Raw genomic sequence first — 143,769 nt, 5'->3', positions numbered from 1 at the left:
AGTCCAAAAAGGGATCCTCTCTTATCTGAAGTTAATCGTCCAATCAACATGTTGAAAGTTTTTGTGACGTGTAGATTTAAACTTTAGTTGTGATTAGTACTTATCTTTTAAATTAAGCAGAGGATGTTCATGAATCTTGTAATGTGCCCACATACAAGTTTATAAAAATAATAACAAAAAACATATAATAAATGTCGTAAGACACACATGGTTCACCCAATTGTACTAGGCAGTATAGAGAATGTTTTACTATGAGTCAAAAGGAGTACAACTTTGCAAACACACAACTCATGATTACAAAGGCCCTATCTCTCAAACAATGGACGTTATCCTANTTCTGGTTTGGAGAAATACTAAAGACTCCTAAGAACCCTAGAACTCAAAATTTTAGAAAACCCCCAATTTCTATGAAACCCTAGAATTTAATTTTCTCAAATTTGGATCTCACGACTCGCTTTAGGCTCTAAGGTGAAACCGCTCTGATACCACTGTTGTAATAACACACTCACAAACCACATATTATAACCAAATAAGACGCATCCACAAAAGATTAAGAACACCACAATTTTTACCGTGGTTCACCTTTCCAAGATTGGGAAGGCTACGTCCACGTTGAGCTCCGGAAACGTCGAAGCCCACTGCACTATTAGGAAAGCAGTTTACAGATTATAGACGCAAGATCGAAAGATTCAATCAAACCCGAAATCACCCTATCTGGTAACTAATAGCCCTAGAAACTATACACTAAGAATCCCAGCCAACCAAAAGACAAAACCTCTCAAACAGAATGACAAATCAATCACTCAACCTGTTACACAGAACCAAGATTTCAGAACCAAGGATGAACCCTAGCAGAGCAAATACCTAACCCTGTTTCAATCAAAAAACAAAAACCCTTGAAACTAAAGAGAAAAAGTTCACTTATATATCGTTGACCAAGATGGACTAAGCATAGCCGTTGGATCTTCTCAAAACTGCTGGTCCAGATTCATGCTTGAAACGACAGCGTGTTGGTTAAGAGACACGGCACCGTTTTGGTCTTCACACTTACATATTGAAATTGATACAAGGACTGGTTCTAATACAAATTATTCTTACAGACCATTTACTCTTTTTACAGGACATTGTTGAGAAACGTTTTGAAGCCTCTTTCTTCTGTAATATCTTTGTCATCCAAATTAAGAGATGAAAGGTGAGAGCTCAGGTCAGAATCTGCATGATGATTAGCAATTCTTTTATGTCCAATGGAAGAAGCCTATTTCTTTTGCAACTTCTCCTTCACCTTGAGCTCTTGAGCTCTTGAGCTCTAAGCATTCGGGCAATGGTGCCTACTTGCTCCTTAAGATCATTTAACTCTTCCTAGATCCTAAGGTTAGGAAATTCCCAAGGTGGGGGTGGTGATGAAGAGCTGGTTTTGTTGGACATTAGGGTGGTTAGAGTTTAGGTGGTGTTTGGTGAGTGTTTGAGGTCTAAGTGGTGTTAGGGAAAGAGAACCAAAGTTTCAATGAAACTTTGTCTCTTTTGGGAAGTGTTTGCAGGTTGTAAGTGGGTAAATGGTGAAGTTTTTGGGACATGTGGTAAGTGTTTAAGGTGAATATAGGTGTATGGAGATGTGTTTGCACACTGGAGGTGAAAGAAGAACACACAAAAGCCAAACTCAACAGGTTTCAAAAATTCCAGTCAACTAACATAAATTTCAACATGAACAAATAGAAAAAGATAGAAATCTCACTCACTAACCCAAGCTTTGATACCACTTGAACTGTATGTGATGAGTTTGAGTGAGATAATGTCAAGCCAAGCTGCAACTGCACAAAACAACTCCAAGGATTTTCGGCCAAAACTATATTCACCATGCACAATCTCAGCTAACCCAACAACTATAACTAAACAACAATACACAACATGAAAATGAAGATAATTGTTGATAAAATCCAAGGCCTAAAGGTTACACCACTAACCAAGGAGATCCACTACCAACCCTTAGCAAAAGTTGGATAAAGGAGAAGAATACTCTTGAGAGCAACCAAATTTCATTCATCAAATCTAAGTTTTACATGGAAAATTCGGACCTTATATAAGGCCTTACAAAAGTTTCCCTAATTACAAAAGATCTAAGTCATCCATGTGGCATAAAGCAACCCTAGGTAATAACAACCATACATGTGGCGGCCTAAGGAGATTTTGAAATTCAAAAGTGTTCAAATAACCTAGGAAAATACAAACAAAGAATAATATAAAATAAAAGAAGTCAATCCTAGGAGAAATCAAANAGAGCCTTTGTTTTTGAGTTCGATTGCTAGGTTTTTGTTGTGTTTTGGAGTGACTTTAATTTGTTGATTGGTTGTAGTTTTTTTCTGGTTATTTTCCCTATTACCGACCACTGATTTTCCTTGCCACTGTTGTCGCCCACCATCTGTGTTTTGGGGTGAATTTGATTTGTTGATTGGTTGTAGGGTGAGTTGACTGTGTGGTGGTATGGAATGGGGTCGTTTTGTCGACTGTGGTGGCAGTTTGGGATGGGGTGGCTTGGAATGGATTGTGGTGGTTTGGAATGAGGTGAAAGGTAGTTTAGTAATAGTACTCTCTGCTCTTGTGTCTGAACCAAATCCTCACCGACGGCGTTCATTTAAAGGTGAGAATTTGGAATAAATGGAATCGAGGATATTTGTTTGGGATTTTGCCAAACCTCGGGTAGGAATATGTCATTTACTCTATATAAAAATTAAGTATAAGAATCAAATTTTATTCATAAGATTTTATTTATTAGTGTAATATCTAGCCGTCACATAATTTTTGAAATTGTTAAATATTGTTTATTTACTATCATTGTCAACTTTTCTAAAAAATAATAATCAATTTGAGATTAAATTACTATAAAATAATATAATTTCTGAAAGATCCTATTTTTAAGGCCGAATAAAATAAATATATTATCATCTCTGATTAATTAGTTTATCTTGTTTCTAAACGAGTCTGAATATTTTCATCATAATAATTTATAATCTTTATTTAATTATCATCTTCGTTTATCTAATGTGCATGATTTAGAGCAATCAAAGAATAAATTAGCAAATGGGTTGTGTAGTCAACAATGTCTCTCTGGATTTTATTAGTATAATTATCTCAAATTCTATGTGTAATAATTTAATAGATTTAATTATTTTTCAGTTTTAAAATTATATCGAAATACTTTAATTACCACTTTTAATGTGGAGACAAGACAGTGTCAATTTATAGACGTTTATTTATTTATTTTATATGGTTTTATATAGATATAAGTATATATTTAGTGAAATTATAAAAGGTAAAGTGCCTACAATCATTTTGTTAATATGAAAATTTAAAACTATAAAATAAAAACGGCCTTGGGCCATCCAAACTTATGAGGAAGAGGCGGGCCGATGATCATCGCTATTGCTATTGGTGCATTTTTAATAGTATTTCGACACATATAAAATGGATTAAAAACCACAAATTAGTATTAAAATAAATAAAATTTTAATATAAAAAATGCTTTTGTGAAACAATAAGTGAGGACATTTTAGAAATATATGTNTGCTAGATTTAGTAAGGTGTTGATTAATGGCTAGCGGAGATGGCCAAAAATATTTAGGGGAAACTTTCCCCATATTGTTGACCAATCTCCACATTTATTTCTAAACTTATCGATGGATATCACTTATTGGAGAACCGCAGAGGGTAAGCCAACCACATTTTTATCGAAGTAAACTTGGTGGGATTTAGCCAATGCAAACATGCGAGTGAGCTGGAGCACTATCATATGGAATAGTACATGTATCCCCAAACACTCCTTTATTCTCTGACTTGCTATCAAGAGAAAACTATTGACTCAGGATAGGATGCAAGCTTGGAAAGGGTCGGATGACTTAGCTTATGTCCTATGTGGTAACGCAATGGACACTCATGACCATCTCTTCTTTGATTTCCCTTTCTCGCAACCCATTTGGAGAGTTGCTCAATCAAATGGTCATTTCTACGCTAATGTGATTGGCTAGGATAACATGGTTGTTTGGGTTGCAAACAATCCAAGATTGAAGAACATTAGAGCTGTGATAGGAAAGCTTTTATTTGGGGCGGTTGTGTATCTTATTTGGCAAAAAAGGAATATGCGTCTATTCAAAGAAAAATTCAAGAGCATTAACTACAAGAAACATCAACTTGTTGAGGTTGTCAGACTAAGGTTAAGTAGCTTAAAGCTAAAAGATACAACAAGAACTCGTAAAGTGGTTGAAGAATAGAGTCTTCCAAAAGATTGTATTATTAGTAGAAATCCTACCAACAGTCAATCTTATGAGCAAGGATAGGAAAATTCAAGGATTGTCTGCTCCTTATCCTTGTGGGAATTGTAGCTTTATGGTGATCCTTTCCTGGCAAATTCAGATGGTTGCTAAGAGGGTTGATCGGAGATCTTTGGGAAGGTTGGTTGACTAAGATTGTGGATATTGGTTGAGATGGTGGATTCAATGGATCTGTTTTGGTTTGTATATGTTTTATCTTCCTTGCAGGTACTTGCTGTGTGGATATAGGGATAGGACCCTTTTCGATAAGGGAACCATTGGGATCAAGGGTGTTTTCTCACAGGCAGGAGATGTGTAGGTTGCCTGTTTGTAGCTGTAATATAAGGATTGGTGGGGCTGATGGTTTTGATGATTATGTTGGGATGGATAATAGCAGCTGGAAGTTACCAAATATTGTGTTAGTTGGTGCTATTGTGGTCAGAATCTATAAATATAAAGGGCAGTATAGTGGTCTCCTAGAAACTTTTTTCTTTTGTTATCTAAGTGGTTATTTTGGTGACTATGCAGATATGAACTTCACTAGGGTTTTGTTGCATTGGTTAGGTTGGACAGCAGTTGTTTATGGTTGTTTATGCTTTAATTTTTTCTATCTATGTATAGGGCTGGATTGCAATAGATTAGATCACTGCTTATATGTTTTTCCCCTACTTTTGCTTGTGATAATTGTACTAAAATTTTATATGACAGAATATGTTGTCTTGGGATTGCTGGTTATATTAGCTTCTTGTGTAGTGTTGCAGTTCAGGGGCATCATGTTCCTTTTGCTGGTTTTTGTAGATTCTGTTGTCTGTGTAAAGGGTCTGCTATTCTTTTGTTTTTGTAGCAAGCTAGAGTGTTGTTTGCTATGCTATAGTTTGCTTTGCTATTGGGCTCCAGGTTTGGTCATCTTTCTTTGGTGACCTTTTTTTGTTTTGTTTCGCAGCACCTTGGATTGTCAAGGGGTTGGCTTTAGGTAATAAATTATGTAATAGAACTAAGAAATGAAATGGGAATTGGTTGATGTTTTTCTATATTCCTTCGATAAAAGAAAAATACACATATATACACAAAAGAGAGAATAAAATCTTGCTAATTATAAGCCTATTATAACGTGATCCTATATCAAAGAGATATTTCCTAAAGTAAAAAAGTCAACAAATAAATGAAATAAATACATATAATCTTGTGATAATGTAGAAGATTCATAATACTCCCCCTCAAGTTGGAGAGTGAATATCATGAAGTCCCAACTTGTTACGTAACGTCACAAATTGGTCCTTTCCTAAAGCTTTTGTAAACACGTCCGCCAATTGTAAGCGTATGGGCATGTACGAAGGACTAATCATTCTGGCTTGTAGTTTCTCTCTAACAATGTGGCAGTCTATCTCAATGTGCTTTGTACGTTCATGGAAAACGGGATTTGTTGCGATGTATAAGGCTGCCTGATGTCACAAAATAAAGGTGTAGGAGTTGGTTGTGCAACCTTTAAATCTTGCAATATGTAATGTAACCATGTCAACTCCAAACATGTGTTTGCCATGGCTCGGTATTCTGCTTCTGCAGATGATCTAGAGACATTGGCTTGTTTCTTGGATTTCCATGAGATGAGAGAATCTCCAAGAAAAATGCAATATCCTGTAACTGATCTTCTTATGGCACAACACCCTCACCAATCTAAATCGCAAAATGCCTTAAGAGTAAGACTGTTTGTAGAAGAAAATAGTAAACCTTGACCAGGATTACCCTTGATGTATCTAAGAATCCGTAAAGCTACATCCCAATGGGGCTTTTTGGGTTCATGCATGAATTGACTCAATGTGCGAACAGAGTATACTATGTCAGGCCTTGTCACAGTAAGATAAATCAATCTATCAACCAACCTTCTATATTTAGTTGGATCACTTAATAAAACCCCATCTGTAGGAGTAAGCTTCAAATTTTGCTCCATCAGAAACTTGTTTGGACGTGCACCAAGAAGTCCTGAATCTTGTAAAATGTCTACTGCATATTTCCTTTGAGCCATGAAAATTCCCTTTTTTGATCAAGAAAATTCAATGCCTAGAAAATATTTTAAGTCATCGAGATCTTTCATGCGAAAGTGTTTGAAGAGAAACTTCTTGAGATGTTCCATTTCTTGAAGATCACTGCCTGTAAGGAGTATATCATCAACACAGATAAGGACTACAATAGAAGAAGTACCTCTATCTTTGGTGAAAAGGGAATAATCGGCTTATTGACTGCTGATAACCAGCTTTTTGAATGGCAGCAAAAAAGGTAGAAAATCAGTTTCTTGATGCTTGTTTGAGACCATAGAGGGATTTATTAAGCCGACATACAAGGTTCTCCCCCTGTCGACGAAGACCAGGTGAAGGTTCTATATATGCTACCTCCTGTAAATCACCATGAAGAAAAACATTTTGGACATCTAACTGATGAATGAACCAGTGACGTGTGAAAGCAACAGTAAGAAGGCAACAGAGCGTAATTAGCTTGGCTGTGGGAGAGAAGGTTTCATGGTAATCAATACCTTCAACTTAAGTATATCCCTTAGCAACAAGGCGAGCTTTATGATGCTCAATAGTGCCATCAAATCGATATTTGATTTTGTAGACCCCACTTGCAGCCAATGGGTTTATGACCAACCGGTAGAGGAACCATACTCCAAGTGTTATTATGTTCTAATGCTATTAATTCAGCTTTCATCGCATTTTGCCAATGTAGATCAAGAATAGCTTGATCATAAGAGTGAGGTTCGGTATAACCTGTAATGTTAGCTAGAAAGGTACAGTAGGCAAAATATAAACAAGAATATGAAAGAAAATGAGAAAGAGGATATCGAGTACGTGATGCTAAACTTGGTGTCGAGGTTGAATGATTGGCTTGAGCAGACAAAATGTAGTCTTTGTGCCATGTCAGAGGTTGCTTTGGACGAGTGGATTGACGTATAGGGGGATTAGGGGAAGCTGGTGAGTTTGTATGTAACGGAGGGGAAAGGTTAGGCGTATTGGAAGAAAGAGCTGTTTCTGGTGAAGTTTCAGTCAACTGAGATTGTAAATGCTCAGAATCTATTCCTTGAGTTTCGTTGTTTTCTGTTAAAGGAATATGAGCATGACGAGGACTTGGCGGTTGATCATGAAGAGATGATGAAGGGAAAGGTGAAGTGTCTAGGTTAGAATCAAAAGGGAAAAGCAAGCTGTTTGTGGCATCTTGCAAAAAATTTGGTGGCATCATGCAAAAAATTTGGTAAAACATAACCAGAATCAAGTTGAGAAAAAACCGAAGGAAATGTGGTTTTGCAAAATTTGACATCTCGACTAACAAAAAATTTTTGTGTCTCCAAATCATAAAGTTTGTAACCCTTTTGACCAGTGGGGTACCCAATAAAAATGCATTGTTTAACACGTGGTTCAAATTTATGAATGGCATGAACAACAGTTTCATAACATAAACAACCAAAAATTTTAAATGATTGAGTGATGGTGAACAATTGTTCAAAAGTTCGAAAGGTGATTTGTTGGATAGCAATGGTGTAGGGAGTCGATTAATGAGATATACAGCTGTCAATATGCATTCACCCCAAAAAATAAGAGGAAGTCTATGTCAAGTGGAAGTAGGTATTTTGTGTTATATATATGACTGGTCTCGGTGTGTAGGGTATATTTTTAAGGTAGAAAACTAAGGTGGTTGGAGTATTTAAGAAATTCAAGCAGTTGGTGGAAACTAAACAAGAAAGACTATCAAAACCTTGAGAAGTGACAATGGCACTGAATAACTTCTCAAGAGTTGAAATGATTTGCAAGGAGGTTGGAATCAGACATCAATTCAGTAGCCCTTATACTCCACAGCAGAATAGAGTTAGGGAGAGGAAGAATAAAACTGTAGGAGATGGCAAGATGTATGGTGGCTGAGAAAAAACTTTCCAAAATTCTTCTGGCAAAGGTTGTTAATTAATATAGGGGTGTATTTGCTTAACAAACTTCACACAAGAACCTTGATCAACCAAACCCATTTGAAGTCTGGACTAGAGTAACGCCAGCTGTGGATAACCTTAAAGGTTTTGAAAGATATGCTATGTTTAGTACCAACTACAAAGAGAACAAAGCTGGATGATAAAGCTTTGATAGGAATTTTATTGGCTATAGCAACCAATCCAAAGCCTATAGGGTATACATTCCTGAGTCAAAGAAAATTCTTATTTCCAGAGATGTTAAAGTTGATGGAATGGAGTCTGGAATTGCGGGAAGGTAAGGTTGATGTAGAATCAAGACCCAATAATTGAGCACCAACTAATCAGTTTGAAGAAGATCAAAGGGATGAATATGATGAAGAAGTTTCTGTCAGAGGAACAAGATCTCTAGCTGATGTGTATGACAGATGCAATGTGTCACAAATGGAACTTAAACTACTCAATTAGCAAAGTCAGAAGCCGGGGACTACCATGAGAGGAGGAGTTAGCATGATAGAAAAGAATCAGACCTGGAAGCTTTGGACAGACCAAAAAACAGAAAAGTGATCCAAGTCAATGGTTTTCAAGAAAAAGCTAAATATGGATGGTTCAGTTCATAAGCATAAGGCTAGGTTGGTTGTTAAAGGATTGTTCAGCAATATGAGTAGATTCTTGGAGACTTTGCACCAGTTGCCCGGCATGATACCATCAGATTGCTGCTTGCTGGCAGCTCATTTCCTAGAAAATTCATCAATTGGATGTCAAATTTGCCTTCTTAAATGGGCTGGTTGAATGAGGAGATTTATGCTGACAACCAGAAGGGTATCAGATTCAAGGAGGAGAGGGAAAAGTTTACCTATTGAAGAAGGCCTTATATGGCCTAAAATAGGCACCAAGGGCTTAGTATAGTAGGATTAATAACCACCTGATCAGTTTAGACTTGTGAGAAGTCCAATGAGACACTGTATGTTAGAGAAGTTGAAGATAATGTGATGATCATTTCTCTGTATATAGATGATCTTTTGGTGACTGGAAGCAAACATGCTCAATTTAGGAGTTCAAGAAGTCCATGCACAATGAGTTTGAAATGACAGACTTAGGGGAAATGTCATACTTCCTTGGGATGGAAATTGATCAGGGTGCAGATGGAATTTTCGTGAACCAAAAGAGGTATGCAAGTGAAGTTCTTAAGAAATTTAGCATGGAGAATTGTAAACAAGTGGATTTACCATTGGTTCCAAATGCGAAATTATCAAAGAATGATGAGACTAAAAGATTGATGAAGGGTTGTATAGGAGCTTGATTAGTTGCTTGCGTACTTGAAGCAGCCAGGCCAGACATAATGTATGCCACGAGTATGTGGTCTAGATTTATGAGTCAACACCATAGAGACTCATTTCAATGCTGCAAAAAGGGTGCTGGATATGTGAAGGGCAGCACTGACTTTGGGGGGCGGTTTAGAAGATCAGAAGACTTCAAATTGGGGTTTTTCTGACAGTGATTGGCTGGTTCAACAGATGACATGAGAAGCACTTTAGGGTATGCATTTTTCTTGAATTTTGGTGCAATATGTGGATTATTAAGAAGTAAGAAATTGTGGCTCAATCCACAGCATAAGCAGAATATATCTCGGTTGCCGTTGTTGTGAATCAAGCCATTTGGCTAAGGAAAATACTAGAAGATTTGAAGTTGAAACAAGTAAAGCCTGCCATCATGTGTGATAAACAATCAACATGGCAATGGCTAAAAATGCAGTGCATCATGGACGTACAAAGCACATAAAAATAAGTTTCATGCAGTAAGAGAGGCTGAGCAAAATGGTGAAGTGGAACTGATTCACTGTAGGGGTGAATTTAAGTGGCTGACATTATGACTAAGGCTATTTCCAAAGCCAAGTTTGAAGATTTCAGACTCAGCATTGGTGTTTCAGCAAAAATATCAAGGAGGAGTGTTAAATTGGGATATTTTGCTAGAAATGTAAAAGTTGTAAGTAGTTTTTGAACTTTCTGGCGCCAAAAGGGAACTGCAATCTGCCGTCTCTGTTTGTTTATTGAGAGCTATATGTTGATTTTGTGATAGATTTAGGTGTGTATAATCGGGATATATGGGACTTGTCCATAATGGTTGTTGTAGCAGGTCTTAACGTATGGTTTAAGATTAATGTTGTGTAAAATATCCCTACAAAGGGTTGTAAACAGTGGATATTTTGCTTTATTTGTTTGTTGAAAAACTTGGTTATGCAATAAAATAAAAAAGAACACTTCTCTTCAATTTCGACTATTTCTTTTCTTAGTATCTCGGCATTAACCCAACACAAAGTTTGGCGACAACTATATAAATTGTCTCCTTCCATATTAAAAGGCATGTGGCAACAAAATAAACTCTAAATAGGTAAAAACAGAAGCTATTACTGTCCCTTTGCGACTGAAAGCAGGCCTGCAATATCAATGTAGCTGTGATCTTCGGGATCTTTATCCATACACAACCTTACAGAAGCGCGGTGAAGCAGGCTACAACTGCAATTAACAGAAGAATGATCAAGCTAACCAGCTCCTGACAAGAGAGCACTTAATTAGGTTAAGTTTAGACTGTTTTTGTAGCATTTGTAAGGTGTAACATAGAAACTTTAAGTGCTGTTCTTATGTAACAAATGCTTGTGAGTGTATCTATCAAGTGATTCTTAAAGTGCTTTTAGGGATAAAAAGTATTTTAAAAAACACTGCAAGATTAAGGTAAAAGGCTTTATGTAACTGGAAAAAAATTAAAGAAACCGTAGACAAGATCGAAAAGTAATACAAATTAAAAAATAATAATAACACTAAACCCATTACTTTTATTTTTTAGTTTTTTTATCACTGTTCAATTTGATCAAGATTATTATAATAATTCTCAAACATATCTTTAAGATTTATTGCAACGAAAACTTAAAATAAGGTTTTTTTTAAATTATTCTAAGACAAAAAAATCAAACAAGGGCATCTGAAAGTGTATTTATGCCATTAAAGCATGTCTTGAGGAAACTGGCTTCTCTCTTTCATCAATGGTCATAGTTTTTTTTTTTTTTTTTTACTTCGCTGAGTGAAGAACGAGAGCTTAGCTCAATATACAAACAAGAAAGCAAGACTGGCCAGGAACTGAATAGTCTTTTTTATCAGAAGAGTTTAAAGAGATTTAACTTCCTCTCTCTTTATAACAAACTTTAGTAATTTTCTGAGGATAGTTACCAAATATTATAAATAAAATCTAGTGATTTCTTATATTATTAGGAATTAACAACTTTTCCCCACCCAAATAACGGTTTAGCGACACTTTCCACCACGCACTTTAAAATATAATTTTACTACCCAAATTATATTCTGGCAACGAACAGAGAAGCAAACTCGGTGCAAGAGTTGAGGCTTTTGAGGAGGGAAACCGATAAGTCTTTTGGTGGTGAAGGTTGGATTTTGGTGGTTGGGATTGAACGGAAGTGACTTGGGAGGGATGGCGCACAAACTATCGCTCGATTGTCATACTATTTATCAAATTTAATTTTTATCATATCTTAGATATTATTAGTTCCTCTAATCTTTTGTTCATAATCATTAGATGGTCCTTAATTACCTTTTGGTGTTTGATCAATATTTTCCATTCTAATCATCGTATATACCAACTTTTAACTTATTATCAATAATCAATTCTTGTGTATAATGATTCTATTTTATTATCTTTTAACTTTGTATGACCATCGTGATGTGCATGTTCAAGCATAACAATATCAACAAATTAATCTCGTAAAAGAAACAAATAACGAAAACAAGAGATCGAATTTTCATGAACATTGAATATAATAACATAAAGTAAGGGATTATGTTTGATTTGTGATCTGAAAATAATATTAAAATTTAAAATACGATTCATTTTATTACATCTTAATAGTTTTTTAATATCTGAAAATATGTTAGCTTAGCTTTACCACCTGAGAACCCTGAGGGTATGGGGCCGAAGCTGATGTGGAGCCCAATTCCGCTAATATTAAGACAGGGAATGGTATGGAGGCTGAAACCCTCAATGGAAGGATAGATGTGGAATTAGATGTAGCGTCATACATGGTTTATGAAATCAGAGAACAAGGATCCACTTGTAGCAATGGAAAATGCCAAGGGGAAGGTTTGGCGAATGCCCCAACCCAACTGTCCCTATCATGACTAGTTTTGCATGTTGGAATATTAAAGGCCTTAACCAGGCCCACAACAAGAGGAGGTTCGTGTTTTTATACGAGAGAAGCGTCTCGCAATTTGTTCTCTCTTAGAAACTAGAGTGTAGATCAATGCTGATAGGATTTTTGATCGAGTTTTCGAAATTGGAAGTGGTCTATAATGTTGACTCAGGGACTTAGGGATGCAGATGTTTTGGGCTGGAATCCAGCAATCTATGATGTTATTTACAGGGGATGACAAATCAAGTTCTGCACTGTGAAGTTAGAAGGATGAGTGATGGTGAGGAGTTTCATGCTCTATCATATGCAAGTATGATTATATGTGGGCGGCGGAACTTATGGAGTGATTATGCTAGTTAACTTGGGATAGTGGTCAGCCTTGGCTAATTTGGGAGATTTAATGTTACTCTCAATCTAGTGAAAGTATAGGAGGTAACTCGACTATTACTATAGGTATGGAGGATTTTCGTAATTGTATGGCAAATTAGAGATGGAGGAATCAGCCAAGCAGGAATTATGTTCACATGGAACGGAAAACCCAATGGTCTAATGGAGTCTAAAAAAACTAGATAGAATTATGGTATGCTTGTTTCCTCTCCAATTCCCAGAGTTAGCACTTTCTTCTAGCCTCAAGTATTATTGATCATAGTCCTTCAGTTACTGTTTTCCCTGTTCATGGGGAAATCGAAACCAAAGCCTTTCAAGTTCTTCAATTATTTGACATACAAAGATGATTTTAAGCCTTAGTGCAGCATATTTGGTCTATGGATAGTGTAGGGGTTCCTATATTCTTATGGTGAAAAAGCTCAAGTCTTTTAAACCTCATTTGTGGGCTCTTAATCAGGCCCAAGGAAACCTTAACCAAAAAGTTTTGGTGCTACGTTAGGAAGTGAGCAAATCCAGCAGGCGTTAGATCTGGATCCCATAATCAAGAGTTGAGGGAATGTGAGGCGGCCTTATAGTGCTTTCAAGGATGCTCTTTTGGATGAGGAGAGGTTCCTTAAGCAAAATAAAAAATTCAGTGGTTAAGTGTGGGAGATCAAAAATCAGCGTATTTCCACAATTCTCTTCGTTCTTACCACAATAGGAGAATAGTGAATCGCATTATTTCTGATTCAAGAGAGCTAGTTGAGGGTGGACTTGAAAATGTTTTGTTTCATATTTTCAAAATCTCTTAGAGTAGCTCTCAGGTGAGGGCGTTGGAAAGCCTAAGGGACCTAGGGTTCAAGGAAAGTCTCAAGTTCTCAGTGTTCATTTATGATAGGCCAATTACAAATGAGGAAGTTGAGAAGGCTATGTTTGGGATTGGTGATGAAAGGCCCTAGGGCCTGGCGGTTTTTGGCTAAATTCTTTAAGAAGTCATGGGAACAGTAGGGGAAAAAGTCTTTGACGTATTATTGATTTCTTCATTAATGGGAGAATGCTGAAAGAAATTAACGCTACAGTTCTTGCCCTTGTCCCAAAATTGGAGGTGCCTTTATCAGCTAGCGTTTCCGACCCATCTCATATTGCAACGTCCTTTATAAATGCATCTGTAAAATTTTAGCTAAGAGGATTGGATGCCGGCTGCCCTGTGGATGAATCCAAATAGCTTTTATCCACAGAAGGAATTAGTGACAATGTTTTATTAGCATAGGAGCTCTAAGAACTACCACAAAAATAGAGAGGCTACTAAGTGTGCTTTTAAGGTAGACATACGAAAAGCATATAACTGTGTGGACTGAAAGTTTTTGATTTAGACGTGCATATGTTGGGTTTCCCCCGCAGATGATTAGTTGGATTTGGGAGTGTATTACTTCAACACCTCTCGATGCTCTGAATGGAGAGCTTTACGATTTCTTTCCTGGGGAGAGAGTTAAGGTAAGAGGATTCCTTGTCGCTTATTATTTACCCTAGTTATGCAGTTCTCCCTTATTATTCGTAAACGAGTTCATGTAAGTGAGAGATTGCGATACCACTACAGATGTAATGCCCAAGAGATCACACATCTGTGTTTTGCAGACGATCTCTTTCTTTCTGTCATAGGGATCCTTACCGTCCAAATGCTAAAAGATGTTTTAGGATTTCCGTCGTAGACAGGTTACGCAATTTGACTATAAGCTCCTTTCTTTGTAATATTGGGCAACAAGACAACAACCCTTTATCCAAAATATCATGGTTTTGAGGTAGTCATTGCCTGTTGTTACTTGGGAGTGCCATTGATTATACCATCTCTACCACAAGGATTGTATCCTTCTTATAGAAAATGTGAAGAAAGGGTGTCCTCTTGGAAGAACAAGGCTCTATCCTATGTGGGTAGGCTTCAATTGGTGATTTTTTTATTCATCTACATAGGTGTATGGCCATTGGACCTCAATCTTTATTCTTCCTCTCTTCTGTCTCTAAGGCTATTGAGAAGATCCTTAGATCCTCCTTTGGGCTGGTAATGATATGGGAAAAGGAAAAGGAAAGCTAAGGTGGAGTGGAAAGTATTTGCCTACCAAAATCAGAAGGAGGTCTGGGTTCGACCTTTAAGCCTGTGGAATTTATCTCTGATGAATCACCATGCTTGGAATGTGGTTTCCGAAAGGACTCTTTATGGGTGAAATGGATCCATTCATATAGGCTTCGCAGGCATATCTTTTGGAGTGTAAATATTCCATGGATGCCAGGAGTTGGCTAAACCATTTCGATGAAAGATTTGTTGAGGGCTGTGTGGGAGTCAATCTGGCCAATGGACAAAACACTTTCTATGGTATGACTCATGCCATCCTCTTGGCCACTTAATCACATGTCCATTGATATGTTCTTGAGAAAGGGTTTGGGGCATAACGCGTAGATTTAGTAAGGTGTTGAAATGGCAGCGGAGATGGCCAAAAATATTTAGGGGAAACTTCCCCATATTGTTGACCAATCTCCACATTTATTTCTGAACTTATCGATGGATTAATTATTGGAGAACCGCAGAGGGTAAGCCAACCACATTTTCATCGAAGCAACTTGGTAGGATTTAGCCAATGCAAACATGCGAGTGAGCTAGAGCACTATCATATGGAATAGTAATTGTATCCCCAAACATCATTATTCTTTGACTTGTATCAAGAGAAAAATATTGACTCGGGTAGGATGCAAGCTAGAGAGGGTCAGATGACTTAGCTTGTGTCTATGTGGTAACGTAATAGACACTCATGACATCTCTTCTTGATTGCCCTTTCTTGCAACCCATTTGGAAAGTCGCTCAATCAAAGGGTCATTTCTATGTAATGTGATTGGCTAGGAATAGGTTGTTTGGGTTGCAAACAATCTAAGAGGGAAGAACATTAGAGTTGTGATAGGAAAGCTTATTTGGGGCAGCAATGTATATTATTTTGCAGGAGAGGAATATGCATCTATTCAAAGAAAAATTCAAGAGCATTAACTACATGAAACATCAACTTGTTGAGGTTGTCAGACTAAGGTAAGTAGCTTAAAGCAAAGATACAACAAGAACTCGTAAAGTGGTTGAAGATAGAGTCTTCCAAAAGATTGTATATTAGTAGAAATCCTACCAACAGTCAATCTTATGAGCAAGGATAGGAAAATTCAAGGATGTCTGCTCCTTATCCTTGGGGAATTGTAGCTTTATGGTGATCCTTTCTGGCAAATTTAGATGGTTGCTAAGAGGGTTGATCGGAGATCTTTAGGAAGGTTGGTGACTAAGATTGTGGATGTTAGTTGAGATGGTGGATTCAATGGATCTGTTTTGTTTGTCTATGTTTTATCTTCCTTGCAGGTATTGCTTTGTGAATATGGACATGACTTTTCGATAAGGGAACCATGGGATCAAGGGTGTTTCTTACAAGCAGGAGATGTATAGGTTGCCTATTTGTAGCTGTAATATAAGGATTGGTGGGGCTGATGGTTTTGATGATTATGTGGGATGGATAATAGCAGCTGGGGTTACCAAATATTGTGTTAGTTGGTGCTATTGTGGTCAGAATATGTATACATATAAAGGGCAGTATAATGGTCTAGAAATTTTTTTCTTTGTTATCTAAGTAGTTATTTTGGTGACTATGCAAATATGAACTTCACTAGGGTTTTGTTGCATTGGTTAGGTTGGACAGTAGTTGTTTATGGTTGTTTATACTTTATTTTTTTGTCTATTGTAGAGCTGGAGTGCAATAGATTGGATCACTGCTTATAGTTTTTCCCCGCTTTTGCTTGTGATAATTGTACTAAAATTTTATACGATAGAATTTGTTGTCTTGGGACTGCTGGGTTATATTAGCTTCTTGTGTAGTGCTGCGGTCAGGGGCAGTGTTCTTTTGCTAGTTTTTGTAGATTCTATTGTCTGTGTAAAGGGTCTGTTGTTCTTTTGTTTTTGTAGCAAGTTAGAGTGGTTTTTTGCTATGTTGTAGTTTGCTTTGTTGTTGGCTCTAAGTTTGGTCATCCTTCTTTGGTGACCCTTTTTTGTTTTGTTCGCAACACTTGGATTGTCAAGGGGTTGGCTTTAGGTAAAAATTACATAACACTAAGAAAGGAAATGGGAATTGGTTGATGTTTTCTATATTCCTTCGGCAAAAGAAATACACATATATACACAAAAGAGAGAATAAAATCTTTGCTAATTACATTAGCATTGTTACATATGCATACATTAAAATATTTGCTCTTGAAATAATTACAGTTAGCTACTTATGAAACGCATAAATTAAGCCATACCATGGAGAACTATTTTTTCTTTCTCATGGAGGAGGAAACATAGCATGAGCACCATAGCAGAAAATGTACAAGCTAAGAGAAGTAGGCAATCCATCCAAATTGAAGAGCCTTCCCTTGCCATGGAATTTGACACTCTTTCTCATGCCAACGCAGAAAAAACAAACAACAATAATCAAAGAAGAGAGCACCCCACCAGTAGAAACATAAGATAGAACACTGAGATCATTGAAGCACATAAAGGGTAAGATCATGACACCAGAAAGGATAACAAAAGCATGTCTCCCATCAACTGTTAAACCCCCAATCTTCAAGGCAAAGTGTTAAATTGTGATATTTTGCTGGAAATGTAAAAGTTTGTTAAGTTAGTTTTTAAATCTGTTCTGGCGTCAAAAGGGAACTGCAATCTGCCGTCTTTGTTTGTTTTATAGCTGTATATGTTAGATTTTATGATAGATTTAGGTGTGTACAACCGGGATATATGGGACTTGTCCATAATGGTTGTTGTAGTATGTCTTAATGTATGGTTTAGGATTAATGTTGTGTAAAATATCCCTACAAAGTGTTGTAAACAATGGATATTTTTGCTTTATTTGTTTTGTTGAAAAACCTGGTTATGCAATGAAATCAAAAAGAACCTTCTCTTCAATTTCGACTATTTCTTTTCTTAGTATTCTTCGGCATTAACAACAACAAAATGGTATGAGAGCTTGGTCACCTGACCTGAAAATCTGAAACCTTTTCTCTTTGTCAATCAACTTTTCACATCTCTAAAAAACTCCTCTGTATTAGACCTTTTTTCTTGAACTTATGGCCACTCAAACAGCTTCTCTTTTACCTCATGTCTTCAATGGTAAGCAGTACTACATATGGGCTGTCAAAATGAAGGCATATCTATGGGGTCAAGGACTCTAGCAGTACGTAGAGGAGGAGAAACAACCCCTTCAGTTGGGACCAAATCCCACACTAAACCTAATCCGATTGCATGAAGAAGAAGCTTCAAAGGCTCTAATAGCCTTGTCCCACATTCACTCAGCTGTCATAGACCTTGTTTTTACAAGGATCATGGCATGTGAAATAGCAAAGGAATCATGGGACAAGTTAAGAGAGGGGCTCATGGGGAGTGACACTACAAGGAATATGCAGGTGTTGAATCTAAGAAGGGAATTTGAGACGTTGATCAGAATGCAGTAAGCTGAGAAAGTGAAGGAATATGTTTCCAGATTGATGAGTGTAGTCAACAAAATCAAGTTGCTTAAAGTGGAGATGACAGATAAAAGAATAGTGGAGAAGGTGATAGTAAGCTTACCCGAAAGATTTGAAGCAAAAATCTCTTCTTTGGAGGACTCAAAGGACCTGTCTCAGATTGCTCTGACTGAGCTGGTCCATGCTTTGCAAGCACAAGAGCAGATAAGGCTCCAGAGGCAAGAGGATGCAAGTGAGGGTGCAATGTTAGCAGCTCACAAAGGCAAGCCTACACAAGGGAAAAACAAGAGGTTTGCTGGAGATAAAAAGGGAAAAGAAAGGTCTAATACTCAGTGGAACAAGACTAGTGGAATGAAGAGTTTTCCACCTTGTTCTCACTGTAAGAAGAAGGGACATGCAGAGAATAGATGCTGGTTTAGGCCAGGAATACAATATAGGGCCTGCAAGCAGTTTGGCCACATTAAAAGGGTCTGCAAAAACAAGGGAGAGCAGACCCAATAGCAAGCTCAAATGGCTGATGAACAGTAGCCAAGACAAGGGATAAAGCAGTTATTTGTGGCCTCATCCAGTTTGATTCAAGCATGTGATGAAACCTGGTTGATTGACAGTGGATGTACACATCACATGACAACAGACCTGCAGAGTTTTGTGAACATGGATCATTTACATCGGTCAAGAATCAAAGTGGGAACTGGAGAGTTTGTGGAAGTGAAAGGGAAAGGAGATGTTGTTATCTAGACACCAATAGGTATGAAGTTTGTTATTAATGTACTTTATGCACCTGAAGTTAGTCAAAGTCTCCTTAGTGCGGTACAGATGTTAGAAAAGGATTATGCATTGGATTTTGAAAATCAATCATGCATAATCCTAGACAGTGAGGGAAGTGAGATTATGAGAGTAAGAATGGTAGGAAAGAGCTTTCCAATCATGTGGAAGAATACTCTACACAAAGCATGTAATGCTAAGGAAGATGAAACTGAGATGTGGCATAAGAGATTAGGCCATATACATTATAGAAGTTTAAGAGAAATTCAGTCCAAAACTTTAGTTTAAAATCTGCCAAACGTAGAAGAACCAAAAGGAGTTTGCCAGGCAAGTCAGTTAGGCAAGTTGAGTAGAAAACCTTTTCCTGTGAATCAAGCTTGGAGAGCCTCTGAAAAACTTTAGCTTGTTCACTTGGATGTGCGTGGCCCTATGCAAACCTTATGTCTAAGTGGAAGTAGGTATTTTGTGTTATTCATATATGACTGGTCTCGGATGTGTAGGGTATATTTTTTAAGGTAGAAAACTAAGGTGGTTGGAGTATTTAAGAAATTCAAGCAGTTGGTGGAAAACTAAACAAGAAAGACTATCAAAACCTTGAGAAGTGACAATGGCACTGAATAAACTTCTCAAGAGTTTGAAATGATTTGCAAGGAGGTTGGAATCAGACATCAATTCAGTAGCCCTTATACTCCACAGCAGAATAGAGTTAGTGAGAGGAAGAATATAACTGTTATGGAGATGGCAAGATGTATGGTGGCTGAGAAAAAACTTTCCAAAATTCTTCTGGGCAAAGGTTGTTAATTAATATAGGGGTGTATTTGCTTAACAAACTTCACACAAGAACCTTGATCAACCAAACCCCATTTGAAGTCTGGACTAGAGTCAAGCCAGCTGTGGATAACCTTAAAGGTTTTGAAAGAATATGCTATGTTTTAGTACCAACTACAAAGAGAACAAAGCTGGATGATAAAGCTTTGATAGGAATTTTTATTGGCTATAGCAACCAATCCAAAGCCTATAGGGTATACATTCCTGAGTCAAAGAAAATTCTTATTTCCAGAGATGTTAAAGTTGATGAGAATGGAGTCTGGAATTGCGAGGAAGGTAAGGTTGATGTAGAATCAAGACCCCAATTAATTGAAGCACCAACTAATCAGTTTGAAGAAGATCAAAGGGATGAATATGATGAAGAAGTTTCTGTCAGAGGAACAAGATCTCTAGCTGATGTGTATGACAGATGCAATGTGTCACAAATGGAACCTTCAAGCTACTCAGAATTAGCAAAGTCAGAAGCCTGGGGACTACCATGAAGGAGGAGTTAGCCATGATAGAAAAGAATCAGACCTGGAAGCTTATGGACAGACCAAAAAACAGAAAAGTGATCCAAGTCAAATGGATTTTCAAGAAAAAGCTAAATATGGATGGTTCAGTTCATAAGCATAAGGCTAGGTTGGTTGTTAAAGGATTTGTTCAGCAATATGAAGTACATTTCCTGGAGACATTTGCACTAGTTGCCCAGCATGATACCATCAGATTGCTGCTTGCTTTGGCAGCTCAATTTTCCTGGAAAATTCATCAATTGGATGTCAAATTTGCCTTCTTAAATGGGCTGGTTGAATGAGGAGATTTATGCTGAACAACCAGAAGGGTATCAGATTCAAGGAGGAGAGGGAAAAGTTTACCTATTGAAGAAGGTCTTATATGGCCTAAAATAGGCACCAAGGGCTTAGTATAGTAGGATTAATAACCACCTGATCAGTTTAGACTTTGTGAGAAGTCCAAATGAGCACACTTTGTATGTTAGAGAAGTTGAAGATAATGTGATGATCATTTCTCTGTATATAGATGATCTTTTGGTGACTGGAAGCAAACATGCTCAATTAGAGGAGTTCAAGAAGTCCATGCACAATGAGTTTGAAATGACAGACTTAGGGGAAATGTCATACTTCCTTGGGATGGAAATTGATCAGGGTGCAGATGGAATTTTCGTGAACCAAAAGAGGTATGCAAGTGAAGTTCTTAAGAAATTTAGCATGGAGAATTGTAAACAAGTGGATTTACCATTGGTTCCAAATGCGAAATTATCAAAGAATGATGAGACTAAAAAGATTGATGAAGGGTTGTATAGGAGCTTGATTAGTTGCTTGCTGTACTTGAAAGCAGCCAGGCCAGACATAATGTATGCCACGAGTATGTGGTCTAGATTTATGAGTCAACCAATAGAGACTCATTTCAATGCTGCAAAAAGGGTGCTGGATATGTGAAGGGCAGCACTGACTTTGGGGTGCGGTTTAGAAGATCAGAAGACTTCAAATTGGTTGGTTTTTCTGACAGTGATTTGGCTGGTTCAACAGATGACATGAGAAGCACTTTAGGGTATGCATTTTTCTTGAATTCTGGTGCAATATGTTGATTATCTAAGAAGTAAGAAATTGTGGCTCAATCCACAGCATAAGCAGAATATATCTCGGTTGCCGTTGTTGTGAATCAAGCCATTTGGCTAAGGAAAATACTAGAAGATTTGAAGTTGAAACAAGTAAAGCCTGCTGCAATCATGTGTGATAACCAATCAACTATGGCAATGGCTAAAAATGCAGTGCATCATGGACGTACAAAGCACATAAAAATAAAGTTTCATGCAGTAAGAGAGGCTGAGCAAAATGGTGAAGTGGAACTGATTCACTGTAGGGGTGAATTTTAAGTGGCTGACATTATGACTAAGGCTATTTCCAAAGCCAAGTTTGAAGATTTCAGACTCAGACTTGGTGTTTTCAGCAAAAATATCAAGGAGGAGTGTTAAATTGTGATATTTTGCTAGAAATGTAAAAGTTTGTTAAGTTAGTTTTTGAATCTATTCTGGCGCCAAAAGGGAACTGCAATCTGCCGTCTCTGTTTGTTTTATTGAGCAGCTGTATATGTTAGATTTTGTGATAGATTTAGGTGTGTATAATCGGGATATATGGGACTTGTCCATAATGGTTGTTGTAGCAGGTCTTAACGTATGGTTTAAGATTAATGTTGTGTAAAATATCCCTACAAAGTGGTTGTAAACAGTGGATATTTTTGCTTTATTTGTTTTGTTGAAAAACTTGGTTATGCAATAAAATAAAAAAGAACATTCTCTTCAATTTCGACTATTTCTTTTCTTAGTATTCTCCGGCATTAACACCAACACAAAGTTTGGCGACAACTTATATAAATTGTCTCCTTCCATTATTAAAAGGCATGTGGCAACAAAGTAAAACTCTAAATAGGTAAAAACAGAAGCTATTACTGTCCCTTTGCGACTGAAAGCATGGCCTGCAATATCAATGTAGCTCATGATCTTATCGGGATCTTTATCCATACACAACTTTATCAGAAGCGCAGTGAAGCAGGTTGCAGCTGCAATCAACAGAAGAATGATCAAGCTTAACCAGCCTCCTGATGAGAGAGCAAATGGGACTGCTAATATGCCAATACCTGAAGAAAAAAAACAAATAAAAAGATAGCATAAGTTCTCTGTTTAGTGTAAAGTTATAGTGTACTCGAAGCATTTGATAAGTGCTTTTATAGAAAGATAGCTTCAAAGTACTTATTCAAAAAGTAGTTCTAGTCTAAAGCATTGTTCATAAAAGCATCTCAAATTGCACTTAATTAGGTTGAGTTTAAGAATGCTTTTGTAGCATTTGTAAGTGGTAACATAGAAACTTTAAAGTGCTTTTCTTATGTAACAAATGCTTTGTAGTGTATCTATCAAGTGATTCTTAAAGTGCTTTTAGGGATTAAAAAGTATCTTAATAAAACACTGCAAGATTAAAGTTAAAAGGCTTTATGTAACTGGAAAACATTTAAAGAAACCGTAGACAAGATCATGAAAAGTAATACAAATTAAAAAATAAATAAATAAACACTAAACCCATTTACTTTTTATTTTTTAGTTTCTTTTTATCACTGTATCAATTTGATCAAGATCTTATAATATAATTCTCAAACATATCTTTAAGATTCTATTGCAACGAAAACCCTTAAAAATAAGGTTTTTTATAAATTATTCTAAAGACAAAAAATCAAAACAAGGGTAACTGAAAGTGCATTTATGCCATTAAAGCATGTTTTGAGGAAATTGGCTTCTCTCTTTTCATCAATGGTCATAGATTGATTTTTTTTTTTTTTTTACTTCGCTGAGTGAAGAACGAGAGCCTTAGCTCAAATATACAAACAAGAAAGCAAGACTGGCCAAGAACTGAACAATCTTATTTTATCAAAAGAGTTTAAAGAGATTGAACTTCCCTCTCTCTTATAACAAACTTTAGTAATTTTCTGAGGGATAGTTACCAAATAGTTATACTAAAAATCCAGTGACTTTCTTAATATTATTAGGAATTAACGACTTTTCCCCACCAAATATGGTTTAGCGACACTTTCTCACCCACACATTTAAAAATAATTTTACGACCCAAATTTATATTCTGGCACGAACGAGAGCCAACTCGTGCAGTAGTTGAGGCTTTTGAAGGGGGAAACGATAAGTCCTTTGGCAGGAAGGTTGGATTTTGGTGGTTGGATTGATCGGAAATGACTTGGGAGGGATGGCTGCACAAACTTTAGTCGCTCGATTGTCATCCTATTTATCAAATTTTAATTTTATCATATCTTAGTATATTATTATTAGTTCTCTAATCTTTGTTTATAATCCTTAGTGGTCTAATTACCATTTTGGTGTTTGTACATATTTCCATTCTAATCATCTATATACCAACTTTTAACTTATTATCAATAATCAATTCTTGTGTATAATGATTCTATTTTATTATCTTTTGACTTTGATGACCATCGTGAGTGTGATGTTCAAGCATAACAATATCAACAAATTAATCTCTTAAAAGAACCATAAACGAAAACAAGAGATCGGATTTCATGAACATTGAATATAATAACAAAATGTGAAGGGATTATCGTTTGATTTGTGGTCTGAAAATAAATCTTAAATTTAAAATATGATTCAAATTTTTTATTACATCTTAGTAGTTTTTAATATCTGAAAATATGGAGCTTAGCTTTACACCTGAGAACCCTGAGGGGATGGGGCCGAAGCTGATTGGAGCCCAATTCCGCTAATTTAAGACAGGGAATGGTATGGAGGCTGATTAACCCTCAATGGAAGGAAAATGTGGAATCAGATGTAGGTCAATACATGGTTTATGAAATAGAGAAAAGGATCCACTTGTAGCAATGGAAAATGACCAAGGGGAAGGTTTGGCGAATGCCCCAACCAACTGTCCTATCATGACTAGTTTTGCATGTTGGAATATTAAAGGCCTTAACCAGACCCACAAACAAGAGGAGGTTCGTGTTTTTATATGGAGAAGCGCTCACAATTTGTTCTCTCTTAGAAACTAGGTGAAGAATCAAAATGCCGATAGGATTTTTGATAAGGTTTTTCGAAATTGGAAGTGGTCTTCTAATGTTGACTCGGGACTCAGGGATGCAGATTGTTTTGGGCTGGAATCCAGCATCTATGATGTATTATACAGGGATGACAAATCAAGTTCTACACTATAAAGTGGAAGGATGAGTAATGGTGAGGGTTTCATTGCTCTATCATCTATGTAGTTAATGATTATATGGGGCGACATATATGGGTTTAATACGGGCATGGAGGATTTTCGTAATTGTATGGCAAATTTGGAGATGGAGGATATCAGCCAAGTAGGAATTATGTTCACGTGGAATGGAAAACCCAATGGTCTTAATGGAGTTCTAAAAAAACTAGATAAAGTTATGAGGTAATGCTTGTTTCCTCTCTAAATTCCCAGAGTTAACACTTTCTTCTAGCCTCAAGGATTAATGATCATAGTCCTTCAGTTATGCTTTCCCTGTTCATGGGGAAATAGAACCAAAGCCTTTCAAGTTCTTCAATTATTTGACGTACAAAGATGATTTTAAGCCCTTAGTGCAACATGTTTGGTCTATGGATAGTGTAGGGGTTCTCATTCTCTATGGTGAAAAAGCTAAGTCTTTTAAACCTCATTTGTGGGCTCTTAATCAAGCCCAAGGAAAACCTAAACAAAAAGTTTCATGCTACGTTAGGAAGTGAGCAAATCCAGCAGGCGTTAGATCTGGATCCGCATAATCAAGAGTTGAAGGAATGTGAGGCGGCCTTCTATAGTGCTTTCAAGGAAGCTCTTTTGGATGAGGAGAGGTTCCTAAGCAAAAATCAAAATTCATAGTTAAGTGTGGGAGATCAAAACTCAGCATATTTCCACAATTCTCTTCGTTCTACCACAATAGGAGAATAGTGAATCGCCTTATTTCGATTCAAGAGAGCTGGTTGAGGGTGGGGACTTGGAAAATATTTTGTTTCATATTTTCAAAATCTCCTGAGTAGTCTCAGGTGAGGGCGTTGGAAAGCCTAAGGACCTGGGTTCAAGGAAGTCTCAAGTTCTAGTGTTGTTTAGACTAGGCCAATTACAAAGAGGAAGTTGAGAAGGCTATGTTTGGGATTGTGATGATAAGGCCCAGGGCCTGCGTTTTTTGGCTAAATTCTTTAAGAAATCATGGGGAACGGTAGGGGAAGAGGTTTGAAGCTTATTGATTTCTTCATTAATGGAGAATGCTGAAAGAAATTAACGTTACAGTTTTGTCCTTGTCCAAAATTGGAGGTGCTTTATTAGCAGCATTTCTGACCCATCTCAAATGCAACGTCCTTTATAAATGCATCTCTAAAATTTTAGCTAATAGGTTTTAGGATGCCTGGCTGCCCTGTGGAAGAATCCCAAACAACTTTTATCCAGGAAGGCAATTAGTGACAAGTTTATTAGCATAGGAGCTTTTCAAGAAACTACAAAAAATAGAGGGGCTGCTAAGTGTGCTTTAAGGTAGACATAAGGAAAGCATATGACTGTGTGGACTGGAATTTTTGATTTAGACGCTGCATATGTTGGGTTTCCCCCACAGATGTTTGTTGGATTGGGAGTGTATTACCTCAACACCTTCTCGGTGTCTTTGAATGGAGAGCTTTACGGTTTCTTTCCTGGGAAGAGAGGGTTAAGGTAGGGATTCTTTGTCCCCTATTTATTTACCCTAGTTATGCAAGTCCTCTCCCTTATTATTCGTAAACGAGTTCATGTAAGTGAGAGATTGTGATACCATACAGATGTAATGCCCAAGAAATCACAAATCTTGTTTTGCAGATGATCTCTTTCTCTTCTATATGGGATCCTTACTCAGTCCAAATGCTAAAAGATGTTTTAGGTAATTTCTCGTCTGATCAAGGTTATGACCTAATTGACTAAAAGCTCCTCATTTTCTGTAATATTGGGCAGAAAACAACACCTTTATCCAAAATATCATGGGTTTTGAGGTTGGAAATTGCCTGTTAGATACTTGGGAGTGTCATTGATTGCTACTCATCTCTACCACAAGGATTGTATCCCTCTTATCGAAAAGGTGAAGAAAAGGGTGTCCTCTTGAAGAACAAGGCTCTATCCTGTGTGGGTAGGCTTCAATTGGTGATTTTTGTTTTATCATCATGCAAGGGTATTGGCCATTGGGCCTCAATCTTTATTCTTCCCTCTTCTGTCTCTAAGGCTATTGAGAAGATCCTTAGATCCTTTCTTGGGCTGGTAATGATATGGGGAAAAGGAAAGTAAAGTGGAGTGGAAAGATATTGCCTACCAAAATCAGAGGAGGTTGGGTATTCGACCTTTAAGCATGTGGAATTTATCTCTGATAACTTACCATGCTTGGAATGTGTTTCCGAAAGGACTCTTTATGGGTGAAATGGATCCATCTATAGTCCGAGGCATATCTTTGGAGTGTAAATATCTCCATGGGATCAGGAGTGTTGGATAAACCTTTGATGAGAGATTTGTTAGGGCTCGTGTGGTAGTCAATTGGCCAATGGACAAAACACTTCTCTTGGTATGACTCCTACCATCCTTTTGGCCCACTTGATCGCATTGTCCATTGAAGAATGTTCTTGAGAACGGGTTTGGGGCATAATGCCAGAGTAGTAAGGTGTGATTATGGCTAGCGGAGATGGCCAAAAATATTTAGGGGAACTTTCCCCATATGTTGACCAATCTCACATTTATTTCCAACTTATCGATGGATATCACTTATTGGAGGACCGCAGGGGTAAGCCAACCACATTTTATCGAAGTAAACTGGTGGGATTTAGCCAATGCAAACATGCGAGTGAGCTGGAGCAATCATATGGAATAGTAATGTATCCCAAACACTCCTTTATTCTCTGACTTGCTATCAAGAGAAAACTATTGAATCGGATAGGATGCAAGCTTGGAAAGGGTCGGATGACTTAGCTTATGTGCCTATGTGGTAACGCAATGGACACTCATGACATCTCTTCTTTGATTTCCCTTTCTCGCAAACATTTGGAGAGTGCTCAATCAAAGGTCATTTCTACGCTAATGTGATGGCTAGGATAACATGGTTGTTGGGTTGCAAACAATCCAAGATGAAGAACATTGGTGTGATAGGAAAGCTTTTATTTGGGGCGGTGTGTATCTTATTTGGCAAAAAGGAATATGCGTCTATTCAAAGAAAAATTCAAGAGCATTAACTACAAGAAACATCAACTTGTTGAGGTTGTCAGACTAAGGTTAAGTAGCTTAAAGCTAAAGGATACAACCAGAACATGTAAGTGGTTGAAGAATGGAGTCTTCCAAAAGATTATATTTGTAGAAATCCTACCAACAGTCAATCTTATGAGCAAGGATAGGAAAATTCAAGGATGGTCTGCTCCTTATCCTTGTGGGAATTGTAGCTTTATGGTGATCCTTTCCTGGCAATAGATGGTGCTAAGAGGGGTGTCGGAGATCTTTGGAAGGTTGGTGACTAAGATTGTGGATATGGTTGAGATGGTGGATTCAATGGATCTGTTTTGTTTGTATATGTTTATCTTCCTTGCAGGTACTTGCTGTGTGGATATAGGGATAGACCCTTTCGAAAGGGAACCAGTGGATCAAGGGTGTTTTCACAGCAGGAGATGTAGGTTGCCTTGTAGCTGTAATATAAGGATTGGTGGGGCTGATGGTTTTGATGATTATGTTGGGATGGATATAGCAGCTGGAAGTTACCAAATATTGTGTAGTTGGTGCTATTGTGGTCAGATCTATAAATATAAAGGGCGTATAGTGGTCTTTAGAAACTTTTTTTTGTTATCTAAGGTTATTTTGGTGACTATGCAGTATGAACTCACTAGGGTTTTGTTGCATTGGTTAGGTTGGACAGCAGTTGTTTATGGTGTTATGCTTTAATTTTCTATCTATGTTTAGGGTGGATTGCAATAGATTAGATCACTGCTATATTGTTTTTCCCCTACCTTTGCTTGTGATAATTGTACTAAAATTTTATATGACAGAATATGTTGTCTTGGGATTGCTGGTTATATTAGCTTCTTGTGTAGTGTTGCAGTTCAGGGGCACATGTTCCTTTGCTGTTTTTGTAGATTCGTTGTCTGTAAAGGGTCTGCTATTCTTTTGTTTTTGTAGCAAGCTAGATGTGTTTGCTATGTATAGTTTGCTTTGCTATTGGGCTCCAGGTTTGGTCATCTTCTTTGGTGACCTTTTTTGTTTTGTTTCGCCAGCACCTTGGATTGTCAAGGGTGGCTTTAGGTAATCAAAATTACAGAACAGAACTAAGAAAATGAAATGGGAATTGGTTGATGTTTTTCTATATTACTTTGGTAAAAGAAAAATACACATATATATACAAAAGAGAGAGTAAAGCCTTTGCTAATTACAAGCCTATTATAACGGGATCCTATATCAAAGAAATATTTCCTAAAGTAAAAAAGTCAACAAATAAATGAAATAAATACATATGATCTTGTGATAATGCAGAAGATTCATAATAGGTTTTGACTACTCAGCAAACGTCGCCATGACTTAGCTAACTCTAACCCTGGTTTCGATGATGCTAGACGATGCCACATCTCGCCAGAACCGCAAGGGGATGTTGTGAGGTTGTGCTACATTTATGCTCTTTGCTCTTATGTTGCGAAAACCTTTGGCAAAAAAATCAATTTTTTGAGTTAGAAAATTTTATGGGTTAGATTTCTGTAGTATATTAAATATGTGTTTATTTCAGGTTAAGGTTTGTTGATATATGTGTCCAAAGTTATCGTGATTCATGTCTTTGACTACTATGGCTGAAGTTGTACTTGCAGTTTCCCTTATTGTTTTTACCATTGTGTCATAGCGGTTTATTTATTTATTTATTATTATTATTATTTTTTATGTAAGCTAATTTATTTTAATTGTATTTGTTATGGTCTAATGCATAATTATGCTTTAATTCTTTTCAGCATATTGTGGCACATATGATTTTTTCCAAGGTGGTGGTGTTCGATTTGTTTCTAAATTAATTTGCCCCTGGATCTATGTTTTCCATAATACACTATATTGTGTTTGTTTAACTTATTTTGCACTGGTTGTTGTTATGACAACAATATTCTGGAAATTATTTCTAAAATTTTACTTTTGTTTGTTTGTAAGTAATAATGCTTCATTATCTGTTCATTGTGGATTTTAACCATTCCCATTTGACTCGTTCCCTTGAAGCCATAGTAATCGTGTTGCATCATAGTACTAAACATGGAAGAGTGCAATCTTAAAGAATTAGATAACTCTTATTCCCAATTCAATGATGTGGAGGTAATTTTTTGTTTGTAATCTCTTTTTATGCAATAATATGATTTTAAATTATGGTATTGTTTGCATTATTATATTCTAATTCTGGCTATTATAAATTAGGATAATCATTTCGAAGAAGTAGAAAATNTTGCACATAAGAATGGTGTGTGCACATCTTTGCTCAACAATTCATTGTCCACCATAAGATAAGTTTGACAAAAATATCAACAGATTCAAATAACAAAGAAAGCAGCTTTGTCTTCTTTCCATAGTAGAAAAATAACAATAGCAAAAATTGAAGAAATCGAATGGTGAATAACAGCTTACAATGTGTCTATTGAAAGGATAAATGTATGGTTGAGATGTAGAGTGATATGGATCATTGTAGACAGTAAAATCTATGATTGATTCAAAAGGGATGGATTATGTGAGAGTTTAGCCACTGATAATCTGATGGACCTACAGAAAGAGGAAAAGATAACGTGAAGGCTAGATAAACACCGGTGTGTTATCTTCCATAGACACTACGACGCTCAAGTTAGCGAGGCTGAAGGTATTTAGTGAAGGTTGAGGGTGGAAAATGTTACCAGAATAATGTGGTGGCTTAGGGTAGTAAAGTTAGTCAGAACTAAGCTTTACTGGGGAAAGGCGACAGTTCTTGAGAGCAAGAACTTTGAGAGCTTTAAGAGCTGTGGGTTATTTCTGAATAAATAATGAGAGAGTTTGCCTCTATTTATACAATGAACCATGGATGTTGGAATCCTAATTGGACTCTGATTCCTATTTGGTAGAGGTGTTCTAATTAGAAAGAAAGTCTTGAGACTTGCCTTTACCGGATTAAGATCTTCTAATTCTGGTAGGATCAAGATCTTGATGAAATTGGAAGGTGAATATGATTCTTGTTCCTGTTTATGGATTGTTGTGGGCTATTGGGCTGGGACCCAATTTAGCTTAATCTGTAGGATAACCTAACTCATTGAGTGGACATTTTATAAGGTGGATTTAAGCGTAGACCTAATTGGAATGGATTATGGCACTGGGTTGTGGCATGTTTATTTTGTTATTGGACCTCGTGAGGCTCAATACGATTTTTGGCCTAGAAAAATACATTAAAAAAAAAATACATAAAATTCTTTGTTTCACACACACACACTCTCTCTCTCTATAGATTTTTCACTGCAATTCTACTTTACCATTTTGTAGACTTATGGATTTCCTTTGTAACAATATAAATTAAATCAAACCCAACGATAAGGAAATAATAAATATACGGTTGAGATATAAAGTGTGAAATGGATCAAGTCATACCACGTCATTGTCTTCTCTAGATTGTCTGTCAATCTTGGTGTCGCTATGATTCTTGGAGTCCCATGACATTCTTCTTTCTGGAATTTTGTCCCATCAACTTCATGTCTTGCTTTCGCGACATTAGGTTTGGTGTGTCATGGCATGGAGCTTTCTGGAAAGATCCTGGGCATACCTTTTCTTTTGTCGTGGCATCTTCATCTTCTACAAAGAAAGATCCAATGTTCAACAAAATCCAGTTTCTAAATCATCATTGTTGCTATCAAACCAATAAATAGAACTAAGAACTGTATGCAATAAAGAAACATATGCATTATATTTTTTTGAATATCAACTAGAAATTTTAGTAAATGATATAATTCCGATTAATGTGAAGAATTGTTGGTAGGGGAAATCTGAGCGTATATTCTAACCAAGAAAACATACTCTTATTTAGCAACTTAAAATGAATCAATTTTACAGCTCTTTTGAACCTATAACGCAAACAAGAACAAGGACTTGATAAATAGGTTTTGTTGTGTGTAATTTTTCCTTCAAGCTCAAAGAATTACAATGTTATAGCTCGACCTAAAACTAGCCCAACTCCATCGATTGTCTGACCCAGCATAAGCTCTATGCATCGTAGCTCGACCTAGCACAAGTTAGTCATGACCAATCCTTACAGTTGTTCAACCAATTCATAGATAACTTTAGACCTCGGATATCTTGGGAAGGATTAGATTGACAACAATTTTTGCACAATCACAGTGCCCAATTGCGAGAATATCGGAGTTGCGTTTCAAACTTAATTGTAATCCTTTTATTTTTGCTATTTCCTTTATACAAAATCTGTATATAAACCTCCTCCAGTGATGAGAAATAGGTTTGAAACTTATTCTAGGATTGTTATCGTAAGCTCTCATAGCAAATACAAAAACAGTGGATGTAGGCTTAAAAGCTTAACTCGCCGAACCATTTTAAAAACCTCTTTGCCATTTACTTTACTGCATTTATTCTTTATTCATTGCTGGTTACCTATAATCATGCACACATTAGTTTTGGTCCTGACAAGGTCAATTAGATCACTCTAGTTGGTATATTTTGGCATCAACATTTTGGCGCTAGAAAGAGGGCCTCTGCCAAAATCTCAAAAATTCCAATTAACAACCACAATGATCTAATCAATCAAGGCCCAAAATGGTACGTACAAGATCAAAAACTACCTCCAGAAACTACGACAATGTGGAGACCACCCACCAGAAGGTGGAACAAGACACTGTTGGGCGTCAACCACCTATGCCGCTAACTCAACAGGTCGCGAATAACCAGGGAGCAAGGACATCAAACCCCAAGAATAGCCAACTGACGAAAATGATCAGAACAATGGTTGCACAGGTGGTGCAACAGAACATGGTTGAGCTAAGCAATCAACAACCAACCACACAGAACCAGTTTAACTAGCCATGCTTCATCAATGTCACCCTAACAAGCTGGATTTCAACCAGAAACCAATTTGGTTCATCGGCACCAAGGGACGATTGGCACCCTCAATGTCACAAAGTACACTTCGTTCATGAGCGTGAGTTCGGTGGGTAAAATAACCTCAGGAGACAACCAGGGAAACAACCTATGGGGGAAAGCAAAGGTAATAGTCACCCAAGAGATGCTTGACCTGCCTAGCGATATCCCCAACGTCAACGTGCCGGTTTTAACTCACACCCAAGATAGGCTTAGTCCTTGCAAGCTCACCAGACGAGTCATGTGCATCAATCTGGCAATGACCGACATTCGATTATAACCAACATTGCGAGCAATGCATTGATGAGCATGATAACACCTACCAACCTAGCTATTGATAATCTGTGGATTATACTATTTTGATTAGACTTTTTAGTCGGATTTTAGATACTTTTTAGTTCATTTTGACCTAAATTGCTACTTAATTCTTTATATTTTGTGTTTCAGGCTAAAATGGACATTTTATGCAAATAAGGAGCGAATTGGAGTTTTTGGATTTAGAAGTGAGCGGATCTCAGAAGTTGGGAAAGTCTTGAAGCAGAGTGGATGCACTATGAAGCTTTTTTCCATGAGAAGAGTGATGAAGATAGAAGATTCAAGCGGAGGGCAATTCTGTAAATTTAGAATTCCATATGAAGGTTCACCGCGGCGAAGAGCAGCGAAGAGAGTTGCGCACGAGGGATTAATTCACTTCTTCGCCACAGCGAGAATCCTTCTTCGCCGCGGCGAAGTCTGGGAATTTAAAAAACGCACAGTTTCATTTAGGCATTTGTTTTTAGGTTTTTGGCTGAGTATAAAAGAGGAACTTAGTCATTTTTGTCGGGAGTTCGGTTTTTCTTAGAGAGATCAGCTTTTTAAATTTTCTTAGATTTGTTTTGGGCGATCTGTGATTGCAAAAAGGGTGAAGATTCGAGATTAAACCAATGGATTTGTCATTTGGGGAGATTTCTTGTCTTTTCTCTTATTTTCATTATGTTGAACTTTGGATTTTTCATTTCTTTTATTGGTATTATTGATTTATCCATGAACTAACCTATTTTGGGTTAGGGTTTTGATGTAGTTCAGATTCTAATGGGTTAAAGAGTTGATGATTATTAATTTCATATGATTTTGCTTTGATTGTGTGATTATTCTGTATTTATTGTTTTTATGTGATGAACATGATGAGATTGAGAAACAATTCATGTTAAGCTTCTTGGGTAATCACCATTGTATTATTTTATGCTAGAGATATATTTAAGAATCAATGAAATCAATCTAGGATTCTTGTGCTTAATGAACTTTGAACTATTAGTCTTCATTTTGTTGGGTGCGGAAGTTTAATAGGAAAGAGTAAGGAAATATAGCCTGAGAAGGTATATTTTATACTTTAGAGAGTTCGATTTACAATCAATGCATGTGAATATGGAATTAGTATAATCCTTAGGATTAACCTAGAGAGTCCGAATGAAGTCAAAACCCTACCCATTTGTTTGAATTGATTTTATCCGTGTTTTAAATCTTGCTTTCATAATTTAGTTTGAATAGTTAGAAATTTTGATTTAGTTTAGTTTAAAATTCTCCCATAAATCCAAACAATTCGATTGCTCCAACTTGAAAACAGTAGAAAAACTTAGTGCTTAGCAACCAATCCTCGTGGGAACGATACTCACTCATCACTCTATTACTTGTGCGATTAGTATACTTGCTACATATTGCATGTTGTAGTAAACACGCATCAGCCATCATGATTCAACCTCACGCATCAATGTGCATAATAGAGGGGGCTCACAAGCAAAAGATTTGCGAACTCACCTGCTTGAGGTAAGGCTGAACAGAGCCAATCAGGGCAATCACAATGAAGACTTGCATAGGGTGCAGAAAATGCTCGATGATCTAAGACCCCGCTAGAACAATGCGATAGAAGAAATAGTGAGCTCTCCCTTCACAGAGAAAGTTTGCTAAGCCCTACTTCCTTAGGGATTCAGGGCACTAGAAAGTAAATTTGACGGGAAAGGAGATCCCAGTGACCACCTTAACACTTTCAATGACCTGATGGAGCTACACTGGGTTTGTGACTTAGCAAAGTGTTGTTGCTTTGCGGTCACATTAGTTGGGGATTCCAAGAGGTGGTACAAGAGGCTCAAGGTGAACTCCATCAGTTCTTGGCAACAATTCTCCTTGATGTACTTACAGTAATTCCAAGCGAGGAAATAGTTTGCAATACCGCTCAAATACTTGAGCAACATTCGTCAGGAGAGAGACGAAACACTGACTTCGTATTTAACAAGGTTCCAAAATGAGCAAGCAAAGGTCGCGGATGCACCCAAAGAGTCTATATGGACTTTGCTAATTGCAGGTATCAGGACACAAACGGAGTTGTGGAAAGAGCTCTAAAGTAAAGATCCTGTGAGCTTGGCAAAGTTTTACCAGATGGTTGCAAAGCACCAGCGAGTAGAAAGATCGCTAGCAGCTTTAGACATAAGCTCGCCACAAAGAGCCTCAAATAGGCGACAAGGTCGCCCATACAAGTGAAGGGGCCAAAACTGAACTAACAGGGATCGAAATAGGTCCCAAAAGAGATAGAGAACAGATAATACGGGGACAGGCAGGCCTTCCCATGATATGAAAAATACACCCTCCTCACACAAGATATAGCTCATATATATAAAGTCTCTGGTGAGCTTAAAAGATTGCCCATTCCATTAAGAATGAAGTGGGCTACGGGCAGTAAAGATCGGCACAAATATTTTTGATACCACTAGGACATCGGGCATAATACCAACGAGTGTCGGGCTTTAAAGGACGCCATCGAATACCTGATACGAAGGGGCCACTTAAAAGAATTTGTTAAGGAGGCACCAGCTTGCAAAAATACTGGCAAGCAAAATAACTAGGTCCAGCAAGCCCAGGCTAATGCCAACAATGAGGTCCTGGTAGGCATAATTTACAAGGGACCTGGCATTGCAAGGAGCTCAAGGCACTCTCGCAAGAAATATGCTCGAGAGGCTAGAACAGACTCGGTCCCACAAACAATAAGCTACGAATAGAAGAGGCAAGAGAGCGAGGTGGTAGGATTCACAATGCAAGAATGTGAAGAAACTCCTCGCCATAATCATGATGCAATTGTAATCGCAGCCAGAATCGACAACGCCAAAGTACTAAAGGTAATGGTTGATAGTGGAAGTGTAGCAAACATCATTTTCTTGGAAGCTTTCTAAGAGATAAGTTCACGGAGAGAGACTTGAGGGCATGCCCATCACCACCCTATGGATTTATCGAGGATATCCTGGTCCCTAAGGGCATGATCGACCTACCCGTAACTCTAGGGCAGAACCCAAAATCAGGACAATGATGGTAGAATTCATAGTGGTAGACTGTCTAACCACATACAATGTCATCCTCGGAAGGACGATCCTAGATGATCTAAGTGCAATCACTTCAGTGCGCTGCCAAACGATGAGGTTCCTAACTCCAAGTGGGGTTGTAATGATCAGAAGCTGCAGAAAGGAATCTTAGAAATGTTACAATTGGGCCATTAATGCTACACTAAAATGGCCTCTCCTGAGAACCATGGTAATTGCAGAGTCTAAGCCATATCCCAAAACTCTCGAGGATACAATAGATCCTTGCGTCCATAGGAAAAATCCCATAGCAAGGCCAATATGAGAGCTGCGGAAATACTTGTCAGCGAGGAAGATCTAACTCGAGTATTAAAGGTCAGCAACAATCTAAGTAAAGAAATGGCTGACAATTTGGTAGGGATTCTAAAGAAAAACCTCGACGCATTTGCATGGGTGCAAGCTGATATAGTGGGAATCAGTCCCAAGGTAATGTGCCACAAACTGAACATCGACTGAACAACTTGACCAATCAGACAAAAGAGAAGATCTATGGATGCAGAGTGCTCTAAAGTGCTTAAAGATGAAGTTGAAAAATCATGAACATCAACTTCATCAAGGAAGTGAAATACCTAAACTGGCTCGCCAACCCACTCCTGGTGAAGAAGTCGAATGGCAAGTGGCAGACTTGCATTGACTAGACTTGAATAAAGTTTGTTCGAAAGACAGTTTTCCACTACCCCAGATCGACCAATTAGTAGATGCGACAGCTAGGAATGCACTACTCAACTTCATGTATGCATACTCGAGATATAATCAAATCCCGATGTATCAACCAGATGAAGAAAAAACCTTTATTACTAACTGGGGATTTACTGTTACAAGGTTATGCCATTTGGCCTGAAGAATGCTTGAGCGACCTACCAACGTTTGGTGAACAAAATGTTTGCCGAACAAATCGACGAGACAATGGAGGTATATATCGATGACATGCTCATCAAATCAAAGGTCACCAAAAGCCACATCGAGCACATGGGAGAAATATTTGACATCCTCACAAAGTATATAATGAAACTCAGTCCTTTAAAGTGTGCTTTCAGAGCAAGCTCGAGAAAATTTCTGGGTTTCCTGATCAATCAGCGAGGTGTCAAAGCCAACCTAGAGAAGATTCAAGCTCTCCTAGACATGAAAAGCCTGACCAACATAAGGCAGGTTTAAAGCTTGATAGGGCATGTGACCACACTTAGCAGGTTTGTTTCCTGAGCCACAAATAGGTGTTTACCATTCTTTGAGACCCTAAAGGGGAAGAAGGTTTTAAGTGGACAGAGGAGTGCAAGAAAGTCTTTTAGGAATTGAAGAAACATCTAGGACAACCTTCTTTATTATCAAAGCCTATCCAAGGTGAGTCACTGCTATTATATTTATTGGTATCTAAGTCCGTGATCAGCACGGCTTTGGTACATAGAGAAAGGGGGTGCAGTGGCTGGTATATTATGTGAGCAAGAGATTGCTTGATGTAGAGACAAGATACCCCGAGATGGAGAAGCTTGCCTATGCACTGATTATCGCTACTCAAAAACTACGACCCTATTTCCAGGCATACTCCATGCATGTGCCGACAAACTTTCTGTTGAGGAAGATAATGCTAAAGCCTGAGACATTGGGCAGATTGATCCAATGGACAATGGAAATAAGTCAGCACGATATTAAGTACATCCCGAGAATGGCAATCAAAGGTCAGGCTTTAGTAGACTTTATTTCAGAATTCTCCTATCAGCCAGAAGGAGAAGTAAGCTCAAGAGGGGCAAGCACCTCAAAGGAGAGCAAGCAGCAAATGCCAAAGTGTGACGACCTATGGAAGTGAACTCTGTATGTAGACGAGTCCTCAAATGAGAAGGGTGCAGGAACTGGGCTCTTGTTCAAAAGTCCAGAAAAGATCCTGATCTAGGCCGTAGTCAGATTCGGGTTCACCGACTCCAATAATGAGGCTAAGTACGAGGCATTGTTCATGAGGATCCGCCTCACCAAGGAAATGGGGACAGAGTCCATCTAGATCTATAGCGAATCCCAGCTTGTAGTCCATTAGATTAGTGGGGAATATCAGGCAAAGGAAGATAGAATGGCATCTTATCTCTGTCAAGTGAAATCTGAGCTTGAGCAGTTTAAACCTTCACTGTTCTTCAGATCCCAAGGGAGAAGAATTCAAGAGCCGACGCTTTAGCTCGCCTAGCCTCTACAATGAGCCAAGAGAAGACTGATTCAATACCTATTAAGTTCCTCCCAAGTCTAAACACCTCCGCTCCATAGGAATCAATCTTAGTGACAAGTCAGAGATACAACTGGATAGATGCAATAATTGCCTACCTAAGAGATGGAACAATACTTGAAGGGAGAAATGAAGCCAAAACACTCCACACAAAATCAGCTTGATACACACTCATCAATGACAAATTGTATAAGTATGGGTTCAATTCACCATTATTGTGGTGTGTTAACCATGAAGATGCAGACTATGTTCTGAGAGAGATCCATGAAGGCATTTGTGGGAACCATGCAAAAGGCAGATCTCTAGCATACAAAGTGCTTCGTCAGGGTTATTACTGGCCAACAGTCTTTGATGGTGCAACAGACTATATGCACAGATGAGACAAATGCCAGAGGTTCGCAGATGTTCTGCGAGCTCCACCCTAGGAGTTAACTATTTTGACAAGCCCCTGATCCGTTTGAAATTTGGGGCATCGACCTAATAGGCCCTTTTACTCAAGGAAAAAGGGGTGTTAAGTTCGTAATAGTCGTTGTGGACTACTTCACTAAGTGGGCAAAAGCTGAGCCTTTAGCTATCATCATGTTGAACAAGCTGAAAGATTTCATCTACAAAAACATCATTTATAGGTTTGGAATCCCCCACACTATAATAACCGACAATGGAAAATAGTTCGATAGTGAGGACTTCATATTTTTCTACGAACTGCTTGGTATTAAGAAGAGCTTTGCCGCTATTTATCGGCCTCAAGCCAATGGTCAAGTAGAGTTTGTGAACAAAGTTATCAAGCACACTATTAAGAAAAGGCTCAACGCCTTAAAGGGAAGATGGGTCGAAGAATTGCCCGAGGCCTTATGGTCTTATAGAACAACAGCCAGAAGCTTGACAGGAGAAACCCCGTTCTCTTTATCATACTGGTGTGAAGAAATGGTCCTAGTTGAAGTGGGGATTAGTTCATTCTAAAGGGAGGTTTTCAACGAAGAAACAAACGAAGATCTTCGTCGCCTGAGGCTAGACCTAATCGAAGAACTTCAGGCCAAGTCTCAACTAAGGCTTGCCTCATGCCAACAATGAGTCAGATGATACTTTAACACCAAAGTCAAGAAAAAGGACTTTGAAATGGGTGACCTAGTCCTCAGAAAGGTTGTCCAGGGTAAACAAAACCCTAACTTAGGGGCACTTCGACCCAAATGGGAAGGTCCATTCAGGATCTACAAAAAGCTTGCACCAGGGACCTTCCACCTAGAACTTGGAACGTCGAGCATCTGCGAAGTTATTACCAATGAGCAGCTCGGGCTCCACTCATGTTTTATTTTCTTTTAAACATTTATTGTAAGGTCGTTTATGGCCAAAAGATTCTATCAATAAAAAGAGGTATTGTTCATAAACTTTTCTTTGTTCATTATCTTTTATTTACTTATTGTTTATCATTTATCATTTATTACTTCAAGAATCACGACCTACGCGATCGTATCCAAAAAACTCAGAGTCATAAGTTCAAAAAAAGGCAACTTAGCTCAATAAGCCATGCTAAAATCCAACTCATTAAGGGTGAAATTCCCCAGATCGATGAATTTACACTTGGAAAAATCCAAGTAAAACACGTCGAAGGAAATCAATCATAAGCCGGTGACCAAAACTCGAGATGGACAATGAGTTTGAAGTCATAGTTGTCGCATAAGATTTCCTCATGCATATTCAAAGAGTTCCTCAAGAACGAGCTATGCATAACTTGGAACAAATTTGATTTTTTTAAGACAAGTCCAATTAGGACGATCGTACCGACTCTGCAAAAATAAAAAATTGCTCGACAAATTTATGCAAAAAATATTTTTCATTGATTAAGAGTTTAGTTACAAACTAAACTTAAAAAAAAATACAAAAAAAAAAAATAATAATAATAAGAGAGAAATTCTTCTAAGCAATTGGAGGATCAAAGGGCTCGCACTAATCTGAGCAGAAGTTTCCTTGACAATAGGAATCTAGCCAGCCTCTTCGAGGGTGAGAGTTGGGACATCTTGTGGAGGCTCAACTGGGGGAAGGTTAGCAACAATTGGGGGGAGCGTAGCCAGGGGAGCCGGATCCTTGACTTCCTGCTTTAAGCTAGTTTCCTCCTAGCCCTCACGATTAGGCTCGGAATCATTCAAGTAAACATAGGCCATCCCTTAAGCCTCGATCCTCATTCTGTAGACCTTCTTCTAATAGGACCATGGCAGAAAGGAGAAGTCAATTAAGGGATGAACTTCCCATAACTTCTACACAAGGAAGACTGATGTCTCCCAAGCTCAGTTAGTGACAGCCTTGTTCAACTCCCTGATTTGAAGCCTAAGCTACTCATTTTCAACCATGGCTTTCTGTCGACCTTCCACTTCATGGGCAAGATCGAGCGAGACCTATTTGAAATTTGCCTCCCAATCCGAGGCAGTTTTCTAAACCGAGGTGAGCTTAGAATTTAACTTATTATTGGCACCTCGCTGTTGTGCCAACCTCTTCTCAGCCTCGACCACCTCAGCTTCAACCTTGGCCCAAGTAGCCTCACTTGCCTTAATTTTGTAAGGGAACCTGTTCTGTTAGGAACGACCCGATTGCACAGCGAGAAAAAATTTTTTTTTTTTTTTTTGCAACAACGGATCGTTCTTAGAACCCAATCAGGGCACAGAAATTCAATTTATGTATATAACAAGAATCTGCAGAAAAATAAATCCAAAGGTTTAGATTTATACCCACGTTTGGAGGCTCCACCAATGTTGTCTCTGAATGTGTTTGCTACCGATCCAAGTGTAGGATCGAACCAAGAAGTCCACACGAAGACAACCACCAAGAACCAAGGAGGGATTTGCTAGATCCTCCTTGGCCTTAAGAAATCAAGAAGAAGATCAGTATTTGATTTTTCAATCAAACAGTGAGATTGGCGTGAGAGAGTGTATAAGGGGCTGCTGTGTTTTCTTTTAAAATTAAAGAATGAATCACACACTATTCCTTTTATAGGCAAACCAAGTTGCCCTATTCCCACATGGAATGGGCTTGGGCTCCAACCCAAACACCCCATGTTGCCAAACACTCCCAATTTGATATTTTAATTTAATTCATCATTATCTTAATTAAAATCAATTAATATTTAATTAACATTTAACAATAATGATGATTTAATTAAATATGTGCGAACACACATTTAACCGTAATTTCACTTATTTAATTTTTTAACAAATTAAATTATAGGCTACGACCTCAGCAAATTTAATTGCACTGTGAAATTACCAAAATACCCTTTTGCCTAAAAAGACGAAAACGCCCTTCTTTCTTCTTGGCTCTTAAATTATCTTCTATGTGTGTGACCCATAGGCTCCTCATCATACCGGTAGTGTATAGTATCGCGATTAACACCAATTAATCGTCTCACTAATACACTGACCAAGATTGGCCCCTAGCAAGGCATCATGGCCACCTAATAGATTCGGATTCAGCAAAATAGCTACCTGTAAACGATATGGTTGTCGTACAATTCGATCCTTTCATCATACTGTATCTCGACGAGACGAAGGCATAGAAATAATGTCAACCTCCGGTTACTCTCGATATTCTGTATTCAATTTCTGGACCAATGACCTGTATTATAAACCGGATAGAGCAACAACTCAATCCCACTGTGGCCACAATTTTAGTATCATTGCCATATACTGAATTGCGCCATAAGATAACTTCCCCCATACCCGAGAGTGATGAATCCTCTGTCAATCCACCATAGTCTTGATACACTCCTTGATGTAGCCAATCACCACCGTATTGACAGCTCTGAATAGAACTGCGTTAGGCTAGTGTCAAATTGCACCAATCGGTGCACAAGGCACTCTGGTGATCTCAAGTCTAAGGATCACATGCACCACCATTCGTTAGAGGATTTGTTCTATAGACACTGGGGTTACCATCTATATGGAATCCTCTGGTGGGTCAGTCCAGTGAACTTACTATGGTATATCTGCCTACAGTAAGCACCCATGTGTTACACCAGGTTGTCACCAAATAACCTTGACAAGTGAGATCAGTTACTGCCTTTCGACAGGGTTGTTCAAATTATGATAGTCTTACCGTATTATATGTGCCCTTACTTTAGAATAATGTTGGGGCTATGGACATTTCTAGAATGGCCACCATATGTGCTCATAGGATTCTCACTATCAAGGTTTGAAACACTTGATACCCTAGTCACAGTTCTACCATTCTAAGGACATATATCAATACATATTGCAATAATAATGATTTACGCGATATAGAATAAAATATCTTTTATTGATTAATGAACATTATTACAAAGAGTCAATTCTACAATAATTAATTGGCTCTAGGGCATCTACTCTAACACTTTCCTTGACCCCAAAGGTTTCCATTTCCTCCTTAAGCCACTCAAGCTTAGCCTGCTTCGCATCCTTCTCCTTTTCTTCTACCTCGGCCTTAGCCAAGGCATCCTCTTTAAGTGTTTCTGCTTCCTACCATCCTTGATGAGTGCTCTCCAATGTGGGATAACACCCATCATAGATGAGCCTACTCGCCACACAAGCGTAAGGCTATCATAGTGTTGAACGACCTATCATAGATGAGCCTACTTGCCACACAAGGGGGCTATGATAGATACACAGAGAAGGGGGCTAACTACTGGTACCTTCGCCATATAGCTACACACCCAAGCCAGCAGCTGTAGGGGAGACAAATCCCTAACACTCACAAAAGTTTACGGGGTGATGGCATCTCTAGCTGCGGCGGCCCTAATATTGATGTGCCGAGGGAGTTGGTCGATTAATGCATCGACCACAGCTTGAGCTGCCTCATCCATCTTTGCGCCTCCATGCTAAGGAGAGTTTGGTTTACTTCCCAGTTTGCCCGTGGGAATGAATTTTTTCTTGGCCAAGTCCTTGGCCGCAGATTTCTTTGGGTCGTCTGCTTGCCTTATGACCTCCTTGCCCGAGCTACCCTATTGCTCGACCATTTTCTGTTTCTCCGAGCCCCCTTGAGGCTCATTCATTTTCTTCTTGCCAGAGCCCTCATATTGCTCCGACATCTTTTTCTTGCCCAAGCCATCATGTTGCTTGGGCGCTTTCTATTTTCCCGAGCCTCTAGTTGGCTCGAATGCTTTCTTCGCTAGCCTCTTTTGAGGCTAGGGGGCACATTTCCCTCCAACTTCTTTGGAGGCAATTACGAGCTTTTTCGCACTTGGGTCTTCCCCAAGCTCACCCTCGCTTCACTTCATATCAACATCATCAATAGGTTGCTTCTTCGCTAAAGCAACAGGCGGCTTCTTAGCAGCCTCGAAAGCTTCTGCCTTGTTCTTCAGGCTCTTTGGTTTCTCAGCCCACATTTTTGTGAAAGGAGAAGCAAACAATCAATGACCCACCTACACGAAAGAAAAAAACTCGAGCAAGTGAACACTTTACCTTTTTCAAGGATGGTAATAAAATTGGTGTTATCTTCGCAAATGTTGTATGCCCTCAAGCGAGGAAGTGAGATAATCTCATTGATGTTGCACTCCTTATCGGAAAGGTCGTTGAAGAGCTAAAGCCTCTGTAAGCTCGCAGCGGGGAGAAAATTTAGCTTGACGTTAACTGCAAAGCAAAGAAGTTTGGTTAGTTCATCCATCGAGCTTTAAAACGCTCTTCGTACACATTGGGGTCAAAGTCTTACTAGCTTTTGAAGCAAAACGTCGGCCTCTCTGGCCTCATAAAAGAAAAACTAAGAGTCCCAATGTGGGACCTTCTTTGGAACGTCGACCAGCCCGTTTAAACTTACCTTCCTCATCTTGGAGAGGTAATATGTCTGGTCTTGACCCTTCTTTAATCTATACAAATGGACACGTTCCTCAACAGATGGCTCGCCCAACTTGGCTATTTGGTATGCTATGTACAAACCTATAATTACGACGTATGAGTTTGCAGACAGTTGGAGAAGGACAATGTCGAACCGTCTCAAAATGCTATCTATGAAATGGTGACGGGGAATAGACATCCCACACCTTAGAAGAATCTCATAGATAGCCACCCAACCTATGGGGGGATTCTTTCGAGAGAAGCCTCCTAGAACCCTCAAGTTGAGTTGAAGTGCATAAGTCTCATTTACGTGCCAAAGATCCTCGGCATTAATCGAGGATCACGATTCCTTCAATGGCCTGTGAACTGGAGATCTCCTAAACTGAGCGACCTCCACAGAAGCATGGTCGGACGAGCCTATCGTGATAGGGTCTGAGCTCCATGCGACAATCTTCTCGAAAACCTTAGGGATTGTGCCTCCAAAGATTGTCGAGCCAGCAGGGGAATCGAACATGCGATTAATTGTGTGGCTGCTTGACGAAGACATGACTATAGCCCGCCTTTAGGTACCTGAAACAGAAGCAAACATGTGTCAAAGCTCGAAAAACGGTTCCAATTCTGGTTCCAAATTTCAAGGAACGACGGTTCTGGTTCTGGTTCCAAATTTCAAGAAACCGTCAGTTCTGATTCTGATTCCTTCAAAAAGTGTAGGGTACCCAGAACTGAACACCCCTAACATAGCCGTCAATCTACAGTGAAACTCGACCCTCCATTCATTAAGCAATCTCAACCCTTGGACATGGCCACGCATCAATCATCCGTGAAGGGCGATCAACCGTCAAACTACCACAATCATAACCATCATCGTACATCAGCTCAACTTTGCACGTGGACAGCTGTAGTCGCCCATGCACGATGAAAAGCAACTGCCAAAGGCTGCCACATTTAATGCGACATGACCACGTGGAATTTATATGAATACCCTTTCTTTTCAAATTTCGAGTTTGTTAAGAATGTCACAGAAGAGAAAAGGTCAAGTGTTGAGTACATCGACTGGGGATGAGTCTGACTCACAAAGCTCGACCTAATCTACATTCAGTGCCTTACCGATGAATACGGAGCTTGACATCAAATCAAGCAGCAGCGAACACTAGGGGGCAGATGTTGTGTGTGATTTTTCCTTCAACCTCAGAGAATTGCGAGGTTATACGTCAACCTAGAACAAGCCCAACTCCACCAATTGTCCAATCCAGCATAAGCTTGTCGAGTCATAGCTCGACCTAGCACAAGCTAGTCGTGACCAATCCTTACAGTTGTTCAACCAATTCACAAATAACTTTAGGTCTTGGATATCTTGGGAAGGATCAGATCAACATCAATCTTTGCACAATCATAGCGCCCAATCGCGAGAATATCGGAGTTGCGTTTCAAACTTAATTGTAATCCCTTTGTTTAGGCTCTTTCCTTTTTACACAATCTATATATAAACCCCCTCCAATGATGAGAAAGGATAAGAAACTTATTCTAGGATTGTCATTGTAAGCTCTCACAACAAATACACAAACAATGGACAAAGGCTTAAGAGTTTAACTCACCAAACCACTTTAAAAACCTCTTTGCCATTTACTTCACTGAATTTATTTAGTTCTAGTCCTAACAAGGTTTATCAGATCACTCTAATTAGTGTATTTTTACATCAACAAGTTTATTTTAGAAGACATTTCACTATATTTGGTAGGGGTGCGCCAGGCCCTTGCAGCAGTACAACGCATGGGCGACGATTGAGGAACCCAATAGCAAGCTACTGTAGTGGATCCTCCCCCTAAAAAAATAAATTTAATATCATGTGGAACAATGTCCCACGTATCAGATATTAAACTGATAAGAACAGATACTACACTTGATCTTAGCCAAAAGGCCGAGAAAGGTATGCTTTGTTATGTGGCTCAATTGTTCTTTTATAGCTCCACTCTGCGTTGTCTCTTCTCTTGTTTCATCAATGTGGGAGAAACCAAGCCTGACTTTGGTAGGATCATAACTCCTTTATAAACAAGAAGTAGTACCTCTATAGCTTGATCCTGTAATCCAAATTCTTCTTCTTGTTTCATTACATTTTCAACGGCCAAATAATTAAATAGAGTCTAAAATCAATATTGTCTTATATTATTATATTACCACTTTAATTCTGATAGCTTACGCTCTTAAACATGGAAGTTATCCTGTTGAATCAAAAAAAAAAAAAAAAAAAGGACATAAAAGATTTTATTACCAAACTTTATTCATCAACATAACCCATCAACTACGCAGAACGTATACATAACGCGATCAATTCTTGCCGCAATGGCTTGTTGTACATGAATCCAAACACTTCTCCACTTTCTCTTTCTCTGACAATAACAAAACAAAACAAAATAAAACTAAATTAGTTCTATAAACAAATAAACCGTGAAAATATTCTGAGTTTAACTTTTTACCTCCGGGTTTAGGAAGGTTTTCTTTGGTCATAAGACTGGAACACATGGAGGAGACACAACCAACGTTGCAAAAGTCGTTGCTGTTTAAAAAGGCGCCACCGCCGCTTTCACGCAGACATTCCTTTTTGCAGGATCCAGCACAATCAGTAGGACCAGTTATAATTGAAAACATACAACCAATTAAGCAAAAATGGTAGCATTTCGTGAAATTGGCTACAGATTGCCCAGCAAGAACACCCAACACTAAACAAAGGATTAAAAGAGACTTGACTTGAATTGTCTCCATTTTAATCGATGTCTTTAGTCTTTAAATATTTTACCGCATAGCAAATTTGTGAGACTGATTTATATAGGACTTTTCATTAGCTTTCTGTCTATAATTCCAATTGAAACATTAATAATTGGATCGTAAATTATGGTATAAAAACATTGATTTTGTGATTTATGTACTAGATTGGGAAATGTTAATTATGGCATCAAATCTCAATGGGTAGTTAATACATAAATATGAGCAGATAACATACTAAAACAGATTCACTTTCCATAGCCAAGTTGATTTGCCATATCTGTATATGATGTATTCTTTCTTTCATATATTTATTGAACTCAAATTCCTTTTATGATTCATGAACTAATATAATGCTTAATTCTTTTTTCTATTTGAAAATAAGATGATGGATTGAAATATCTATTGATATTTATCCAAGGAGTATCTTATTTAAGTACTCTTAAGTTAATATTCAAGACAGAAAAATTGAACTTCGTAAATAAAAATTTAGAAATACTTTTTAATTGTTTGGTTTGGAAAATGAGAGGATAATATCCTTTTCCTAGGAATTGCAAGTTCTAGTTCCAGTTTCCAAAACTACTCACCCCTAGTTAATCTGATGGAGTACCCAGAATCACTCACCCTAATTCCACATATCACTAAACTACAAAAGCTTAAAACTAGGAATTATAGGGCTTTACCCTGGAGGGAGCCCTTCCGGAAATTCTCGAAGGCCAAGGCTGAACCTTGGCCTAAGAGGGGGTTTGGAAATAGTTTTCAACCAGCAATAGACGCGCCTCGGTTAGTACCTCACTAGCTGCGTCATTGCCCCAAGCGCAAAGATACTTTTCAATGAGATTTGGCTCTCCTAATATTATCCATCCAGAACAGTTTCTTTTTTTTTCCTCTTCAATGTGGGATACACACTACAAGTCGAGATTATTTTAGTTTTTTGTTTCAGGTGAATGTGTATCCATTGTTACAGTAATTTGGGCCTTTCTCTCTATATGTAAACTGAAAATCAGATTTATTGTATGATTTAGATCCATTTATTTCTTTATATGGATTTTCTACAACTATTATCGGTACTATATTGTCCCCTGGGGGAGGAAGTTTCACAGTAGCCAGCAATATATAAGGAAAACATTAATTACAACAAGATAATAACAAGTTGTAAAAGTTAACATCACAAATTCATTGTAAATTAACTTTCACCTTATACTCTAGCCAATTAAAATCAATTACAGAAACCCTATAGTCGTCTCAAAATATGACTGATGTCAATCCTTTTTGAAAGAGATACTGCAACATGTGAAACTAATTCAGAGCGTAGACAAAGCAGTAAAAAGCTTACAAAAATTCTTCAATCTATTCAAGCTGTGGTTGTTGATGCAGAACAAAGACAGTGAGCTTTTCTATGAAGAAAGGTATGCTTCTTCCTTCCCTGGCTCCCATTGCTTTGATATCAAACAATGAGCCTTTTCAGTGGGCTTCATGTTACTTTCATACTTTGGTTGGCCTAAATTAATTAGCACCAAATGTTTGGTTCAAGCGTTACAATTAAAGTGAAAGCTGATTACACCGGGTCCCTGGCTGCGAAACGAATAGCTTGGTTGAGACTGCTAGAAATTCATCCAATGAGAAGCCTCTGATGCTAAAATGAGTAAAGGGTGTTTCTCAACATCGGAGAGAAGAGTAATACTATATCCACAACTTTTTCTCACAACCATAACGTGGCAGCTTGCAATTGGTCAACTACAATTTATCAAGTGGGATCTACTACAAGTTGACCAATTACAAGTTATCACATCAGGATTGTAAAAGAAAGTTTTTGAGAAGGGATTGTGGATGTATCATTTTCCCAGAGAGAAATCATTGCTAATCCTTTTACGTAGAGGAAGCTGACCAATATAAATGTTTTAAATGATGAGCGTGGAACTATCTATGACTTTGACTCATGGTAACAAAACTCTGATTTTCTTTTACTTTACAAACAGGTATATTCAAAACATTTTTACAGCACTCAAAAGCCTCACCCAAAATGAAAGGGAAGGTATTTACAGTTCTCAAAATACAATCAACCACCACAAAATATTAAAATAGAGAAATAATTACTGTCACATATTTTTACTAGTCCTGACAGCTCCTGCAGTCTTCTCCAAAAAATCTTCTTTCCACATTTTAGAAAAGTTTTCGTTGTCTTGGGTTAAGGTAAAGTTGACCAAATTTTCGTTTTCCTTGGGCTGATAATTTGGACTTTGTAATGAGCTAGGGTTGATCTTTAAGACTCCCTCCTCAACACCAGCTTTCACTCTTTGCACTATGCCAAGTTGACAACAAAAGTTTTTGAACTTTCCAACTTGATCATCCGTTTTGATTTGCATGATACAAGTTGTATTTGATTTCATAACTTTTGCGTAGCAATGAAAACTGCAAAAGCCAACACATTTGGTGAGCTGAGTTATATACAACTACATGTATCATAGCATTTTGAAGTAGTAGAAGAACTTTTTTTGTGTTCTCGAAGATCATGTTTCTTATAAATATGTAAATTGGATCCTCTACATTGTTTTTGACATTAAAGATACCCCAATTTTCTGCTTTTATTTTCAAACTTGTATTTCATAGATATACTAAAGGCTGCAAAATTGTTTTCAAAGTTTTCACTTGAATTTTCATGCTTTACCATAATTCAAGGTTTAATCAACCAAATCATGCTGTTGATTCAAACTTCGCAACTCCAAATGCGGCTCGAGGCAAAGAGTTTCCCACATTGGCAACAAGAGGGAAGAGGCAATGCAGACCAGAAAGCAAGGTTTAATACAATGAGTTTTCTGTCTTCTTAAGGTCATAAAAAATATTCATGGGCATTGTGTTTGCTCCTCCTTAAGGTCATAGAAGTGAATGAATATTAAAGAGAATCTGATTCATTAACCCAGGTAGAATAGAAGGGAGTTATGTCATGCCCTTACTAAATGAAAGAGAAAGATTTCACGTAGTCCCACATGGACTAGAAAAGACAAAACCTTCAATCTCAACGTAAATATATTAACCGAAGTAAGTGATCTCGAAAAGTATGGAGCCGTGTGTTGAGCACAAAGCGAACTATTCTTTCGCCTTTTACTAAAGAATACGGTGTGCTCGCCACTTTTAGCGGCATACCTCTATTTTTGGAGGGGTTGCACTCTTTGAGTAATTCCCCCAAACAAATATAGTTGAGATTTCTTGTGCTCAAAATGGCTTTTTGTTTTTCTGTAAGTTGTCATTTTTGAGAATTGAGTTCTCTTGAGAGGAAAATTGCTTTGAATTTATGAAGACTCTGCTTACAGCTAACGAATAATAATTGAGTTCCCAAATGCTAACATAACTTATGATGAGCGTGGAACCATAATGACTTTGACTCATGATAACAAAAACTTCGATTTTCTTTTATTTTACTCGTGATGGAACTACACACATACTACTCTGTTTCAGATTTATTGAAGGTTCACTTGTTTAATGCTTTAACGATGCCAATGTTTATTATCTCATTTGATGGGTACATACATCTAATTGATTGGCAAGAAATCACAACTCCATTTCTTTAAGATGATAGAAATCAACTTACGTAGTCACAATTCAGTATACTGATAGCCATATAACTGTAATAATAAGTCCAGAAAATCATTGACTACTTCTACTTCAGGACATAATTTTACTGCGAAACAACCTTTTCTAATTTCTAAATAATAAATCAAAAACACCATTATAGCAATTCATGTTGATTGATTTGGCTAGAAATCACAAGTCCAGTTAAGCACAGCTTTCCTTATAGAAATTCAGATGATAAAAATCAACATACATAGTCAAAGTCAGTCTACTGAAAGCAATACAATTGTAATAATAAATCCAGAAAATCAGTAACTACTTTCTAATTCTTCAGGCTGTAATTACTGAAAAAGAGCTTTTATAATTGCTAAACTAGCAGAATAATTAAATCGAAAAATTAATGCATGAATTTGAATAAGGCATCAATGTTTGGTCTATTTTCTCCCACATTGATAAAACAACAGAAGTAACAATGCAGAGTAGAGGTATAAAACAATAATAGAGAGATAGAGAAAAGCATACCTTTCTCGGCCTTTTGGCTAAGATCAAGTGTAGTATCTGTTCTTATCAGTTTAATATCTGATACGTGGGACATCGTCTCACATGATATTAAATTAATTTTTTCTGGGGAGGGTTCACCGCAGTAGCTTGCTACTGGAACCCTGAGTGTCGCCCATGCGTTGCACTACTGCAAGGGCCTGGCACACCCCTACCAAATCTAGTTTAATTATCCTTTTTCTAATGTTCAAAAATCTATTTATTTTCATCGACCTTTTTGTTCTTAATTGTTCTCAAAAGTCTAAACCACCTTACAGGTGGTATCATGTAGGGGGAAAAAGTTTAAAGATGATGAAAATTGTCATTTTGGAAAGCTCTTTTAATATTTACGAGCAGAATGTGTTGTAAAATTAATGGAAGAGTGGATATGAACTGATAGCTGAAGTTTGTGTACCAGAGTTTATGTGCATAATTTCATTTGTCTGTATAATATTGCTAAAAAGAACGAGGAAAGAGGTGTATTAGATTTTGTTCAGAATTATCTATATAAGTTGACTTTATTAAGGTTGAAGTGATATATAGGGTAGCCATTTTCAATGGTTGGAAAGAAAGAAAAAAATTAATCCTAGCATTAACATCTACATATCTATCATTCTTTAAGGAATATCAGATCTCTAAGTAATCCACTTAATTCCATGTCTATTTATGGCAAATTGCAGTTTAGGTACCAAAAATTACTATACAAACCTTTTCAGGGATTCAGCTGCTTTCGTCTTAGCTTGACATATCTTCTCTTGCATATATCAGAAAAGAAAATGGAGAAAAAATCATTTCAATTGATTTTGATGGCTTCTTTGGTGTTGGGGATTTTTTTAAGCCAGTCTACCGCCTCTTTCAATGAAATATGTGCCAAAGAGTGTCCCAATAGATGTTTGTCTCATGGTAGCCTAAATGTTGAAGCGTGCACTAAAGATTGCTTAAAGACTTGCAACTCTGAAACCTCTTTAGAGACTTCCACTATCAAGAGAACCCTTTACTTCTGCGAAATTGGTTGTGTTTATTCCATGTAAGTCTGATAAACCTTATATATCTGCCATACAAATTTGCGCATGTTGATATTTCAATAGAAAATTTTATTAGTTGTTTGGAACCAGAACTTAACAACCAATGCTTTTTTTTCCTCCCACATCGGTGATGAGAGGCAGTTGAACCTTCTGAGTCCATTGTAAAACTACAACTAAATCTTATTGAAAAGGCATCTTTGCGCTTGGGGCAATGACGCAGCTAGTGAGGTTCTAACCGAGGCGCGTCTATTGCTGGTTGAAAACTATTTCCAAATCCCCTCTTAGGCCAAGGTTCAGCCTTGGCCTTTGAGAATTTCTGGAAGGGCTCCCTCCGGGGTAAAGCCCTACAATTCCTAGTTTAAGCACACAGATACCAGCATTGACCAATATAAACTTTGCAGAAGAAAAGACCTCTGCATAATTCTTAGTTTAAGGCTACAGATAACAGCATTGACCTGTATAAACGTTACTGAGGTAAAAAGTTTTATGTATGGGATTCCGGCAGGAAAAAAATTAGAAAAACCATAAACCTTGCCAGTTGATTCCATATAAAAGCCACTATTAATGTAAGGATCAAGCCTATATTAATTATCTTTAATTTAAAGACCAGCCACTATCAGTTATCTTAATGTAAGGACCTTGACATGGTTACGAGATAGAGTGAAAAACTATTGGAAGGTCTCAATTTTATCAATGAAATTCTATATGCAATAAAAATAAATGAAAAATAGAGTATTTCTAAATAAGTTTCGCAAAAAAATCTATCATTTCCATTCCACATATTTGTAATTCATGTTTAAATTTATGTGCTACAAGAATATCAGTTCTTACTGAAAATTTATTCTGTTATTATAAGACAATATTAAGTCTTCTTTTGCTTGGTGCATGTGTCTAGAATTTAGTTAATTATTTGGCCGTTGAAAATGTAATGAAACAATACCAGGGAATTGGATCTAGCAATATCAGGTAGAGAGTACTAAAGAGTAAAGAATTGCGATAGTGATTTCATGAGCAGCTAGGATTTTTCTAAAACCTTGAAATGGATCATACATGAAACTTTGAAGATATTATTAAACTTTAAAATCCCACATGGCCTAGAAGATACAACTCTGAACCTGAACTTTCTTTTATAAAATGCGTCAACTGCCTGATTATAAGTATGGAGCCGTGTGGTGAGCACAAAGCGAACTATTCTTTCGCCTTTTACTAAAGAATACCGTGTGCTGGCCACTTCTTGCGGCATACCTTTATTTTTGGAGGGGTTGCACTCTTTGAGTAATTCCCCCAAACAAATCTAGTTGAGTTTCCCGACAACTACTACAGTCTTCTCCAAAAAATCTTCTTTCCACATTTTAGAAAAGTTTTCGTTGTCTTGGGTTAAGGTAAAGTTGACCAGACTTTCGTTTTCCTTGGGCTGATAATTTGGACTTTGTAATGGGCTAGGGTTGATCTTTAAGACTCCCCCCTCAACAACAGCTTTCACTCTTTGCACTATGCCAAGTTGATAACAAAAGTTTTTGAACTTCCAGTACTCAAACCTTTTGTGAACAAGTCTCCAACTTGATCATCCGTTTTGATTTGCCTCATTTCAATCTGTTCTTACAAAACCTTTTCTCTCATAAAGTGATAGTGCACTTCCACGTGTTTAGTTCTTGAATGAAAAACTAGATTCTCTACCAAGCATATTGTCGACTGGTTATCACAGAACAAAGGAACTGCATAGTCTATTGGTTGATTGAGATCATTCATTAATTGTATAAGCCATGTACTCTCTTGAGCTGCCTTAGCTGCTGCTCGGTACTCTGCTTCCGTCGTTAACAATGATACTGTTGGTTGTCTCTTGCTGCACTAAGAAATCGTTCCAGAACCAAGCTTAAACATGTACCCGATAGTTGATCTTATGGTGTCATGATCTCTTGCATAGTTAGTGTCACAATAAACAACTAGTTTGCAGTCTTCGTCTTTCTTATATAAAGGACCATAACCAATTGTACTCTTTACATATCTCAATATTTGTCAAACTGCTTTGAAATGAGCCTTCTTTGGATTTTGCATGTACTGATTCATCACACCAACTGCATAAGAAATGTTAGGTCGAGTCAAGGTTAAGTAAATCAAACTACCTACCAACTATCGATACATCATTGCATCTTCCAAGTCTTTGCCCCTATGGACACACATCTTGGCATTCAATTCCATCGGTGTCGAGATTGGTTTGCATTCAAGCATTTCGAATTTCTTCAACAAATCTTTGGCATATTTCTATTGGCCGAGAAATATCCCTACATTTGTTTTCTTAAACAGAGAATTGGAAAACTTCTCATATATGCAAGAGTAAATTTGTAAGACTGCTTTATATATCAAAAAATCTCATATACGGTGTGTAAACTTCTTCACTTTGTTTAATTTTTAATTTAAAAATTAGATTGAACAGATAGAAGATGATTGTTGAATTGAAACATTAATTACTTATTTAAAATTGGAATTATATAATATGCTAAAAAAGAAAAGAAGGTATGAACACTTTATTTATAAGGCCCACATGATTGGAATTTAACGGGCCTACAAAGTTAGGCCTAAATCAAATTGAACACTCATGCTTAATACCTAGAATTCTGGCAATTGGACTTTTAATTTTGTACCATATGCAGTACATGCACATTATGTGCTTGAAGAAGACGAACAAATTTACAAAATTATCTAATTAAGTTAATACAAAAATTAAAGAAGAAATTTTACTTTGAAAATTGATTATTGGGAAACAATAAGTTGAGAGAAAGAAACTGCAGTGACTTGGATTACAAATAAACTAGAAATTATGTTATAGAGGATAATTCCGTACACTTCTATAAAATAGAGTAATGCTATCAATCCCAAAATTCATATCTTCGCAGATAGGTAATTCTATGTGGTATTTTGAAAATAAAATTTACTAAACAGTCTAAAACTTATATTTAAAGATGATTATTTCTACAATAAAGAGATTAAAATAAAAATTACATTAATCCCAAACTGTCCTCACTCTTTAGAACTAAGCTTCACTTCCACATAGATAACATAATGGTTCAAAAACAAACTTAAGCATTCTCAGTGCTCACTAGGAAACACCAATCAAGTTGAAACTTTATAATTCGTAAAGGAAAGATAGAAAAAAGATCACTTAAATTATATGTACTCAACAATTTCTTCAAATCATGTCAATTTATTCATTCAGATTTGTTGAAGGTTAAACTATTGATTGCTTCAACCATGTCAATTTTTATCAGTATAGGGACATTCTTAGTATTAAGGATTACATTAGTCCATGAATCATAACTAGAAATGATTTCTTACATTAATTAGTTCATGAACCATAAAAGGAATTTGAATTCTACGAATATATGAAAGGAAGAATATATCATATTATATAGCAAGTCAATCTTGGCTATGGAATTATAAATCTAACTATTCTTTCGCCTTTTACAATAAAGAATACCATGCGCGGCATACCTCTATTTTTGGAGGGGTTGCACTCTCTTGACTGGACTTAAGAAATAGCTAAATTTATTTTTATAAACTACAAGGTTAACAATTCGTTTTGCATGTGTGATAGAGATCATGGCAACAAGCAACAGTAGAGAAGAACGAAGAAGGAAAATCATGGCAAGAGGGTCCGATCGTCTGGCCCTCATCACTGGCAAAAGCCCTAGCCTTCCTTCTGATCATGATCCGCCCAATCAGTCATCCCCACTAACACTCTCTTCAGATCATCATCCCAACCCACTAAAAGATGGTACCTAAAATTTGTATTCTCTCTTTATCAGTTTGCTTATTTAACGTCAACTTTAATGCATGATTATTAGTATTTTGATTCAATAAATTTTGTTGATTTTGTTTGCTCTGCTATTTACACGATAACTGATCCTAAATTGGATCAAAATTTCTTAATTTATATGGGAATTTATATCAATTGTTGCAGTATATGGAAATTTATACATCTTTATCACAGTATTGTTGCTCTAATTGATGCTGCAGCCGGTTCACTTGATGCCTCTGGCTTCACATTGCTGAAACGTGACACAGGTGTGAAGGTTTCAGGGGAAAATAGATATGATGAAATTGTAAACCAAATTGAACACCAACATGACACTAGTAAAGAAGCTTCTGCTGTAGAAGACATGACCAAATCAGAGCCATGGCCGGCGACATTGATAGCTGAAACACCATTAAATGACACACAGCCTGTCCCAAAACCAAGCAGGATTAATCAACTTAATCTTTTCTCTTGCAAACAAGTGAATTCCTGCATAATCGCTTCGCAAAATACTCGAAGCTTTTGTGCTCTCATCATAGCCCTTTTGGTAGTTCTGTCATACATTGATTATCCATATTTTGGAATGAATATAGTGAGATCAGAAGGGATTGTGGCCTCAAGGCCTCTTTACATTCTCTTGCTAACCGATGTGACAATTGTGCTTGCACAATTGTATCTCGAGGAGCGAACGCATTCGGAAGAAGCTGAGAAAGAAAAAGTGATACCTCAGGAAGAAAAGCATAACTTGATACAAGCAATTCAAATTATGGAGAAAGGCTTGGTGGTGTACCAGAGTATCTGGGCAGTTTTCATTGATTTCAGTATTTATGTTGTGGTTGTTGTTTGTGGCCTCTCTTTAGTGTAGCTTCTGTTATAATGTTGTTCAATTCTATTCACTCATTTCCAATTTTTGGATTTGTCATTGCCTCCACTTAATTTCTGCATAAAAATAGAAAATAAAATGACTTTCTTTTTTCTAATCTCGAAATAATATAATTTAAATGAAATGGTAATCAGTTTGATGCTTGATAGATGCACAAGTCCTTTGTGTTTGATTTGATAACTTCTTGGTATGAATGATTTTAATGATTAATTAGCACGAATAGATTTTATTTTTGGCAGAATTTTAGGTGAGTGTTTAATAAGTGATATTGTTGGATTTACTGAAACCATGAAGTTAAATTAATATATATGTTGCTGTCATTGCAGCAAAATCCAGAGAAAATTAAGTCCTTCAATACAGCCGCAGTAGTTGGAAAATTTAATGTGCAGGTTATACTTGTATATCTCAACTGCTTTATTCTCCTAACCTATATTTCTTGACATGATTGACTCCTTGGAAATGCATTAGTAACTGATCATGGCATTGATTGAAACTTCTTTATATCTTGATTGACCATAATTTTCAAGTAGGATGTTGTCACACTTTATATTGTTAGCAAAGAAGATCTAGAGAGATTTGAGTTCTCTCAATTAAGCAGACGCATTTTGGTTGAAGGTTGCTTGCTTGAAAGCCGAAAACAAATACTTGAAGATGAAAGACGCATGCGTTAAGTCCAAAGAAAATACTTAGTTGATTCTGGACTATATATGTTGTATTGAACTTACATTAGCTTTTGCCTTCATAATAAGTGCAGTAGTTGGGAATGAAGAATGGCTTACTTGAGTGGGGTAATGTGGTAAGAACTTACCCTGTCACTCTGGTCTTGGATTTCATTTAATATATTAGGGGACCGATGACGGAATATTGGACCCCATATATATTTAATAAGATTGGTAAAAAAGGACTTTACGTGGGTCAATTATGTCATCCCTTAATGTGGCAACTGCTAGAAAGGGTAAGAAAAATTTAATGAAAAATGAATTATGCAGAAATTGTCTATCAGCAGTACCAGAAGAAGAAATTATTTGCCATGAAATTCAAAAAACTGTTGTGTACATGGGTTCCTTTGTTTTGAGTCTGGCAATGATTGCACTTAATTGTCAGTTTCAGTAGGTGACATTGGCCTCTGTATATTATGAAGCACAAAGCTAATAATAAAGTATGTAGTTGAGGCCATCAATACTGAGGACTTGGTACAATGATAGAACCTCCAGAAGCAGAATCGCATATCCAATACGTTTGCTATGTGGGTTCTACAATGGATTATGAAAATGTTTTTTGTTTTCTTTTTAATGGAAGTTGAAATTGAAATTGCATCAACTGATTTAAATGTTGTCTTTGGGGTATCTCTGGCTTGAGAACAAACAAAATAGGAGTTTGGTAAGCTTCATGATTGTAGTAAAGATCGATCATCTAACCTTTATTTTTGGGGTTCCTTAGTTGTAATCCAACTTTAATTTGTTTTAAGAGTATGTCAACGCAAGTTTCATAAGTTTCTTAATGAAACATATTTTACATGTATATTTTACTTTTTCTTTAGGATAATGATACAAGAATTCCCCTAACACATTGATAAATATGAACTAATCTTACGGAATTTTTAGGGGAAATATAGTAAAAACAAACTCTTTATTAAATGACCATATTTTCATGATCGATTAAGTAATATAAACTTATTTCTTAAGCGATGTAGGTTTATCCATAACTTTTTCCCTTAAGTGATACGTTATATTTAAATCGCTTAAACGATATAAGTTTATCTATAAGTTTCTTTTTTAAGCGATACATTTAAATCGATATTATATTTAAAACTTTATAGCTATTTAATTTATTCCAAACTTGAAATAATGTTTTAATAGTCCTCTATTTTTTAATGTTTAAGTTTATAATTCGCCTAATGGCCTATTTTACATAGGATAGGACACTACAGGAAAAACTACATGCACTTATGCCAAGCCCGACGCCGGAACGTGGCGCTGGTGCAGTTGCAATGCGCCAACGCCACCATGGCGTTGAGCAACATATTTTTCAGTGTCTGGGGCAATTTTCTATAATCTAATAGCTCAATTTTACATGCCTCCAGCTCTTGGAAAAGAAATAATTAATCATTACCGACATTTACTGTATATGAAGTTGAAATTATCGAGGACAGTTATATACTATTGGCCATTAACATCAGTGGCTGGAATGGACTCAAACTCTGACTTGTAATCAAGCACACAGTAGTGGACCATTGAACAGAACATTGAATTCACTGGTTGTGGCTTTTGGTTAGATCCCAAAAACTCTCCCTGTCTATACTTTTCTATCATTATTTTCCCACCATAGAAAGTCCACATTTTAATGAGACTTGCAACTGAAGAAATAAAGAAGTATTTTATTAGCTCAGATTTTGACTTTCTAATAAAGAAAAGTAGAATTGTAGGGCCGACCTTCAACTGCATGCTCCCTTAAGTGGACTGATTCATGGCTGCGATCTGAATGTGAGCCCTCTAATACTTTTCTGACCATTAGAAATTTATATACAATATTTATACAATAGAGACAGATGGGACCTTTGAAGATAGGGTTAGAAATATGAATAGTCAAATCCTGTGTCCCTACTAATAAAAGAATCCAATGCAGAGATAGGAATGGTGTCAAGAGGGCAGGAATCTTACTGTAATTAAAGATACTTTTAATCGTGTTCTTATCTTAAAATGAAATCAAATCACGTGTTAACAGAACCCTTAAAACGAAATCAAGGTTTTGTTTATGTTTAGTTTGAAGTTGGTTTAGAATGTTTACATTGTTAAGCACATGCTTTCATGTCATTTTTCTAGATAAAACAGCTGGTTGCAGCCCCCACTGAAGAACTGTCTGGTCCAGTAAGTTATCAATAAGATTTTAATAATTCTCTCATTAGCATGAAAAATGCAGCAAAATTAAAATAAATAAATCAAATCTTCCCATTTGCATTAAAAAAAAAAAAAAAATGGCTCATCATCATCATTAAATTCAGAGAACATCTTAAACTAAAAACAAATACTGCAGATTCCCTTTTGTTTTTAATAGATTTTTTCAACACCAAGAGTGAAAAGTTCATGTAAGACAATCCAAAAAGTAACAGCTAAAAGCTTTTTCACTTATGATCTAAGAGAAAGGAAGGCCCCCAACTGGGGAGGCCTCGATTGCCGGCGCTTTCCCGCGCCGATGCATTTTCGCAGTGCACTAATGTTGTCCGTGGCGTTGGGGCATCATGTTTCTGACCATGATGCCTCGACGATTTTCCGACGTTCATTATTGCGTTTGAGTAGAAAGCTGGCGACGCAGAAATTGGCTATGCCGGCGCCAGCCCTGCGTCGCCGTAGTTGATGTTTCTAGTTGTGAGGAGAAGAAGAAGATGATAAACATGATTAGGTAAAACTCTTCATATCATAAAATAATTGTAAAGGGCTAATTGAACAAACATTAAAGCTAAAAATTAACCAAAATTACATACAGTTTAGTTTCCTTAATTCTCACATCTTTTTTGATCAAACCAGCTCAAATCCACTACTCTTCTCAAAAACTCTTGAAGGAACTGCAAACCGAGCAGAAAAAGATCGAGAGACGTTATCAGGATCCTCCCACATGAACCCCTGATCATCAAAGTTTTGCGAATAAGTTAAAGGATCATAAGGCTCATGCACACGAGTACAACTACTCGAAGAACAGTCGAAAATTCCCTTCTTTTCTCTCATTATCTTCCTCCACAGGACTCTCCATCTCGGTGTTCCTGATCCGGAAACCAATCCGTTAAGCGAAATATTAATGCGATCGTAGCCTCTTTTCAAGTAGCTTGAGCAGCACCAAGTGTTGATGTCCATGGCGAGATCAGAAATGGCAACAAACAACTGTTGCGGATGCTTTCAGAATTTGTTTTGTGAAGTAAAAGAGTGTTGCTGTGGTGCATGCACTATGCTATTTATAAACAAATGTTTTCAAAGTCAAGTTATAGAGTACAATAAATTATTAATTAAAAGGTAATCCAACTGGGGGATTCTGATTAGTAATAATAATATTTATTATAATCTATGAAGGGTAAACTTTACTCGTAGCTAATAAAATTTCAGGGTACAGCCAGAAATCAATCCTGAAATTATGTGACATGTGAAGGTAGATTTATTTTTAATGCACCCCATGTGAAGATCATTCTGTAGTGGTTTGAAGTTGGATTGAATGCAGAGTAAATTTTAATTTAAATGTCTTAGTAATTAGGACTGTTGACTGCCATTTAATTTTTTTGGTTTTTTAAAGTAACTGAGGTATTGAGACCGATATTGGAACACGTCTAATCCTCAAGGTTACGAAACACCTTACAAATCCAATAGATCAAGATAATTGCATAAATGTGGTAGATATCTCTCTTGCGACTCGAGCACAAGACCTCCTGGTATAGTTAACCTCAATGGCTAAAAGGCTTGTCATCGGACCACAAGCAAGAGGTGACTGCAATTTAATTGGCTTAATGAAGTTAGATGGGTTTGTTGTTTTAACTATATTTGAAATAGAAACTCTTATATAAAATGAATGTATTACACCATATATGTATATTATCATAAATTCACTTTAAAATTAAAGATGAAAACATTATGAGAAGTGTGTAAGCCAATGTTAATTTGTTGTAAAATAAGATGGATTTGTATTTTCATATGATAGAAATATACATTAAATATAATAATTATATATTTATTAGAGTAATATTGTGTATACAAACTATTCCTTAGATAGTATTCTTGTATGCTTTGACATATTATCTTTAATATTAAGTCATCCAATAATTTTATAACACATCCATTTGTCTGAATGAATTTATATATGAATGTACAAGAAGTTTGTAAATATATTATTTTATTTATCAATGATAGACATATGTATAATATAATATAATATACTAATTGTAAGTTAAGATTCCATCGACTAAGATTAACAAATGTATCTTCACAAATCCTTCTTTATCTTCTTAGTTTTTTAATAAAACAAATAGGATATATATATATATACAAAAACCTCAAATTGTAAACTTGCATTAAGTAGTCCTTTTTTACCTCTCTCTCTTTTCTTTATTTTGTTCTCAATTATCAAAGAAAGTGAATCCATTCAACATTACAAATACGAGCCAGGCTAGCTTAGTTCAATACGGGCCCAAAGACGAACAGATTGGGCCAATAATTCTAATTCAAGGGCCATACGGCCCAGTGTCCCATTACTATCTTAGAAATTGGCTTAACAGTTGACACTTGACACTTCGAAACAAGATTTGATTTGTGTGGGAATTCTCGTACCACTTAATATTGAAGTATATTATGAACTAAATTGATATTAGAAGGTTGAGAATTCCTCTTAGCATAAGAACAAAAAGAACTCAGAAAATACCAAGAAAAAGGTTTTGTCAGTTTATCTCTTGACAAAGTCCATGCCTCTACCCAGTGCCCACAATTGCAAAAGAGAGAGAACCATTCTGTGGAGATAAGCTTCATCACCTTTTTGGTTCCACTCACAGCGTTACATATTCACCATCCCACTACCCAATAAAAAGCATACCCTTTTGCGAGAATAAATCCAAACTTCTTTTTCTAATTAGTTACTACCTTTCTTCGTCTTTAAGAATTGAACCCCCTTATAAATAAATTCATACCTCAATCACACTAGTACTGTAAGAAGAGGTGAGAAACTAATTAAAGACTAATGTGTCATCCAAGTTGTGATATTCCTTCGCCTAGTGGCACTGATCAAAGACGGCAATTCGGGTCGGTCAGGGTAGCGGCAAGGCAGCAGCAACAGCCATCGAAGGTGGCTGCTGGCGGTGGTGTAACAAAGAAGTGTGTGTGTTCAACCACTACCCATCCGGGGTCTTTCAGGTGCAAATATCATCGAAGTGAATACAAGTGGGTTAGTCGAGCAACCAGGTCTAGTTCATTTACTATTTCAAGGTAGTGGTGTGACATATTCAAGAATTTGAATATCGATTTTACATATACTTTCTCATTTTTATTGTCATGGGCGAATGGTATGATTCAGAAGAATATATCTTAAGCCACAGAGATCACGTCTGTTTTTTCTTGGCTGAACAAATATAATTAAAAATTCTTGTATGTAAACAAGGATATGGTTCCTGATTCAGGGAGATAATCTGATGATTACATGAACATATATTACACTGAATTTATGTTCACCACTTTCACAAAACAGGCATATGCTATTAGGATGTCATCACATGCCTCATATTTTCATATATAACATTCCCAAACCTGATTCAATTTGTACACATAACTAGGCCAGGGAAAATTCTGAATCTTTCAGCTCTGCTACACCTTATGAATGCTTTCAATCATCACTGATCACAGTAAAAGATAATGATAAATCGTCATGGATTGTGTTAGTACAATTACAAAGTAAATTTCTATATCCACTTAGATTTCTAGAATGCAGAAGCTCAAGGATTGATAACATCGTACGATTTAAACAGAGAACTGGGTTTTTTTTTTTTTTTTTTTTTTTTTGGTATTGTTAACAAATAAAGAAATAAAATTTTAATGGCTTCCGATGAGTACCTGTAGCAGTTTTGACGGGCAATGGTCTGACTGGTTGTATTTACCAGAACCTCACATGATACTTTTGTCTGTTAAATAATATCAAACTCCAATATGAAAGGATGTCAGAACATTATATTAATTTTATGACACTCTCATAAGTTGAAATATGGGAGAAATACAAGGATGATTGCTATTCAATTTAATAATCTTCTAAACATGAATCGTGTAAAGCTTAACAATGAATGTATGTGTTGGAGAAACCATGATTGTGATAGGAACTCACTCCCAAATTAATAAGAATTGGGAGTTAATAAGAATTGGGTTGGACAGTTGGCCTTTGTTAAGAATTGGGTTGAGTGATAGACCTATGATAAGAATTGGGTTGGCAACGGTCCTTTTATAAGCTTGGGTAAAACTCTCTTTAAAAAATCGGTTTGCTAAGGGAGGGTGTCCAAGCCCTTATAAACCACATGTCCAGTATTTTTCCCTCTCAATATGGGATCCTAACATTCTCTCACGCTTCGAGACCCAACACCCACGTTGGCCCACTTTGGACAACTTCATTGGGTGGCCTACTCTCCCAGGTCACCCCTTCTAAAACATGGGCTCGACTGCGAAACCCAACGTCCACTTTGCCCACTCTGGGTGGCTTACTCTCTCTAGTTGCCCTTTCCCAAGGCAAATCTTCCAGAACATGGACTCGAACGAGGTTTGGGTCTGATACCATTTGATAGGAACCTACTCCCAAATTAATAACAATTGCGCTGGGCAATGGTCCTTTGATATTGGGTTGGACAGTAGTCCTTTTGTGGAACTAAGTAGAAATTTTCTTGGAAACCTGACTTGACAAGAGAGGGTGTCCAAGCCTTTATAAACCACATATCCACCATTTTTCCCTCTCAGTGTGGGAGCCTAACACTATTATTGAAACACCCAATACCCCAAATTCATAAAGTCTTACAGTTGTTAAATTGGATGAGATGAAGGCCTGTGATTTCCGAAAGGTTACATCTTCATGTTAGTGTCACATTCTGCATCACTAGCGAATGAGTATGTGATTCAATTTTGAGGATCGAGTCCTCTTAATAGATATGTCGAAGGACACTTGCGAAACCTAACAGCAAATTATGCAAGTTTGAGTTCAAAATACATGATTGATTGATTTCTACTTAATTCTACTTGAACCAGCGACCAAGCCTAGACCTGAAGCGCACACGACCAATTTGACAGTGAAAAAAAAAAGGAGGGTCTTTTTAAGTTGAATCAATTCATGGCCTTCATTAGACCGAAACAAAGTTACCATGGGGACCTACTACTAGTTTTTACTAAATTAGAAATTATACTGCCATTGCCACCCAATCCTGCAGGCTGCCTGACACTATGCCACCAACAAAATGATCTAATACTCTTATATAAGATTAGTGACTAATCATCTAGCCACATCTTCAACCTTAAACTAATTTAGTTTAACTTCAAAGTCAGTTCAACCAAAATCCAAACCTTGAATAACAAGCAAATAACAAAAGTGATACCAAAGTTCAGAAAACTTTACCTTCAATGGAAACCCAAAGAAGAAGATCCCCAGCTGACCAGAAACTTCAGTAACTGTATCAATGGGCACTACTCCTCTGGCCAAGTCCTCGAGCAAAAACACAACATCAGACAAAACTTTCACACCCTCAAGCTCGAGCTCAGCTTCAACATAGGACGACCCAAGAGCCCTCACGTGACCATGGTGCGACTTCACGTGCCCCAGCCGCTTCCCTCTGTACCCAACCGCAACGTCCACGGTCTTGTAATCCATTGAATAAATATCAACATTTTGAACCTTCAACGTGACATTCATGGATATGTCGAGGCATATGCAGGGTTTTGTGTGGACTTGAATGTGTGTTAAGTGAAGTCTTTCAATCTTGACGGCAGGATCAGACGGCCAAAAAATGTAAACAAGAGCAGCGAGGAGAAGCAGTGAAAGGGTGACGATTATGCGCCAGTTACGCCTTGAAGTGGGGGAGTAAAAGTATGGGAGAATGGCGAAGGTTTGGTCTTGGGGTGGTTGGGGTGGTAGAGGGGTGTAAAAGTGGCGGTCCGGCGGTGGTGGTGGGTTGGTTTTGGAGGGAGCCATGAAGTGGTTACTGGGTTGAGATTTTGGTTTGGAAATTGTGGGGGGAAAGTGTGTTGGGGACGAGGAAGGTGTGTGGTTTGTTTGTTTGCTCTTTATTTGGTTTGTTTTTGCGTGGGGAAATAATGAGAAGTGGCCAATTTGGTGTATTTTTTTGGCTACAAGAAATTTTGTTGTTATTAATGAAGAAATGAGTGGATTTTTGGGGATTGGGTTCTCAGGCCCCAGCTCAGAGCAGGACTTCTCACTTGAATAATTAATTAATGGATGAATATTGTGGCTTAAACTTCAAGCAAAATACTTGATTTTTATATGAATTTATGTGCTTGACTTTGAAGTCCAGAAAAATATTGACAAAGAACTGGAAAAAATTTACTCAAACTTGCTTGTTCGTCACTGGCGTGTTCAGACCAGATTGCGTGTACCTCGACTAATCTTCAGAGTATACTAAACATCTTATAAGCTCAATGTTAAGCTAAAAATCAAATTTGTGGTAGGTGGCCTAAGGTTCAAAACCAAAAAGTTAACGAATAGAACAAACCGTCTTACAGTCTATATATATATATATATATATAGACGTGTTCAGACCAGATTGCATGTACCTCGACTAATCTTCAGGGTATACTAAACATCTTATAAGCTCAATGTTAAGCCACAAATCAAATTTGTGGTAGGCGGCCCAAGGTTCAAAACCAAAAGTTAACGAATAGAACAAACCGTCTTGACTGTTAGACCAGTCGTTTGAGGTTTATATTTTTTTTTTTATTAGGCTTCAGTCAGCTTCTTTTTGTTCTATAAAATAATAAAACACAAAACAATTTGTAAATAATCCTAGTATATATGTTTATATATATTCTTTCACAGATCTGTATTATAGATTATAAGAAAATGGAAATCACTATTTTGGTTCATCATTATACTGTTACTATTTTATCCTTGCTTTCACTTTTTCAAATATCATGAATTCACTTTGATGATGATAACCATCTAGACGATATCTTTTTTTTTTTTTTTTTTAGGCTTAATCAATGAAGCATGCTCCCATCTTTATCCTTGTCTTCTTTACCTTTGTTGCTTGTTGCATGCCCTCCATTTATCTCACACTCTTTTTGCCTTTGCTCTCCTTTTAAGGTGTAGTTTTAAACAAGATAAAGAATCTACTTGTAATTAATTGGAAGGGTCCAGCCAGGTGAGACAAAAGCACCATTCTTCTCCAATTTTTTAGATAAAAAGTTGGCAGTAAGAGAAAATCTTGAATTTAATCATCTTCAACTAAAGGTAACCGATGGATATGATTACCCCCATAATGTAACTATTTTCTTCAAAAACTTCTTTGTGGAATGATGATCATTAGCTAGATAATCAAGGAAAGATAAAAAGTAATTTTATTGAACTTTTGTAATGAAAATGTCTGAACTCTCACTCAGTAGTTTTGTTTTTTTTTTTTAATGATAACTGGGGAGTGTTGAGATGCCTAAAATTTTGAAACTATCAGTCAAGGTCCTAAGACTTTGAAATCATCGGTCGAGTAAGAGTTTCAGTAACTACTCTTAATAAGGGAATTTGAATTCAAGACCTCTTGAAAAATATATTAAAAAATTCATATTGAATAGTTCAACCACTCCGAGATAGTTCACTTATCTTGTTTTAGGAAAATGTTTTCTTGCTGGTCTCAATAATGTTGTCGAACTATCATCTATAAATGGTCAAATAATTAACAGTTGTGGAAGATCCAATAGCTGTTGCTAGTTTTGCAATGTTACTGAATCAATACCTGAACCTGACATAGTAAAATTAGCACATGGTGTTGCATTCCTTTTATCTAATGGCATCCTATAAATTACATTATTTGAAAAACAAAACAATCTGAGATATAATTTTCCTAATTTACTTTGTTAAACTCTGTCATTCTGATTCCATTATTTCCATCCAACCAGAAGAAGGAGACAAGAAAATTACTTAGTAAGTGGGTCCTCCTGTATCCAATGAACTGATACGATGTGGCCCCACGCAACAACAAAATTAAACTAAAACCTAACAGTCAAAGCTGATATATGTATCAGTGCAATGCAGGTTTCAAAAGTCAAACCAATCATTCTTCTTCTCTCTGATTCTTGAGGTTTCTTCAGAAGCAATACATTGGGTTCCTTTTTCAACTTCAAAACTGGTTCTGTTTTGATTATCTCAAAGGGTTTCTTTTTTTCTTTTGTTTTTATTTTTGTTTTACCTTATATTGATCATCAAGTTGTGTGCAATGGCAAGGCCTGGCAACAAGATTATACAAGCCAAGCTGGTGGGTATGTTTTGACTTTTATACAGTTTATTTTTTTTCTTTTCATTTATTGTGTTTTTTTCGCTGTTTTCTGCCTTTCTTTTCATAAAACAACGGATCTATTCTGCCAGCAGGAGTTGTGTTTATGCGATCTTCAAGTTTATTGCACATAATCTGACATTTTGATTTTTAGTTTAGAAAATTACAAATCTTTGGTGGGTATAAGCTGTAGAGTAGATAAGGAATTTCAACACAGAAAGAAATTATATATAAACAAAAAATTCTTAGCTACCATTTTGTAATTATGTTTTTCATATTGTAATTGCCACATTGAAGATATCTTGATTCTTGTTCTAAGCATGGCAGTAAATCTTATTTTGCAACATCTCATTTGCAGGTGCTTCTGGGGGACATGGGAACTGGGAAAACAAGTTTGGTATTAAGATTTATCAAAGGTCAATTTTACGATCACCAGGTTAATGCTCAATTCTTGTTTCTTCTGCAATTCTCTAATTTATTTATTTTGTTAATGTATCGGACAGTTGAGGACCTTTAGTTATGTGCATGTGCAGGAACCAACAATAGGGGCAGCATTTTTCACTCAGATATTATCCTTGACTGAAGCCACTGTAAAATTTGATATCTGGGACACAGCAGGACAAGAGAGATACCATAGCTTGGCTCCTATGTACTATCGTGGCGCAGCCGCCGCTGTAGTTGTGTATGACATCTCGAGCACGGTAATTATTCAGTATATTTCTTCTGGTTATATATAAATTATTAACATGTATATATAAACATGGTTCTGCATTGCTAGTGGCAGTTTTATGAAACAATCCTTTGCTAACAAGATGCTGTTATTTTTCGTTTCAGTATGTTTCCTCTGTATTTTTTATTGAAGAGGATTAAATGATGGTAAAAAGATCAGTCATTCATTTGTTTACATCCTGATAGTGTGAAATAAGGGCTACGGCTAGTGAATTGTATTAATTTCAGAAGTCCTAAACATTAGGAAAGTGATTGTGAAATCTATATATATGTTCATTTCTTCAAGAAATAACTGCTGTAATGTTGCTTGGCTCCAGGATACATTCAATAGAGCGAAGAAGTGGGTTCAGGAATTGCATAGACAAGGTAAAAACAGAGATCTTAAAAGTAGTGCTATATAGACCACAGGTTTTTTTTTTTTTTTTTTTTTAAATGAAAATTCCACATTATGATTATGTTACTTTCTCCAGGAAATCAAAATTTGGTGATGGCATTGGTGGGAAACAAGTCTGACTTGAATTCACATAGAGAGGTGGAAGCTGAGGTACTTGAACAAAATCTCTCTCATTTCCCTTTCAGTACCGGAGAAGTCATTTAAATCTGTCTTTTTCTTCCTCTGTTTCTTCCATTGCAGGAAGCTGAGCAATTCGCCCAAGAAAGTGGAATGTTTTACATGGAAACTTCAGCAAAAACTGCGCAGAATATCAATGAGCTTTTCTATGAAATAGGTAAAGTTTAATAACAAACGCTTGTATCTTCATTGTGATTCTTGTTCATCACAAACATCGGTAAATTATCATGAAAAAGCTTAGATGGTTTCTTCTTTATAATTTGCAGCAAAAAGACTGGCAAGAATTAGTCCTCCAAGGTCTTCAGGGATAACTCTAAACCATGAGACACCTGACAAAAGAAGACGGTTTTGTTGCATAGGATGAGACTTGGTTTCTTTCAAGATTCCTGGAAATGGCTCTTCTCGCAGCCCTCTTTGAGTTTCACTTTGTAAAAACGTGCTGCTTTACAGAAAATCTGGGAATTGTGCCTCAAGTTGTGTGTTAATCTTGGCTCCCATAATTCTCATTTCAAGGTGTACGAGTTGCAAATTATTTGTGAATAAGATACCCTCAGGTTTTTATAATTGTTATAAATGACAAAAGTTCAGAAACATCTACCAATTTGCATATAAACTAATCAAATTTATGCAAGCATGTCCAAATTCATAGAGGGATTCTTTTAAAGGAACTCCAATTGCTTTCTATATATTTTTCAAATTCTAGATTTTCTTATTATGCAAGAGAAGAGACAGCAGAAGCAGAGTATTCCTTCCGCCAGGAAGAAGCATTTCATGCAGACTCAGATGAATTAACATTTCTTTCATTGAAACGCACATCAATTTAATGACAATAAATATATACTTGTTCTGTATAGAAAGCATATAAAGTTTCAATTGACACATACAAACAAATTATACAAACTTACAAAATGCAATCTCATGATGAGATTTCACTTGGCCTCTAGTGCTGTGATATGTTTCTCAATTCCCTGTACATTCTTGAACAAGCAAGGGATATATCGGACATTGCTCTAAAGAGCTCCGGCAAGTGAGTTCTAAGACTTGCTAAAGACTTCTCTCGCACCTGAACGCATTGTCTCTGGTAGGCTTCCTCTTCCTCTTCCAATTGCTTCTTCATCAGATCCAAAGCAAACTGTCTATCTTGAACAGCATCCTTGTGCATGCTATCTTCTGGATCCACATTTTCAGGTGTTCTCCGCTGCATATACTTCTGATACCAGTCTTCAAATTGTCGGGTCTTGCGCAAAAGCTCCTTGTTTATTTCCTCACATTTTGCCTTCAATTTCAGTTCATCTTCTTGTTGGTGCATAATGGAATTAATAATGGCAGCAAAGTTACTTATAGCACCTCTTGCTCCCTCATCCGGAAGTGTCCCTAGATAATCATGCCAAGTAATTAGGAGCCTCTGAATGGGGGGAGTTGCAACCCTTGGAGGAGAAGAGACCTTTTCCTTCAAGCTGCTCTCAATGGGAATGAGATTTAGTTTTAACCAATTATTCAGAGCCTTAATGTATTCTTTCTGATGGTCCATAAGCTTACAAAACTGTGCATGCCAATCTTGCACAACAGCCCATAGCTGCATGGTGCGCTCACTGTGGTGCACTGTTGTTTCCTTGGGGGATTGAGATATGTCCAAAAATTTTAGCTGGAACACAATCTTAGACTGCTGCTCGTGGTGACCATGCATGGCCCCCCACATTGTTGCCATCCTGCAGACCATACACCAATTATTATGGTTTCACCAAGTTTTTAAAATTAAAAAAAACCTTGTGGAGACTCAATAGAGCATTCTTATGACTCACTATAAGCACCTGAAAGCATATAATCAAGAAGGCAAAGTATGCACAGAGAGCTAAGAAGTCAAATTAATTCTGTAATTAGTATGACCAAATGATCATAAACGGTCCTCCAAACCTAGTCACTTAATATGGGCTTTTCATGAAGCCCCAAACAGCAGCAATCACATATAATAAGAAAAAATAATATCAAAGTTCACAGGAGATTTTGTAAATTTAGTACATATCTTTCTCGATGTTGCCAGATTGATCAAATCATTGTTCTATTATAAATCTTTCTATGCAGGTGTGGTATTGCATCACATGCTTAGATAACAGAATTAAACACCCCTGTAAACTGTAAAGCCCATTGGAAATATTAGATTGAAGTGCTGGTTCCAATCAAACCCACTTCTCTTAATTTTGGCTAAAAGGCAAAAAAAATTTACCAAATTTCAAACAACATTCATTAACACTTCTATAATGCTTTTATTGCATCCTCTAATGAATCATCTTGTACTGTCAAACCATATACATGAGTCCCCATAATTCTCATACTGTCTACTGTTCAACTCAATATCTTTGATTCCTACCATTAGTAAATATACAAGCCACAAACACAATCATCTTCTTAAGTGAGAAAGTAGAGTCCAGACAAAAATTTGTCCTGAATAAGCTAACCAAAGAAGAGTTCAAGCAAGTTTAACAAGTCAATTTCTGTTCGGACTGCAACTTACCCATCAACAAGCTGAACAAGTTTTGGATACAGCTGTTCATCTCGTAGACGATTTATTTCTAGAACTGTTGAATCCATGGATTGCATATCAACAATATATCTAGTATGTAGATGACTCACTGTCGCTTTTATTTTCTCCAGCGATTCAGAGTTGGTACCTCGTCTCTTTTGCTTGTTTAGCGAAGCAACCTTCCTTTGGTACTCAAATTTCATAAGTTCACCTGCCTATCAGCAATATCAGTCCCAAATAAGATCCCAAAGACAAGACAAGTGGATCTTTGCTTTATGAAGCAAAAAAAAAAAAAAAATTAACAGAGTCAAATGTAGCATGAATGTAGCACTTTTGTAGAAACCAAAGTAGTAAGCGTGTTAGCTAATACTGAAACCAAAACTAATTGTTTGATACCATTCAAACAAAAGAGAGAGGATAAAGGTTAAAGATGTATGGAAAAAGCAGAGATGTACTTCTGGAGCATCATGACAGAAGATATTACACGCAAACAGTTATACCATCCTTCTGGCAACCTTACATCTAAAGGATGAAAAACAAGGAGCTAAATAAACTATCATTTGGAATGGTGTTATTACACACAAGCACATTACAACAAGGACAACAGGATTTAAATCACACACTATTTTAGACATCTGATTTTTGAACAAATGTAATAGTTTTTGCATTCTCACTCTCTTCAGTTTTTAAGAACAAAGTTTTATGAAAAGGAATCATTTTGAACTCGAGCATGTTAATGGAAACAACTGCCTCCCTCCAAGCATCTTAATCTAGATTTTACTTCAACTAATTCAATGAAATCTATGAAGAGGGCAGCAATCCACTTGCAAATACAGACATTTGAAATTAGACATAAGCTAATTAGCTAAAAGTTCAAGCAGTATGGAACACGAAAATATTCATTGATCAAGTCAAGCACACAAAAAGATATGACAGTAAGGCAGTATAAGAGCCAAATTAAATTAAATTTGTCAAAGCAGAAAGACTCCAACATACCTTTACTTCATCATAAAGCTTTTTTTCCCAAGCTAGTAATTTATCCAACACAGTGGCATGAGTTTCATGCTCTTCTGAGTCAAAGTCATCCTTCACATCATCAACATTGGGCATTCCTCTAAATGACCGATTCCATGTAATAACACGCATCACCCTTGCCGAGTGATCAATGTGTCCTGCAGTGCAAATAGCAAGCTAATGACAAACTAGTCTCTTTATACTATATCACCAAAAAATAAAACTTGTTGTGAAACAGTTCAGTAAACAATTACTACCAAATAACAGAACTCGGACTTATAAAAATCCTCAAAATCATCACCTAGATCAGCAGGACAGAGAAGTTGCTTAAACAGTCAAGATTATACTGCCAAATAAATATCTCAGTTTTTTCACCACTACAATATTGCATAAAAATATTTGTTTGTACAAAATAATGCTGATTCCCCCTGTTATTAATCAAACTTTACACCATAAGTAGATTTGGAAATCATTCCAGCCTAAATAACTTGTGATTTATTCATTAACAGTATCATAGTCCACAGTTTAGCTTTTAAATTCTCAAGCACTTTGAAAATCAATTTCTTTATAGCAAATCACCAATGCACTCAAACATAATCATTTTTATGTAACGTTATAAAGTAGCCATTTCTTGTAATTAAACACAATTACTACAACTAGAATTTTCAGTCACTAAGCCAACTAACTTGCAATTTTACCAACAACCACTTATCTATAACGTCAAAAACACACAGGACACTACACATTTCCACAATTTAGATCCTATATCCTCACAGGCAAGTTAAATAAGCTCTTCACTACAAAATTACCCCGGTTATCAGCAAAATTGGAATGATAATGCAACCGGGTGGCCTCCAACATCTTTGAAACATCGTGAGCACTCTCCGAGGCCTTCAAGAAATGATCATCCAGCTCCGTAAATATCTGCAACAGATTTACACTCCCTTTAACCATCTTCTTCTCCCCTCCTCCCCCTGTCGCCTTCACTCTCTTCAAATTTTTCCCAACACTCCCTCCTTCACCAGTAGGCGGCACAGGCGCCACCACCTTCTCCTCTTCCACAGGTGGCGCCACTGCCGCCACCTTCTCCTCCTCCACAGCCGCCGTCTCTGCAGCATTAACCTTCTCCTCTACATACTCCTCTCTTTTTGGTTTTTCATTAAACACCATGTCATGTTTCACCTCCTCCAAAGTCGACCCTGGTTGGCCATGCGGATTGAAAAAGAAATCGTACATCGCTTCTTGCTGAGGCTGATCGTGCAGCTCCGACATCATCCCACTGCTTTGCACCTGTGGGGCCGGCCTTTCAGGCGACGTGGGCCCCACCACATTCTGATGATCCACACTTTTATTTCTACTGCTGCTTCTCTTTCTCGAAATCAATTTCTCTTCAATTTCATCCTCTTCATCAGCGTCGGTCTCCTCCATAATAGGGGATCCCACGCCGTTGGGTTCCCGGGTTTTTGACGTTTTGACGAACTCCGGCATGCTGGCAGCCCGCTGCAGCGGCGCAGGGAAGCCCTGTAGAGTCGGCGGAGGCGGCGGTTTCAGTTGATCGAATGGCGCCTGGGCGGAGGCGGAGGCGGCGGCGGCGGCGGTAACCGATGACGACGGATGAGATGCGTTGCTCTGAAAGGCGAGTTGCGGGTTTTGGACCTCGCCGTGGGCGTAGTCGCTGAGGGCGGCTCCGGTGTTTTTGAGAGACATGGCGTATGCGAAGTGAGCGGCGGCGAAGGCGTTCCGCGCGGAAACAGCTTCTTTCATGAAGTGCTTTCGCTCTTTGCATCGCGTGACGGCTTCTTCGTTCTCGATCTTCGATTGCGTGCAACCCATGGGGAGCTGTTTTATCGATCTGGGGTTTCGAATTGAGTGATGAAATGAGAGGGCAAGTTGAGTGAAGCTATGCTAACTGTACGGAGATGGAGAGAAGATTTGGTTTACCTTTTAGTTGTCTTGATGCAGAACAAGAAGACGGTTCCAAGTCATCCAATTGAAAACGATGACGTATTAATGGGTAAATATTATATTCAACTACGTCGTTTTCGTTTGTCTATTTTATTTGTTTTTCCCGGCGGCATGATGGAATGTGAAACAAAAGAACATGGGGATTGGAGAACAATAATGGAATGGTAATTAATTAAGCAGAGCTAATTAATTAAATATCAGTGAATTTAATATTTAATAAACAAATCCCCATTCTAAGATTTGTTTAATGTGGATTAGATAGTAGTTGGCACAGTGATTTAAGAGCGAATATATAAATGAGCTAATAATAAATATAAAATATATTACCATTTAATTATATTGTGGAATAGAATCTAAGGGTGCATGATAATCCACGTGTAGGGATGTGATTGGTAGGGGGAGAGGAGATGGCAGCTACGTGGAGCAGAGGATCTATGCAGAAGTACTTTTTTCAGTTGAAGTTTATAGCTTCTGCTTTAAGGTTATCGAGAATAACGGATCGGAAGAGAAGGGTTGAGTGAGAGGTGAGGACTGAGGAGAGAAAAGAAAAGTGCTTTCAGCATCTTTTATTAATTCTAGTGGGTGTTTAAAGTAAGAATGAGGACCCACCAAACAGGGGGCAGCCAGAGTTGAGTATTAGATTCTTTTGCTGCTTCTTTCTTCATTTATAAGTTTAAAAAGCACTTATTCAAAGCTTCTGCTGCACTGTACACTTCTTGTTATGGGCTGTCCAGTCCATTTTTACAGTGTCAACCCCGGTACAATCCTTGGATCTGATCTGTCAGAGCTTATAATGGGAAGAAATATATCACTTCACAGTTCAGATTTTACAATCTCTTGTAAGCTTTTGCCTTTTAGGGTAGTCAGCCATTGGATTCCCCCCATCACTTTTTGATGAAGGCAATCCAACGGCTCACATGTAGGCTTTGGCAACTAGCTCATAGTCTATACTATGTACATTTTTTTTTTCTTTTGTGTTTTTAAAACAAGTATACGTGCATGGAAAAGCCAATCATAAATTTGGTCTTAGATCAATAATCAAACAACATTTACAGAAACTTTCTATGAAACTCTTTAACATATTGAGGTAAATATCTCTATCTCAAACACTCGAATCTATTAAAAATACAAGGAATTACAATACCAATTAGGATTGTCTCCTACTCTGAGCTCTCTTGAGCTTTTAAAAATCTCATGACACTTGTAAAATAATGTAATATATGGTTATGATTTATTTCCTTCTAATTTTTTGTTTTCATCAATTACTGACCGTATCGTTAAATTTGGTTCTCTTAAGATCTTGGTACATGTTGCACAAGCATCAGAACAGATCGCTATGGAGTTATGAACTACGAAGTTAAATTGCAGAAAGAGATTGATTACCGGCAAGCAGTCCTTTATGCTCATAATAACTTCAAAATCCAAGTCACAGGAGTCTCCAGATTAGGGTTTACTTTTTGTTATACTTTATCTGCCAAAGCTCAACATCACTTCCTCTGTCATACTCTTTTACATATTGAGGAATTTCATTAAGATCAATGCGTTTACCCACAAAACAAGGTGTCGATCCACATTCAGGACTCTTACTTTCTGCATCATTAATCAGATAGCCATGCTGTAAAAATAAAGTGGACATGCAGAAAATCAAGGCAATGAGTACAAATTAATAGTCATATACTTGCCTCCTTCCTCTCTCAGATAACTTCTGAAATGTGAATAACCATTTGCCACAACATCAAGGTCACTGATACTAAAGTTGTAACGCTTTTCTAGTGCCAAGTATAATACCTGAAAATAAGAGGATCCAAATGTGTGTTACTTAATCACTTTACAAAGAATTCATATTTGACAACAATTTGGTGTTTGGAACACAATGTATCTGTAGAATATGCTGTGTGCAACATCATTAATAAGAAGCACATTGAGTTCGTAATACATTATCTTGTATTGTTTTGCCACCCTCATTGATAAATAGATCTCATGAGCATGACCTTCCTAAAACACCTTTCAAATGATTCATCTAAATCCCAAGACGTCATTTACAGATTTATTTGATCTGTCCAAATATATAATTTATCTATTATCTATTGCTGACTATACTTCCCCATCAATCAGTACCTTTTTTGAACCCAGCGACATTAATCTCTCTAAAATACTGAAAAAAGCATCAGTCAGATCATCACTGTATATAACATCGGCGGCAACAAGCAAATGAGCTCTTTTCACTTCTTCTAGTTCTGATTGGTTCCAAGAATACCTAGATGTCACCATCAAACAAAATACCTTACTTTCCCAAATTATTTAATGTTCAAATATATTAAACAAATCATAGAAGTGGAGAAAATAATGCTCAAACTCATTAAGTATTACTGGCTTGTGGAATAGTCTATTAATAAAATCACATGTATATAACCTTTGTGATGCAGAATCAGCCAAGCTTATATTTGGTGGCCAGGGATTCATCCAATTCAGTTCACGTACATTAACTGAACCTCGACGATCGAAAACTCCAGAATTAAGTTCAATGTTTTTAGCACAGTTGTCAAGGATTTCATCACCATAGTCTGCCAAGAATTCAAAGGCAAGAGGCTAAGATCTACATGAATTTGTGTATGTAATGTGCTAGGATCTTCCCCAGGGAAAATCAAAGGAAATTTTGCTAATCTAGAGAATAGGAAAGAAAATATCACATATATTGTCTTGAAAAACAAACATGAAAATTCGCACAATAAGGCAATATAAGCAGGAATCTCTTCCTAAAATATCTGGTAAATTCGATCTTCTTGACAACAAATAAATAAAAGATACAGATTCAACTGAGGCAAAGTTTAACATGCAATTCCAATCACACTGTACCTGTGAGGAAAACTTTTCGAGCAACACGTGCAAGCAACATTCCAACCAGCCCTGATAAAGAAAGAGAAATCACATTGCTTGTATAAGATGCTCTAGTTTTTCAGATTGGCTAATAGTTTGATCTAGGAAAAGAAATAGAGATGTTTCCTCAACTCGTATATCCAAAAGGTATAGTGTAAGACAATCATGCTTAGAAAAATTCACCACAAAATGGTTTTCCTCTTCCCAACTTTTGGGAAAAAATTTGTAGTCAATTTTCCTAACTATTATAACAACTTTCTGGAAAAAAAAATAGAACTTAATACTCAAATGACAAAGGAGCTAAATCTATCTTTCCATGATTCCATCTCTCTATAATTAATGTTCAAGTAAACCAACACCAGGCCCTATAAAGCAGATGAAATTAGATTTTTCTAACAAGGCCTGGCTAATCTGAAGGTTATTGCCATCAGGGACAAAGTCATCCTTTAGGAAATGTTTTAATGCTTAATTTTTCTTTTTCTTTTAAGAAAGGTAGCATAATGCATGACTGAGATACATCATGAATCCAGAATAATCAGGATACCTGTTCCAGCACCAAGTTCTAATGAAACAATTCCATAGAATTCAGAAGAAGTGCACATCTTATGCATCACAAAATCTGATAACACTAATTCTGCTTTCCATACCTGAAAAAGCAAATGACATTAGTATGCTGGGAATGTGGCACAAACGGTGTATCAAAATCATGGTAGTCAAACCAATAATTTTACCTGCAAACCAACGCTTGGAATTGATGATGTAATATTGTGCTGGATGGTCATTTTAAAAAACTGTCTATACTGCTCTGCATAATTCAAGAAAACAAAATTACTCCCTCCAGTTATTTCATATGAACCAAACATTTAAGAAAATGAATGGCTTATCCTTCTCAAACTTTATACTCCCTTTTTCTTTCATTGTTTCACAAAGCTAACAAAACATTGAGTTTGATAGCAGGGCTGAATTCAAAACAACTTCACCATCACACCAACCCAACTACACAACCATATTCCACATTAGTAAACAAAATTCACATTCATCCTGCAACAACAAAACTCATGAAAGCAAAAATCTTTTCCATATAACAATCTATGCTTGAACTTGAGCAAGGTAAGACTCAATTAAGATGTGCTCACACTTGCAGATAAAAAATCAAGCACAAAACACTCTCCAGTCTCCACTTTCCCACCTTTCATGCAAAAAATGTATTAAATACAATCACCTATTTCTTTATCAAATTATTCACATTTTAATTTAATGTAACAATGTTTTAATAACCGTACTAAATAAAGGAGTTGCATATTGTTGGTAACTAAAAAACCTTTTACAAAACCAAAAGTGTCCAAAACATTCGCCCATTAACGTTACCTGGCCCAGTATTGTAGCAAACCCCTCACATATAGCTGAGAAATCCAATTGAACTTAAATGCCCATCCCGGCAGCCATGAGTTACAATAAAATGACTCAAACACGCATGGGTATAGGATAGAAGAACTTACTGCGGCCGCTTTCTCGTCTAGGCAAAACAAGATCACCATCTCGGTCGAAGGTTATTACTTGTACTTCACACACTGCATCATCATCTTCAGCTGCTTCAGTTTCAGTTTTAAACAGCTCGTTGAATCTTGTGGGTTCAACTTCTGAATAACCAAAAGTAAAATTATTGTTTTTTGCATGCATAAATTTGCAGGGCAAGAAGAAAAGAGAAAAGTGGTGATACCAGGTGGAAGGGAGATGGTGAAGTGTGAGATGTGGGGTCCAGGGGAGTGAGGTGGACAGCCCACGTGGACCTCACTCATCACCTGTTCTGTCTGCTCCTCTGACGATTCTCCGGCGTCCATTTCTCGTGTGTTTTTCAAGAACACGCGTTCAGGACACTGATTGGAGTAGTTCTGGGAAGACGAAGGCGATTTGGGTCAGAAAACGACGTCGTTATTTTGCGATTTCATATCAATGCCTCCTCAGAATTCAGATGTATTTCTTTAAAAGATTTTTTTCTTCCCCTATAAGATTTAGAAAGTATTAAAAACACCCCTATTAGGGATTTTTTGATAACTTTTGAGGGGTTTTTTTATGATTTTAAGGAGATTTTTGATGATTACAGAGGTGTTTTTAATACTTTATAAACAAAGTGGATGGATCTAAAGTGGAGGAAATAAACCCTCTTTTTCTTTTATGAGACTAAAGATAAAACATCAACAAAAAGCTCTTGGCTTTGTGTTCTGTTTTGGTAGCTACATAATCAAACTAGAAAGTAGAAACTAAAAATATGCATCAAATACTGTACAAACAGCTAGTTTAATATATGCTTTGAAGTTACATTACATAGACAATGGATTATCTTCACTTGCAAAGAGAGTACAGATTTTCATCCAGAAGATAATTTCAAACACTACCAATGCAATAGAAGAACATGGAATGAATCAATGTTTAGATAAATCATGAATATAAACGAATTGAAACTAGTTAATTTCTAAGCTTCTGATGCTATATGTAGCTCATCATTTAGTTATTTTATCGCCCTCTAAGAGCTGCAAGTCTTGCAGCCAAGTCATCATAATCCGGCAGCTTCGGATGCACGTGACCTGCCAACATCTCCGGCTGCAATGAGTTGGCTCGACCGTGCTTTTTCGCTGCTTCATCTATAGAATTTTGTTCTGGTGGCATAGATGAAGCCCTTGCTGGTGCTGCAGGCACCTCAGACTTCGCATTTCTGTGCCTTGTCCCATTAGTTTCCTCGTATTGTTTTCCCGGAGGAGGATATACATTTCCTCTTGAAATTCTCTGTCTCGCCGCTCCATAAGTGTCATCAATATCTTGTCCTGCAGGAGAATATGTCTTTTTCTTACTGTAATGCATCAACAGCTGATCCATTTTTTTCTCCTCTTCATCGCTTAGATTCCCACCATCATTAAGTATGGACTGCAAACGTGGACTTATTTTATGAGCCATACCAATGCCAGCCCTTTCACGACCTGGTGGCGGTTTCAAGTTATTGCCAGCGACTTCACGCCCTGGTGGAAGTTTCGAGTTGCTTTTCACATTTGGAGGATCTTTGTAATTGGTTTGCTCTGCATTTACATGATCATTTGATCTCAAGGGCTCCTCTGTTCCTATCTTGGCATTACTCTTTTTGACATAAGGGGGACGGATAAGTCCATAGCGAACGGGCTTCCTGCTATCAATTTCATCTTCAGAAACAGAACTTCCTACGGAACTCGAACCAGTCCGTTGGCTATCTTGGCTGGTGCTGCTGTCTCTTCTTCTATGATTCGAAACGACTTCATCTTCACTACTACTAGGCAGATTGTACCTCTCATAAAGGGCATCCTTCCTTCTATTAGATGTTGGCACATCATTCCCCCTCACGTCACTCACTTTTTTTCCATCATCGCGACTGTCCATTACCGGTAAAGCATCATCCTTCTTTTTATGCTTATTGTATCCATCATTGTCATTATCTTCCCTACTACTAGGCACATTGTACCTTTCATAAGGGGCGTCCTTCTTTCTATTAGATGTTGGCACATCATGCACCCTCACATCATTCATTTTTTTTGCACCATCGCGGCTGTCCCTTACCGGTAAGGCATCATCCTTCTTTTTATGCTTATTGTATCCATCATTGTCAGTATCATGAAGGGTTCGATGCACAGGCTTGTCCTGCAGGAAATTCATGAATGTTGAATAATCAGATTTCTGGCAGATCAAGTACTATCAAATTGTATTCAACAAGACAATCCTGCTGAGTATCCCTCTGCCTTGTGCAATATAAAGGTTTCATAAATGCTTACTTGTGCTGGTGGTGCCGGTTTAAACAACTGCTTTCTTAAAGACCGAGGATCCCATAGAATGGAGAATTCTTGTGCTACTTCCTCCATTATCTGAATCTTCCTCTCCTGTGAGGGCGCCTCTGGACTTAACCTCGCAACAAACTACATAAAAAATTGACCAGGTTAGTATTCCTAAGCATAAAGTGTTCTACTCTTTGGAGTGAATTTAAGGATTCTCACCTCTTTACTGACAAAATTTTCCAGGGAACTCCCATATCTTTCAGTAAATACAGTTCTGAGTTCGCGTACTTCTGGCAAGTCGGCAAATCTAGCAGCAGCATGCATCAGAGTTGCCACAGCTTCTCTGCATTCACTAGGACATTCTCTGAAAGATGAAGATGAAAAAGTTCGTCAATATCCCAGAAAAAACCCAATTGAGGCAAAATGTTAGAGAAGCGAAAAAAAAATTTAAATATAAAACAAAGCAAAAAAAAAAAAATTAGTCTCATTAACCTCTGATTCTCCATGTTTGAGAGCTGGTTATAGATGGTCGAAATGCACTGCTGCAAGTACTCATAGCAGAATGCCATGTTTTGCTCTGCCAAAAACCCTTCAACCTGTTTCACCGTTAAAAAAAAAAAAAATCAATCAGTTCCAACTTGTGACATTGTGGATCGTAATTACATATGTATTTATGCAAAGTTGAATTACATTCTGTGCTGCTTGTAATCATCTACAAAAGAAAGATTTCCCATTTATTTCGGGGCTGAGCAAATATACACCCGCAAAAGAAAATCATATGAAAAACTCATATGAGAAATCAATAATTTGACCTCATGGACCAAATCATTGCATGGAGTTTGTAGCATTACTACAAATAGAATGAGTTTTGTGGTTCATACAGGTGAGATTACGGATCTGGAGGCACCACACATTTAATGTTTGAGATAAAATCGGCATAAAAAGGTTGTTTTTACTGGTGTAAGATACTTTCTATAGAAAGAAGTGACAACTAACAGCAACAAAGCCATAATACGTCAATGGAGGCATTTATATAAATTAGAAAAATTACAGAAGTTATCGTGAAAGCCATGTTATACCAGCAGAAGAAAATAATAGGAAGATCCCACATCTTATTTTAAATATATATTTTGAGATTAAACAATATAGTAAAAAACAGTTGTGATTATTTATACAATATGGCAATAATGCCAAAACGTATGCAAAAAGCATAAAACCACGAAGAAAATTACGAAAAATATAATCTTTAATGGCAAAATCAAAACTAGAAGTGATATTTACCCTGCCATATGCATTTAAATCAAGCCCGTTTCTGAGAAGCTCAGCAAGATCATTCTTCAAATATTGATACACCGCAAATCTCTTCTTCTTCGCTGTCTCCAGCCTCGTCTTCGAAAGCTTCAACAACGATTTTCTATATCCAAAAAATAAAAAATCAACAAACACAAAACACAAAGAACACAAAAAACACAGAATTCCAACATAAAGAAACTCACGATTTCTTATAGAACTTGGATCTCATGGCATCAAACATGGTTGACTATGAAAAAAAAAAAAAAAACAGAGCACCAGAAATACTCTTCTTTTGGTTCAATAATACGAAGATCAATCAAGCAAAGAAAAGAATAACACTAGTGAAAAAATCAAGTAATTCGAAGAACTTGCATTCAAGAAACTAAAGAAACGGGGAGTTTCGGTATGGAATCAAGAAGCTGAAAAGAAACGCAGATTCTTCAAGAATTTGAAGAAGTGGGTTAAAAAATAATGGATTAATAAAGGAGGAACAATATGAAGGTTAAAACAAAAATGGGTTAATAACGGAGGAAGAATACGAAAGGAATGGAAGTGGAGAGGTTACAGAGAGAGAGAGAGTTGTGTTGTGTTATTTATACGAATGGAGTTCAAGCGGCAGAGAATGAAAGCTGGGAGAGAGATGGAGAGAGAATCCGCCACGTGGAATTCTCTCTCTGTCCGGTTGAACTTTGTTATAATATTTCCCGCGGGTTTTTCTTTTTTAACCTTCTGGCTGCTCCAGGTTGTATTGACGTGTCATTCAAATTACCATAATACCCCTACTGTGAAAAATGCTTTAAAATTAAAAAAACATTTTAATTGTTTTCCGAAAATACTTTATAACAAATCTTTTACTAGATTGACCTTGTATTAACATGGTAGTTTTTAATTCCAAAAGATTTTATTAACTTTAATTAGTTCTTTAACCTATATAATATTTATTTATTTATTTAAATTGATAATAATTTATTTTAGAATTACAAAGCTTATCTGTTTAAGAGCTGTCTGTGAATCAAGCAAAGGAAAGCAAATATTTGAGCTGGTAGATTTTGATTCCCGATTTTGGGGATTAATTAGATCTGCATGTTTTTTTTGTTGGTAATTATCCCTTAATTAAAGGATAAATATGTCAGAGTGACTCAATTTTAGTGTTTATGGCATGCATTTTCAATTGGGTATCTCCTGTTTAAATTCATTTTAGTAAGAATAAACATCTTTTTTACCTTAAAAATGGGATTATGATAAAATTATTCCATTGTTAAATACGAGATTAACATGGAACATGCCCTTAGCCAGTCCATTAATCAAAACGATTTAAAAATTAATCTAGGATTTATTAATTAAGGAAAAAAAAACTTATTTCCATGAATTTATTTTGAGATAATTGTCTTTTTGAAAAAAAAAAAAATACATAGATAAGGCCATTTTAGGAAGTTTAGTTTTATCTAAACATTTATATGAATAAATAAAGGAAGGAAGGAAGGAAAAGCAATCGGCATAATATAAGGTTAAAAGAAGCTAAAATTTAGAGATAAAGAAAGAAGACAATGTGAGGCAACCCGAATGATGCTGGCCAGCCTTATCGGGTCTACTTGGATTTACTTTGCACATAAAATGACAACAGTTGTCTTCACAAAGTTTTCATATTTTTTTAATTAATTTTATTTTTTTTCCTTTAAAAGTATGTTCTATTAGTTGCTTCTAATTTTAAACAATAAAAAGTTTTGGCTCAGTAGCGAAACAAGTTTAATAAAAATGTGTATTATTCAAAAAGTTCTAAGTTTGAGTTTCTCATTTATTGCTAATAGGAATAGTTATTAGAACTATTAATTGGTCGGTAGTTCCAAAGTCTCGGATGATTAGTTGAAGTACGCATAAATTGGTCCAAACACTCCTGATCATAAAAAAAAAAAAAGTTCAATAGAGATTGTAGTTTCAAATTAGGTTAAGAAAACAGGATTTGGGGTATTTTTTGAAATATTAAAATATATAGTAGAAAGTCAGTATGATAAATAGAGATGTTGAATCTTTTAAAATTTCATGTTGAAATTTGGAGGTAAATGAGGAGGGTGATTGCTACGTATCATAAATGAATCAATTATCCTTTTGAAAATTAGAGATTAAATTCTTTATTGACGTTTTTATGAAAGATACATTACCTTATAAATTAGTCATTAAATTTGGATTCCGAATTATTATATTTCTACATGAGACTTTATCAAATGTGCTGACCAAAATCCAACCCACCCAAGTTCATAAAACTATCAATTGTCTACAGAATGATCCTGATTTTATGCTTACAAACTCCTCAAAATAATGCAAGTAATAACCCACAGGTGACTGGGCAAAGCAGGCTGGCCTGCACTATTTCCACCGAAAAATAACGATTAATTACTACACCCCCTCTGCTTTTTCAAAACGACACTTCAGCCATCAGAAATAACAGAAACTACAATAAACACCCTTGTACGTCTGTCGTTATTTCCTCATGTTAAAATACATTGAGACAAGGGCAAAATAGAAAATTCAAAAATATTTGATTTAAATTTTTTTTACTCACTGAGATTGTTGGCTAGATCTTTAGAAATAGTGAGGCCTCATATCATGATCATCTTTTGTTGTTTTAATTTTTCTTAATTAAATAATATCTTCTTTCTATTATTATCAGGAGTGTCTATGACTCTATGCTAGCTTTCGCACACCTTTACACTCGGGATCGTGGAACTGCTAGTTAGATAAGAACTCTAATTATTACTCCTATTAGCAATCGAGAAGAGACCTAAACTCAGGATCTCTATCGAACCACTCGATCATCCAGGGGTAGTTTTAATTAAATAATATCATAATTCAAATATATATATTCTTTTATAAATTATAATAATAATACATTTTTAAGGGTAAATATGTAACTCTAACCGGTGAACTAATAGGGAGGGGGTGTAGCTGGTAGTTTCTGTACTTTCTGGTGGGTTGATTAATTTTGGAAAAGTAAACGGGGTCAAAGAAAGTTGTGCAGGGTTTGCGTCAATTTGAGGCTGGAATGTTAATAAATAAAAGGAAGTTGCGTTACTTGGCCAAATTGCATTACTTGTAGACCAGAAAAGGAGCAAGTCAAGCAGCCCTGTGGACTTGATTCAATGGTGTGTTGTTGAAAGAAGACAGCTGTGAATAACTTATAACAGACCTCCATTTGTGTTTCTTCGTTGCCAAGAATTTGATGCTACTTTACTCCCCTTTATTGGAAAAAATAATGTGATGCCAGTGGTTTGATTTGGTTGAAAAGTGTTCAAACTTTCAGCATTGCTTCAGAATCTTGGTTTTGTTTAACTTTTATAAGTAGTCAATCATTTGTAACCACATCCCTCTTTCATAGGCTTTTAAAGAAAATTCAATTCACTTTCCCCAGCTTTTGGTGTGTTAGACAAAACTAATACTAATTAACAAATCCTTAGATAGGCGAGTGATTCGATAAGAATTATTAGGTGTATTATTCAACAGTTTCTAAATTTAAGTCTCTCTTCAGTTATTAATAAGGGTGACTATTAGAACTCTTACCCAGTCGATAGTTTTAGAGTCCTGAAATATTAGTTGAGGTGTACATAAGCTGGCCTAACCGATGAAGTTATCAAAAATCAAGGTAAGAGGAGTTTTGTAGAGTGGGGGCCGTTGGATTGAATGGTAATGACTGATTGAATATTTATTGCCAAAATCAGTCAAAAATCAACTAAGAATGACCGATAATCAATAAGAATCAAGTGCTAAAGTGAAAAGGGTTAGATAAAAAAAGAAACTCTAAGGTTTAAGTGGTGATAACGAATATGGGTGCGTTTGGTGTAGTATTTTGGATAGGATTTTGAGGATAGTATTGGATTGTTGGATAGGGGAGTATTACGAGGTAAATTTGAAAAATTTATGAAAAAGCCCTTAGGTTTACTAATTTAATTAAAGACCCTACTATATAAAATGAAAAAAACACCCCCACCACCTGCAGTGTCAGATTTCGGCCGCCACCGCTGGAATCTGGCTAGAAAATTTCGTTACGGCACAGACCGATCGGATCTGTGCCGTAACGCATCATTATGGCCTTTTCCGGCCAGATCCACCACGGATCTGGCCGGAAAAGGCCAGATCTACGGCATGTTATGGCCGTCGACGGTCGAAAAGGCCAAAATGACGGCCATCTTTGGCTGTCAGCGACGACCAAAGATGTGGCCGTCGTTTTCGGTCAACGACGGCGGAAAAGGCCAGATCGGTGTAATTCCGGCCATTTATGGTCAGAATTTAGGCCTTTGTACAGATTCTGGCTATCATCAGCGGTGGTTGCCGGAATCTGACAAGTTGGGTTGATGGGGGGGGGGTTGTTAATTTTAAAAAAAAAAAATCAGGGGGTATTTAGTGAAATTAATAATTTTATGGGGTCTAAAAATAATTAAAAAATAAGGTAATATTTCTGAAATAGTGTGTCAAACATTATTTGGAGAATAGGATTGAGAATATGGATAAAAATAGGGAGCGCACCCTATAATTTTTACTATCAGAATCACAAAATATCAACTTTACGTAAACATGTAGTTTTTTTATTATTTTTTGGGTGAGAAAAATTATTAATAATTGATAGTACTTTTGGTTTTGGGACTCCTTGATGTGATTTAGGAATTGTCGTTGATTGTTTACCTAACACTATTATTAGTGCGAGACATCATATATTTAGAAATGACACGTGCCATCCTAGGATTAATTATAAGTCTTCATCAAAATTCAACAAATAAAATCTTAAACATGAAATTAAATTAAAATAAAATTAAAAGGAGTGCACATTCGAACATGGAAGTCCAATTACTGAAATAATTTAGTCATGCTTAGTCACGAGGAATTTTATGGTGTCGTTGATCTGGCCCCACGAATCTCAATCACATGATCCATATGTCATTGAATAGTCAACACTGGCTGGCCGTTGGATTATTTGGTTGGTAGACTCCTCGTGGTGATCCAAGTTCCATCATGATCCATGCATGATAAGTACACTCTCACCTGATCACTAAAAAATTGAAGTCTAAATTAGTGATCAAAATATTCGATAATTAAAACTCACACCAAGTCAAATACAGTAGATAAGTAAATATATGATTAAAAAAAAAAAAAGATTTTAATTAATATATGAATTTAGCAAATAAAAATACTTTTTTATAATAAAAAACTCAGATTATAAATTTATAATTACAAGAGAGACATGTATTGTAGTGTTATATTAGGAGTTAACGACTTTTTGCTATCTAAATAATGGTTTAATGATACTTTCTCATTCATAAACTTTTAAAATACTATTTTTTTATTAAAAAAATACACTTTTCAATTTGCGCGACAGATAGAGAGCAAACTCGGTCTATTCTTTTAGGAATTTTGAGGATGGGAGGTCGGTGAATCTTTTGTTGGTGGAAGGTTGGATTTTAGTGGTCATGATTGATCAGAATTTGACTTGGAAGGGGCAGTTGCACAAACTCTAATTGCTCAATTGTCGACGATTGGTGGGATCGATGGGAGTAAAGTTTGAGGGATTTTGGTGAGTGATGACTTGGGAAGAGAATGGTGGTGGTATGAAGTTGCAACGATACCAGCATCAACCGACAATTGATGGAGTTAGCGGGAAAATGTTATTAAATATATTTTTTTGGATGAAAAAGTGATATTTTAAAAGTTAGGAGGTGAAAAAGTGTCATTAAGGTATTATTTGAGTGGCAAAGAGTCGTTCCTCTTATACGATAAAGACGTGAGTTTTAAGCAAGAGTAAACGACATATTCCCACCCAAGGTTTGATGAAATCCTAAGGTACCCCAAGTTCCATTTATTCCAGATTCCCACCCTTAAAGTAACGAAAAATGGTTAGATATAACGGCTCAGGGGTAAATTGGTTATTTTGCAGAGGAGACGCACATTAGTAGATCGTTGCCCCTAACAAAGCTCCGGCGCACGTTAGCCAACACCACTGTCGACGTTTTTCGCTCTTTTCCGGTGATTCTTCCACCCAAAATCATCCTTGTCACTATTATTCGAACCCTCATCCTCCCCTCTACAGAACCGCACCCTTCACAACCCCTGATCACTCTTCGATCGCTAGCCATCCGATCGCCAGCCACAACAACCGCCACAGGTGACTGGCTTTCGTCATTCTCCACCGGCGAATGGCCACTAAACGGTTGCTGGGGACATATGGGTTTTGTAGATTTGGAGATGCTAGTTTGCAGTGGCGATGTCCAATTGCATTTTCGTCCCCGGAATCTAGCAAAAAACGACGAAAACCTAAGCTTGACGGCGTCGGCAATTGGAGGGCCCAATGAGTCTGGAACCAAAGGGGTTTTGGACGACGGACGATGGGGAAGGTGATGGAGGTGACCAAGGGGTTCCCTGCCATCGGAAACAGCCCAAATACGGTGAAAACCGAGACGGTGCGTAGTCATTGAGGGTGTAATTGAAGTAATTTCAAAATAAGATGGTTAATTTTATAATTTTAGTAATTTAGGGGTTAAAACATAATTTATCAATTTAGGGTTAAGGGTATTATGGTAATTACACTCTCACTAAAAATTGTTAGCAGTGTTATTTTAATGGTGGGAATCTGAAATAAATGGAACTTGGGGCACCAACCGGCTCTTTAAGCAATTTAATTATATCAACACCTCATAATCATATTATAATGTCGGTGGACGTCGCTTGATTCCACCACAAGATGTTTTTAATACTTATTGATCGTTTTAATCATTCGAAGCATCTAACGGTTGAAAACTTGAAACAGGGATAAGATAATTAAAATATTATGAATCAAAAGATAACTTATTGAAGAAGATGAGAAGACTGATTAATTAGCATAAAAGTATAGACCAATTATCATGTCTTGCTACTAAAAGTAGATTAATTTTCTGTAAGCAAATTAAGTTGTCTCATTCATGTATTTGGTAGCCGAAAAGGGAAGTAAAACCAAACTAAAGAGCAGCTGGCAATGAATTGGAAATTAATTAGTTGATTATGGGTCACTAATCTGGTTTTAGTTATTGAAGCTTGACATGTAACTGCATAGAAATGAAGTTGAGTCCAATACATAAGGATAACTATTAATTAGTGACTTAATCAATATTAATTAATATATTACTTTTGAAATTCCAACTAACAACTTATAATTTTGTTGTGAACAGTATGAACAAATACAATAGGGTCATCATGCTAGAAAATCCTTTTATTACTGAAGAAAAGGGTTTCATCAAGGGGGATTTTGACACATAAAATTAAGGATTATACTGTTTTGATGCATAATATTATTGGATATGAAGATTATTTATATGGGTAATCCATGGTATTATTATTTGTTTAGGGTAGTTAATAATTCTCTCATAACTTTTTTCCTTGTGGTCGAACGACAAACTCTTTAACCATTACGGTTAGCTACACCTAAGGGTCTTGTTGAAGTCATAAGAGAGACATCTACCACAATTGTAGAACTATCTTGGTTAATTGGGTTTGTAGGGTGTTCCGTGATACTGAGAACTAGTCGGGCTTGGCTGGCAAGTGTACTCGGATACCTCGGTTATTAATTCTCTCATGGATAATAAGATTGTAAATGGGAATTTGGCTACTCTGGACCATTAAAGGCCCAATTTTACATCATGTGTACAATGCAAGGCCCAATTTACTCTTGAATGGGAATTGGGCCCAGTTGCATATTGATTTTTATAGTCCATATTTCTTTTGAGTAATGCTACAGTCACCGAAAGTTGCATACTGAATGACATGGTGCATCTTGACCGTTTATTAATATTAATTTATAATTAATCGACGGTCAAGATTTTGTCACGTCATTCGATGCATGAATTCGGTGTGTAACTTTCGGTGACTATATTATTTCTCATTTCTTTTTGCTTTCTTCCGTCTTCCACAATAGATAGGGTATAATCGTACTTAGAAAGTAAATATCAACAATGGTGGTTTTTATACTTATTCAAAAATCTGAGAAAAAATTTATAAATATATTCATAATTTGACGCTAGATTTGAGATCTTTTAATATAATTTTATAAAGTCGTCAGCTTTTAAAACGCTCCAAACTAATAAAGAAATCTCGAAAAGAAGATTAAATGGTAGTTGTGTTTGCTTTAGGTTTAGAAGGATATGAGATTTGAAAATTAATTCATGCCATAAAGAAGAAATATTAAGCAATTTTGACTCTAATTGACCTAATTTTATTTAATTTTTTAATAACTGCAAATATAAAACTTTGAATTAAAGTATGGATGGAAAAGAATAATTTTTCTTTATTATTACATATAAAAGATGGGGGCTAAAGGAAAAAAAAAAAAAAAAAGTTCCCATATTATTCTGCTAAGATGTGTAAGTCAGTGTCACTAATCTACGATGGATAAGATTGTAGAGTGGGAATTTGGCAAGGCAGACCCATTAAAGGCCCAATTCCATATGACGTGTACAATTCCAGGCCCGAATTACTCTTGAATGGGAATTGGGCTGAACTGATATTTTGTTTTGTCTCCTTTATTTTTTATGGATGACATGTCGTCTATGGTGTCTTAGTGTCACCGACATGCAACATAGTAATGAGGACAACGAACTATTGGAACCTGCCTAACATGAATACGTTTTCTACGTTATTGTTTTGGAAGGAAGCCGGTAAAGGCAAAAATCTAAAATACCACAACTAATATATCAAACTTTTGAATTTTCTCTCATCTATTTTATATTTGAATATTAAAATTTTTGTGTGTTCATGTATATATAATCATCCAACAAGGATATATCACCGGTGTTTTAAAACTTGGCCTGGTCTTATTGGTTGAATTGGGACCCAGAGTCTTCACTGGACTGGGTTATCAATTTTACTATTCATCTCAAACCCCCTCAAAATTAGGACGATGATTGACGAACAATTGGTGGCTATGATGTTGGGGTTTTTGAATAGTAAGAGCCAATGAGTCAATAGGTGGCGATAGAGTTGGTTCCCGGTGAGTGAAAAGACCGAAAATCGCGCCATTGATCGACGAGGCGAATGAGGATGGGGTGAGATGAGTTTTGATTATGAGGCTTAGGGGAGAGTTTTCATGGTGGTGTGACATGGTGTGTGTTTTTGATACCGTAAATAGGTTCTATTTGGCTTGGTTTTCGATGCCAGTGGTGTAATTTTAGATGTTTTTACAAGATTTCAAACTTGTATGGACTTATGTGTAATTTTTAGGGTTATTTTTGTTAGATTTTAAATTTTTTACACCAATTTTTTCCATCCATCAAACTGGTTAAACCGGTCATTTTGTTTTCTGATCACTTTGCCGAGTTTCACACAGGGCCGGGTCTTAAAACCTTGTATATCACGTCAATATGTACGACACATTCCCTATCAAGTAATTTATGCACATTAAATGCAAGAAAAAATTGTTTATATCGTTAAAATAACATTATTATGATGCAGTAGACTGTCTCAACTAAAACCATTGATTGATGGAATGCACATGCATCGGTGAATTCTAATAAGAAAGGCCTACTAATGTCATCTACTTTGAAAATCTTCCATCACTGTAAACTTTATTAAATATATACAGAACATAGTCTAATATTCATATTATACTGGAAAAAAAAAAAATGAAGTATAATTTAATTTTTATATCTAAGAGATCACTATTTGATTGAAAAGTGCTGGATCCCTTATTAATGCAGAAACATACACGAAAGATTCAGAGTCAAAATTAAACCTTGTACTCCAAGGAATCAAGGTTCAGATACCGAAGCTTTTGACACCAACCAGTCAATATGCAATGCCTCACAGTCAAACTACACTGAAAATGATGAAACATTAATTAGTTCTCTTCCCGTTTCAACAATTAAAACTCTGCCAAATGTTAATCGATCTTGCTCGTCTTCTTCCATACAGATTAGTTCCATGAACATGAACATGATATTGGGTTTACTCTGCAACAAAAAAGGGCAAACGTAAGATTACCATTAGTCTATTTAAAGACTCCTTTATGATCGATTAAAAAAAAAAAAGGAAATTGGGGGTGGGGGGCGGAGCTATATGGTTACCAGAAACATCTGAGAACATTGATGAGAAGATGAAACATGAAGTTCTCTGGATGGAGGAGTTGGGGTCGAACCATGCGCTCTAAGTTCAAGTTTCGAGGGAGAAGATTACTGTAATAGAGTAGAGTTGTGATGGAGGCTGCTGGATGAGCCACTACTTCTGTAAATAGCGCCAATAATGATCTGAACAACACTGGCATAATAGCCTGCAAAAATATTAATAACAAAAATAACATAAATTATAATTGCAGAGAGATCTTATAACTTACCATGCTTAAGTGTGAGGAAAATAGGTGCAGTTTTGAAGAGAAATCATGGTGGGGTGGGAGAGAATTTTGTCATCAGAGAGAGAGAGAGATAGAGGGAGGTGGTTGGTACTTGGTTGTTTTTGTTGAGTAGAGTGATTAAAATATTGTTGAAGAGCTACTCTTCTTCAGCTGATGTTCATACCTACTCTTCTATGGGGTGTTATTTTTTACTTTTTTAAAACGGAAGAATTTGATAGGCTCTTAAATTTATGTATGTGTCAGTTACATGCAAACTGCAAAAAGGGTGGCTGAGAAACCCAAATTCCTGGGCTTAAATGCTAGCAGCAGAATTGGGGCATTGGGCTAATCGTCACAGCTGCGCCTGTACATATCCACAAAGGTCACGTCACAACTCACAACTTTAGGCCTCGAGGCCTATTGTCTTTTTCTGCTCCTGGCTGGCTCAGACAGGGACTAAAAGAATACAACATTTTCTTTTTGATAAAAAAATCCTAGGTCTCTCAAAATCCAAACTCACTCCTGAAGTACTTGGCTGGTTAAATTTTATCTTTTATCTTTTTACTGGTTGATTGAGTAAACTTGCAAACGAATGCATTATGAATTATTTATTCGTTAAATTAAAATTTTCCTGTTACGCATTCAACCAAATACTTTAAGTCACTCATAACAATAAAAGCCTTTACATGTATTTTGGATAAATGATGCTTACGACGAAGTTCAAAAGTAAATCCGTGTAAACTTAGAATCAAAACGAACAATATTCATTTAGCTGGATTTAGAATTTGACAATTGATAAAAGAATGGATTTCTATTCAAAGTGAGGAAACCTAACAAAGATGCAAGGACAACAAGGTCTATAAGGTGAGGAGTTTGTCATATTTCAATTCACTAGTGAATAAGTTTGGGATTCAATTTATGAGGTTGAAGTCCATAAAATGTATTTTCGATGAATGACCCTTTTGTGAAACCCATAAACGGCAGCCTATTCCATCATAATCAAGGACTCATCAGAAATAAACAAAAACATGTTGGTATAATCATTTCCTTTGAACACAATTTGGAATGTTTTTGTTCTGTTAGAGTTGTTGACTACTTTATGTTAAGGTATTATGGTAATTGCACCCTCACTAAAAATTGTTAACAGTGTTATTTAAGGGTGAGAATCTAGAATAAATGAAACTTGGGGCACCAACTTTAGATTTCGTCAAACCTTGGGTGGGAATATGTCATTTACTCTTTAAGCATTTAATTATATCCCCATCATAATCATATTATAATGTCGGTGGACGTCGCTTGATTCGACCACAAGGATGTTTTTAATGCTTATTGATCGTTTTAATCATCGAAGCATCTAACGGTTGAAAACTTGAAACGGGGATAAGATAATTAAAATATATGAATCAAAAGATAACTTATTGAAGAGGTGAAATTAATTAATTAGCTAAAGTATAGACCAATTATATGTCTTGCTACTAAAAGTAGATTATTTTCTGTAAGCAATTAAGTTGTCTCATTCATGTATTTGGTAGCCGAAAAGGGAAGTAAACCAAACTAAAGAGCAGCTGGCAATGAATTGGAAATTAATTAGTTGATTATGGGTCACTAATCTGGTTTTAGTTATTGAAGCTTGACATGTAACTGCATAGAAATGAAGTTGAGCCATACATATCGATAACTATTAATTAGTGACTTAATCAATATTAATTAATATATTACTTTTGAAATTCCAACTAACAACTTATAATTTGGTTGTGAACAGTTGAACAAATACAATAGGGTTCATGCTAGAAAATCCTTTTTTACTGAAGAAAAGGGTTTCATCAAGGGGGATTTGACACATAAAATTAAGGATTATACTGTTTTGATGCATAATATTATGGATATGAAGATTATTTATATGGGTAATCCATGGTATTTATTTGTTTAGGGTAGTTAATAATTCTCTCATGACCTTTTTTCTTGTGGTCGGACGGCAAACCCTTTAACCATTACGTTAGCTACACCCAAGGGTCTTGTTGAAGTCATAAGAGAGACATCTACCACAATTGTGAAATTACATTGGTTAATTGGGTTTGTAGGTATTCCGTGATCTTGAGAATTATGCGGGCTTGGCTGACAAGTGTACTCAGATACCTCGTTTTATTAATTCTCCCGTGGATAATTTGGTTGTAAATGGGAATTTGGCTACTCAGGACCTTAAAGGCCCAATTTTACATCATGTTACATGCAAGGCCCAATTTACTCTTGAATGGATTGGGCTGAGCTCTATTAATTTCTTTTGTTTCTTTTATTTTATTTTTTCTCATTATTTGGGGAAGTGATTTTTAGATCCCATATTCTTTTGAGTAATGTTTAAGTCACCGAATTCATGCACCGAATGAAATGATGCAATCTTGACCGTTTATTAATATTACTTAAATTAATCAACGGTCAGATTTTTCACATCATTCGGTGCATAAATTGGTGTGTACTTTCGATGACTGTATTTTCCCATTCTTTTTGATTTCTCCCCTGTCTTCCACAATAGATAGGGTATAATCGTATTTAGAGTAAATATTAACAATGGTGGTTTTTATACGTATTCAAAAATCCGAGAAAAAAATTATAAATATATTCATAATTTGACGCTAGATTTGAGATCTTTTAATATAATTTTATAAAGTCGTCAGCTTTTAAACGCTCCAAACTAATAAAGAAATCTCGAAAAGTAGATTAAATGGTAGTTGTGTTTGCTTTAGGTTTAGAAGGATTAGGATTTGAAAATTAATTCATGCCATAAAGAAGAAATATTAAGCAATTTTGACTCTAATTGACCTAATTTATTTAATTTTTTAATAACTGCAAATATAAACTTGAATAAAGTATGGATGGAAAAGAATAATTTTTCTTTATTATTACATATAGAAGATGGGGCTAAAGGAAAAAAAAAAAAGTTCCCATATGATTCTGCGAAGATGTGTAATTTCGTGTCACTAATCTACGATGGATAAGATTGTAGAGTGGGATTTGGCAGGCAGACCCATTAAAGGCCCAATTCCATATGACGTGTACAATTCCAGGCCCGAATTACTCTTGAATGGGAATGGCTGAACTGATATTTTGTTTTGTCTCCTTTATTTTTTATGGATGACATGTCGTCTATGGGTCTTAGTGTCACCGACATGCAACAAGTAATAAGGACAACGATATTTGAACCTGCCTAACATGAATACGTTTTCTACGTTATTGTTTTGGAAGGAAGCCAGTAAAGGCAAAAATTAAAATACCACAACTAATTATCAAACTTTTGAATTTTCTCTCATCTATTTATATTTGAATATTAAAATTTTTGTGTGTTCATGTATATAATCATCCAACAAGGATATATCACCGGTGTTTAAAACTTGGCCTGGTCTAATGGGTTTGAACTGGGACCCAGAGTCTTCACCGGACTGGGTTATCATTTTACTATTCATCTCAAACCCCCTCAAATTAGGACGATGATTGACGAACAATTGGTGGCTAAGATTCTTTTATAACTAGTCAATCATTTGTAACCACATCCCTCTTTCATAGGCTTTTAAAGAAAATTCAATTCACTTTCCAAGCTTTTGGCCTGTTGGACAAAACTAAAACTAATTAACCAATCTTGAGCGAATGGTTCGGTAGAAAATTTTAGGTGTATTATTCAAAATGTCATAAATTTAAACTCTTTTTCGATTACTAATAAGGGTAATCATTGAAACTCTTATTCAGTTGATAGTTTCAAAATTCTGAGAGATTAGTTGAGGTGAGAGAAATTTTATAGAATGGATGCCATTGGATTGAATGATAATGATCGATTGAATATTCATTGTCTTTTTATGATGATCAGTAATTAGTGAAAAATCAGATACTAGAGCAAAAAGGGTTGTATAAAAAAGGAAACTGAAAATTTAAACGGTGATAACAAATAGAAATTTTACTAACGCAATCAGTTTTGGTAATAACGAAACACTAATTTATGTGAAAATTATTTTGATTATTTTTTGGGTGAGAAATCGTGCCCGAGGCAAGCCTGGGTGAGAAAAAGTCGTTTTCTGTTTAAAAATTATTAATAATTGATAGTACTTTTGGTTTTGGGACTCCTGATGTGATTGTTTACCTAGAATTATTATTAGTGCTAGATATGATATATTTAGAAATGACACGTGCCATCCTAGGATTAATTATAGGTCTTCATCAAAATTCAACAGAAAAAATCTTAAACATGAAATTAAATTAAAATAAAATTAAAAGGAGTGCACATTCGAACATGGGAGTCCAATTACTGAAATAATTTAGTCATGCTTGGTCACGAGGAGTTTTGTGGTGTCGTTGATCTGGCCCCACGAATCTCAATCACATGATCCATATGTCATTAAATAATCAACACTGGCTGGCCGTTGGATTATTTGGTTGGTGGACTCCTCGTGGTGATCCAAGTTCCATCATGATCCATGCATGATAAGTACACTCTCACCTGATCACTAAAAAATTTAAGTCTAAATTAGTGATCAAAATATTCGATAATTAAAACTCACACCAAGTCAAATACAGTAGATAAGTAAATATATGATTAAAAAAAAAAAAGATTTTAATTAATATATGAATTTAGCAAATAAAAATATTTTTTTATAATAAAAAAACTCAGATTGTAAATTTATAATTACAAGAGAGACATGTATTATAGTGTTATATTAGGAGTTAACGACTTTTTAGTTTTTACTATCTAAATAATGGTTTAATGATACTTTTTTATTCATAAACTTTTAAAATACCATTTTTTTGTAAAAAGAAAATATACTTTTCAATTTACGCGACAAATAGAGAGCAAACTCGATCTATTCTTTTAGGGCTTTTGAAGATAGGAGGTTAGTGAGTCTTTTGTTGATGAAAGGTTGGATTTTAGTGGTCATAATTGATCAGAATTTGACTTGGAATGGGCAGTTGCACAAACTCTAATTGCTCAATTGTCGACGATTGGTGGGATCGATAGGAGTAAAGTTTGAGGGATTTTGGAGAGTGATGACTTGGGAAGAGAATGGTGGTGGTATGAAATTGCAACGATACCAGCATCAACCGATGATTGATGGAGTTAGTGGGAAGCTGTTATTAAATATATTTTTTTAGATGAAAAAATGATATTTTAAAAGTTAAGAGGTGAAAAAGTGTCATTAAGGTATTATTTGAGTGGCAAAAAGTCGTTACTCTTATATGATAAAGACGTGAGTTTTAAGCAAGAGTAAACGACAGATTCCCACCCAAGGTTTGATAAAATCCTAAGTTGGTACCCCAAGTTCTATTTATTCCAGATTCCCACCCTTAAAGTAACGAAAAATGGTTAGATATAACGGCTCAGAGGTAAATTGGTCATTTTGCAGAGGAGGCGCACATTAGCAGATCGTCGCCCTAACAAAGCTCCGGCGCACGTTAGCCAACACCACTGTCGACGTTTTTCGCTCTTTTCCGGCGATTCTTCCACCCAAAATCACCCTTGTCACCACCATTTGAACCCTCATCCCCCCCTCTACAAAACCGTACCCTTCACAACCTCTCATCACTCTTCGATCGCCAGCCACGACAACTGCCACAGGTGACTGGTTTTCATCGTTCTCTACCGGCGAATGGCCATTAAACGATTGTTGGGGACATAGGAGTTTTGTAGATTTGGAGATGCTAGTTGCAATGGTGATGTCTAATTGCATTTTCGTCATCGGAATCTAGCAAAGAACGACGAAAACCTAAGCTTGACGGCGTCGACGATTGGAGGGCCCAATGAGTCGGGAACCAAAGGGGTTTTGGACGACAGACGATGGGGAAGGTGATAGAGGTGACTAGGGGGTTCGCCGCCATCGGAAACAACCCAAATCCGGTGAAAACCGAGACGGTACGTAGTCACTGAGGGTGTAATTGAAGTAATTTCAAAATAAGATGGTTAATTTTATAATTTTAGTAATTTAGGGGTTAAAAATAACTTATCAATTTAGGGTTAAGGGTATTATGGTAATTGCACCCTCACTAAAAATTGTTAACAGTGTTATTTTAAGGGTGAGAATCTAGAATAAATGAAACTTGGGGCACCAACTTTAGATTTCGTCAAACCTTGGGTGGGAATATGTCATTTACTCTTTAAGCAATTTAATTATATCACCATCTCATAATCATATTATAATGTCGGTGGACGTCGCTTGATTCGACCACAAGGATGTTTTTAATGCTTATTGATCGTTTTAATCATTCGAAGCATCTAACGGTTGAAAACTTGAAACGGGGATAAGATAATTAAAATATTATGAATCAAAAGATAACTTATTGAAGAAGGTGAGAAGATTAATTAATTAGCATAAAGTATAGACCAATTATCATGTCTTGCTACTAAAAGTAGATTAATTTTCTGTAAGCAAATTAAGTTGTCTCATTCATGTATTTGGTAGCCGAAAAGGGAAGTAAAACCAAACTAAAGAGCAGCTGGCAATGAATTGGAAATTAATTAGTTGATTATGGGTCACTAATCTGGTTTTAGTTATTGAAGCTTGACATGTAACTGCATAGAAATGAAGTTGAGTCCAATACATATCGATAACTATTAATTAGTGACTTAATCAATATTAATTAATATATTACTTTTGAAATTCCAACTAACAACTTATAATTTTGTTGTGAACAGTATGAACAAATACAATAGGGTCATCATGCTAGAAAATCCTTTTATTACTGAAGAAAAGGGTTTCATCAAGGGGGGATTTTGACACATAAAATTAAGGATTATACTGTTTTGATGCATAATATTATTGGATATGAAGATTATTTATATGGGTAATCCATGGTATTATTATTTGTTTAGGGTAGTTAATAATTCTCTCATGACCTTTTTTCTTGTGGTCGGACGGCAAACCCTTTAACCATTACGGTTAGCTACACCCAAGGGTCTTGTTGAAGTCATAAGAGAGACATCTACCACAATTGTGAAATTACATTGGTTAATTGGGTTTGTAGGGTATTCCGTGATCTTGAGAATTATGCGGGCTTGGCTGACAAGTGTACTCAGATACCTCGGTTATTAATTCTCCCGTGGATAATTTGGTTGTAAATGGGAATTTGGCTACTCAGGACCATTAAAGGCCCAATTTTACATCATGTGTACAATGCAAGGCCCAATTTACTCTTGAATGGGAATTGGGCTGAGCTGCATATTAATTTCTTTTGTTTCTTTTATTTTATTATTTTCTCATTATTTTGGGGAAGTGATTTTTAGATCCCATATTTCTTTTGAGTAATGTTATAGTCACCGAATTCATGCACCGAATGAAATGATGCAATCTTGACCGTTTATTAATATTAACTTATAATTAATCAACGGTCAGGATTTTATCACATCATTCGGTGCATAAATTTGGTGTGTAACTTTCGATGACTGTATTATTTCCCATTTCTTTTTGATTTCTCCCCTGTCTTCCACAATAGATAGGGTATAATCGTATTTAGAAAGTAAATATTAACAATGGTGGTTTTTATACGTATTCAAAAATCCGAGAAAAAAATTATAAATATATTCATAATTTGACGCTAGATTTGAGATCTTTTAATATAATTTTATAAAGTCGTCAGCTTTTAAAACGCTCCAAACTAATAAAGAAATCTCGAAAAGTAGATTAAATGGTAGTTGTGTTTGCTTTAGGTTTAGAAGGATATGAGATTTGAAAATTAATTCATGCCATAAAGAAGAAATATTAAGCAATTTTGACTCTAATTGACCTAATTTTATTTAATTTTTTAATAACTGCAAATATAAAACTTTGAATTAAAGTATGGATGGAAAAGAATAATTTTTCTTTATTATTACATATAGAAGATGGGGGCTAAAGGAAAAAAAAAAAAAAAAAGTTCCCATATTATTCTGCTAAGATGTGTAAGTCAGTGTCACTAATCTACGATGGATAAGATTGTAGAGTGGGAATTTGGCAAGGCAGACCCATTAAAGGCCCAATTCCATATGACGTGTACAATTCCAGGCCCGAATTACTCTTGAATGGGAATTGGGCTGAACTGATATTTTGTTTTGTCTCCTTTATTTTTTATGGATGACATGTCGTCTATGGTGTCTTAGTGTCACCGACATGCAACATAGTAATGAGGACAACGAACTATTGGAACCTGCCTAACATGAATACGTTTTCTACGTTATTGTTTTGGAAGGAAGCCGGTAAAGGCAAAAATCTAAAATACCACAACTAATATATCAAACTTTTGAATTTTCTCTCATCTATTTTATATTTGAATATTAAAATTTTTGTGTGTTCATGTATATATAATCATCCAACAAGGATATATCACCGGTGTTTTAAAACTTGGCCTGGTCTTATTGGTTGAATTGGGACCCAGAGTCTTCACTGGACTGGGTTATCAATTTTACTATTCATCTCAAACCCCCTCAAAATTAGGACGATGATTGACGAACAATTGGTGGCTATGATGTTGGGGTTTTTGAATAGTAAGAGCCAATGAGTCAATAGGTGGCGATAGAGTTGGTTCCCGGTGAGTGAAAAGACCGAAAATCGCGCCATTGATCGACGAGGCGAATGAGGATGGGGTGAGATGAGTTTTGATTATGAGGCTTAGGGGAGAGTTTTCATGGTGGTGTGACATGGTGTGTGTTTTTGATACCGTAAATAGGTTCTATTTGGCTTGGTTTTCGATGCCAGTGGTGTAATTTTAGATGTTTTTACAAGATTTCAAACTTGTATGGACTTATGTGTAATTTTTAGGGTTATTTTTGTTAGATTTTAAATTTTTTACACCAATTTTTTCCATCCATCAAACTGGTTAAACCGGTCATTTTGTTTTCTGATCACTTTGCCGAGTTTCACACAGGGCCGGGTCTTAAAACCTTGTATATCACGTCAATATGTACGACACATTCCCTATCAAGTAATTTATGCACATTAAATGCAAGAAAAAATTGTTTATATCGTTAAAATAACATTATTATGATGCAGTAGACTGTCTCAACTAAAACCATTGATTGATGGAATGCACATGCATCGGTGAATTCTAATAAGAAAGGCCTACTAATGTCATCTACTTTGAAAATCTTCCATCACTGTAAACTTTATTAAATATATACAGAACATAGTCTAATATTCATATTATACTGGAAAAAAAAAAAATGAAGTATAATTTAATTTTTATATCTAAGAGATCACTATTTGATTGAAAAGTGCTGGATCCCTTATTAATGCAGAAACATACACGAAAGATTCAGAGTCAAAATTAAACCTTGTACTCCAAGGAATCAAGGTTCAGATACCGAAGCTTTTGACACCAACCAGTCAATATGCAATGCCTCACAGTCAAACTACACTGAAAATGATGAAACATTAATTAGTTCTCTTCCCGTTTCAACAATTAAAACTCTGCCAAATGTTAATCGATCTTGCTCGTCTTCTTCCATACAGATTAGTTCCATGAACATGAACATGATATTGGGTTTACTCTGCAACAAAAAAGGGCAAACGTAAGATTACCATTAGTCTATTTAAAGACTCCTTTATGATCGATTAAAAAAAAAAAAGGAAATTGGGGGTGGGGGGCGGAGCTATATGGTTACCAGAAACATCTGAGAACATTGATGAGAAGATGAAACATGAAGTTCTCTGGATGGAGGAGTTGGGGTCGAACCATGCGCTCTAAGTTCAAGTTTCGAGGGAGAAGATTACTGTAATAGAGTAGAGTTGTGATGGAGGCTGCTGGATGAGCCACTACTTCTGTAAATAGCGCCAATAATGATCTGAACAACACTGGCATAATAGCCTGCAAAAATATTAATAACAAAAATAACATAAATTATAATTGCAGAGAGATCTTATAACTTACCATGCTTAAGTGTGAGGAAAATAGGTGCAGTTTTGAAGAGAAATCATGGTGGGGTGGGAGAGAATTTTGTCATCAGAGAGAGAGAGAGATAGAGGGAGGTGGTTGGTACTTGGTTGTTTTTGTTGAGTAGAGTGATTAAAATATTGTTGAAGAGCTACTCTTCTTCAGCTGATGTTCATACCTACTCTTCTATGGGGTGTTATTTTTTACTTTTTTAAAACGGAAGAATTTGATAGGCTCTTAAATTTATGTATGTGTCAGTTACATGCAAACTGCAAAAAGGGTGGCTGAGAAACCCAAATTCCTGGGCTTAAATGCTAGCAGCAGAATTGGGGCATTGGGCTAATCGTCACAGCTGCGCCTGTACATATCCACAAAGGTCACGTCACAACTCACAACTTTAGGCCTCGAGGCCTATTGTCTTTTTCTGCTCCTGGCTGGCTCAGACAGGGACTAAAAGAATACAACATTTTCTTTTTGATAAAAAAATCCTAGGTCTCTCAAAATCCAAACTCACTCCTGAAGTACTTGGCTGGTTAAATTTTATCTTTTATCTTTTTACTGGTTGATTGAGTAAACTTGCAAACGAATGCATTATGAATTATTTATTCGTTAAATTAAAATTTTCCTGTTACGCATTCAACCAAATACTTTAAGTCACTCATAACAATAAAAGCCTTTACATGTATTTTGGATAAATGATGCTTACGACGAAGTTCAAAAGTAAATCCGTGTAAACTTAGAATCAAAACGAACAATATTCATTTAGCTGGATTTAGAATTTGACAATTGATAAAAGAATGGATTTCTATTCAAAGTGAGGAAACCTAACAAAGATGCAAGGACAACAAGGTCTATAAGGTGAGGAGTTTGTCATATTTCAATTCACTAGTGAATAAGTTTGGGATTCAATTTATGAGGTTGAAGTCCATAAAATGTATTTTCGATGAATGACCCTTTTGTGAAACCCATAAACGGCAGCCTATTCCATCATAATCAAGGACTCATCAGAAATAAACAAAAACATGTTGGTATAATCATTTCCTTTGAACACAATTTGGAATGTTTTTGTTCTGTTAGAGTTGTTGACTACTTCAGCATTAATGGATCACGTAAACGCATTTGAGGGTGTAGGGGGTAGCTCTTCCTGGTGAGCGGGCGGGGGTGTGGGGGGCAGCGTCCCCGACCAGTAGGCGATGTGGGCATTTTTCATGAAGAGCCGTTGAAGGATTTTTTTAAGTTATTAATTCTTTATTGAGTTTGAGCTTATGAATATAAATCTTTATAATACTAAGTTTTAGTCTTTTAAATCTAATATATAAATATACTTTTATCTTGTAATGAGTGATAGCAAATAATAAAATAAATTACTTTCATTGTAAATAAGAGAAATAAAATAGTATTATAATAATATTGACTCAGTTGGATATAAAATATATTAGAGTAAAATCGTACTTATTTCTTCTTTCTATATACTTTTTGTGATTTGTTTTTTTTTTATCTCTCTATTTGTTCACTTTTATTAGAAAAAGCTTCCTTAGATGTATCCATATATTATAATTGATTAAAAAACAGTAGCCTGTTCCATCACCATAAATTTAATTGGTTAAAAAAGAATAGCCCATTCCATCATAATCAAGGACTCCTCAGAAATAAACAAAATCAAGTTGGTATAATCGTTTCCGTAAATGAACACTATTTGGAATGTTCAGTAATTCCCTTCTATAGATTTAACCATACGTCTGACAATGCTGCCGGCTGATTCCCACAGTATCCCCCGCCCCGGCTATGCAACTCGTACCATCACTCGTTTTGTAAATGGCTAGCACAGGAAAAACTCAATTTCTTTTGAGCTTTTCATGCCTCATTCTCTTGATTGGACCTTCTTATTCGGAGACAGACGAATTATTACAAGGCCAAGTGCTGAAAGATGGGGAGGAACTTGTTTTAAATCCAGGAAATTCGGGTTAGGATTCTTTAGCCCTGCTGGCACCACTAACCCCTACTTAGGAATATGGTATGATACGTTTATAGATAAATTTTTCAACATTCAGCCAATGTGGGTTGCCAACAGGAACATTCCCATTTTGGATAAATCCGGAAATCCTTCCATTAATAGCACTGATGGAAATTTGAAAATTCTACATAGCGGAGGAAATCCCATTAATATAAGTTCGGTTCCAGGAGTGCGTTCTGCAAAAGCTGTGCTACTGCAATCAGGCAATTTCGTCCTCTATGAAATGCGTTCAAATGGAACTAGAGGGAAAAAGTTGTGCAAAGTTTTGACTATCCGACTGATACACATTTACCAGGAATGAAACTCGGAATTAACCTGGAAACTAAGGATAAATGGTTTCTGCAGTCATGGATTACAAAAGAATCTCCGGCACAAGGATCATTTACCCTTGGAGTCGACCGGAAAGCCCCGAACCAGCTGACAATCTGTTTGGGTGAGGAAGTCTATTGGACGACAGGGCTTTGGGAAAATGGTCAATTCAGCTCCCCCACTGGTCTTGAATCTTCTGTCTATAACTTCAGTTACACTTCAAGTACACAAGAAATATACTTCAAATATCTGGTAAATAAAGATGTTACTTCGTTGCCGGTGCTGAAAATGGATCCTGATGGTGAATTAAGAGATTACATGGAGAAGAAAGAATTTGGCAATGAGTTTATTTTTAGCAATTCAACCTTGTGTCTATTGCTAAGAAAACATCCAAAAAGATTATTATCATATAGCTGTCTATTGCTAAGGGATAATAAAGTTTTTACAACAAACCACGCAAATAGTAAGGGTAGAAGCAGAGCTATCTTAAATAGGAGAAGCCCAAGAGCTCTTCAGGCTGATAACCTACTTTTATTTCCAGATTATGCATCTATTACAACTGGGGGCCGGAGAGCAGAAACCTAATAAACTAAGATAAACTGTGAAAGACAAATTAAAATAGGATTCCTAGATTTATTAGAGAAGTTGTCCTACACCAATAACAAAGGAACCTGGTGATGGAGCAACCAAGATGAAAACTCTTAAGACATTAAAGATATGAAGCAGGCAGGACGATTATGTGATGACAACACCAGTTATTTTGTTTAACTGATAATTCTGTGCCTAGATAAAGCCTTTTGTATTACCTGATAATTATTTTATGTAATAGTCCATGTTAACATTGTCCCATTATGTGCTAATCTTTTACTTGCCGGCTAATAATCACTATGCATAGGGCTTAGAATATAGTCAGCTCAGTTTAAGATAATCGCCCCTGTCTCCCTCTTCCGTCTAAGCATTTATATTGAACTCATCGACTTTGATGCTGAATAAACATTTGTCAAGACAAAAGCTCAGGCACAAAACAGGACATTTATAAAATCAATTTTTGGCCGATTAATTTCCACCATTTTTTAGAATAAATGTATACAACTCTGCATTTGTGGCGAATCCTTCTGTAAGTCCGAAAGAATTTTAATGGCTATCAAAGGTAGAAGTCAAATCCTTTTGAGCCTCATGATACTTTGGTTGGGGCTATCAAATCCTACAGCAGAAACATTTGCACAAGGCTTTAGACTTGGTCTCAAACTCAGAGATGGGGCAAAGTTGGTTTCAGCTTTTGGGAAATACAGCTTGAAATTTTTTAGCCCCAATAATACAGAAAAACGTTATGTAGGAATATTCTACATGGATGAGGAGGTAGTGTGGGTTGCGAACCGAAACACCCCAATCTTAGATGAATCTGGATGGCTTACAGTTGATGGAGATGGCAATTTAAAAATTTTCCACGGTGGATCTAATTCTATTGCAATAACTTCCTACCAACCATCATGTTGTATAGTTGTTACTCTTCACCAAACTGGGAATCTTGTCCTCCGTAAAATGGATTCAAATGGAACAACAATCAAGATAATGTGGCAAAGTTTTGATTATCCAAGTGATACACTTCTTCCTGGCATGCACGTGGAATCAACTTGCAAACTGGGCACAAATGGTTTCTCCAATCCTGGATTAGTGATAAATCACCGGCACAAGGTTCATTTTCGCTCGGTTTGGATCGGAATTTCACGAACCAGCTTGTCCTCTGGTGGCGTGGGGAAGTCTACCAGACAAGTAAGCTTTGGCTAAATGATCTGTTTAATTCTTCTAATTCTTGGACTCGTGGTAACTACGAATTCAGCTTCACTTCAAATGAAAAGGAAATATATTTCAGTTACTCTCTTATTAGTGAACAATCATTTAAACTACTGAAAATTCTACCTGATGGTAGATTGTCTATTCCGGAGCTTGGTTTTGGTATGCCTCGGAAAGTTCCTACTTGCAGGAGGGATGTTCTTTATTTCCAGTCCAAATATGGTTTCACGTCCAGAGAGGGATTCAAGTTCAAAGAAAGTGAAAACATGAGCCACGCCGATTGTGAATTGAAATGCTGGTTTAATTGTTCTTGTTTTGCCTATGCTACTACAGATTTTGACACCAGCTGCGAGATCTGGGGCAGGGGGCCAATTTTTACAGAAGCTAAATGGGATGATATCAATTCACGGTATATACACATCCTTGAACCCAGAAGTAAGTCTATACTTAAATATTGATAGTTGAGTTCTTATCAAACAAAACAATTCACTCTCCCTGCAAAGGAAACAATATTTCATAACACAAGTACCTTTCAATTGCAGAAATGAAGTTATGGAAGTTGTTGATTATTGTAGTAGGAGCTCCACTTCTAATCCTGCTGTGTTTCTTGTGTTATGGCACATGGAGAAAGTACAAGGCGAAAGGTAAACTAATCTATCAATATATATGTCCTTTCAATGTTAGTATTTCATGTAAATGGGGGAAAGAAATGTGAAGTGAAATCAGCTAAACATGAAACCATGGATCCTGTCCTGAATTGTTACCTGACCGCATGTAAGATTGAACATATAATTAAGTACTGAAAGGATTTCAAATTTTGATATACACGCCGTTAAGATCAGGTCAATATATGATCTAAATTCCCATTACACATTCTAGCATACAACAGGGCAGTCAGTTTGCATAACCTCAAATATTGTTAACATTTTCAGAAAACTAAAGGCAGAGCCTCATATATTTTTATTGCAGAGAAGTGGTGGCTGCCATTAGCTGTTGCAGTAGGAGTAGCATTATTGGTCCCGCTGTTGTGCTACTTATGCTATTTGATACTGAGAAAACTGAAGGCAAAAGGTAGTAAGCTGGAACATGATTACAGGAATAGTTAACATACATGATTGCACAATAATAATATGAGTGATTTCCTTGTATGTTCATTAGTGGATAGCACAACAAACCGAAAGAAGCTAGTAGATGAGCTTGGAGAGAATGCTTTACTTCTTACGGCATATGGCAAAGGAAAAACAAAAGAGATAGATTTGAGCATAAGCCGCGAGTTGAAGATATTTGAATTTCAAACAATTGCAGCTGCTACAGATAATTTCTCAGCTACAAATAAGCTGGGAGAGGGTGGTTTTGGTCCAGTTTATAAGGTAAAGTTATGCAGTTTATTTTATTTTTGATTGTGATATTAGGAATATGATTTGCAATTGTTTGAGAGTCATGATTTCAGGGACAATTAATAGATGGGCAAGAAATAGCAATAAAGAGACTCGCAGGAAGATCAGGACAAGGAATAATGGAGTTCAAGAACGAAACTAAAGTCATTGCAAAACTCCAGCACACTAATCTTGTGAAGCTTTTAGGATGTTCTCTTCATGGAGAAGAAAGGATTTTAGTTTACGAGTATCTGCCTAACAAAAGCTTGGATTTATATATTTTCGGTAAGTCTCTTCACAGATAATTTTGGATTTTGCAGCAACAGTAGCTTTATCATTCATCAGCTATATATATATATATTCATTATACCATTTTTCTTTCTTTATGCTCTGAGACAGATTCTGATAAAAAGAAGTTACTAAATTGGAAGAAACGTTTCAGTATAATCGAAGGAATTGCTCAGGGGCTTCTTTATCTCCATAAGTATTCAAGATTAAGAGTGATTCATAGAGACTTAAAAGCTAGTAACATTTTACTTGATGACCAAATGAATCCAAAAATATCAGATTTTGGCATGGCTAGAATATTTCAGATGAATGAAACAGTAGTAAACACTAACAGAGTTTGTGGAACATAGTAAGTTTCTCGACACTTACAACGGAGCTAGCTTCTTGTATTTGCATACATAAACTTTCTAACTTTTAACATACTACAATTTGCGTTCTTCAGTGGCTATATGTCTCCAGAGTATGCTATGAATGGAATTGTGTCAACTAAAGTTGATGTATTTAGCTTTGGAGTTTTAGTACTGGAAATTGTAAGCAGCAAGAAGAGCAATGGTTGCTATCATGCAGAGAGCCCGCTCAACCTTATAGGATATGTAAGTACCCAAGATAGCCATTGAATTTTAAACATTTTGGATAGTATATACTATCTTACTTAACTAATACCGTGCGATAAACGTCATATTTGTTCAGGCATGGCAGCTGTGGGGAGAAGGTATTGCCTTAGAGCTAATAGATCCAACACTAGATGAATGCTCAAGTAATGAAGTATTGAGATGCCTTCATGTGGGTCTTTTATGCGTTCAAGACCAAGCGAAGGATAGACCAGCGATGCTGGATGTGGTTTCTATGCTAACAAATGAAACTATGCTCCTAGATGATCCAAAACAACCAGCATTTTTTATCAATGTTTCTCCTGAGGAGCCAGACGTTCCTGAAAATCAGCCAGAAAATTGTTCTATAAATGAAGTAACACTTTCAGAGATGGTAGCTAGATAAACATGGTAGTGACATTATTATCTAGGCAGAATTACAAGCACAAACATGAATTCAAATATACTGGTTTTTGATTTATAAGGATGTCGAATCATCCTACGCAAGAATTGTCAGGTTAGTATGTATAAAATTGAGGGTAGGATAGTCTTGTACTTGGCTTGTAACTATATAAACACCTTTACTCTTTGTATTCTATTTTGAGGCCATTCTATCAATATGAAACTCCAACCTCTCTTTTTTTCTTCTCCTTTGATTCTTGATGTCAATTGAATAAGCTAGTCAAAATCCATATAAACTTGTATTCGCTTTGAAAATCTATCAACACTTTGTAAATGAACTGAACAAGCCAGCACCTTCAGAATCGTGTTTGAATGAACTTATTAACGACAAGTGATATAAATCTAACCCTCGTGAACAATCATCCATAAAATGAATAAAAGCCATGCCATTAACTTGTGTCTATTGCTAAAGGATCATGAAGTCTTCAGAAGAAACTTCGCAAAAAGTAAGGCTGATAAGCTATCTTATTCTCAGATTATGCATCTACACCTGGGGGCCAAACAGCAGAAATCTAAAAAACAAGATAAACTAAATAAGAAAACAAATTTAGAAAAAAAAAAAAAAAAAAATAATGTTTGATTGATAATTCCCTACAACAGTAACCAGGGAACTTGGTGATGGAGCATCTAAGATGAAAACTCAAGACATTAGAGAGACGTAGCAGGCAGGACAATTATGTTTGATTGATAATTCTGTCTGGATAAAGGCCTTTGTATTATGTATTGCCTGAGAATTTATTATGTAAAATCCATGTGAACGTTGTCCCATTATTTGCTAATTTTTACTTGTGGCTAATTAGACCAAAAACTTGAGTTGATATGCATAGGCTAAGAATAAAGTTCTCAGTTTGAGACAATGGCTCCTGTCCCCTTCGATAAACAATTATTTCAAATTTACCTCTTTGACGTTCGTGAACATTTGTCAAGACAAAGCTAAGGCCACAAAACAGGGCATTTATAAAATAAATTTCTCGCTGATTAGTTTCCACCATATTTAGAAGAAATGTATACAACTCTGCATTTGTGGTTAATCTTTGAGTAAGTTCGCCAGCATTTTAAAGGCCATTGAACTCAAATGCTATTGAACTTTTCATACCTCATTATACTATTGTTGGGGCCTTCAAATTTTCCGGAAAGAAAATTTGTACCAGGCTGGAGACTTGGTGTTGATCTCAGAGATGGGGAGAAGCTGGTTTGAAATTCTTTAGCCCTAGATATACAGAAAAACGTTACCTAGGAATATTCTACATGGATGAGGAGCTAGTGTGGGTTGCGAACCGAAACACCCCAATCTTAGATGAATCTGGAAGACTTACTAGCTGATGATGGCAGTTCGGAAATTTTCCACAGTGGATCTAATTCTATTGCAATAACTTCCTAAAAAGCATCATGTTGTATAGTTGCTACTCTACACCAAACGGGCAATCTTGTCCTGAGTAAAAGCTATTCAAGTGGAACTACAAAAGTAATGTGGCAAAGTTTGATTATCTGACAGATACACTTCTTCCGGGGATGAAACTTGGAATCAACTTCCAAACTGGGCACAAATGGTTTCTCCAATCCTGATTAGTGATAAATCTCCCGCTCAAGGTTCATTTATGCTAGGTTTGGATCAAAATGTCACCAACCAGCTTATCCTCTGGTGGTGCGGGGAAGTCTACCAGACAAGTAAGCTTTGGCTAGTTGACCTATTCAATTCTTCTAATTCTTGGACTCGTGGTAAGTACGAATTCAGCTTCACTTCAAATGAACAAGAAATATACTTCAGCTATTCTCTTACTTCTGAGCAAACATCTAAACTACTGGAAATTCTAATGGATGCTAGATTGTCTATTCCAGAACTTGGTTTTGGTATGGCTCGAAAAGTTCCTACGTGCAGGAGGGATATTTCCAGGCAAACTATGGTTTCATGTTTGGAGATGGATTCTAGTTCAAAAAAAGTGAAAACATGAGCCATGCTGATTGTGAATTGAAATGCTGGAATAATTGTTATTGTGTTGCCTATGCTACTACAGATTTTGACACCAGCTGAGAGATCTGGGACAGGGAGGCAAAGTTTACAGAAGCTAAATGGGATGACATCAATTCACGGTATATACACATCCTTGAACCCAAAAGTAAGTCTATGCTTAAATATTGAAAGTTGAGTTCTCATCAAATTAAAAATTTCACTCTTCCCTGGAGAGAAGACAATATTTCATATCTCAATAATGATACTTATACGCCTTTTATTGCAGAAATGAAGTTATGGAAGTGGTTGATTATTGTAGTAGGTGGTTGATTATTGTAGTAGGAGCTCCACTTTTGATCTTGTTGTGTTTCTTGTGTTATGGTACATGGAGAAAGTAGAAGGTAGAAGGTAAAAGGTAAACAATCTTTCAGTGTCATTATATTAGTTTTTCATTTAAATATGGGAAAGAAATGTGAAGTGAAATTAATCAGCTAATCAAGAAAACATGGATCCTGTTCTGAATTGTTACCTGAGCACCTGTCAGATTTTTCATATAATTTAGTACTGAAAGCATTTCAAATTCTGATAGAAACAGGGCAGAAAGCAAGCATCACCTCATATATAGTTAACAATTTCAGAAAACTAAAGGCAGAGCCTCATATATTTTTATTGCAGAAGAGAAGTGGTGGTTGCCATTAACCATTGCATAGGAGTCGTTTTATTGGTCCTGCTATTGTGTTACTTATGCTATCTGATACTGAGAAAACTTAAGGCAAAATGTAATAAGCTGGAACATAAATAGTTAAGATAAATGATCATACACAATAATTAGAATCATATAATTTCCTTGTATGCTAATTAGTTGATAGCACAACAAATCGAAGGAAGCCAGTAAATGAAGTTTGAGAGAATGCTTTACTTCTCACGGAATATGACAAAGGAAAAACGAAAGAATATGGCAAAGGAAAAACAAAAGAGAGATTTGAGCGTAAGCCGTGAGTTGAACATATTTGACTTTCAAACAATTGCAGCTGCTACAGATAATTTCTCAGCCACGAATAAGCTGGGAGAGGGTGGTTTTGGTCCAGTTTATAAGGTAAGCTTATGCAAATTTTTCTGTTTTTTTCTTTTTGCGATATTAGATGTATCATTAGTAATTGTGTGAGAGGAATGATTTCAGGGACAATTACTGGATGGGCAAGAAATAGCAGTAAAGAGACTCGCAGGAAGATCAGGACAAGGAATAGAATTTATTATGTAATAATCCATGTGAACGTTGTCCCATTATTTGCTAATTTTTTACTTGCTGGCTAATTAGCACCAAAAACTTGAGTTGATATGCATAGGCTATAGAATAAAGTCTCTCAGTTTGAGACAATGGCTCCTGTCCCCCTTCTTATAAACAATCATTTCAAATTTATCGTCTTTGACGTTGGATGAACATTTGTCAAGACAAAAGCTAAGGCACAAAACAGGGCATTTATAAAATAAATTTCTCGCTGATTAGTTTCCACCATATTTAGAAGAAATGTATACAACTCTGCATTTGTGGTTAATCTTTGAGTAAGTTCGCCAGCATTTTAAAGGCTATTGAACTCAAATGCTATTGAACTTTTCATACCTCATTATACTATTGTTGGGGCCTTCAAATTTTCCGGAAAGAAAATTTGCACCAGGCTGGAGACTTGGTGTTGATCTCAGAGATGGGGAGAAGCTGGTTTGAAATTCTTTAGCCCTAGATATACAGAAAAACGTTACCTAGGAATATTCTACATGGATGAGGAGCTAGTGTGGGTTGCGAACCGAAACAACCCAATCTTAGATGAATCTGGAAGACTTTTACTAGCTGATGATGGCAGTTCGAAAATTTTCCACAGTGGATCTTAATTCTATTGCAATAACTTCCTACAAAGCATCATGTTGAATAGTTGCTACTCTACACCAAACGAGCAATCTTGTCCTGAGTAAAAGGTATTCAAGTGGAACTACAAAAGTAATGTGGCAAAGTTTTGATTATCCGACAGATACACTTCTTCTGGGGATGAAACTTGGAATCAACTTCCAAACTGCGCACAAATGGTTTCTCCAATCCTGATTAGTGATAAATCTCCCGCTCAAGGTTCATTTACGCTAGGTTTGGATCAAAATGTCACCAACCAGCTTATCCTCTGGTGGNTGAGAATCAACGCAGATGGTGGACTTATAAACGGCAGAGGGTTGTTTGTTTCTTGTACTAAATATGGAGGATGTTGGAAAGAGAAGCAGCGGGAAGAGATTTGTTTGGCCTGGAATCGTACTATTGATTATTGGCATTTCAGACGGGGCTACATGTTGGGAGATGGATTCAGTTTTAGTAAAAACATGAACTTTTTAGATTGTCAAGACAAATGCATCAAGAATTGTTCTTGTGCGGCCTTTGCTCCGGCCGAACGTAACTTCACTGACTGTCAGATTTGGAGTAGAGGAACAAAGTTTAGAAACCAATTGGAGCACAATGCACGGTTCATACTCATGCTTGACTTTCACGATCAAGAAGGTTAGCCTACTAAATATTGAAGTTTTTAGTTTAAATAAGCTCCTTAGATGGTTAAATCCATACTTTAACACGAATATTTATATTGTTGCAGGAACAGTAAAGAAGATGAAGAAGCCACCATGGTTAATTATTGAAATATTAGGATCTCTAGCTGCTTTGCTGGTAATCATTTTGGGTGGTTTGAGCTATAAAGTGCGGAGAAAGGACAAGGGAATAGGTTTGTAAGATTGATGTTATAAAAGTCTACCAAAACTCCTGAAAAAAGTTCATTATAGAAACAGAACACTCTGCGTTCAGAGTGATTGGTGGTGAGAAAGATCATGAGAAATTGAATTTAGATTTTCATTTTCCTATTTTGCAGAAGAGAGGCGGAGGATGTCAATTCATTTTTGCTTTAGGAGTAGCTTTAGTGCGACCTTTCTTGTGCTACTTGAGCTATTTGATGGCGAAAAAGCTTAAGACAAAAGGTAATCAGTTTCAGTGTAGAACAAATGCCATAAATTTATTTATGTTTGAGAAATAACTGTAATCTGAGTTATACTTTCCATGGATTTTGATTAGTGCAAAGCGTAAATAACAGAAAGAAACTGTTAAAAGAGCTTGCAAGTACTCTATCACATGCCCCAAATTTTGGCAGACGGAGACGAAAAAGGAAGAAGGGCATAGGCCATGACTTGAGGATATTTGATTTTCAGACCATTGAAGTTGCTACAAACAATTTCTCAACCGAAAATAAGCTCGGAGAGGGCGGTTTTGGCCCGGTTTATAAGGTAAAATTTTGAGACTTACACTTACCTTAAATGAAGTAATTACTAATTATATGGTTTCAGGGAAAATTAGTCGATGGTGAAGAAATAGCAGTAAAGAGACTCTCAAGAAGATCAGCACAAGGAATAAAGGAGTTCAAGAATGAAGTTAAACTCGTTGCAAAGCTCCAGCACACTAATCTTGTGAAGCTTTTAGGATGTTCTCTTCATGGAGAAGAAAGAATTTTAGTTTATGAGCACATGTTTAACAAAAGCTTGGACTTCTTTATTTTTGGTAAGTTTTCTACAACAATATTTAAGGATCTTCGCAGCAACAATTCTAACAGAGATCAACTCTTCGTCATTCATTTTTGTTTTATTACACTTTGTGATAGATTCTAATAGAAGAAAGCTATTAAATTGGAAGAAACGTTTCAGCATAATCGAAGGGATCACTCAAGGACTTCTTTATCTTCATAAATATTCGAGATTGAAAGTAATTCATAGAGACTTAAAAGCCAACAACATTTTTCTTGATAACAAAATGAATCCGCAAATATCTGATTTCGGGATGGCTAGAATTTTCACAGAGAATGAACCAAAATCATACACAAGCATAATTGTGGGAACACAGTAAGTGTCTTTTATAATTTGTTTCATTTGATGATTCATCAACATCTTCTTTCCTTCAAACACTAAAAAAAGGTTGTTTAATGATTCTTCAGTGGTTATATGTCTCCGGAGTATGTCATGAATGGCATTGTCTCAATAAAAAATGATGTATACAGCTTTGGAGTTTTACTTTTGGAAATTGTTAGCAGTAAGAAGAACAATGATATATATCAGCCGGAGCGCACACTCAACCTTGTAGGATATGTAAGAGTTCAATCTATTGCAAGTCATTCTCTTCCAGGCATCTGCCTTATTTATTTTTACTAAATCCTCATAAGAACTCTTTACAAAGAGGATCAGTACATTAATCTTCTAACCCTGATAATTTTTGGTGCTAAAACTCGCCACTTTCAGGCCTGGCAGCTGTGGAATGATGGTAAAGCTTTGGAGCTAATCGACTCGGAAATACTTGATGGACCAAGCTCTCCTGGTGAAGTCCTGAGATGCATTCATGTGGGTCTTTTGTGTGCGCAAGACCAAGCAACAGATAGACCCACAATGAGCAAAGTTGTTTCCATGCTTACACCTGAAGCCAAGCCCTTTCCTGCCCCAAAACAACCAGCATTTTTTGTCAATGTTAGCTCTGCTGAGCCTGCAGTTTCTGAAAATAAGTCAAAAATTTGTTCCGTAAATGAGATTACAATTTCAATCATGGAACCAAGATAATTAAATATAGTTGTTGCATAATAACCAAGCACATCCTTGTATAAATACAATAGGAAACATTTATGCATATAGGCAACGTTTTGTGGGTGTTTTATCAGAATTTGTATTCCTTTTCAGGTTTTATTTTACTTAAAATTACAGATCCCTCACAATGATGTAAATCTAATCAAGTAAACTTGTTTCTCCCTAAATTGATGCGAACAGATCTCTTAAAAAAAAAATGGATGCAAGATTTATAAAACCCTCAAAATATCGCCTTCATGTAATTAATAGCATAGAACAATAATCCTAATTTTAATCTCACAAATGCGAAAAAACCTTTGATTTTTGTTGGAAGACTGACTTGAGACTTAAATAAGTTGATATTGTTGGTATGGTTGCTTTACTTATAAGCTTTTTGCAAATTTCCCTCCCCGCAAAACATAGTTACAAAACATAAGATGGGATATAACAGCAACCATTTTATGTTTTCACGTAATTCTAACCATAGATCACCGTTTTTCTGTCAAAAGTTTGACTGCATGTAATATAAATGCTTCATGACCATGTGTGATTCGCATGTAAAGTAGATTCAATATATTCTAGATTCGCCCATCCTTCAAACTTGGAAACATGAAAGAGAGAAAAGAAGTAGCCGAATAGGCAGTCATAGTGCTAATCTATAAATTTGCCAGATTGCATGTACGAAGACTGGGAATGAGTTTCTCCAGTCATTGATTGGTGAGCCCGCAGCTATAGAAAAATCATATTCATACTGCAAAGTGAATTTAAACACTGTTAATGTGCAGGGTTATGTTTTCTTCTGCATGGAATTGACTTCGGAGCCTTATGGAATTTTCCCTCCCTACAAATGATGGTGTCAAGGAAACAGGCTGGACAGGGACATATAAATCAAAGCAAATCAATAAGCAGAAACTTTAACCCTTTGCAACGACATTTTATTAGGAACAATTAAATGATAATTTTTTTTTTTTTTTTTATGATTAGGGTTTTTCGGGTCAATTTATGCATACCTCAACTAAACTTTGGGACCCAAGAACTACTGATCAGATAACAACTCTAATGACTACCTGTCGATTTTACAAGCTCAAGAATACAAAGGAAAGAAAACGAAAGTTTTTTGTAGAGACAAGTTTTGCTGGAATTGTTGGTCTCTATTTCATTAGCTTAAACAAAGTTTATATACAAACGCTTGACATCATCATTTACATCATTAATACTAGCTCTTGCAGAGAATTAATTACATACCTAATCTGCAGAGATTTTTCTAAAACATTATAACAGAGCCACATAATCTCAACTAATACGAAATATATATGTCAGACATTACATCCCTAAAAATCAGCTAAACTACTCGAAGTAGTTAACCAAACTCTAACACAACAAATTCTAGATCGGCTTTGAACATTGACCTCTTTCAGGTCGTATACTGCATTAGATCACATGCCCTTTATATCGCATGCTTTCCAGCTTACATCGCTTCCAAGTTGCATTATTTGCTAGTTGCATCTGAACACAACTATCTACAGCTCACATCCATCTTAGCTTGCATACTTCAGGTCGCAAGCATTCAGATCGTATTAGCATGCTTCCAACATGATATCACTTGCATTAACGTTCCTCCTTGATATGTTTGTTGGAAACACCAAGTTTAAGTCTTAGATCTTCAAACTTAGATTTGTTTAGAGCTTTTCTCAGGACATCAGTGACTCACTCTTCGGTCTTGTAATGAACGAGCTTAACTTCTTTGTTCTACTCGACTTCTCTAATAGCATGAAACTTGATCTTTATGTGCTTTCTTCTTCCATGAAGATCAAGATTCTTAGCCATTGCAATAGTTGATTGATTGTCACTAAAGATTATTGTCGGATCACATTGTTCCAACTTCATATCTTTCAAGATCTTCCTTAGCCAGATCACTTGATTCACTGCTACAGTTGTAGAGATATATTCTGGTTCTACAGTTGATTGGGCCATTGTTTCTTGCTTCTTGGACAACCCACTAAAAGCCATAACCAGAAGTGCTTTTCATATCTTCAACTTATCTAACTTAGCCACTATATGTATATCTAACTATATTAAATTCTTCAGACCTTCTAAACCATATCCCAAGGTTTGCACTTCCTTTGATATATTTACTCTCTTTGCCACCTTGAAATATATTTCACTAGGCGGAATCATAAATCTAGAGAGTAGACTGGTCGCAAACATGATATCAGTCGTGCTGCTGTCAAATACAGCATGTAGCCTATCAAGCTTCTATATCTGCTTTCATTGGCCTTGTGAGCTCCATCTTCTTTACACAACTTTTGAATTTGAACCAGTGGAGTGCTCACTGGATTACAGCTCTCCATGCTGAACTTCTTCAAGATCTCATTTGCATATTTCTTTTGGCAAACAAATATGCCATCTGAAGATTGATTTATCTACATCCCAAGGAAGAATGTCATCTCTCCCAAGTCTGTCATTTAAACTCCTTATGCATTGTTTCCTTGAACTACTCCACTCGATTAGGATTGTTTCCAGTCACAAGCAAGTCATCAACATACAAGGAGACTATAATCAGACCATCATCTGACTTTTTCACATAGAGAGTATATTCATTAGGGCTTCTTATATAACTAAGACTACATAAATATTCATTTATTTGACCATACCAGGCTCTAGGAGCCTACTTTAGACCATACAAAGCCTTCTTCAGGAGAAACACCTTATCCTCACTCCCTTCAACTGTAAAGCCCTCTGGTCGCTCTACATAAATTTCTTCATTCAAGTAGTCATTCAAGAAAGCTGACTTGACATCTAATTGAAAATCTTCCACTTAAACTGAGCTGCCAAAGCGAGGAGAAGTTTGATCATATCATGTCTCGCAACTGGAGCAAATGTGTTTGAAAAATCTACTCCATTTTGCTATGCATAGCCATTAGCTACAAGTCTTGCTTTGTGTTTGTTGACTGATCCATTAGGGTTCAGTTTAGTCTTGAAGATCCATTTGACTTGAATGACCTTTCGATCTGATCACCGTCAACCGACTCCTAGGTTTTATTTTTCTCGACCATGCTTAACTCCTCCTTCATCGCAACTCTTCATTCTTTTGACTTCGCAAATTCAGAGTAGCTTGTAAGCTCTATTATAAGAACATTACACCTCTCATATACTTCAGCTAAAGGCATGATGCCTCAAATAGAATATTCCTTATCAGCATCTAAATCTTTTTCATCGTCATTTGGTTCTCAATGACCTCTCTCTTTTGAGCCTTGCTTCTTCTTCGATTCTTTTCTCTTCCCAATTCCAAACTGGCATCTCATCGACTCTAACATCTCTTGTGATTAGAATATTGTTAGCATTTTGATTGAAGACTCTATAGGCCTTGGATTAGCTGTTGTAGCCAATAAAGATTCCAACTTCAGCTTTTTCATCAAGCTTGGTTCTTTTACTGGCTGGAACATGTGCTGAGATTGTGAAGTCAAATTCAATCCAAATTAGAGTTGGATTAGGACATGAGTTTTCCTAATTTGTGTTTATGTAGAATTATTTTCCTTTAGGAATAGGATTATAATTGTATTAGGACTTAAAATAAAATTCCTATTAGGATATGGGATTTGAGTCCTATTACAAATAGTGTCCCATGTATTACCTATAGAAAGGGGTTAAGTCCTAGAGTTAGATATCACAAATTGAATAGAAGGCAAAGCCATAATTGGAGAGTGAGAGCCATCAAATAGGGTTTAGTGAGTGAGCAAATTTGTGAGGCTTGTGAGAGATTCTTGTAATTTCTTTTCTTCTTCTTTATAGTGAAATTTCGTAGGGGCAAAGTGGATGTAGCTTTCATACGGAGAGTGAACCACTATAAATCTTGTGTTTGTGTGTGGTTATTTTTGTCCTTTGTTCGCACTATTTTTCGCTTTTAGGGATTTAGTTCAATTAAATCCCCCCAACAAATGGTATCAGAGCGAGGTTTGAGGAAGAAAGCAATGGTTGGAGAAGAAAAAGGATCTGCACCTGGGATCAACAAGTTTGATAGAACAGATCATGCATTCAAGAAGATGCAGATTAAAGATCATCTGTATGACAGAAAACTACATCTACCTCTCTTAGGAGAAAAACCCAAAAAGATGTCAGATGAAGATTGGGCACTCCTTGATAGACAAGCATTAAGAGTTATTCGATTGACATTGACCATGAACGTGGCAAGTAACGTGGAGAAGGAGACAACCACAATAGGGTTGATGAAGATCTTGTCTGATATGTATAAGAAGCCTTTTGCGAATAACAAGGTACATCTTATGAAAAAATTATTTAATCTTAAGATGAAAAAAGGTGATTTTGTGATAGAGCATATAAATGATTTTTAATACAATTATTAATCAATTATTATCTGTAAAAATTGATTTTGATGAAGAAGTTCGTGCCCTAATTCTTATGGCCTCCCTACCAAATAATTGGGAGCCTATGAGAGCAGCAATTAGTAATTCAACAGGTAGTGTGAAATTAAAACTCACTGATGTCAGGGATAAAATTCTTGCTGAGGAAGTTCGTATGAAAGATTCGGGTGAGATAGCATCAAATTCTTTGAATGTTGAAACAAGAGGCAGGGGCTATGATAGAAATTCAAACTGATGTAGAGGAAGATCAACATCAAGGAACAGAAGAAGCAAGTCCAGGTTTGGAAAAAAAAATAAAGTGCTGGAATTGTGGCAATAAAAGGCCACATACAAAGGAATTGCAAAGCACCAAAGAAAGAGGAGAACAACAATAACGACACCGCTAATGCTGTAACCGAAGAGGTATAAGATGCTTTACTTTTACATGTTGATAGGTCTATTGACTCTTGGGTTTTAGATTCAGGAGCCTCATTTCATACAATTACACACCGTGGAATTCTAGAAAATTATGTAGCTGGAAATCATGGAAAGGTTTACCTAGCAGATGGAGAACCTTTGGATATTGTAAGTATGGGTGATGTTAGGTTGAAGATGGCAAACAGATATGTGTGGAAAATCCAGAAAGTAAGGCATGTACCAAAATTGATACGCAATCTAATATCAGTTGGGTAACTTGATGATGAAGGGCATAGCATGTCTTTTCTGGTTGGTGCATGGAAAGTTACTAAAGGAGCCATGGTGGTTGCTCGTGGAAATAAAACTGGAACTCTTTACATGACTTCTAGTTGCAGAGATTTAGTTACACTCACAGATGCTAGTATTACTTCAAGTTTGTGGTATGTAGACTTGGGCATATGAGTGTGAAAGGAATGAAGAAGCTTCAATCATAGGGAAAACTACCAGAGCTGAAATCGATTGATCATAGTTTGTGTGAAGGTTGCATCTTTGGCAAACAGAGAAGAGTAAGTTTTTCCAAAGCATTAAGGGAACCAAAGGCAAAGAAGTTAGAGTTGGCTCATACAGAGGTGTGGAGACCCACTCCCATGTCATCCCTTGGAGGCTCAAAGTATTATGTGACGTTCATTGATGACACGAGCAGAAAGGTATGGGTTTATTTTTTAAAAAATAAATCTGATGTTTTTGATACTTTTAAAAGTGGAGAGCCATGGTTGAAAATGAGACAAACCTAAGGGTGAAGTGCTTACAATTCGATAATGGGGGAGAGTACATAGATCAAGGGTTCAAAGAATATTGTGCCAATAATGTAATCAAGATGGAAAAGACCATTCCTGCAACTCCTCAACAGAATGGTGTCGCTGAAAGGATGAATAGAATCCTAAATGAGCTTGCAAGAAGCATGAGATTGCATGTTGGACTACCACAAACGTTTTGGGTTGACGCAATTAATACTACAGCCTACTTACTCAATAGAGGACCTTCCGTACTGCTAAATTGGAAGATCCCAAAAGAAGTTTGGAGCAACAAAGAGGTAAATTATTCTTTCTTAAGAGTATTTGGTTGTTTAGCATATGTTCACATTAACTCTACTTTTAGAAGTCAGCTTGATGCTAAATCTAATGTTTTTTCATTGGTTATAGTGACGCCAAGTTTGGTTATCGTTTCTAGGATGACCAAAACCACCAGATTATAAGAAGCAGAGACATCACATTCAATGAAGAAGTGATGTACAAGGATAGACTCAACATCAAGTTAGGAAATCCAAACACTGAAGTGAAGAAGCAAGAGGTAGTTCCTTTGAAAAACTTCCCAAAGAATATATGCAAGACAATAACTAGGAAGATCAAGATAATATAGCTCCAGAAGTTGAACCACAAATGCTCGTGTTTGAACCTAGAAGATCTTCCAAGACTATAAGACCACCATAGAGGTACTCCCCCTCGTTGAATTATATTTTACTTGCTGATGGTATTGAAATAGAGTGTTACAAGGAAGCAATGCAAGTTGATGACTCAATCAAGTGGGAGCTAGCTATGAAGGATGAGATAGACTCGGTATTAACAAATCAAACCTGACAGTTGACAGAGCTGCCACAAGGGAAGAAGGCATTACAAAATAAATGTGTTTATCGGGTGAAAGATGAACATGATGGAAGCAAATGATATAAAGCAAGACTAGTCATGAAAGGATTTTAGTAGAAAGAAGCCATTGACTTCACTGAAATTTTCTCTCTAGTTATCAAGTTGACTACAATAAGAATAGTGCTTGGGTTAGTGGCAAAAGAAGACCTTCATCCTAAGTAGTTAGATGTAAAGACGGCATTTCTTCATGGAGAACTGGACGAAGAAATTTATATGCAGTAACCATAGGTTTTAAAGTACAAGGAAATGAGAGAATGGTGTGCAAACTTCAAAAGAGCCTATATGGGCTAAAACAGGCGCCTAGACAGTGGTGCAAAAAGTTTGATGGGTTTATGTGTAGTAACGATTTTCTCAGATGCCAAGCAGACCATTGTTGTTATTTTAAGAAACTTGGTAACTCCTATATCATCCTATTACTATATGTAGATGACATGTTGATTGCAGGGGCTAGTAAACAGAAAATAGACAAGCTAAAAAGGCAATTGTCAAAGGAGTTTACTATGAAGGATTTGGGAGCTGCAAAACAAATCTTTGGTATGAGGATTACCAAAGATAGAGCTAAAGGTTTCTTGAAGCTATCACAATAAGAGTATGTGAAGAAAGCACTCAATAGGTTCAACATGGATAGAGTAAAGCCAGTAAGTACTCCTTTGGTTAGTCACTTTAAACTATCCAAAGATCAGTCACCTACAACAAAGCATGAGCGAGACTATATGGCCAAGGTACCTATACATCAGCGATTGGTAATCTTATGTATGTCATGGTGTTTACAACACTAGACATAGCACATACAGTGGGAGTTGTGAGTAGGTACATGAGCAATTGAGGAAAGCAACATTAGGAACCAATAAAGTGGATATTCATATATTTGAAAGGTACTATATATTCATCATTATGCTTTAGGAAGTTAGACTTAGAGCTATAAGGTTATGTGGATGCTAATATGGTTGGTGACATTGATAACCGCAAGAGTACCACAAGTTATGTCTTTACATTAGGTGGTACATGTTAGAGTAGATGCCCTAGAGCCAATCAATTATTGTAGAATTGACTCTTTGTAATAATGTTCATTAATCAATAAAAGGCATTTTATTATATATCGCGTAAATCATTATTATTGCAATATGTATTGATATATTTCCTTAGAATGGTAGAACCATGACGAGGGTATCAAGTGTTTCAAATCTTGATAGTGAGAACCCTATGAGCACATATGGTGGCCATTCTAGAAACGTCCGTAGCCCCAGTATTATTCTAAAGTAAGGGCACAGATAATACGGTAAGGCTATCATAGTGTTGAACGACCCTGTCGAAAGGCAGTGACTGATCTCACTTGTCAAGGTTGTTTGGTGACAACCTGGTGCAACACATGGGTGTTTGTTGTAGGCGATTACACCACAGCAAGTTCACTGGACTGACCCACCAGAGGATTCCATATGGATGGTAACCCCAGTGTCTATGGAACAAATCCTCTAACGAATGGTGGTGCATGTGATCCTTAGACTTGAGATCACCGGAGCGCCTTGTGCACCGATTGGTGTAGTTTGACACTAGCCTAACGCAGTTCTTTTCAGAGCTGTTAATACGGTGGTGATTGGCTGCATCAAAGAGTGTATCAAGACTATGGTGGATTGACAGAGGATTCATCACTCCCGGGTATGGGAGAAAGTTATCTCACGGCGTAATTTAGTATATGGCAATGACACTAAAACTGTGGCCACAGTGGGATTGAGTTGTTGCTCTATCCAGTTTATAATACGGGTCATTGGTCCAGAAACTAAATAAATAATAATGAGAGTAACCGAAGGTTGACACTATTTCAATGCCTTCGTCTCGTCGAGATAACGTATGATGAAAGGATCAAATTGCACGGTAACCACATCGTTGACAGGTAGCTACTTTGCCGAATCCGAATCTATCGAGTGGCCATGATGCCTTGCTAGGGGCCAATCTTGGTCTGTGTATTAGTGAGACGATTAATTGGTGTTAATCGCAATACTATACACTTTCGATATGATGAGGAGCCTATGGGTCACACACATAGAAGACAATTTAAGATCCAAGAAGAAATAAAGGCATTTTCGTCTTTTAAGGCGAAAGGGTATTTTTGGTAATTTCACAGTGCAATTAAATTTGCTGAGGTCGTAGCCTTTATTTAATTTGTTAGAAAAATTAAATAAGTGAAATTACGTTTAAATGTGTGTTCGCACATATTTAAATATATTATCATTCTTGTTAAATGTTAATATATATTTAAATATATATTAATTGATTTTAATTGAGATAATGATGGAAAAATAAAATAAATCAAATTGGGAGTGTTTGGCAACATGGGGCGTTTGGGTTGGAGCTCAAGCCTATTCCATATGGGATTAGGGCAACTTAATTAAATATAAAAGGAAAAGTGTGTGTTAATGAAATATAAGAATTAATTGATTTCTTTTAAAAAATTAAAAAAACACATAGCAGCCCTCTCAATCACTCCCGCGGCAGAAGCACTCTTGGCCTAAAATCAATTTCAATTGATTTGTTTTTCTTCTTAATCTTGAAGCCAAAGAGGATCTAGCAAATCCCTCTTTGGTTCTTTTGAGATTGTCTTCGTGTGGACTACGCAGGTTCGATCCTACACTTGGATCGGTAGCAAAACATTCGTCGAAAAATTTGGAGGAGCCTCCAACGTGCGTTTGTTTCTCTTAACTCATGTTTAATATTTCTGCAGATTCTTATTATGATAAAATTATAAAATTATACCCTTGATCATGGCTCATGTAAACGATCCTGTTATATTATTTTTTTTTGTTTCCGTTGCGTATACGGGACCGTTTAGTAACAGTACAGTAGTCAGTTGGGTTTCAAAGTTACAGAAGATTATTGCTCTTTCTACTATAGAGGTAAAGTATGTTGCTATGAAAGAAGCTAGTATGTTGCTATGAAAGAAGCATATGATTACAACAGTTCCTGGAAGAATTGGGTCAGAATAATGAGAGAAGCACTTTGTATTGTGATAACCAAAGTGCAATTCACCTAGCAAAGAACAGTCTACCATGCTAGGACAAAACACATAGAAGTCCGTTGCCATTTCATACGCTCAGTTTTTGGAAGAAGGAGTCATAGCTCTTGAGAAGATTGATGGGAGTAAAAATCCAACTTATATGTTTACAAAGGTGGTTACCATTGAGAAACTGAAGTTATGTACAACTTTGGTTGGACTTCTAGCTTGAAGAAAGAAAAGTTGATGTCGCTGCTGATGGAAGTGAAGAATTGAAGACATGTGTTAAATTAGTCTCCAAGTGGGAGATTGTAACAACTGCTGTAAACTAGTAAAATGCTTGCATAATAATATAGAAAATAAGCCCAAAACTTTTCTTTTTATTATATGTACTAAGTCTTTTATACACAAAGAGCATGATTTACAAAATGCCATTTAAAAAGACAAAAACAGGGGAAACAGTGAACTATTGCTCCTCGCTTGCCGACGCCCTTCCGACTGCAATCACACCTAGATCTGCATCCACAAAGAAAAATGACGGGTGAGCACAAAATAATGCTCAGTAAGTAAACCTTCTATTTGTCTAACCCCGTAACTATTTTCTTAATTCTTCCTCACACTTTCTTTCCATTGTTTCCTACTAATGTCATGGCCTCATCTTACTGGAGGTACGGCCGGATTCGTTACACACGCGCCATCTCACTCTTCATGACTGTCGGGTGGAGTTCACACAGCACCAACCCGCCTTTAATGACTACCGTGGGGATCACAAAGCACCTATCCGGTTTCATAACTATCGGATGGAGATCACAAAGCACTACCGTTTCTCATGACTTTCGGGTGACGATCACAAGCATTAACTCGTTCTAATAACTATCGGGTAACGATCACAAAGCATCAACCGTTTTAATAACTATTGGGGTAACGATCACAAAGCATAACCCGTTTCTAATAACCTCTCTCATTCACTCTACTCTAGCATTTCTCATTCTCTCTACCCTTAGAGTAGTTGCATTCACAAAGTTCTCTACTCATAGAGCAAGTGCATCACAAGTTTTCTACACTTTCTTAAGTCACTTTCAATGCACAATTAATGCATTGGATGGTCTCCACTAATCACTTATGAAATGCCAACATGCAATGTTGCAAGAATTAAGGTTCACTATCATACTCAAACCTCTATTAGGATTTCATCAAACAACTCAAGTGCATAACAAGACTCTACTATAACAATAATTCTATGTCTTTCTCTAACCATCCAAATGGGAGAAATCCCCTCACATAGCCATAATTCCTGCCATAGATACACTTCCAAAAAGGATTCTCAATATCCTTCAATTCCATCTCTAACTACATTTCCAACCCACATCTCACTTCTCATAATTGAAGTGTATGAACACCACAAAGCAATAATAATCTCCATTTAAAACTCAATAACATAGCATATAACATGTATATAACATACATGCATAATTGCTATTAATCTTTAATCAAGAAAATTCTCAAATCTCACTTGGGTTGGGATTTACGTACTGTGATGGAGAGATCTCACTAGCACTTCCTTCTCTGGTTTGCTGATTTTTTCTCTACCCTTTAAACAATTCAACAATTAAACCAAAAGACCTTAATAATCAAATATACACAAAATCTCACAAAACTTCACATCCAAAGCAAGAATCCTTACCTTAGGATGCCTTAAATTGATTTTCTACCCCAAATCACTCCAAAAGCCCTCTAAAAATCCTTTAACAAATGAAAGAGAAAATGAGAGGAAGTGAGAAAAGGAGAGTGGCGGTGGAGAAGAAGAATGAAGGGTTTGCAATGACTTAATTCCTTTTAATACAATTTATACACAAGCATTCCCATTTTGCCCTTACTCTTCCTTAGAAATTCCATCCATGTCCTTTGATTCATTACAAACACACCCCCATATTAACATATTCTCCAAAAAAATTCCTTACATTTTACTCCCCGCTTTCTCTACTAATTAGGGGTAGAATGGTCAAATTGCCCCTACGGAAGAAAATATCTAAAAATTAACAATAATTTGGTCGGAACGTCGCCGCGGCGAAGAAACTTCTGTCGCCGCGGCGAAACTGTCCAGCAGCTTTCCCGTGGCTTCAACACCTCTTCGCCGCGGCGAAGATTGGAACACAAAACTTCCTCTATTTTCAACCAATTCCTAGGCAAATATTCAACATACTACTCAATCAAAGGCCAACCAACAATAATACTAATAAACCGACTCAAAAAAGAGCAAAGGAAGAAACATTAGTTACGTACCTCAAGTGGGGCATTACAGAGATTGTTGAGATTGTGGAGCCAAATTCAATCCAAATTAGAGTTGGATTAGGACATTGGTTTTCCTAATTTGTGTTTATGTAGAATTGTTTTCCTTTGGGAATACAATTAGGAATAGGATTATAATTGTAGTAGGAATTAAAATAAAATTCTTATCAGGATATGGGATTTGAGTCATATTAGGAATAGTGTCCCATATATTACCTATAAAAAGGGGTTAAGTCCTAGAGTTAGATATCACAAATTGAATAAAAGGCAAAGCCACAAATAGAAAGTGAGAGCCATCAAATAGGGTTTAGTGAGTGAGCAAATTTGTGAGGCTTGTGAGAGATTCTTGTAATTTCTTCGCTTCTTCCTCATAGTGAAATTCTGCAGCGGCAAAGTGGACATAACTCTCATGCAGAGAGTGAACCACTATAAATCTTATGTTTGTGTGTGTGGTTATTTTTGTCCTTTGTTCGCACTATCTTTCGCTTTCAGGGATCTAGGATTTGCTAGTATCAATTAAATCCCCCCAAAAACATATGCATAGTAAAAGCTTTGGAAGACTTTGAGGTTATCCACCATTGGCTTCACTCCATACCAAGCTTCAAATGGTGTCTGATCGCTTAAAGCCTTGGTTGGAAGTTTATTGAGCAAATAGACTGTTGTATTGGCAGGTTCTGCCTAAAAGGATTTTCGCAGCTTTTTCTCAGCGATCATACATCTGGTCATCTCCATGACTGTTATGTTCTTCCTTTCACGAACTCCATTTTGCTCTGGATGTATGGACTATTGAGCTGGTGCTTGATTCCAGCTTCTTTGCATATTTTTTCAAACTCATTTGAAGTGTATTCAGTCCCATTTTCACTTCTGACTGATTTGATACTCAAATTAGTTTGGTTCTCCACTAACTGCTTGAACTTCCTAAATATAGCAGCCATTTCACTCATTTGCTTCAGAAAGTAAACCCAGCATATTATAGAGAAGTCATCTATGAATAGCACAAAATATTTACTTCCACTCAAGGATAGAGTCTGCATTAGACCACACACATTGGTGTGAATGAGTTGGAGCTTTTCCCTAGCTCTCTAGGTTGAATTTGCAGGAAATGCTTGCCTGCTCGACTTACCAAGCTACCAAGCATGACATAGACTCCTCCTTTCTTCTATCTTTGGTATATTTTGAACCAGATTTTTGTGCTTAAGTTCTTTAAGGCCATTGTAGTGAAAATGGCCAAAACTCTTGTGCCATAGTTTTGACTCATCTATACTAGTTGTCAAGGCCTAAACTTCTGGTTTTCTCCAGTCAACAGGGAAGCTTTTTCCCATCATTCTTACCCTCATCAACTCACTACCCTCACTGTCTAATATTGTACAAGACATATCTTGAAAATGTAGAGAGTAATTTCTCTCTAACATTTGTCCAACACTTAATAGACTTTGACTGATTTCAGGCACGTACAAAACATTAGAAATGTGTTTTGTACCTGTTGGGGTTTGAACAGCAACTTTACCTCTCCCTTGACCTCCTCGAAGTCTCCATTTCCTATCTTCACCTTGGACTAGAATGATTTATCTAATTCCACGAAGTTGGTGAGGTCTGGTGTCATATGGTTGGTAGGGGTGTTCAAAAGCGGTTAACCGAACCGGTTAATCGCTTTTTTGAACCGAACCGATTTTTCGGTTGGGAAAATTCCCGAACCGAAAGTAAACCAGTTTGGAGGGAAAACCAGTTTTTCGGTTAACCGAAAAACCAGTTAACCACTTCAAAAAAAGCGGTTAACCGGTTTTCTCTTTTTTTTTTTATAAAACTTATTTTTTTTTTAATTTTTTCTTAAATTAAAATGTAAATATAAACAATAAATATCCAAATAAAAATTAAACATTCATACATATCTATTGACCACTACTAACAATACATTAAAAATTAATACAAATAAAAGTCCGAAATGAAATTATTTTTTTATTTAATATATAATATATATTTTTATTTTTATTTAATATATGATATATATATTTATATATATATATATATAACCAGTTCAAAAAACTAGTTTCGGTTAACCATTTTTTATTTTTTTCCCAAATCGGTAACCGAAATCGAAAATCCAGTTTTTTGAATTTTTCGAACCATAACTGAACCTTTTTTCAGTTAACCGGTTTTTCGGTTTGGTTCGGTTTTTCAGTTTGGTTCGGTTTTTCGGTTTGGTTCGGTTTTTGAACACCCCTAATGGTTGGTGCAGCCACTATCTATCAACCAGGTTTCTATGCCGGTGTGAGTTGCATAGCAAGAGGTCACAAACAATTGCTCTCCCTCTTGATTTTGCTGTTGATTTTCGACCACTTAAGCTTGCTGCTATGGTTGATTTGCTTTGTTCATGCAAACCTTCTCTATGTGGCTAAACTACTTGTAGGACCTACACTGAATGTTAGTCCTAAACCAGAATCTATTCTCTGCATGATTCTTCTTTTTACAATGAGGACATGGCGGCCTTCATTCCACCATTCTTGCCTCATTGATTGTTGGCATTATTTCCCCTTTCTATCTCTAACAGGCTTCTTGTTTCCTCCCTAAATAGATTTCCATTTATATAAAGCCATCATTGCTCCTTCATTGTTGTCTTCTTGTCTCAACAGCCTTCTTGGTTCTTGAGCTTAAAGGGCATGGACAAGCTCTGTAAGGGTAATCTAGGACAGGTCTTTTGAGTCTTCAAGAGATGAAATCTTGGACTCAAATCTCTCTGGTAGACTCACCAGCACCTTCTCTACTATCCTCTTATCTGTCATCACTTCAGCAAGGAGTCTGATTTTGTTGACCACATTCATAAATCGATCAACATACTCCTTGATAGTTTCAAACTCTTGCATTTTCAACATTTCAAACTCCTTCTCCTATTCAAGACTTGCATGTTCTTGGTTCTGTCATTTCCACCAAACTTCTTCTTAAACTTGTCCTAAGGTTCTTTTGCTGTCTCACAAGCCGTAATCCTTGTGAATACTTGATCTATGACAGTTGCATGGATGTGGGACAGAGCTCATAGAGATTTTGCTACCTCTTCTTCATGGAGTTTGATCTGGTTTAACGTGGGATTTGGTCCCAGTTGTGGTGGTTGCTTCTCTTCCTCCACATACTGCCAAAGACCTTGGCCTCTTTAGAAAACTTTCATTTTAACAGCCCATATATGGTACTATTCTCCATTGAAAACTAGTGGAGTAAGAGAGGCTGAGCTGAAGCCATGAAGACAGATTTTGTGTAAAACTGACAAAGAAGTTTTTACGAGGGAAAGAAGTTGAAGGAGATGTGAGAAGGATAAGTCTCGATAAAGAGAACTAGGCTCTAATACCAAATGTCGGTTTTACAAGCTAGAGAATACAAAGGAAAGAAAACAAAAGTTTTTTCAGAGACATGTTTTGCTGGAATCGTTTGTCTCTATTTCATTAGCTTAAACAAAGTTTATATACAGACGTTTGACATCATTAATACTATCATCTTTTACATCATTAATACTAACTCTTGTAGAGAATTAATTACATACCTAATCTGTAGAGAATTAATTACATACCTAATCTATAGAGATTTTTCTAAAACATTATAACAGAGCCGCATAATCTCAATAATACAAAATATGTCAGACATTATATCCCTAAAAATTAGCTAAACTACTTGAAGTAGTTAACCAAACTCTGACAGAACAACTTCTAGATCGGCTCTTAACATCGACCTCTTGCAGGTCATATACTGCATCAGATCGCATGCACTTTAGATCACACGCTTTCTAGGTTGCATCGCTTCCAGGTTGCATTACTTCATAGTCACATCTGAACACAACTATTTACAAGTCGCATCCATCTTAGCTTGCAGACTTCAGGTCGCAAGTGTTTAGATCGCGCAAACATTCAAATTGTATTAACATGCTTCCAAGAAGATATTACTTGCATTAACACTACCCCTATTAAATGATAATATTGCTTCTTCTTTTTTTAATTAAAGAAAATAACGAGAATTCAAAATGATAATTAAGACTTACAATATTGCTTGATCAATCTTTAAAAAGGGAAAAAAAACTCAAAAAACTTTTGTGATGTTTTAGTTATATTTATATCATCGTGGATTATCAACATGTTAATTACAAAGTTTTTCCTTTCCATTGTAACAACAATGAACTTGTTTAAAAATCATTTGATCTAAAAACTTTAATAATCATGTAAGAGTAAAAGAACAACATTAATATTTTTTAAGTTATTCAGTAAGAGGTGCTACATCAACTTCTGATGGTCTTGAAAGTAAAATATTGTAAATAATTAAATAAATGTCAAAAGACATAGCACTATAGATCACAATTGAAGAGAATATTTTTCCGTATGAAATTTCCAAGTACTTAATTTTCAAAACTCATTCTCACCAGACTTTTAAAAAAAGAAACATATCTATTATTTCACGATACTCAACAAAATCATAATTCAATTTTATCATATTTGTTTCTTCAAAAGCCTTTTTCCTAAAACAGATTACTAATACAGTTTGATGGTTTTTGTTGATGCTTGATTTTGACACCAACGACGCATGTGTAAAGTGCTAAGCGGACTTAGAAATCACATGTGATAAGGAAATATGAAATGAAACAATGAATGAGAAGCGATATTTAAAGTGGTTCGAATGCTCAAAAGAGAATCCTACATCCACTGCTATTGTATAAATAGATGGGTAAAATCAAGTCACGTGCAGTGAGCTAAGTTATAATCTAGAGAGAATACACAGAGAGAGAGAGAGAGAATGTGTAAGCTATTTAGACAAAGATTAGCCAATCCTGTAGACAAGAGGGATGTCCTCTATTTATAGTGGGAGAGTTCAAGGTAATGATTACAAGTCTGCAAGTGGGTAGGTGTCGTGCAAATCCTTCTTTGCGTCCCATTGGTTATCTGCACGAGAAATAGCCTTAACTTGCATAGGGTTTGGACAGGTGGATGATCTCTAACCACTCACAAGCCTGGTACTCACCTACTACACTGATAGGATCCATGCCCCTTGCGTCACTGCGTAACGTGGCAGCGCCTGGACGACACAAGACTTTTCTGAGCTCTGATTAGCTCTTGTTGACGAGAGTCCACGTCAGCCCTAACTGTTCAGGCATAACAAAAGTCTCATAATTTTTAAGGTTTCAGGATTGAACCTTGAGAACTTCATAATTATGCCACGACTTGACTTGTCGCGAATAACACTTGGTCAAGCTAATCGGGTTGCAAGGAGGTCGCCGCACATGTCTTTACAAACCACCTAAGATGGTCTTCTTCCACAAAGTCAACAACCTGGATCAGACCCCACTCAGTGCCGTACCGATGTGCTTCAAATCCCAACCGTGATCTACGACCTAATAATACTTGGCATACTTTTACCAAAGATAAGGAATCACAGTCTCGTGATCGATATGCGGTGAAGAGTGTTCTGCCCTAACGACCACTTCAGATGTTTATCTGTTGCGCTTGACAGCTAATCCGTTTAATAAAATAATCTTTATTCTGACAGACGTGTCTTCTGCGCAATAAGTGTCAGCCATGCGCATTAGATGCAAGCCTCGCTGAAACGACATTCTCTTTTAGGGCATTAAATGCAGATGAGGGCGTATTTAATGTAGAGGAGAGAATCGAGCCATCGCTGGGTTCTTCCAATGGAGGGAAGCACCAATTGACATTCTTGAAACTTGGTGGTTACTTCTTCTCGCAGATTGATGACATGTGGTCACAATTAATGGGGAGAAACGTATTTCACCCAAGCATCGCTTAACTTAGGGAAAATCAATCGTTGCTTTCTTCCCTTATAAAACTCCAAGGTCACCTCAAGCATTGTCACAAAACTCATATTTTCAAAGAAAGAACAAAGCTCTCACGAGACCAGTCTCCCTATTTTCCAATTGGTGCACACCTTTTATTTACAGCAGGAAGTTTGTTCCTCACAACCAAGAGGTAAGGAGGATTTCTCCATTACTTTTCTTTTTTTGCTTTGTAGATAGCTTGTCTTGACGATAATGGTAGGTATGAACTGTTTGGTAAACCTTTATGGTGTGTGTTTATGTGCGGTTGTGAGAAGAAGACTTTTTCTTTCACAAGGAGTAAGTGTTTAGGGCACAAATCCTTAGAGGCGGTCCCTAAGGGTTTTTTAGGGTTTTTCTAGGGTTTAAGGAAGGTACATTAGGGTTTCTTTTGTTCTTCCACGTCATCGTACAGAATACTGTACAAAGACTAAGTAATCTTTGCATGTCGTCCCTTTTTTAGACTGTAGGAGAAATGGATGCCTCAGCGACCAGGACAACCGAGGGAACAAGCTCACAAGCGCAGGACACCCCAGCAGGTCCCGTGTAAGAGATTTTGTCACTAGCCACCCGAGATGAAATACAGAAGGTAGTGGACCAATACACACTTAGCGTGGACGTCTACCAGCATAAAACGTATACAGCTCAGAATCCCCTATAGGGAATGGCCATGATCTCCGAGATGATTTTCAAATGCGGGGCATTGATACCTTCCCACCCCTTCATTAGGTCGATCCTCAATCACTTCGAGGTCGCACCATTGCAACTGACGCCCAACACGTATATAATAACTGTTGCTATGTATATCGTGTGTGGTGAGAATGGCCTCAGCCAGTTGAATCGCTGGAGCTTGCATACTCCTATTACTTGAAGAATAGCAAGGACAAAGACTCTTTTTACCTCTCAAAACAATCTAAGATCGAGGCAGGTATATTTGATCCCAGTAATGTCGGGGCCTATCAAACCAATTTTTTCTTTTTTCAATATGATGGCGTCTACCAATTTAGGGAACCGAGTAGGTTTTTTTCCCCTCTTGCTTTGCAAAAAAAATTTTCCCCTTTAGTCTTTGCTTTCTAACGAGCTTTCCCATTTTTTTGCAGGAAACAAGACGCCTGATTGTCGGCTTTAACTGATTTCAACTAAATATTAGCATTCGATAATCTGCCCAAGTAGAGTCGCGACACGAGACTACTCGTGACTACCGCCAACCTAAGGAAATACGGTTTCTTTAATTCTGAAGCGTCCCTAGAACCCTTAGTATGTAAGTGTCTGTGGATTTTAAAAGTTCTTTCTTTTGCATGCAGTGACCTTTTTCACTAATCATATTTTCATGCAGCGACCATGCCACCTAGAGTCCCAAGCTCGTCAAGGGCTAGGGGGTTAGTTTTTCCCCGGGCAGTCAAAGTGATCCCTGGCGACACCCCTATTGGAAGAGCACAAGTGGTAGTGTGAACACCCATAAAATGACCAGGGGAAACTTCCTGGCCCGCGGCTGCTCACCTTAAGCAGAAAACCATGGGCCAAAAATCTAGGAAGAGAAAGTAATTGCAAGCTAAGGAATCAAAGTCCGAGCCAGAGGGCTTAGGGGTGCAGCCCAGGAGGTCGCAGCCTTACCAGGCCTTTCGCTCAAGGATGACCCCGAAGTGCATACCTGGCGTTACAATAGTCCCGAAGCGTTCGCGTAGGGGATAGGAGGAGGTTATGGCCCCCGGAATGAGAGTGGGCAAAGAGCCGGCTGTCAAGGTACAAGCTCCTTCAAGGGCTTGCACACCTGTGTTGGACTCCATGGGACAACTTTCGAAACACTTGCAGTCGGTGGTGTATACCCTGTTGGAGTGCCAACTTGCTAAGGCTTTTGAAGAGTTCGTGGCCTCCTAACCTGCAGGCCTGATTACTAATGCGCTCCAGCTGCAAAGCCAGGTAAGGCAGCTCGTCCTCATTGAGGATTTTCCAATATCGTTTGGTTTTCATACCCTTTATGTTTTTTTAAAGAAATGGAGTTTAACTCTTGTTTCTTTTCTCGTGCAGTCTCTGCTCGCCTTGCACTTGGCCCAATAGAAAACTGACCTAGACCCTGCTGGGGGACTTCACGAGCTGAGGAAAGAAAATGTGAAGCTAAAGCAAGACCTAGCAGCAATGGATACAGAGGCAAAGGCATATCAAGTTCAGGCGAACCAATACCTATTAGAGAGAAACTCTACGATTTGCACAATAGAGTTCCAGAAGGCCTTCGAGAAAAAAGGAGAAGAGATCAAGGAGCTCCAGAGGATAGTGTCCAGACTCTCCAAAGAGTGTGACGAGAAAGAGCAGGAGCTACAAGCGAACTCTGAACAGGCCATGAGGGCAAAGGAAGAAAGAGCTTAGTTGTGGGAAAACATCGAGAGGCAGAAGAGAGACTTGGAGGCAGACCTTGAATTATCCTAAGGGCGGGTTGCTTCATTAACTAATCAGATGAAGCAACAAAGCCTAGAAATTAAGAGGAAGGCCACTGACTGGGCGATTCAGGCGACCTATATCCTACGACCAAGGAACCTAGGGATGGACCTTTCTGATCTCCCGATCGACCACCAAAACATCCTTACTTGCATGGCAAAAGCTAATGATGGCATTGAGGAGGAGGAGGGACAAGAGCCTTATCCAAAAGGTGATCAGTCGGAGGAATATGTCCCAGAGGACCTAACAGTTGACCAGGTGGTCGGCGACCAACCGGGGGATACCAAGGTCATACCCTCAGGGTCTGAAGGTGGACACCAGTGATTGCTTCTTCCTACTTCTGTACAACATTGCTTTTAACTCTATTTTTGTCCTAATTTTCTCTGTACTTCTATTACATGAATAAAAGATATATTTTCTAGCCATTTGTGATAGTACTTATAATTTTTCGTACTCCACAAATGTTACATATGCGAATAGAAAGCTTGTAAAAACATTGCAACGAACAAGATCATACAAGATAAATTTGCTTAAAAGCGATCTTATTTACAAAGTTTATAAGGCAAATTTTTACAAGGAAATTAAAACTTAAGAGCGAGTTCAGAATTACTAGTAATAGAGGCGAAGATGCTTAGCATTCCAAGCTCGCGGTACTTCAGAACCATTAAGTCTTTTGAGGTGATACATTCCTGGCCATATCACCTTGGCGATGCATTATAGGCCTTCCCAATTCGGTTCTAATACCCCCGCACTCGGTTCCCTTGTACCGAGAAGGACTTTTCTCAAAGCTAGGTCGCCGACCTGAAAGTCTTTTCTCCTGACCTTAGAGTCAAAGAACCTTTTTGCTATTGCTAACAGGATGTTATCCTTAACTAAGTCTTGCCTCGGTGTTCTTCAACTAAGTCCAGACTTGTATGCAGAAGTGTTTCATTGTCTGTTTCATTGAATAGGTCTCTCCGAAGTGAACCAGTTCCTCCTTCCACTGGGATCATAGCCTCGCAGCCATATGCTAGCGAGAAGGGCATTTCCAAGGTAAAGGTTCTTGGAGTCGTCCTATATGCCCATAGGACTTCTGGGAGGTCGTCGACCCAATTACCCTTGGCAACGCCAAGCTTAGCCTTCAGAGTGTGCTTAATAGTCTTGTTGACAGCTTTAACCTGACCATTGGCTTGTCGTCACTTTTTATGGATCTCCAACTCATCGTAAAACTGCTTGAATTCCTCGTTGTCAAACTGCTTCCCATTATCAGAGATGAGTGTATGAGAAATTCCGTATCAACACACTATATTTTTGAATACGAAGTCTTTGAGCTTCTTGGTAGTGACCGCGGCCAATGGTTTAGCCTCGACCTATTTGGTAAAGTAATCCATTATGACCACAGCATACTTGACCCCTCCCTTTGTAGCTGGCATGGGTCCCATAAGATCAATTCTCAACATGGAGAATGGCCAAGGGCTGGTCATGGTTATCAGCTGGTGGGAAGGAGCTCGCGGTATGTTCACGAACAGTTGGCACTTGTCACACTTTTTTACAAAGTTGAAAGTGCCTTCCTGAAGTAAGGGCCAGTAGTATCCTTGAAAGACAATTTTGTTGGCGAGGGATCATGCGACAGTGTGATTACCGCAAATCCCTTTATGTATCTCCCTTATGACATAGTCTGCTTCCTCATTAGTTACACATCTGAGGAGAGGGACGCTAAACCCTCACTTGTACAACTGACCTCTTATGAGTGTGTAACGAGTAGCTCTGGTGTACAGGGTTTTTGCCTTAGTCTTGTCATTGGGCAAAGTCTCATCTCGGAGATATTGAATAATTGGAGTCATCTAGGAAATTGACTCTGTTGTGGCCACAGCCCACTCAAGCAAGCTGACACTAGAGATCTCTATGTATCGAACAGGAATACTTTTCGACGCATCTGAGTCTAATAATGAGGCTATTCTTACCAAGGCATCTGCGATAGAATTACTTCCTCTAAGAATCTATCAAATCGTGAAGTGCTTGAAAGACTTAAGTGTAGCCTTAGCTTTCTTTAGATAACTGATCATGTTTTCTTTCTTTGCTTGATATTCTCCCAAGATCTGACTGACAACCAGTTGGGATTCGTTGTGAATATTGATCGCGCTTGACCCCATCTCTTTTGCCAATCACAGGCCAGAGAGCAGCGCTTCATATTTGGCCTCGTTGTTCGTAGCTTAGAACCCAAATCGAAGAATTTTAGGGATGCGAGTCTCTTCGGGACTGAGAAGGAGAAGGCCAGCCCTGGCTCTTTTCCTGTTCAAGGAACCATCGACATAGAGGCTTTAAGTTGATAAGTTTTGAACAATTTTCTAGGTGACTTTGCTGGCTTGCTACTCGGATTCCTGATTCGTTTGGTGTGAGAACTCCGAAATGAAATCAGCAACAACCTGCCCTTTAATGGTTGCTTTCGGTCTATAATGCAAATCAAACTGACTTAGCTCCATTACCCATTTGAGTAACTTACCTGAAGACTCTGGCTTCTTAAGGACTTTCTTGAGTAGATAGTTTGTCAAGACATGGATTGTGTGGGCATGGAAGTAGGGTCGCAGCTTTCTGGAGGCGATCAGCAGGGCATAAGCTAATCGTTCCATTGTTGGATACTGCATTTTGGCATCCAACAGTTGCTTGCTCGTGTAATATATCGGCCATTGGACTCTGCTTTCTTCCCAAATGAGAGTTGCACTAACTGCATGTTAAGAGATGGATAAGCACAGGAGCAAAATTTCCCCGAAGAGAGGCTTGGACAGGAGAGATGGCTTTCCAAGGTGCTTTTTATGCTCTGAAAAGCTTGCTCACAGTCCGAAGTCCATTCAAACTTTTTGTTGGCCTTGTGTATGTTGAAAAATGGTAAGCAACGATCTGTTGTCCTTGATATGAAGCGACTGAGAGCCGCTATTCTCTTATTAAGACTTTGAACCTGTTTTTGGTTGGTCAGGCTTTTCATATCGAGGAGAGCTTGGATCTTCTTGGGGTTGATTTCTATCCCCCTCTAGTTAACCATATACCAAGAATTTTCCCGAGGATACTCCGAATGAGCACTTGAGAGGATTGAGCTTCATCATGTACCTTCAGAGTACACTGAACATCTCAGCGAGATGTGTTATGTGATCTGAAGTGACATGCGATTTGACTAGCATGTTATCAACATAGACTTCCATCGATTTTCTAATCTACTCGAAAAACATTCGGTTAACTAGCTGTTGGTAAGTCGCCGAAGTTTTTTTCAAGCTGAAGGGCATAACCTTGTAACAATATAGCCCCCGATCTGTAACAAATGAGGTATGCTCTTCGTTTGACATGTACATCGGAATCTAATTATATCCTGAGTAGGCATCCATTAAACTCAACAGCTCATGCCTAGAGGTGGCATCGACGAACTGATCGATTTTTCGACAAGGGGAAGTTGTCCTTCAGATAGGTTTTGTTGAACGGTGAAGTCAACATAGGTTCGTCACTTGTCATTCGGCTTCTTTACCAAGACCGGATTTGCAACCCAGCTCAGGTAAAGTGCTCTTGAATGGACCTGTTCAAGAGGAATTTATCTATCTCGATTTTCAAGGCAGCATAACGTTCAGGGTCCATTGCTCTTCTCTTCTGGCAAACCGGCTTGACAACCGTACTGTCAATATTCAACGCATGGCATATGACATTTAGGCTGATCCTGATCATGTTAGCATGATTCCATGCAAACACGTTGACATTTTCTCTGAGGAAACTTATCAGGTCTTTGGCGAGCTAAGGGTTGAGATTACTCTCGATTCTCAACACTTGGGTCAGCTCTTTTGGTCGACTGACACCTCAGATAAATCCTCGACCGGCCCACTGTGAGGGCATTCTTGGATGCGAGGATCCATGTTATTTTCAACTAGGCTGGCTGTGGCTTGATCCTACTGATCGTCAGTGCTTGTTCGGGGATGCCAACTGATATTCCTCTTCCCTTGCACGCCATCTGCACTACTCTTACATAGCAGTCGCAAGATTCGCGTTGAGATCCGTTTACTTCCCCCATCCCTGTCAGGGTGGGGAACTTCATTTTTAGATAGTAGATGGAGATGACTACCTTAAAGCTTCTCGATAGAGGTCGTCCTAAAATTCCATTGAAGGTGGATGGACAGTCATCACAAAAAATTCAGTTATTTTGGTCATTTCATCGGTTTCTCCCAACGTGACCTGGAGCGAGATCATTCCCCTAGGATCAGATGATCCCTGGTGAAACCATAAATAGGGATGGAGGTAGGCTTTAGATCTGCCTCGTCCAATTGCATCTTCTCGAATGCTCGCTGAAACAGGATATTCACGACCCTCCCACTGTCTACCAACATCCTGTGGACTTCGCACCGGCTTATTTCAGGCACGATGACGAGAGTATCCTCATGGGGATGATGCAATTGCACTGCATCTTTCTCAGAGGAGGTGATCTCCTCCTCTCTACAAACCTTAGCGGGTCGCGGCGTTGAACTCATTACACTTATGGGGTCATGACGGGCTTCCCAAGCATACCTCTCCTGGGCACCTTATGAATTTCCCACGAGGTGTGATCTTCCAAAGATGATCCTCACACAATAGAGGCCTCTGCAACCATGGCGCTTCTTCCCTGGTTCCTCTTGATCTTTCTCCCGAATGGGAGTTGAACCATTGACATATTCTTTGAAGTGCCCCTACTTAATGAGGTCCTTGATTGCCTGCTTGAGAGCTCGACACTCATCGATGTGATGCCTATTATCCCTATGATAGTAGCAGTACTTTTTATTATTTCTGGCTAAGAGGGGATTCTTCTTGGGCTCCGGCTCTCCAAACAAGCTAGCTCCTCTGAGTTATCCAGAATGGCCAATACTGAGACGTTCAAAGGAGTGTATTGATTTTTGTCACGATCCCGACGAGGAATTGGGACATAAGATTTCTTGGGCTCAATTCGCTGCTTCTTTTTTTTCTGCTAATCGTCATTAGCCTATCTGCGATCGGCTCTCCTATTCTTCCCATGGCCGGGGGCACTGCTCAAGGGACCGAGGATTGAGAGCAGCCATGGAATTTTCAATTCAGAGGTACTTTTTGGTGAGTTTGTAGAAGCGAATGAGGGAAACACCATCCTCTGATTGCAATTCCTTCCATAAATCTGTTTGTGGCAAACTCCCGCGATAATAAGAGTCTGAACGAACTCTTCGGGAGTATGAGCCACTTTGTGGAGTTCCTTGTGGAATCTGTCTATGTAAGATTTGAGGGATTCATCCCTCTCCTGTCGTATGCTGGTGTGCTGCCGTAGGCAACTAAGATTAAAAACCTTCATAACCTAACTACTGAACTGTAAATAGGGTAAGCAAGGGTCCATCCCACGAAGAGTGTCTAGCCGAATTTTTGATGATGTGAATAAGGCTGGGGGGTTTTGAGTAAAATAGAAAACAATCTTAGCAAAAATCAAAACAAAAACAATTCAAATCGAAATCAATTAATATAACGAAACTTGGTCTCCGTCAACATCCACCATCGGAATCTTACAACTGATCATTGATGCAAAATTAAATCAATTCATACCTGAATATTCACCGTTGGAACTATTTTCCTATCTCTCCTTAATTGTAATTAATTAGGAAACAAGCGATCTTAATTAATCTTACCACTAAACAACCCTAGACAAGCGCTCAAGATTTAATCTAATGGCAGCCTTAAGAATTAGAGAAATCGATGAAGCTAAACAACACAAACACAAGCGGTTGTATTTAATTTAGTTGAATGTTCTTCTTAAGATTATTAATTCCTGACGCAGCAAATTATTAACCCTAATTGCTTCACAAGTTAGAGGGATCAAACAATTACGGATTTGATATCAAACTTAGCAGTAGATTGCAACAAATAATCCACTAGTAGGCCTCCTAGTAATTAAATGCATCAATCATGAAGATATGCACAGAATAACATCAATACTCAAACACAAAAATAAACATTAAAATAAAAAAGATTAGATCTCACAGTTGGTTGATTCCGATGTCTCCATTTCCACGACCAAGTTACAAAAGCTTTAGCCGCTCATGGCCTAATCCAAAACTCAAAAAAAGAAAAATTCTAGAGAAGAGAAGAGAAGAGCGTGGTCCCCCCCAAAAACCCTCTTTTTCAAAACCTTTGCAAAAATCCAGTTTTAGAATTCGAATCCCACTCAATCCCTAAAAGAAATATTCTCCTATCCTAAATAACATTTATCCTAATCTAATTAATTCGAAATAAAATAAGTCTTAATACAAAATAGGAAATGGTATTCTGAGCTGTAACTTGCGTGCCACATGGTCTCCAATAATAAATTGCCCAATTGATTTGCATGACAAGGCACAATGTTCCAGGCACTCCAGTGCAGATGCGTCAAATTCAAGCTCGATTACAACTTTATCCAGTGAGTATCTCTCAAAACTCAAAACATGAAGTTGTAGATCTCTTTCTTAGCGTTCCACATCATTTTGATCATCTCAATCGGAGCTCGGATGAGAGCGTTATGCCCAATTACGAAACAACATCGAAACTGTCCGAATTCACTTAATTAGTTCCGTTTTGCAATTAACGCCTCCATTTGCATCCTAAATCAAAATAGAATAATAATGAGTATATTTAGGAAGCAAATAAGTATAAAAGACTAGACATTAAGGGGGGTAAATATGACATTTTGCATTCCCATCAATGTTGCTCAGATAGCTTAGCAGTATTGAGAACTTCCTGTTCGCCTAGAAGTGTCTCAAAAATGATGAGCTCATTTGAGGCCATGAGTTGACTGATCCCTTGGGAAGTGACCTGAACCAGCGCTTGGCATGGGTAGTTAGGGTTACTGCTAAGCAACAACATTTTTCCAAGTCGGAGACTTGGTGAAGTTCCATAAGGTCATTAAACTTGTATAGGTGATCCTGCAGATTTGAATTCCCATCGAATACTCACATGTCAAGCATTCTGAATCTCGATAGGAGAGGAGCAACTAACACTGCTCGAGAAAAGGGAGACGCCTCTGTGACCTTCCCATGCTCATTCTGCTAAGCCTTAAGCTAATCTAGTGCTCACTATAGTTCCTCAATCTAAGGCAACGGAGCTGCTTGGGGATCACTTTCCGCAACGTGGGTTCGACCCTCACGTTGCGATTAAGGAAAGACCGTAAATCGGGCTCTTCCTCGACTTGGTTTGAAGCTCCGACAAACCTTGACACACACTGGCTAGAGCCGTATGATGGCATTGGGTGATTTGGGAAATTTTTTCGATCTTCGCAGTGGTACGAACCGACCCACAAACTACAGGGATCTCCTACATGATGACGATCGAGGTCATCATTTTGACGTTATTGGGAATCTCCCCACCTTGCATTTTTATGGGAGTGCCCATGCGACGTGGCGTGGGATGGCTCATGCTGTAACATGTCGCCGAGTCGCAGTGCCACAGGTATTCTACCCAGTGCGCAACCAGTGTTTGCTAGTCCCTCAGAGCCCTCTAGTCTATTGTTCGCCACTTGGTTTCCCTTTCTTTGATGTATTGCAGTGTGCACGGTATGGGCATTCGCCTTTTTTTGCGCTTTCAAGTGACCTGCAAGCATTTTTGGCAATGACACCGCCTCATTGGATTCTGGTGGCACGACCCAATCCAATCGGTCTAGCCTTTGGCTAACCATTTGAAGAGTATTATTGAACCTCTCCAGGTAACTCATGACGGTTGGGTTAAGCCGCGAGCTTGAAGGAATATTCGCTATGATACTCTGTTGGACTGGTGGCACTTCCGGAGAAGTGTCCTCCTGTACCTGGGGGATTTCTTCATTGTCATAGTTGGTTCGCTCAAATTCGAAACCACGAGCTATTTGCTAATTGGTAGGACCGATTAGTTAGAGATTTCTTATGAAGAGCAGATACTAAATCAGACCCTCCTTCGAGCGCCAAACTGTTG

At 37.1% G+C, this 143,769-nt stretch overlaps 10 protein-coding genes, 2 long non-coding RNA genes and 6 other non-coding genes across 21 annotated transcripts; 9 read left to right on the top strand and 9 right to left on the bottom strand.

Annotated features, from left to right (window-relative positions):
- The first annotated feature begins 20,919 nt into the window (after positions 1-20,919).
- On the top strand, positions 20,920-21,360 carry LOC116108096 (uncharacterized mitochondrial protein AtMg00810-like). Its single transcript, XM_031394385.1, has one exon. The coding sequence runs from the start codon at positions 20,920-20,922 to the stop codon at positions 21,358-21,360; it is 441 nt and encodes a 146-aa protein (XP_031250245.1).
- A 24,291-nt stretch (positions 21,361-45,651) lies between these two features.
- On the bottom strand, positions 45,652-45,847 carry LOC116108113. The gene has a single exon (XR_004124591.1). It is a non-coding gene; the product is annotated as a U2 spliceosomal RNA (small nuclear RNA).
- A 1,504-nt stretch (positions 45,848-47,351) lies between these two features.
- On the bottom strand, positions 47,352-47,502 carry LOC116108117. Its single transcript, XR_004124595.1, has one exon. It is a non-coding gene; the product is annotated as a U4 spliceosomal RNA (small nuclear RNA).
- A 2,236-nt stretch (positions 47,503-49,738) lies between these two features.
- Positions 49,739-49,855, top strand: LOC116108114. Its single transcript, XR_004124592.1, has one exon. It is a non-coding gene; the product is annotated as a U5 spliceosomal RNA (small nuclear RNA).
- Positions 49,856-50,764: 909 nt separating this feature from the next.
- Positions 50,765-50,958, top strand: LOC116108115. The gene has a single exon (XR_004124593.1). It is a non-coding gene; the product is annotated as a U2 spliceosomal RNA (small nuclear RNA).
- Positions 50,959-52,001: 1,043 nt separating this feature from the next.
- Positions 52,002-52,152, top strand: LOC116108116. The gene has a single exon (XR_004124594.1). It is a non-coding gene; the product is annotated as a U4 spliceosomal RNA (small nuclear RNA).
- An 819-nt stretch (positions 52,153-52,971) lies between these two features.
- On the top strand, positions 52,972-53,088 carry LOC116108119. The gene has a single exon (XR_004124596.1). It is a non-coding gene; the product is annotated as a U5 spliceosomal RNA (small nuclear RNA).
- Positions 53,089-55,405: 2,317 nt separating this feature from the next.
- LOC116108095 lies at positions 55,406-56,485 on the top strand. The gene is made up of 2 exons (XM_031394384.1): positions 55,406-55,580; positions 55,823-56,485. The coding sequence occupies exons 1-2, from the start codon at positions 55,406-55,408 to the stop codon at positions 56,464-56,466; spliced, it is 819 nt and encodes a 272-aa protein (XP_031250244.1). The 3' UTR covers positions 56,467-56,485.
- A 3,514-nt stretch (positions 56,486-59,999) lies between these two features.
- LOC116108094 lies at positions 60,000-60,332 on the bottom strand. Its single transcript, XM_031394383.1, has one exon. The coding sequence runs from the start codon at positions 60,330-60,332 to the stop codon at positions 60,000-60,002; it is 333 nt and encodes a 110-aa protein (XP_031250243.1).
- Positions 60,333-62,468: 2,136 nt separating this feature from the next.
- On the bottom strand, positions 62,469-65,325 carry LOC116108107. Its single transcript, XM_031394397.1, has 3 exons — positions 64,594-65,325; positions 63,060-63,127; positions 62,469-62,842 (listed from the first exon to the last, which is right to left on the bottom strand). Exons 1-3 carry the CDS (start codon positions 65,164-65,166, stop codon positions 62,833-62,835), a joined length of 651 nt encoding a protein of 216 aa, XP_031250257.1. The 5' UTR covers positions 65,167-65,325; the 3' UTR covers positions 62,469-62,832.
- Positions 65,326-67,236: 1,911 nt separating this feature from the next.
- On the top strand, positions 67,237-69,435 carry LOC116108105 (ras-related protein RHN1-like). 3 transcript variants are annotated; one of them, XM_031394394.1, is made up of 7 exons: positions 67,237-67,456; positions 67,833-67,910; positions 68,008-68,175; positions 68,521-68,569; positions 68,674-68,747; positions 68,838-68,931; positions 69,041-69,435. In XM_031394394.1, exons 1-7 carry the CDS (start codon positions 67,418-67,420, stop codon positions 69,136-69,138), a joined length of 600 nt encoding a protein of 199 aa, XP_031250254.1. In that variant the 5' UTR covers positions 67,237-67,417; the 3' UTR covers positions 69,139-69,435. The 3 variants fall into 3 exon arrangements, with proteins under 3 accessions (XP_031250254.1, XP_031250255.1, XP_031250256.1); XM_031394395.1 differs by having other exon boundaries at positions 67,237-67,460; positions 69,041-69,434; XM_031394396.1 differs by lacking the exon at positions 67,237-67,456 and adding an exon at positions 67,554-67,650.
- A 158-nt stretch (positions 69,436-69,593) lies between these two features.
- On the bottom strand, positions 69,594-74,289 carry LOC116108101 (nitrate regulatory gene2 protein-like). Its single transcript, XM_031394389.1, has 4 exons — positions 73,119-74,289; positions 72,292-72,467; positions 71,287-71,510; positions 69,594-70,483 (listed from the first exon to the last, which is right to left on the bottom strand). Exons 1-4 carry the CDS (start codon positions 74,140-74,142, stop codon positions 69,715-69,717), a joined length of 2,193 nt encoding a protein of 730 aa, XP_031250249.1. The 5' UTR covers positions 74,143-74,289; the 3' UTR covers positions 69,594-69,714.
- Positions 74,290-75,350: 1,061 nt separating this feature from the next.
- LOC116108104 (methyltransferase-like protein 22) lies at positions 75,351-79,271 on the bottom strand. Of its 2 annotated transcripts, none has more exons than XM_031394393.1 (9): positions 78,872-79,271; positions 78,651-78,722; positions 77,883-77,956; positions 77,696-77,798; positions 77,131-77,181; positions 76,688-76,838; positions 76,393-76,531; positions 75,957-76,062; positions 75,351-75,864 (listed from the first exon to the last, which is right to left on the bottom strand). In XM_031394393.1, the coding sequence occupies exons 1-9, from the start codon at positions 78,990-78,992 to the stop codon at positions 75,725-75,727; spliced, it is 957 nt and encodes a 318-aa protein (XP_031250253.1). In that variant the 5' UTR covers positions 78,993-79,271; the 3' UTR covers positions 75,351-75,724. The 2 variants fall into 2 exon arrangements, with proteins under 2 accessions (XP_031250253.1, XP_031250252.1); XM_031394392.1 differs by having other exon boundaries at positions 78,651-78,791; positions 78,872-79,270.
- Positions 79,272-79,388: 117 nt separating this feature from the next.
- On the bottom strand, positions 79,389-82,868 carry LOC116108103. Its single transcript, XM_031394391.1, has 6 exons — positions 82,442-82,868; positions 82,227-82,359; positions 81,438-81,541; positions 81,165-81,309; positions 80,946-81,086; positions 79,389-80,814 (listed from the first exon to the last, which is right to left on the bottom strand). The coding sequence occupies exons 1-6, from the start codon at positions 82,477-82,479 to the stop codon at positions 79,666-79,668; spliced, it is 1,710 nt and encodes a 569-aa protein (XP_031250251.1). The 5' UTR covers positions 82,480-82,868; the 3' UTR covers positions 79,389-79,665.
- Positions 82,869-91,826: 8,958 nt separating this feature from the next.
- Positions 91,827-92,722, bottom strand: LOC116108112. Its single transcript, XR_004124590.1, has 3 exons — positions 92,578-92,722; positions 92,312-92,514; positions 91,827-92,197 (listed from the first exon to the last, which is right to left on the bottom strand). It is a non-coding gene; the product is annotated as an uncharacterized LOC116108112 (long non-coding RNA).
- Positions 92,723-101,699: 8,977 nt separating this feature from the next.
- LOC116108111 lies at positions 101,700-102,595 on the bottom strand. Its single transcript, XR_004124589.1, has 3 exons — positions 102,451-102,595; positions 102,185-102,387; positions 101,700-102,070 (listed from the first exon to the last, which is right to left on the bottom strand). It is a non-coding gene; the product is annotated as an uncharacterized LOC116108111 (long non-coding RNA).
- Positions 102,596-105,927: 3,332 nt separating this feature from the next.
- LOC116108109 (G-type lectin S-receptor-like serine/threonine-protein kinase CES101) lies at positions 105,928-109,263 on the top strand. Its single transcript, XM_031394399.1, is given in 8 exon segments — positions 105,928-106,397; positions 106,400-107,005; positions 107,540-107,648; positions 107,736-107,940; positions 108,021-108,231; positions 108,346-108,583; positions 108,677-108,827; positions 108,925-109,263. Coding segments are annotated over 8 exon segments (2,271 nt in total). The 5' UTR covers positions 105,928-105,952; the 3' UTR covers positions 109,231-109,263.
- Positions 109,264-110,833: 1,570 nt separating this feature from the next.
- Positions 110,834-115,857, top strand: LOC116108093 (G-type lectin S-receptor-like serine/threonine-protein kinase CES101). The gene is made up of 12 exons (XM_031394382.1): positions 110,834-111,190; positions 111,302-111,377; positions 112,269-112,333; positions 112,418-112,494; positions 113,262-113,773; positions 113,865-113,935; positions 114,135-114,240; positions 114,335-114,543; positions 114,604-114,814; positions 114,915-115,152; positions 115,245-115,395; positions 115,546-115,857. The coding sequence occupies exons 1-12, from the start codon at positions 110,834-110,836 to the stop codon at positions 115,855-115,857; spliced, it is 2,385 nt and encodes a 794-aa protein (XP_031250242.1).
- Positions 115,858-143,769: the final 27,912 nt, after the last annotated feature.

The sequence above is a fragment of the Pistacia vera genome, unplaced genomic scaffold (genome assembly GCF_008641045.1).
Source record: "Pistacia vera cultivar Batoury unplaced genomic scaffold, PisVer_v2 Contig553, whole genome shotgun sequence".
NCBI lineage: Eukaryota > Viridiplantae > Streptophyta > Magnoliopsida > Sapindales > Anacardiaceae > Pistacia > Pistacia vera.
The sequence above is the reverse complement of the archived record's forward strand: the minus strand, read 5'-3'. Positions and strand labels throughout refer to the sequence as shown.

Excerpts from the sequence above, each read along its gene's own strand:
- LOC116108096 (XM_031394385.1), top strand. The coding sequence starts at position 20,920 with ATGATCATTTCTCTGTATATAGATGATCTTTTGGTGACTGGAAGCAAA.
- LOC116108095 (XM_031394384.1), top strand. The coding sequence starts at position 55,406 with ATGGCAACAAGCAACAGTAGAGAAGAACGAAGAAGGAAAATCATGGCA. Across the intron at positions 55,581-55,822 it reads TCCCAACCCACTAAAAGATG|CCGGTTCACTTGATGCCTCT; the intron begins GTACCTAAAATT and ends TTGATGCTGCAG.
- LOC116108094 (XM_031394383.1), bottom strand. The coding sequence starts at position 60,332 with ATGGACATCAACACTTGGTGCTGCTCAAGCTACTTGAAAAGAGGCTAC.
- LOC116108107 (XM_031394397.1), bottom strand. The coding sequence starts at position 65,166 with ATGGCTCCCTCCAAAACCAACCCACCACCACCGCCGGACCGCCACTTT. Across the intron at positions 63,128-64,593 it reads TCTTTGGGTTTCCATTGAAG|ACAAAAGTATCATGTGAGGT; the intron begins GTAAAGTTTTCT and ends ATTATTTAACAG.
- LOC116108105 (XM_031394394.1), top strand. The coding sequence starts at position 67,418 with ATGGCAAGGCCTGGCAACAAGATTATACAAGCCAAGCTG. Across the intron at positions 67,457-67,832 it reads AGATTATACAAGCCAAGCTG|GTGCTTCTGGGGGACATGGG; the intron begins GTGGGTATGTTT and ends TCTCATTTGCAG. Across the intron at positions 68,570-68,673 it reads TCAGGAATTGCATAGACAAG|GAAATCAAAATTTGGTGATG; the intron begins GTAAAAACAGAG and ends TACTTTCTCCAG.
- LOC116108101 (XM_031394389.1), bottom strand. The coding sequence starts at position 74,142 with ATGGGTTGCACGCAATCGAAGATCGAGAACGAAGAAGCCGTCACGCGA. Across the intron at positions 72,468-73,118 it reads CAATTTTGCTGATAACCGGG|GACACATTGATCACTCGGCA; the intron begins GTAATTTTGTAG and ends TTTGCACTGCAG. Across the intron at positions 71,511-72,291 it reads AGCTTTATGATGAAGTAAAG|GCAGGTGAACTTATGAAATT; the intron begins GTATGTTGGAGT and ends TATTGCTGATAG.
- LOC116108104 (XM_031394392.1), bottom strand. The coding sequence starts at position 78,992 with ATGGACGCCGGAGAATCGTCAGAGGAGCAGACAGAACAGGTGATGAGT. Across the intron at positions 77,799-77,882 it reads TTCCAAGCGTTGGTTTGCAG|GTATGGAAAGCAGAATTAGT; the intron begins GTAAAATTATTG and ends TTGCTTTTTCAG. Across the intron at positions 76,839-77,130 it reads TCGAAAAGTTTTCCTCACAG|ACTATGGTGATGAAATCCTT; the intron begins GTACAGTGTGAT and ends AATTCTTGGCAG.
- LOC116108103 (XM_031394391.1), bottom strand. The coding sequence starts at position 82,479 with ATGTTTGATGCCATGAGATCCAAGTTCTATAAGAAATC. Across the intron at positions 81,087-81,164 it reads AAAATTTTGTCAGTAAAGAG|TTTGTTGCGAGGTTAAGTCC; the intron begins GTGAGAATCCTT and ends TTTTTTATGTAG. Across the intron at positions 80,815-80,945 it reads AACCGGCACCACCAGCACAA|GACAAGCCTGTGCATCGAAC; the intron begins GTAAGCATTTAT and ends AATTTCCTGCAG.